Source organism: Equus asinus, chromosome 23 (assembly GCF_041296235.1).
Source record: "Equus asinus isolate D_3611 breed Donkey chromosome 23, EquAss-T2T_v2, whole genome shotgun sequence".
NCBI lineage: Eukaryota > Metazoa > Chordata > Mammalia > Perissodactyla > Equidae > Equus > Equus asinus.
Genome location: NC_091812.1, coordinates 19,087,092 through 19,231,270, shown reverse-complemented (window position 1 = coordinate 19,231,270; position 144,179 = coordinate 19,087,092). Strand labels below are relative to the sequence as shown.

At 43.4% G+C, this 144,179-nt stretch overlaps 1 long non-coding RNA gene and 3 pseudogenes across 1 annotated transcript; 2 read left to right on the top strand and 2 right to left on the bottom strand.

The window, feature by feature from the left end:
- Positions 1 to 30,540: 30,540 nt before the first annotated feature.
- On the bottom strand, positions 30,541 to 77,841 carry LOC106825814 (dual specificity protein phosphatase 5 pseudogene; annotated as a pseudogene).
- Positions 77,842 to 77,911: 70 nt separating this feature from the next.
- On the top strand, positions 77,912 to 79,062 carry LOC106825813 (A-kinase anchor protein 17A pseudogene; annotated as a pseudogene).
- A 35,403-nt stretch (positions 79,063 to 114,465) lies between these two features.
- LOC106825812 (A-kinase anchor protein 17A-like) lies at positions 114,466 to 122,019 on the bottom strand (annotated as a pseudogene).
- A 5,917-nt stretch (positions 122,020 to 127,936) lies between these two features.
- LOC139041686 (uncharacterized) lies at positions 127,937 to 133,718 on the top strand. Its single transcript, XR_011497346.1, has 3 exons — positions 127,937 to 129,254; positions 129,494 to 129,619; positions 131,102 to 133,718. It is a non-coding gene; the product is annotated as an uncharacterized lncRNA (long non-coding RNA).
- Positions 133,719 to 144,179: the final 10,461 nt, after the last annotated feature.

The following is a 144,179-nucleotide window of genomic DNA, read 5'->3' as shown; positions in this document are numbered from 1 at the left end:
TGTGGCCGGTGTCCCAAGTACAAAGTAGAGGAGGATTGGCAACGGATGTTAGCTCTGTGCTCGTCTTCCCAAAAAGACAAAAGAACCCGTGAATCTTGGCTCATGAAGACATATAGATGATTTTTGCTTTGTTTTGTTCTGATAGAAAGATTGGTGTGGTCCAGCTTGAGGGAGAGAGCAAAGAGGACAATTGCCTCATCCAGACCATAGGACTTTCTACTCAGCAGAGCTGAGACCAGGGGGCAGGTTTCCAGTCTCCTTTCCATCACATCACACAGGCTTTTAACTTATGAAATAGAACAGAATATAGTAACCCTAGGATGATATTATACTTAGATGTTGGCTTTATGGGATGTTAAAATGTGTTTTCTTTGGTTTAAAGCAGTCTCTGGTAGTAATGAGCACAGGGGAAATGCCTCCTCTTGTGAGGCTGGTTTTACTTTGAGGAACTGAGTGAGGTGTGCTCTGGGAGGGGTGTGCTGACCCCCAGCTGCTGTTTCCAGATGTGACAAACACCTGGCTCATTTCTCTTTTAATGCTTTTTGGAGGGGGGTCCAATTCTTCCTCCATCTCATCTCAGCTTGCCTCTTTATAAGATACTTTTTATATGGCAACAGATAGATAGATGGTGTCAAGTGAGTCCCTATATCTTTTCAGGAAGTCCTTGAAAAAAGAACAAGTATATGACTTGATTTTAACTTTAGGCCTCTGGCTGGCCCCAAGAATCTGGAAGAAATTATAGTTCCAACTTGTGTTGCATTTTCCGTTTATTGAAACTAATGGGGAAGTGGCAGAATTACCCCATTTTCCTTAAGGTTCTTACGGCTGGCCAAATAATTAAAAAGGCAGGTTAGCAGGAGAAAATCAAACAAAGTTTAATAGCATGGGAGAAACTGAGGAACTCAGCCCTCTGGCCAAGGCTGCTTGTTTAAATATCTTCAGTTACAGACAAGGAGGACGTTGGGGTAGTGGTTTGGGGCTTCAAAGGGGAGGAAGGCAGCTCACATGGAAATGGAAAAGTAAATGTTTGGTAAATAGAACTTTGGTAAGAGTGGACTTAGCAAGGCCCCTCCCAGTCTACCAATACCCAGAGTTGTCTATGGTCATGGTCTGTCCTGGGAACAGGCCTTTATTTTAAATTTCTTTTTGGCAGTTGTGGGGGAAGGGTGGAATGTTTTTCCTGAACATTCTGAGCCTTTATTATCTTCAGCTCTAAATAATCTGCATACCAGAGTGGCGCATCTTGGGGCGGCCTGCCCTGAACCCCATCAAAACACAAGGGTGTGTAAGCTTGAATAAAATCTAACTTCCAGCACACATATGTAGGGTGGTCAGAGCATGTCTCCCACCCCAAAATGTGTCTCTTTGGCTCATTATTTTTGAGGATAAAAGACTCTGAAAGAAACTTTGACCTTCCCCCTTACTGCCTAAAAGAGTTTAAGACAGAAGCCCTGTCCCAGGACAGGCCATCACCATGGCTAACTCTGGGTGTAACAGATGGGAGGGTCCTTGCTAAGCCCATTCTTACCAATGGTCTCTCTCTCTGGATCACCTTGTCTATAAATGACTCAGCAAATATCTGTTTATCAAGCATTTGCTTTTTCATCTCCATGTAAATTGCCTTCCTCCCTTAGAAGTTCCAAACCACAACCCCGAACATCCTCCTTTGTCTCTAGCTGAAGATGGTATTTAAGGTGGTGGCTTCAGCCATTTTGCTGAGTTGCTCAGTTTTCCTGGGTTTCTCCCATACACACCTGTTATTAAACTTTGTTTGATTTTCTCCTGTTATTCTGTCTCATGTCAATTTAATTCTTAGACCAGCCAGAAGGACCTGGAGGGTAGAGGAATAGTTCTCCCTCTCCAACACACACAGAAGGCTTGTTGCGAAACTGCCCTGTTGCATTACAGTTGTTTACATCTTACTTTAGCACAGTTCCTTGCATATGGCAGACACTAACAATTACTGTTGAATTAATGAACCACGGTGTTTTTAAGTTTGCACTAACTGGTACAGGAACGTAATACCTCTGGGTACTTGGTGGAAAGATATGACAGGGAGTGACAATATATACAGTGTGGGAAGAGGACAAAGTGTTGCTAATTGCTGAAGCTGGCTGATGGATACTTATGGACTCATTTTACTAGTCTGACTTTCATGGATGCTGAAAGTTTCCTCAATAAAAAGTTAAAAATAAAACCAAGTATGAGTTGGGAGAAAAATAGGACACAGGTAACTTGAGGGGGCTGGTCCTCAGGGTCCTGAATTACAGGTGTGATGCTGGGCAGGTCCCATCTTTCTAAGCCTCAGTCCACCTATCTCTACCACAGTTTTGATTTGGTGTCCTTATGGTCCCTTCCAGAATCCTGACATTTTCTTGTTCCATGAGGACCTTTAGCTTCCTAACGTTGATTATTCCTGCCACCTGGTGGCAGAATCTGAAACTCACTTGTGGAACACAAGGATGGAGCCTGCCTTGTTAAAGTTAATGAAAGAGGAAGAGATGTGTGTGAGTGTGTGTGTGTGCGTGTGTTGAAGGTGAGGGTGGAGTGGGCATAAGTGGTAACAAGAGCACCCCTGGGTGTATTTTGTAAGATGGAATGAGATTGTTCTACTTCCAATAGAATACATGCTTTGTCTTTTTAGCATTCTCAAGAACAATGTCTCCCATTAGAGGACTCCCAACGGAAATAAAGGGGGTATTGTGGGTGTTGCTTGGTGCCTGAGAAATGACCATTAAGACACCTGTTTATCTGCTTCTTTTCAAATTGGAGTCACAGGGCCAGAATCCGTGGCCTACAATTGATGCTGGCCCTGATATCAGTTCCCCTACATTAAACCCAGTATATATGGAGTTAAAACCAAAGCACTTGTTCCCTGCTCACTACCTGGCTCCCTGGCTCCAGAATCCACTATCTGCCATGGACACAAACAGCCAAGGTCGCCCACCCAGATTCCTTATCATCTCTTCCTCCTCCCTGCAAGCAGCATCCCAAGGCCAAACGCAGGCTGGTGGGAAAGCTCCAACCAGCAAGGCTGCTGACTCCCCCTGCCATCTAAGAGCAGCCACTTTCCTCACAAACCTTTAAAACCCCTCATCTCCCCTCTTTCTGGGAGATGAGATGAAATGAGGCATATTTTAGTGCTCACTGTCATCTCCCGGCTGATGTCAACTGAAATAAAAACACTTTCCTTGCCATAAGCCTGGCATTCCAGTTTTTATTTGGCCCCTCCTGTCTGGCAGGTAAAGAACCTATGTTTGCAAGTGGTAACATAATTACTTCTAAGCCAATTGTTTCTTTCCATCTATTTAGCAATTCCGATTACTCTATACCTTACTGCACTGAACTACAACCGTTACCTTGTTCCAGATGCAAGCCCGTCATGCCACTGAACGGTAACAATGTCATGGGTGTTGTGTACAGGTATTTCTAGGCAGTTTACACCATGCCACTTTTAATACCCCTAGTCAGCATTCGTTGCTGGGCGTACTCAAGCCTGGATTGAGAACCCTCTGAAGGGCACATCATTGAGCCGGGAGTACACTGTGCCTGGGGTTTGCTCTTGCACTTTCCAGGCTGCTAGAGCAAGTGCAGATCCACAGTGGGTGTCACAGGGAGTACAGGTGGGCTGAGGTCTTTTTATGAATTTCTTCCTTTCATTCAGTTTCTAAAACCATATAACTTCTAGAACACAAGAAATTACTGAAATCCCTTCTTCTCTCTTTTTGTGATGTTCCCTTCTATAGTATTTTAGCTGAACCCGTGGCCACCCAGAATAAAAGCTAATTTGCAAGCTTCACTTTCAACTAGAGCCCAGCCCATGAAATGTAAGCGGAAGTGGAGCCCTGAGTGGGGCAGCTCAGGGACGCTCCTTAGGAGACGGCTGGTGGGTGCTCTTTGTCCCTCTCCTCCTTTCCTCCATCCTGCAGGCTGGTGTGTGGAGGGTCCCAGCTGGGCCATGAGCACAAGGGTCCGGTCCTGGTGATGTTAGACGGGTGAGTTGGGGGGACTTGAGTCCTGAAAACCTTGAGCAGTGCTTCCCCTCCAGCTCTCTCCTTCCTACTGCCTGACTTTTATCTGCAGGAAACAGACTCCTTGTTTGCTACTTTTGGATTTTGCTGTTATTTGTACCTAGATTGATATAATATTTAGTAGGTACAAGACACTGTGCTAAACCCTTTAATAATTCTGCAAATGATCCTAAGAGGCCTGTGAGGTGGGCACTGTGATCTCCATTTTACGGATGAAGAAATTAAGGCAAAGATAATTAATCACTTGACTCAGCTGCACAATCGGGAATGGTCGACGTGGGATCTGAACTAAGAACTTCCAACCCCAGACTGCATCGTGCCTGTAGTGTTTGGCCCTTGGGACAAGACCCTCTGGCCCTGGGAGTGTCTAAGCGCATAGTAGTGTACTTATAGGTTAAATTCTCTTTCAATGAAGAAAGCCTAATTTGAATTCTAGATATTAAAAAACAAAAGTAGAAATGACAGAGGTGCTGAGAGATTTCTCAAGCGCTTGTGGCCAGTTTTAAACTCTATTTGGGCTCTGGTGGTCATTTCTGAAGCCAGAATAGTGGCCTTTCCACCCAATAACTGGTTTTAAGTAGAAGCTATCCTTTAAATAACATGAGTGATCAAGCCTGCATTTGTGGACATGTCTTGTCTCCACGATTAGTCTAATGTTTGTTCTTCCAACTGTGTTTGCACCACCTACTCCGTCTTTCCCTCCCTGTGGCCCTGATTGCAGCATGTGGCTTCCATGTCTCAGCTTTTGTGGACAGGCTTTCTCTGCTGCAGACTCAACATCACTGTGCCAGGGGAGCCCTTCTTCCATCTTCTTTGTAGAAACTGCTCTGGCCGGCGTGCTCTGACTGTGGGACTGGGCTTGCTGAGGGGGCACAGCCTGGCTTTGAGGCCTGGGGCCAGAACAGACACCTTCACCCCCAGGAGACTTCCCTCCTGACCTTTGGTGGGATGGAGATCGTGTAGGTTTATGGGAAGACGGGACTTGTCCAGCAGGCAAATGTGATGTTGACAAGGACCCTGAGGAGTCGCTGTGAAGACCTTTAACTAGTTCTAGAGCCTGACACTCACACATCTTCCTAGAAGCAGTCAATGTGGTGCATTCTGAGAAGGGGTGATGCCTGAAATGTCACCACGGATGTCAGAGTCCCAATGGCTGTGACAAAAGTGGGCATGTGATGATGTCAGTTGGACTGGGGACCATATAAATCTATATTGTAGATTTACACCCACTGGACTCTAAGCCGAGAAGCCAGAGACTCTGTCCTCTGTTCTCTGCATAGCACAGTGCCAGGCATGAAGTGCTCAATAACCGTTTCTGAAAGGATGGGAAACGCATTCCTAGGGGCTGTTGAGCTGATTATAGAAGCAGCTAAAACAGTGACTCTGCAGCTGAGTAGAGACCACGTGGTGCAGGACAGCTGTCTCTACTTCTCCAAGACAGTTCCCTTACGTTCTAATCTTCTAAGCCTTCGGTGCCTGAATCAAGGTGTCAGGAATACCTCTCCACTTTCTGTTGTTTTTCTGAGCTTCTTCAATGATCTGTCTGCATCCGTTTCTCTGGGTACAGGAAGGGACTAGACCAGAGCAACTGCCTCAAATGGTAACTTAAAATTCCAAACTGCAACACAAATAGATCATAGGAAGAGCTCATCGTAAACCTGAGGTGACTGCTTTTTGGAATATTGACAAATTATCTGTATTAATTGGTGCTCCACTCTGATGAAAAGCTTGGGTTCCACCATCCTACCTGGGTTCAAATCCAGCCTTAATTTCTTGAGGCCTCATACCCTGCTTCATGGGAATGTAGGATTCTTCACCTTCCTTTGGGGCTGTGGCGCTGTTCCAAGGCCACACATAATGAGAGCTCATTGACCTTTCTGTTAATTGTATGGTTTACTTTACTACTTGCTTGTTTGTCCTGCAGGATTTGCAGTCACTTTGTTCTCTGTTGTTGAAATTTGGCTTGTGAAAGTGAAACTGTTTCATGAATCTGATGTCTTCAATTTGCTTAAGATCATTCCTCTCTCCCTCCTTTTTTCTCTCTCTACCTTTTTTTCGTTTTTTTTACTTTTAAAATCTACAGATGTCAGGGGCCTGGCCCTGTGGCTAAGTGGTTCAAGTTCTGAGTGCTCTGCTTCAGCCATCCGTGTTTGCAGGTTCGGATCCCAGGCGTGGACCTCCTCCACTCATCAGCCATTTGTGGAGGCATCCCGTGTACAAAGTAGAGGAAGACTGGCACAGATGTTAGCTCAGGGCGAATCTTCCTCACAACAGCAACAACAACAAAATCTACAAATGTCAGATATTTTAAGGGCATTTCTCTACAATGTTTTCCTCCAGATTGCATGGGCTTTGCCTTGGAGTGATTGCATTTTCAAAAGCAGCATTCCTGAAGTCTTTGAGCTTCCCGTGGCCCCGATCCTCCTGCTCCTGTAACTTCTGCCTCCAGTCCTGGGTTTAAGGAATCCTGAATGTGAGCTGGGGGGGCTGGCTAGACCGTTCCTCCCTGGGGTGTTCCTGCTTTTCCGGCTGGCCTGGGTGGGCTTATAGACTGAGTGAGGAGCAGCAGTGCTGTGGGAGGGAACCACCTGGTCAGCCAGGGGCTCACTGTCACACTTCCCTGGCACAATTCTCTGTCTCCCTGAGGGCTCTGAAGGGAGCTTTGAATTGGGTGCAGGGAGTCAGGGCTACTGAACACTCATGACCTTCTTCACTTAGGATCCTTGTGAGCCAGGGGCAAAGGGAACCTCTAAGTCCAGGATGTGAGGGAAAGGGGAAAGAGGCCGAGCTCTGTGCCTGGAGGAGAAAAGTGAGAGGAAGTTCGTACGCATCAGATTCACAAAATAAAGTGAGCACGCAAGTCCTCCTAGAATGTGGTTTCTCCGAGCTTGCTTGAAGAAAGCACTCGAGGAGGAACTTCAGCCAAACAAATGACAAATGGAGAAATTAGGGCAAAAGCAGTGACAGTGTGTGTTGAATCTATTTAATAATTTAAATCTAAGACAACTCCAGGGATTCCGATTCCAGAACAAATTGTAAACATAACCCCTGACAATGTAGAAACGATAATCGGAAGACTACTTGAAGGATAAGGAAGAGAAAATGTGGCAGGTAGAGTAAGCAGACCAGTTTCCTCATCTTCCAACTTCTGGGAGCTGAAAGAGATTATAAGTAATAGTGTTGAAGATAGAAAGGTAAACACTCAAAGATACACATTCAGCTAAAATCAGGTGGTGGAAGAAAAGGGAAGAAAATACTGGAAGGTGGAAAATATGCTAATTTTGGGGTTACCACTCATAATCTTGATCTGGTTATAAATGGAACCATTAAAACAAAACAATACAAGTCTTCAGAGGAAACCAAACAAAAATGAAGAACATGCAAACCACACAGGGGAAAGACTTTTAAAAGGCACAACATGAAATTCGATGAGAGGAGCCAGGAACAGACAAGCACATCTGGCAAATCAGCAGTGGATTGGATGGAGTCAGATGGAGTGACAACAGCACAGCCCTTGACTGCAGATCACTCAGACCGGTAAACCTACGGTGGTCACGATCTCAACCAACCTGAATAGAGAACCAGAAAAGCAATGAACACGTCCAAAAAGAGGCGGTGGTCAGGACACAATCTCACACTCCGAGAAGCAGGGCTCCCTATGGACAAACGGCATAGATGAACATAAAGGAAACACGAGAGAAATATCTAGAGACACATTTGGAAAGAGGCTGAGGGAAGCTTTAGGTCTGTGACAGATCAAGTAGGCAAGAGTAAGGATAAGGAAGACCAAGATAAATAACATGAATTTAGTGAACATCTATTGAACTCTATTACCCGAATAGAAAACACACTGTGGCCAAGACTGTTAGCTGCCCCCAGTATCTCTTCTTCCCCATTTCCTTTAGAAACAGAGCCCTGAATTTTAGCAGAACCTAAGATTTCGAAGAATAAAGGCACATTACCAAACCACACTGTGGCTGTGATTAATTTCACCCCTGTGACAGAAGCCGTGTGGAACTTCTGGGAAGGGTCCTAAAACAGGACAACTGGTGGAGCCTATGGACCCTTTCAGAATGTTTTAAAATACATAAAATTAAATACATATGATTAAAGTGAAACACAGTTATTAACAGATTAAAATTAACGTGATAGAATAATGTATATGCAGCTTTATTAACACATTGAAAAACAGGAAAAAACCTCCACAAAGTCCAGTGTGAAGTTCTAATAACTACCTTAATTTCAGTGCCATGGGTGTAAATTACATTTTGAGATATTTGCAACAGCTAAGAATTCTTTTTACTACTTGCATGTGTTAGCTCCATGCAGTGAGGGTCCTTTTGCATCTTTCACGTTCATTTCAAAGAAGCAGCTCCACCTCCTCTTGGTCTGTGGAAGGAAGGTGCCCCTTTTCCCCTCAGGGCCATGTGGAAGGCTCCCATGCTCCTCCCCCACATGAATTGTATCTCTTAGTTATGGAGCAACTATAAATGGATACATCTGGGAGAGTATGGGCCTTTTCTCTTATTTATAATTAAATATCTTGGTTTCACTTCTGGATCCATCCATATTACCATCCAGTAAATCTACTAGTGGAGAAAATCAATAGCCAGGAATATAGGCCTTAGCATGGTGTTCATATAGATTCTTGAAATAAACAGCAGATGAGTGATGTTTAAGCATGCTGCAATTTTAATTGTCTCTGAGGCTGATGTCACATGATTTTTCTTAAAGTGATCATTTTTTCCTCAGAATTCATCAGAGTCCTGGATTATATTTAGAAGATGAAATGCAGATTAGCTTCCGATGTTAATTCTGGTGCCAGAATAGACAGGCTCATGTAGGCTGGACACCAGTGGTTGCTGCATGACATGTCCACTTGGCGGCCCCACTCCATCTAGGTCGTAAGATGCAGCTGCCACGAAGGCCAACGCTTGGCCCCACTTCTCATTCTGGCTCTGTTGGCTCTGAAAGCAGGAACCTAATTAAAAGCATTAATATGCTAACCCACGGTCTCAATTTTATATAAATGTTTACTTCATGTATTTTCTTGTGGTGGTTATATCTAATGAATAAATTCAATTTTTGTCAAAAAGAATTCTAAGGTCACTGGCCAAGATTGGGGCAAATTGAGCACCAAAAAGTCAAAAACATGAATAATGTCTGAAACTTACTTGTATCAAAAAATAAGATGGGTTGATGGGTGGATAGAGAGTAGCACAGATGAATAAATGTGTGAGAAAGCAAGTGCAGTAAAATACTAATTGGAGAATGTAGGTAGTGGATATACAAGTGCTCACTATGAAATTCTTTCAACTTTTCTGTTTGTTTGAAAATTTTCATAATAGAATGTTGGAAGAAACAAGTAATGTTGGTAACTGATTATGAAAGATTGAACAAAAGAGAATATTAGTCCATAATGATACTCAAAAAGAGAGAGAAAGATGAATAATAGAGAAATCTATTATTTTCAGGAGAATGTGAGGTAAGGAATGTTAAAAAAAATGAAAATCATCATTTTGCAGCTCCCAAAGTACTAGTTGATTCAGTACTGGTCCTCAATGGATGCTAAAACTATTGGCTGAAATGTGTTGGGGAATTGGATATTCACATAGCCTGGAAATATCACCGCCCACATTACTTACTAATTAGAAAGAGACAAACCTACTTTGATAATGGAACGGTCTGCTCATCACAACCCCAACCAAGTCAGGACCAATGGCGGAGTTAAATTTCTCCAAACACGCTTAAGTCTTTTTTAGGTGCAGTTTCCAGAGCCCAGGGCTAAAAGTCACGTAAATGTAGAATCATACATTCCAAGACTTCACTGCCCCTCTTCTGCTCGGTTGCCTTTCACTCTTTTAGTAGCTTTTGATATTTGTGTTGATAATTTGAGTTTGATAATGTGTGATTATTTCATCCTGGTTCTAACGTCCTGTTATTGTTTCTTGCCACTCTTTGATTTAGGCTGATTTGTCTGAATAGAAGAAGACACTCCCAGAAGAGCTTCTGCTATATATTTTAGAGAGAGAAAACCGGAAGTCTCAAGACACCCATGGAGAAGCTAATCCTGAGAGCAATACGGCAGCACCTGGACTCCTGACTCTGGGCCGGGCACCATGCCCTGCGCTTCCTCACACACACCTCACTCAACCCCTCCTTCCCTTGATTCTCAAAGATTTGCATTTTTGTCAGTTTTTTATTGCCCTGAAGCCAAGAATTCAAAGATAAGCATCCTTTTTCTTCCCATTAAAAACCAGTCTTCTATCTTACTGGTTGCACTTACTGGTTGCACTGGCCTCAATGTTTGTGTCCCTCCAAATTCACTATGCTGAAATTCTAATGCCCAAACATGATGGTATTAGAAAGTAGTATATTTTGGAGGTGATTAGGTTGTGAGGGTGGAGCCCAATGAATGGGATTAGTGGCCTTATAAAAGAGCCCCCCACAGAGGTCCCTAGCCCCTTCCACCATGTGAGGACACAGTGAGAATGGGCTGGCTATGAACTAGGAAGAGGGCCCTCACTAGAATGAGACCACACTGGCACCTTGATTTTGGACTTCCAGCCTCCAGAACTGTGAGAAATAAATGTCTGTTGTTTACAAGCCACCTGCCTGTGGTGTTTTGTTATAGCAGCCTGGATGGACTAAGACACTGGTTCCATTTCTTGCCTCATATTCACTCTTCAACCCATTCCAATATGGCTTCCACTTTTACTACTCCATGGAAATCACCCTTGCCAAAGTCAGCAATGGTTTCCAGGTGCTTAAATCCAGTTTCATCATACACAGTGGACTGCTTCCTCCTTAAAATATTCTTCTCTCTGATGTCTGTGATATCATATTTTGCTAATCTCCTCTTAACACCTGGACTTTTCCTCCTTTTCCTGTACCATTATCAGCCTTTTCACTAAACCCTGAATGTTATGAATACTTCCTCTGGGCTTCATACCAGACATTCTCATTCATTCCTCTAACAAATATTTATTGTGTACCTACTGTGGGCTAGACACTATGTTGATGGCTGGGCATTGCATATATGGTTCTTGTTCTCAGGGAGTTTAGGAGAAAAGCTATCAATCATAAATTATACAATTGGTTATTTAATTATAGTCATGATTAGGAATATTAAGAAGTTCAAGGCACTACCACTATAGATTAATTGGAATGAACTTGACTGTGTCTGAAATTCCAAAGATGGAATTTGTTTAGTCCTGGGAGAACTGGAACTGCTCTTTACCAGCAAAACATCTTCCAACAGCTGAGAACAAAACTAAGAAAGAAGGATATAATTCCCTGACTCTATCAATCAAAATTAAGATTCTTCTTAGTCTCATTTCTTTCTCTGCTTTCTTTGTAGTAGACAAATCTCCAGTCTGTCTAAAGGGATCAAAGTCCAGACTGCAAGATGAATATAGATTGGTTTTTGTTCATAGAAATGCTTTCAACCTGGGCCCACCAGGCCAGCAATGGGAAGTCTTTTTCCTGTAGAGCTTCCGATCTTCAATCAAAGATCAAGAGATTAAGAAACACAATATGACGTCTAATATTTACAACATACAAAAAGATATGAAGAATATAATAACACCTGTCTGTGAAGCAATTTGTATAGCCAAGTTGCTAAATGATTTATTTCTAAAATTAAGAGCAGGAAACATGGCTTCTGCTCTTAAAGTCTGTTATTGGAGTAAGACAGAATAAGAAGAAGGAAAATGGGAATAGAGAGGGAGAGGCATAGGTGGTGTCAAGAGACATTGGATGTCATTAATGATACCTTCATCTTGTAACTTCGTGTTGTATCACTTGAGTAGCCCCTAAGCTGTTCAAATTTCGTTTTGCTTCTGCCATCATTGGCTTGTAGAGTTAGTATAACCACTTGAGACCTTCTTGCAAGTTCAGTGACACTGACCTCAAGTCTACATTTGGTCCATGCTTTAGTCACACTCCAGCTCTGTTTATATAAATGTGTCTTTTATGCCAAAGCCTGAATCATCTGCAGGATGAAGCCTGAGTTGGTTCGGCTAGCTTACTCTCATGCGTTTTTGGAGCGTTGTGATCACTTTCGTAAGTATTAGCCTTACTATGAACTGGACTATTTTATGCCATAGTGGTTGACAGTAAAGCACTAAAAGAGGCTACATCATTATGTCAGAGGCATTTGCATTTGCTCATGTTCAGAGAAAAGTTGCTTTTTTGGTGATTTCTAAAATCACCTTGGCCATCAAGCATTTCTTTCCAAAGAATGTTGACTAAATCAATGTAAATTAATTAGAAACACATGGAATAAATTTACAGTATATAAAAATTTTTTAAGAAACACATTTGACTAAATAAGAAGTGGATCAGAATGAACCAAAATATTTGAAAATAATCTTATAAAGTTCTTCGAAGTGACACAGATTTTGGGAGCTGAGCTCTCCCAGTCTGGCAGGGACCTACAGGACTTGAGGTTTTACATTTGGCTGACAGAGTAACAATTCAAAACTGTATGATGGCATCTCCCATTGTTTTTCCATCAGTGGATTCCAGTATTTTCTATTAGAAGAGGTGGACTTCACACCCAAATTTCAAATTTTGGTTTGGTCTGCACCAAAATGTCATCCTCCAACTAAAGGGTTTGATTGACAGTTGCTGACACTTGAGCAAGTGCTAGATGCTGAAGCTTCACAGTAATCTCCAAAAGTCCTACGATGCAGGGTATTAGTCTCTAGTTTTGGATGAGGAAACAGGTGCAGAATTAGGTAACCTGCGTGATTTGTGGACCTGGCAGTCTGGCTCTGAAGCCTCAACTCTTCATCCAAAGAACCTATGTTTTGCCCTCCTCATAATGATCCAGTATGTGGCCTCAGCATCTGTGTCTGTTGTCACTCCCCACCCTAATCTGGCTTTTGTCAGAACATCTCTCTTTCCTCCCTCTCCCACTTCTTCCCTAACAAGAAGCCCTTGTCATCTTCAGCCAAGGTCAAGGCCACATAGAGTAGAGTCAGGACTTGGATCATTGCAGACTATCTCTTACTCCCACCTGTGCTTTGTCAATTCTTCCTCCCCTACTTCTTTCTTTCCTCTTCTCTGACCTGAAGACCTCATGCCCTGCAGGAGAACAAGGAAGTAGCCCTATGTGCCAAAAGGAAGCTTACCATTTTCTGGCTGCTAGAAATGTCTTTTGTTGGCTTTGTGTGTGTCTTTGTTTCTCTATCCCCTCCTTGCTGGATTCAACATACCATGTAACTAGACCTTTACCCCCAACTTGCTTTATCTACATGAGTCTGGCCCTTGTTCAGGCAATTTTTTGAAAATTCCCTGGCTGCACAAGTCAGACCAGTGTTCTCTAACCAACTTCCTCCTTGCAAATGTTCCTGAACCAATGGACTCGGGTGGATGAGAAACTCAGGATGCAATAAATTCAATTTAAAAACCAAGAATCTTTGAAAGGCTAGCAAAGTTGTAAAGTGGTATAATTGAAAGAGAGGGACATTGACAAGAAATGTAGGACCCATCAGTGCACAGCTGCACAACTTTATTAGAGTTTTGTGTGCTCCCAAATTTGAGCCATTCAGGAGAATAAGGCAACTGGATAGTCTGGAAGGGGAGCAGATATGTATGTCTGTCTTGGCCCTTTTGGACTATGACTGACACTTTCTCATGGTGCACAGAGCTTGCCTCACATTAATGGGCTGCTTTCTGATCTCGTTTCATGGAGAGGTTTATACCATTACATTAGTTAAAACTCCTTATTATCTGGCTGGCTAGTTTATTCTAGAATGTTCCTGAGCCCACAGAGTATAGAAATTTAGTTTTAAACCTAAACTTATCATTGGTTTTGGATTCTTGGGTCCAGGATTTTGAAATTAGCAAAGAGCCTTGAGGTAAATCAGAACTGGCCTCTACTCCTGCCTGCCTCTCTTTACCACCTTTCTGTCTCCCTGCTCATGCCTCTCCTGCTTCCCATTCAGGGCCTTGACTTCACATAGTGCAACATGGAAAAAAGTAGTTCTTGACATGGGAGCTTGGGAAATTATATCCTTTGTGCCCTACTGAATATATTCCTTCCACCTAGCACAGAATAGGTGCTCAATAGATCTTTGGGAATGAGTGAGTGAAGAAATGAAAGCCTGTAAGTGTTCATTTGGAACATCTGGAAAATATTCCCCAACTCTCAGTCCAGGTGAGATCACCTTCTGTCATGAACAGTAATTTTACAAACTGTGTTGCGCTCGTTTGCCGTTATTAACTAATTTTAACCCAATAGCAGCTCTCCATTTCCTGTTCCTAGCATGATGCCTGGCACAATGTCAGAGCTCAATAAATTTTTGTTGAATCAATAAATGTCCAGTGGATCAGAAGCACAAGCGATAACCTAGACTTTCGATTCTTATTTGAAGTCAGGAAGTGGGGGGCGGGGTGAGGAGTGAGGGGGTGAAGTCTTGTAGGACTGAGCCCTTAACTTGTGGGATTTGATACTATCTGCAGGTAAATAGTGTCAGAATTGAGGTGAAATGTAGGACACCCTGATGGTGTTGGAGAACCACTTAGATTTGTGGGAATAACACATTGGAGTTGGTGACCAGAACCTTTACATACCATCTTTTTTTAAACTTCCTTTCAGAGGAAAAATATAGAATGATGAGGCATGCCAAGGCTATCAGTGGCTTCTGAGTCAAATACTTTAGCCCATGTGTGGAGTGGAATTAGCTGCCTCCAAATAGGGATCCTGTCTTTCAGTGGAAATTGTGCTGCACTATGTCTGCCTGCATGTGAGATCTGAAGACAGAGTTCCAAACTTCTGTGGCACAGTTGAGACTTGGGGGTTCATACACACAATACTCTGTTCTGTATAAAATTCCAAACACTCTCAACTTTGATTTTTTCAATTTGACAAATAACAGTTTTGCTAGCATCCAGGGCCATGTCTCATCAACATCAACAGTGTCTGGATGAGATGGGTCAGCAGGTGCCACCACCCTCATTCTAAATTGAGGGACTGTGGGGTGGAGGTTTTATAATAAGCAGTGGAAAAAAAACCCAGACAAACAAAACTTGTGCCTGGTAACCAGTCTGGGGCCTGTCCTAACTGACATAAGAGTATTTTTCTGAAAAACTCTGCCGCCTACCCTCTGAAGGTTGTGGATGTGGGCGATGTACTTGCAAAACGTACTGCATTGTAAACCAATTGAAACTGGTGTCCCCATGGCTGATTGGGGGCTTCCGAACATTAATGACATGACATCTACCTGGAAATCCTTGTAGGACCAGAGATGGACAACAAACTAGGTCTTATGCCCTGCAATCAACATGTAGAGCCTCAGAAGATGCCTCTTGGAATCAGGAGGGCATCTCTCTCTTGGGACACTCATGGTAAAAAAAACATAGCATTTAATCTCCCTCTTCTCCTTTCCTTTTCCTGTGACCATTCGATGCCTGAATTCGACCCCCAGTTTGGGTAAAAGGCAATGATGATGGGTGAAAGCCTCAAAATTTCAGTCCTTGCTCCACTCACAACTGATCATCCGAGGTATTCCAGCCTAAGGTACTTTCACTCCCCTGAAACCAGAGATGCAGCCAGCACCATTCGTCACTAGATCATACATATACCCGCTTGTGACATGTCTGACTTTGCTGTTTGAATATAAAGTTGTTGGTGACATGAGCAAGAATGGTGGAATAAGGACCTTCAAAACTCCTCCCTCTCATTAAAGTAACAAGAACTCTGGCAAAATTGTCTAAATAACTTCTTTAGAATTCTGGAAATTAAGCAAAGTCTTGCAACAATCCAGAAAGTGTTTTTTTCCCCAAGTAAAACGACTTAATCTCAGAATAGCAAGCTTTGCTGCATCTTAATTCCCTAGTGCTCTTCCCCTCTCCCCAGACTCATGATAGTCTTGAAAAACAACAAGTCTGCAATCACAGTGAAAACTAGCAGCCCAACACCCAATGGAGGGGGCAAGATGGGGTCAGTACTAGATGACTGGCATTATTTGACCTGTCTCTCAGTTCCTTACAAAATCCCACTCACAAAGCTTGTGTTTATTTGATCTGACTCACGTCTCACTCCGGACTATTTGCATGGGGCAAGTGTTTAACATAGGTAGTTGCCTGTACTGGTGACAACTGTGAGAGGAAACAGCAAGTTAGGGAAAAATTTAAAGGAAAAGCTGGGGAATGAGAGGTCCATAAAGGGCTCTGACATTCCTGGGAATCTAGAAGACTAGGCATGTGCCTGGGTTGTGTTCATGATGGGAAAGACCTGAGAAGGACGAAAGCTCTCTCTCTGGCTGATGGTGAGACTTGACAGAAGCAGGAAGTAAAGGGGAACATAGAGCTGTAAACTGCCTGCCTGAGCACTGAAGGCAAGCCCCCAGCGTGCACACAGAGCCCTCAGCAAAGACTCGGAGACTACTGGTTCCAGGCACTTGAAAATTTATGCATAATCCTTAGCTGATCATTTAGCTAACTGAGCAGAGACTTTAGTGGCCACACATAACAAGATATACAGACTACATAGAATTAGTTGTTAAGTCACTAAACAAACAGTGACAGCAATGACAACAACAGCAACGACAACAACCCCTGGGGGAAGGAGAGAGCTATCTGTTTTCCAGAGTTATCACATTATTTAAAATGTTTAGTTTTCAACAATAAATTATGAAACATGCAAAGACATGGGAAAGAATGGTCCATACACAGAAAAAAAGCAGTCAACAGAATCTGCCCATAGGAAAGCCTAGATGTTGGCCTTATTTGACAAAGATTTTGAATCAAATATTTTAAATATGTTCAAAAAACTAAAGTAAACCATACACAAAGAACTAAAGGAAAGTATGAGAATCATGGCTCACTGTATAGAGAATGTCAATAGAGAGATTCAGAGCCTCAGAGACCTGTGGGACATCATCAAGTGTAGGACCAGCATATGCATAGTGGAGTCCCAGAAGGAGAGGAGAGATAAAAGGGCAAAAGAATATTTAAGAAATATTTCCTGTTAATTAATGAAAAACATTAATCTACACATTCAAGAAGCTTAGTGGGCTCCAAGGTGAATAATAAAACTATTGAAAGACAAAAAGTGATAATCTTGAAAGCAGCAAGAGAGAGAATATTCACATACAAGGCATCTTCACAGAGATTAATGCCTGATTTCGCATCAGAAACCATGGAGGCCAGAAGGCAATGAGATGACATACATACTCAAAGTGCTGAAAGAAAAAGACTCTCAATCAAGAATTCCATATTTAGCAAAACTGTTCTTCACAAAATTAGAAGATATTACCAGATAAACAAAGACAAGGTTCACTGCTAGTGGATCTTCCCTTCCAGAAATACTAAAATAGTCCCTCAGGCTGTAAGGAAAGAACAGCAAACAGTAACCCAAATCCACATAAAGGAATCATAACACCAATAAACACAACTACACAGGTAAATATAATGTATTTTTCTTTGTAGTCTCTTTCTTCCATCTGATTTAAAATACAATTGCCTGAGGCAATAATTATAAGACTGTATTGATGGGCTTACAATGTATAACGAGGCAATTTCTATGACAATAGCATAAAGGAGGGGAAAGGAATGAACTATACTAAGTTTTTGTGTATTAGTGAAATTAAATTGGGATTAGTCATAACTAGTTATAAATTGTCATGTTAATTTTAATCTCTAGGACATCCTCCAAGAAAATAACTTAAAAATATATACTAAAAGAAATGACAAAGGAATTAAACTGGTACACTATAAAATATCTATTTAACACAAAAGAAGGAAATAATGGAGAAATTTAGGGAAAAAAGCCATGAGATTTATAAAGAACAATTTTCAAAATAGCAGGTGTAAATGTTATCTTATCAGTAATTACATTAAGTAACCAAAGAGAGCTTGAATGGGACAAAACAGATTTTAAGACAAAAATTGTTACTAGAGACAAAGAGAATTCTATAATGGTAAAAGGGTCAATTCATCAAAAAGATCTAACAATTATAAACATATATTCACCTAATAATAGAGCTCCAAGATACATGAAGCTAAAGCTGACAGAATTCAGGGGAAAAATAGACAATTCAACAATAATAGTTGGAAACTTCAGTACTCCACTTTCAAGAATGGATAGAACAACCAGAGATGATCAGGAAGGCAGCTGAGGAAGTAGACGAGGCTCCACACCAACCACGCCCCACAGATGTACACAGAACACTCCACCAGCAACAGTAGGATACGCATTCTCCTCAAGTGCACATGGCACGTCCTCAAGCTAGACAACATATTGGGGCAAAACAAATATCAATAAATTTTAAAAGACTGAAATCACACAAAGTGCCTTCTTCAACTACAGTGGAATGAAATTAGAAATGAATGACAGAAGAAAATGGGAACTTTAAAAAATACGTGAAAATTAAAAATCTCCTAAATAACCAATAGATGAAAGAAGAAATCATAAGGGTAATTAAGAAATAATTTGATAAGAATGAAGCTAAAAACATAACATACCAACATTTATGGAATGAAGCTAAAGGAGCACTTAGAAATTTATAGCTATACTTGTTTATATTACTAAAGAAGAAAGATCTCAAATCATTAACCTAACCTTCTGCTGTAAAAAAAAAAGACTAGAAAAAGAGCAAATTAAACTGAAGCCAGCAGAAGGAAAGAAATAATAAAAATTAGAGTTGAGAGGCTGGCCCTGGGGTCAAGTGTTAGGGTTCTGCATTCTTTGCTTTGGCGGTCTGGGGTTCCCAGGTTTGGATTCTGGGTGCAGACCTACTCCACTCATCAGCCATGCTGTGGAGGCAGCCCACGTACAAAGGAGAGGAAGACTGGTGCAGATGCTAGCTCAGGGAGAATCTTCCTCACACAAACACACACAAATTAGAGTTGAGATAAATGAAACAGAGACTAGCAAAACAGTGGAGAAAATCAGTGAAACAATAAATTAGTTCTTGAAAAGAACAAAATTGACAAATCTTTAGTTACACTGACAAAGAAAAAAGGAGAAAAGATACAAAAAACTAAAACTAGGTATGAAAATAGGGCCATCATAACCATTTTATTGCAAAAATAAAAAAGACATTAAGAGAATACTATGAATAATTGTATGCTAACAAATTAGATAACCTAGATGAAATGGGAAAATTTCTAAAAACACACAAATTACCTAAACTGATTCAAGAAGAGAGAAACCTCAGACTTATAACAAAGGAGATTGAATTAGCAATAATAACCCCTCCAACAAAGAAAATTCCAGACAAAAGACTAAGGGAAAGAAAAGACAAATTACTAAAATCAGGAATGAAAGAGGGAATATTACTACTAATCTCACAGAAACAAATCTCAGGATCTTACTTGGCTTCTAACCTTGTGACTGGGTGATCAAGTTCTTGAACAACGGGGATCATCGGATTTTGTGTGCTGTGCCCTCCAAAACCAAAAGCGTGAATCTTTTCTGATCCATCCAGTACCACAGTCTTGAGCCAGCTGTGGCTACTAAGTACCTGGAATGTGATCAGTGCAAGTGAGGGCCCAATGTTAGTTTTATTTAATTTCAACAAATTTAAATTTTAAAACGGACAAAGTTTCATTTATTGGAAAACATTTAAGTACGTTTGGAACTTGGGTATGAACTGACTTTTTCAATTATAAACATTAAGAAACCTAAACATAGATCAACTGTTTCTAATAAGTATTTAGCATTAGAATTGGCATGTAGTGTAAGTGTAAGATACACACTGGATTTTAAAGACAGTATGAAACAAAGCATATAAAAAAATCTCAATAATAATTTTTACATAGATTATATGTTTTAATAATATTTTCAATATATTACTTTAAAATTTATATTCATTTTACATTTTCAATGGACTTACAGGAAAATTTTAAATTACATGTGGATGTGCTATATTTCTATTAGACAGTCTTGCCTTAGCCCTCAGCAAATATCTATGTTTATCCAAATTAGTATTGATTTCCTGTTTTCCTATCAATGCCTTAAGCACTGATGAGTAAGTGGTTCCACTTTTTCAAAGGGAACCATTTCAGGAATGCTTGAATGAGGGAAAAAATGAAATCCCTAAATCCTTCCCCTCTGAGATGTCATGGAAGTGACATGGGTTACTGTCATCTGGGCTGTTTCCCCCGGAAATAAATAAGTCTAAGTGTCATCATACAGATTGGAGGAAAGAGTAGAGAATGTATCTTTCTAAACCTCCTTCACAAAAGTAGATTATTGTCATGTGTTTTCTGTGTTTTAATTTACTTATGGGGGAAAAAAGCATCCTGATAGCGCCAGCCGAGATGGTCTTGATCGTGTGAAAACCCACTCAATAATCCGAGTGTGATTCAGGTTGATGTTCCCGACTAGCGTGTTGGAGAAACAATTCTCTTCTTCTTTACTTTGCATAATTACTTCCAACCTCAGACTTTCATCTTCAAAGTATCTGGGTTAGAAGTCTGTGTCAACGTTCCACACCTACATAACCTCCCAAATTTTGACCTACATTCCACGAACTCTCCCAAGCTGACTGGCTCTCCAGGCGGTTCACGCAGTGGGTCAGCCTCCCTCTGTGTGTGCAGAGCAGAGTCAGTGGGTCCCACACGACTGCCGTCAGAGCAAGCACAGGCTCTGTGCCTCTGAGGGCCGCCTGTGGCAACAGCGATGCTGACTTACGGGCAGGAGGGAACTTGAATTGGGATTCTAAGGGACACGCTTTAGTAAAAGTGTTCTTTCAAAATTGCCTGAATTTTCTCTCTTAGAAATTCCGAGCTTTATCAGACCTCTTTTGTGGTCAACTTTCATCTCTCCCTCTTCTCTGAATCCTTCCCCCTCCTCCTTTGAGTTTGGAAAAAATCTTTCAATTGCCTTATTCTGAAAAGACTTACCCCAAATCTGGACACATGACAAATGTGGTATCTGTCGAGTGGGCAAAAGATGATTTTTAGAAAAATTGATGCTGAAATAATTGGATGTCCATGTAGAAATACAAGAGTCTTGACATATACCTTATACTATATGTGAAAATCAATTTCAGGGGGACTAGAGGCCTCACTGTAGAGGGAAAGAACAAGTTTTAGAAAATAAGAGAGAGTATCTTTATGATCTTGCAGGGTACGAAAAGATTTCTTAAACAAGATATATAAAACAAAAATACCTGATAAATGGGGCCAAAATATAATTACCTTTGGGGCCAGCCTGGTGGCATAGTGGTTAAGTTCTCATGTCCCTCTTAGGCGGCCCAGGGTTTGCCACTTCAGATCCCAGGTGCAGACCTATGCACCTCTTGTCAAGCCGTGCTGTGGTAGGCATCCTGCATATAAAGTAGAGGAAGAGGGGCATGGATGTTAGCTCAGGGCCAGTCTTCCTCAGCAAAAAGAGGAGAATTGGTGGTAGATGTTAGCTCAGGGCTAATCTTCCTCAAGAAAAAATAAGGGAAAAAAATAATGACCTTCCGTTTGTCAAAATGTTAAAGAGTGAAAGACAGCTTCAGAGTGGTAGAAGACATTGTAAACCATACAACTGAAAAAGGGCTTGTATCCCAAACACTTAAAGAATTCTTTCAAATCAATTGGAAAAAGACAAAATCCAGCAGGGAAATGGGCAAGAGACTTGAACAAATATTTCATAAAGTGGGTGTGCAGTGGTCAATAACATAAGAAAATTAAAATCAAACCTCAGTGATACACTACTACACACCTACAAGAATGACTGAGATTAAAAAGGCAGATAAATATTGGTGAGGCTATGGAGTAACAGGAACTCACACTGCTGATGGGAGTGTAAATTGGTAAAACCACTTAGTCATTACTACTAAAGTTGAAAATATATGCGCATTCCCAGTGACCTAGCAATTCCATTCCTAAGTATGACTGCAGGCTGAATTTGTTACATATGCACCAGAAGACATGTAAAGAGTTTCTGTTCACAGCTGTGTTGTTGGTAGACGCTCCCCCAAAGCTGCAAACTTGACCAACCAAATGTCCACTAACGGTGAAACGGATAAGTTGTGTAATATTTAAGGAAAATACTGTGTATCAATGAAAGGGGATGAACTGCAGTGACATGCAATGCCATGGCTGGGTCTTAGAAACACAAAGCTGGGAAAAGGACCAGATACAGAAAGATTCATCTGGCCTAATTCCATATGAATGTTTTACGATAAGCAAAGAACTTTTCTTGTAAGTTTCTACTTATATAAAGTTCAAAACAGGCAATGGCGGTGCTTGAGGATTCACAGCTGGAAGCGAAAGTGTGAAGCAAGCAGGGAATTACCACAAAGTGGGGCGGGTGCTGCCCTGGGGGAGGCAGGCAGTGGGGACAGACTGTGCAGGGTTGGGGCGTCCGAGCTACGGGATGACAGTGTCCTGTTTCTTGACCTGGGTGGCACTTTATAATAAGTTGTATTTTTGGTTTTATGAGGTTTTCTGTATGTTATGTTTCACAAGAAAAACTTTTTTAAAAAAAAAATAAAACAGCCCCCTGCCTACATTCCCAATCTTGCCTGCCGGAGCCCGTCTCTCTTCCCCCTTCTCCTCTCTGCCAGAGGAGCATCCTTTCTGCCCTCATTTTCCCCAGTCTCTTAACTCTTGCTCATAACACGAACTCCCCCCTCCCACACCCCAGGGTCACCAGTCACCTCCTAGTTGTCAAATCAGATGAACTTGCCTCATTCTGTGGGCTCCTTGGTTCCATGGAGGAGGCTTTGCTGTTGACCTGTAGTTAGTTCTCCGGACCCTTCCCTCTCCCGGTTCTGCTCCTCTTTCTCTCCCTGTGGCCTCTCTGCTTCATCCTCTGACTTTTCTCACCTTCCTGCTCCTTAAACACTGGTGCTTCCTGGGTTTCCCTCCCTGAGGTCTCATGCACACCCTCGGCCCATCTCTGGTAGCCAGGGTTGCTGCAGCCCTGCGGTGCGAGTGCTGTCGTGTTCTCCAGCTCCACCGACTCTGTGCTGCTCATGGATTTGCCTGGGCGCTGAAATCTTTGCAGATGTCTGGTCTGGACGTGCCCTGCACCTGTGAAAATGAACACAGCCTCTGCTGGTGTCAGAATGCCACCTGGTGCTGGGGAAGCTGGGCGCTGCTTCAGTTTGGAACTTCGTCAATAATCCCCTGGTCAGGGTTGGGTAGGAGTGGGGGGACAGGGTGGAGCCTTCCAGTTCAGGTCCACCCACCTCCTTGATCTTTCTCATTATCCCCAACTGCCTGCCCATGTTTACTTCAGGGAGAAATTCTTGTACTGCACAAAACAGAAAAGGACGCTTTCTCTACAGTCAGGAGTGAAACAGTCCATTTCCTGCGGGTGGTGTTGGAGCCTAGGCGTGGTGAGGGTGGCAGGGAAGGTCAGGGCCGGCTGCCACCAATAACCACCTTCTGTGCAATGTACGTGCTCCGTGCGTTAGATATGGTGGTCGTGGTTTATCTTCAGAATGAGGAAAACTGAGGTCTGGGAGCGTCAACAATTTGCTCAGCCCCATTTGGCTAATAAAGGGACAATGAGAAGTCAAATTAGGTCTGGTAGATTCCAAAGCCTTTTTACTACATCCCTGTCTGCAGACTGGATCACTTTTAACAATTGAACTTCTAGAATTGCAAAATGTGGCAGAGAAGTGAGGGGGTGACCAAGTGCTCACTTAATAGAGGGCTTTTTTGCTTTATGAAATTAGTAGCTGTAGGATTCTTCAAGATAGGAGTTTCCCCAGTACATTTCAAATGAACTGTTATATATCTATTAATTATTATATTTGGGTGACCTGTGTGGAGTTGTGAAAAATACTTATGATGGTGAAAAACCATAATAGATTGAATACTCTATATAGTGGACAAAAGAATGGAAGAAAACATCAGATTTTACTGGTGGTTATTTCTGGGTTGTGGTTTTATGGGTGGTTGCTATTTTTGGTTTAAACTTTGCTGAGTTTCCTATAAAGGGCACGATACTATGACTCTCCTGGTACAGCCATGTACACATACGTACATGGTTAAGAGCTTGCTGGAACCACACTGCCTGGATTCAAGGCCTGGCTCCACCACTTGCTGCAGCAAACTACCCCTCGAGAGCTGAACCCAGCCTGCTGACTTTTTATACGGCCCAACCTAAGAATGGTATTTAGCTTTTTAAATGGTTGAAAAAAGTCAAAAGGATGGATATTTTATGACACATGCAGACTATGTGAAATTCAAGTTTCAGTGTGCATAAACAAAATTTCGTTGGTACATGAACAGACCCATTCATGATGCATCGTCTAGGCTGCCATCGCTCCACAAGGGCAGGGCTGGGTAGTTGAGACAGAGACTGTACGACTCTAGAGGCTAAAATACTCACCACCTGGGCCTTTATGGACAACGTGTGCTGATCCCTGACTTACTAGCTGTGTGAATTTGGACAGTTAATGTATTCTCTGGGCCTCAGATTCTTCATCCACAAGATGGGGATAGTAGTGCCCATTTTACACAATGACTGAGATGACAAAATATGTTAATATACTTAAAAATACATGGAATAGTGCCTGGCATGCAGTAAATTTGTTGTTATAAGATAATACTTACCTTGAAATGTTTAAAAAAGTGCCAAGATCTCTCATCAGTGGTTTTTATGTGTTTTAGGAACATGCTTTCTACCTGAAGCCAGGTGTGCCTGTGGGTGAGCAAGTGAAGCATTGCATGTGCACAGGAGAGCATCGCAACCCTCTCTCCCTGCTGGACTGGGGGTCAGGTCAGTCTCTCCACAAGTCCCCCTGTAGTGACACTGTGGGAAAGATGATCTCTGACTTCTCGCTTTGTGCTCCTGGAGCCCTGTTCCAATCCTCGCCCTTTATCAACACCAGCGGAGCTTTCTTTATGCTGTAGCTCTTTATTGATTCTCACTGATGAATGGAGATGGGAATTTTTATATTTCTGCCCATAATTTTGATGTGCCATAATAAGTAGTCACCATGTTACCAAATGTAAAAAATCCAGCTGGAAGTGATGAAGGAGATACAGATAATTAGAAAGCAGATAATGTGGGAAACCTTCATTGTAACATTGTTGGATAAACCAGTTGTTGCAACCAGATAGTATAACCTTCATGAACTCAAGAGTCAATCTAGGTTAAAGTTATGGAGGATTCTTACTCTTCATGCTCTGGAGGAAAAGAAAAATTTTCATTCTGTCGTTTGTGGTTGTAATTGCAGAAACTTGACTCAAATGCCTGACATTCTTGAAGATGCTGTTACATGCACCTTTTAAAATGCAACAACTTGGTGTGTTTTCTGCCTCTTGGCAGTGGACAGTGAGTGTGAAGAGAATGCAAGCGTGTCTGAGAGCACGTCATAGTAAGCAAGAGCGCTGTCCGGTGTTGATGAAAGGACAGTGACTGGCCCCTCCCGTTCTTGAGGGACACCAGCTCATAGGACCCCTTGAGACCTAAGTAGAGTCAATTGCACATACAACCATGAGACTAAAATGTGAAAATGATGGTCATACACAGAGACGTTTTAACCTAAAATGCTATATGTCTGAAGCCTATGGTTAAGAGCTTTCAGAACTAAGGAAAATTCCGACTCTTTCTTTGCAGCCAAGAATTGACTTGGTCTACGGGGCTGTCATTTACAATGAGGTACCGTGGTAGAAGCTATGGCTCATTTTGTCCACTTTGGAAATAGAAACGGTGATCAGAAGATGAGATGAAAGACTCTTTCAACTTTACAAGACTACATTTTAAATCATTTTCCTGGATGCAGAATCATTGTAAGGAAGAGCTCGTGCTAAGGCCTAAGGACGGTCTCCTAATTCCTCTTAGTCTGAGCTGTTTTCGTTGCAGTGTCCATCAAACTCAGTTTTATACTTTGAAACCGCGGAGTAGCAAAGAAATCCCTGGGCTTTCGCCCCCTGGTTTTATTTTATTTTTATTTATTTTTTTTGATTATTTTATTGAGGTCAAATTGGTTTATAACCTTGTGTAAATTTCAGGTGACCTATTTCAGCTTCTGTATACACTGCATCATGTTCACCACCAAAAGTTCAGTTTCCATCCATCACCGTCCATCCGTGCCCCTTTACCCATTTCCTCCTCCCTCCACCCCTTTGCCCTCTGCTAACCACCAATCTATTCTCCGTATCTATGTTTGTTTGTTTATCTTCCACAAGCACTGGGCTTTTTAATCAAACAGTGGCTTATAAAGACTGAGAGCCCATGGGCTGGATTATACAAGCTCACGTCAGAAAAACAAAACAAAATAAACCCCCAAATCCCTCCAAATTTATTAAAAATATGAAAGTAAAAGCACTGTAAATAGTTGGCAGTAGATCTTGCCTTATGCATGCAGTTCTAGAGTAAGCTCACTCTGTTTCTTTTAGTGGTAGTGTTTCCAAAAGGAGTAAAATGAATTTTTAAAAACTGTGCATAACACTTGTCCCATGTTGAGAATGATGAATTATACGTCACAACATGATTTTTATCTGCTCCCTGCTGTCTTCCCCTGAAGAACATTTCATGTATTACAGATTAACATTTGTTTATACATCTTGAAATAGTTTAATAAACCAAAAATGTAATCCTGGGAGGTTTACAAAGCTTAATCTAATTAACCAACTCCAATTATTCAGATCATCCAAGGGAGAAAAGAAATCAATAGTGTGTATTTGAAATAGGAAATACTTAAGAATGCTTTCCTAACAAAATCACCTTTGTGGTTAGAGTTTGCTTTTCAACACTCCCACTGTACAGCAGGTGCTAAGAAAGGCCAGTCAGAGCACTCACACTGTCAAAGACTGGCCAAAGAGTCTGCCACCTGGATAACACCTAGCTGTAATTTAAGATTGTTTGGCAGTCTGCATCACTTTAGTCAGACCCCTGGGAAGGGTGACTTTGGCACAAGGGTCGACCAAAGAAGGGCAGACAACAAGCATTTGTTGAGCGCTGCCATGTGCCTGCTAGGTGCTTATAGTGTTTCCCGTCATCTTCACTACAACTCTGCAGATGAGAAATAAATATGCCCATTTCACAGATGAAACACCTGAGGCTCAGGGAGACAGAGCGACTTTTCCAAGAACACAACTAGTAAGTGGTGCTGTCAAGAGCTAAGTTCTGGAAAGAAATAAAGCCCCGGGGAAGTACAGCTGAGTTAGTACCCAAAGTGCTCATTCTGTTAGTGGGGAAAGTAAACCACAGGCAAAGTAAATGCAAAAAGGTCCCCTTTGAATAAAATGAATAAACAACGTGGTTGTCAGGACAGCAGAATTTGACCCCTCTGTGTACTGTGAAATCCTCAAAAAATGTGCCACTGCTTAGGTGAGGTGATTCTCAAGAAGGCCCAAGTATTGGCCTGCCATATTGATTCCATTGGAAACGAATGCTTGGACCTGCAGGCTGCAGGAGGGCAGGGACAGTCCCCATCCTAGTCTCTGCTCTCTCCCGTTCCTAGGAGAGTGCTTGGAACAGAGTAGGCTCAAGGATGAATAGTTTGTCCATTGACTAAAGGAAGCAAACAGAAATCTCTACATTCCCATGTATCCCAGGAACTTGTGTGAGTCTCACTGAGTTGTTAGGGAGGCCAGTTCACACTGGCCAGGCCTCCGCATAACCAGGGCTGGGAGGATGGTGAATTAAGCAAAGAGCCTAGGGTGCAAATTTTAAGGGGGCACCCACTCTCAGTGTCGTGCAAATGCAAGGTTAGCACCTCAGAGTGAGGGCCTCCTTAAATTTTGCTCCCTAGGCACCTTGCCTAGCTCAGCCTCCTCCTGGCCCTGCCAAGAAGATCCTGGGTTTGTCTTGGATGAGTATAACGTAGCAGTTAAGAGTGCAGGCTCTGGACTCAGTCCAGCTTCCAATCCAGGCTTTGCCTCTCACTAACACTAACTAGCTAGAACCTTAGGCAAGTTACTTACCAGTTATCCCTCTAAGCATCTGTTGTTTACTGCAAAATGAGGTTAATAGTTGCACCTGTCTGACAAGGATCCTGTGAGGGTTAAATGAGGTGCTGCCTGGAAAGAGCCCAGCATGTGTGGGCAGAATGCGTACACTCAAGATTCCAGGGGAAACCACCAGCAGCTCCCCAAAAAGGGAACCCAGAGCTAACTTCTAGGGCTCCGTAAGTGTCTGGAAGTACGTTATTGCTGTATCTAGTCAGATAAGGTTGGTGAAGGGAGTGAAGAAAAAACGTTTACTTTGGCCTGGGTGTGGTAATGGCAACATACTATTTGTGGACGAACAAAGACTTTCCAGGAAGCCCGTTCTAGAGTCTGGGAAAATGAGATTTACAGAGATAAAAATCTTCCCTCTTAATTTGTTATGATCTGTTTGCAGTGTTCAGAGAAAAAGACTGCCATGTGAGAGGTCTACAAAGAACAGCTTCATATCGGGTTGAGTTTGTATATAAATTTTCCCCAGTTCTTACCCATAACAGGGGTTAGCGTTAGTGCCAGCTGCATTCGTCTGGTGTGATGAGGTGAGTTAATCTGGTGTGAGTTAATCTGGTGTGAGTTAAAGGTCCACGGACCCAGCCCAAGGTTTTACCACGTAGACATTGCTTCCTAAGCACCACAGTGCTGGTCATTCTGTTGTGGGAAACACTCTCTGTCTCTTTCCGTGGATGAGAAAACAGGACATGATTCATGAGGGGATGGTGGGTTGTTTTGGATGATCAGCTAAATAAGGCAGCCACTGGAAAAAAATATTGCAATCTCTGGCAAAGAGAACACTCAAATATGTTTCCTTCACTATTCTGTGACCATCATGGCAAGAATCATGAATGGATGCTAAAACTAGCAGCTAGAAAAATTTGGTGAGGAGAAGGACGCTTACATAGCCTCTCAGTGTCTCCCCCCAAATTGCGTATTAATCAAAGAAAAAGAATAACAGAAACTTTATAATGGGGAAACCTGGAAGACATCATCTTAACCAAATAGTCACCAAGAATGGGACAAAGTGACAGCATGTGCCTCCTGATGTGATGCACTGAGGAGGACACAAGATCTCTTCATGGTATTCCTGCCTGAAATGCATAACCTGAATCTAATCATAAAGACATTAGAACAAACTGAGGGATATTTTACAAAATACCTGGAATGTATTCTTCAAAACCATTAAGGTCGTGAAAGACAGAGAAAGCAGAGAGACTATTCCAGATTGCAGGATACCAAAGATTGCATGATGAATAAATGCAACATGTCATCCTGGGGTGAGTCCTGGACCAAGGGAAACATTTGTCATAAAGGACAATTCACCAGAGTTGCATTTTGGTGACAGTAATGTACTCATGTTAAATTTCCTCATTTGATAATCATACTGTGGTCATGTAAGAGAATGTCCTCAAGTAATAGACATTGGAGTATTTAGGAATAAAAGGTACAATGTCTGAAATTTACTCCCAAATGGTTCAGAGAAAAAGAAACTTGTAAATGTATGAGTCTGATAGATAATAAAGCAAGTGAAGCAATATCTTAATGGTGAATCTGATTAAGTTATGGGAGTTTTTTACATTATCCTTCAACTTTTCTACAGTTTATACTCTATACCATATTTTGCACTATAAAAATCAATAACAACAGCCAATAACATACTAGTTTTCTGCACATTCATATGAATTTTAGGAAGTTATTGTCTTTTACCCTGGAGAAATAACCTACAAATAAAAAAGAAGTAGCCCCACATTGTGAAATCTGCAAATCCCAGAGGTCAATAGCTTAAAGACGGCTCGCAGGGACAGTAAAGAAAACAGGTGTCACAAGAGACAGACAAGCACATACAAGGACAGCAAGGTGGGAAATGACTGTTTTCAGTGCCGCTGACCCAGAATACAGAATAGGTACCCTTTTTCTCCTGGTATCCACTGCCATCACCTCGAAGGGCTGATTTTTGCTCTGTGTCCTGAAGAACTCTTTTCTAAATGATGCAAGACTTACTTTGAGGAGACATGCAATGAGAAAGGTTTATGAATAAGAATCAGGCCAAAGTCCGAGGTCAGGGAAGAATGCATGGTGAAAAGGAAACTGAGTCAATGTCTTACTGCTTCAACCAAGCGAGAATCTCAAAAACATTTGAGGGTTCAAATCAGCATATAGATTGTGTCCCTACAAACCCTGTAGGGTTACTTTCCTGATTAGATGGTGGTTAGCTTATGCCCTGAAGCAACAGAGACAGAAACCAAGGCTGCCAAGGTTAAGATGGAAATTGTGCTTGCTTCAAAACAAATTGGCTTCCTAGCTGCCTTTCCTCCTGGCCTAGCACCTGTTGTTGCAGGTATTTATCGCCTTACACTTGAAATGAAAAGGTGAACTTTGAAGTGCAAGGACTGGCTATTCCTGAGAGAGCAGGGAGTCTGGAAGTGAAGTAGTCACACACATTGTGCTCTCCTAATGGCTTTGCCTTCCTTTGGTGCTGTGAACCTATCCCCCGGTCAGTCTGAAATTCATCTGCAAGCCTAGTGGCCACTCTCTATCCCACTGGGGCTGCCAGAAAGAGTGAGGTTTTCAGTATTGCGCAGGTAGGAAATGTCTAGATTCTTTAAAAATTCCCCGTTGCTGGTGGGGCTGCGCTGGTTCCCCAATCCCAGTTTTAGGATGAGGCCACAGTCTTGGGGCTCCTGCTGAGCTCTGAGACTCTAGAGTGTGTGGGCACTGGTGCCAGCAGGGAGGCAGGGCATGTATGGTAGAATCTGCACACCAGGCCCAGTGGCTGCAAGTGGGCTGTAAATGAAGAGCCGGCTGCCTCCCTTGGCAGAAGGAGCCTCAGGACTGATGTGGAGCACGTCAGATTCATACTGCAGAAGTTGGTCCATGAAGCCAAAGTTGGGGGAGATCACACTCTTCTGCTGGATGCAGTCCAAGGCCTCCTTCAGGCCAACCGCTTGGTCTTCATGAGATAATCCTTGCAGATAGAGTATAAATGGGGGATCCCAGTCTCACAGAGGACCAGGATCTTCCTCCCTTTCCCCTGACATAGTCGATGAAGTGTATTGCTTCTTGAAAGTGGGAGCTAATGTCAATCACTTGGCTGTCTTCCACGGGGGTCTATTTGTAGTGCAGGTGGGCCACACAGACATTGGAGGTCTGCTGAGAGACATTCAGCAGGACCATGATGTTCAGGTTGGTGAGGATTTTGCACTTGGATGTACGGTGGGCACTTCTAAAGTTGAGGTATAGAAGGATTGCAACTGGGCCACCCTGCTCATAAGCCAGCTTGTAGCTGGTGTCAAGTGCTGGTTTCCCACACTGGTTAATGAGGGCTTTTTCATTTTAACCTCCCCTTGTGAAATGGGTTTGAAGTCCACACAACACTCAGAAGCTTCTGAGTAAAAGGTCTCATATCCCCCTTTCAGCAAGTAGACCCACAGGGCTGCTGCTGGCTGACCCAGCCACTCACCACCTCAGAAGCCCTAGTTTACATTTTTAAGTCTCTGAAACTATATATTCTCAAACATATTTCTCCCCATGTAGTTAAACACAGATTCCATGCAAATTTTATTATTTTAGTTCAGAGTTTGGAAGGATTTCTATAACAACAACAACACAAAAGTGCTGCTATTGATGGGGGTTAAGATTTTTGGTTTAGGGGTTTCCTCTTACATAACATGCCCATAAAATGGTAAGATCTGTCAATATTAGGTCACCTATTTGGCTCAGAATTATAGAGTTGCCAAGTAATTCTCAGTGACATTAAATTTAAGGAATTTAGGGATGAACCCCAAATATCAGGTCATCCTTAAAATTTCCTGTTTAAATCTAAAAGTAAATGTATAAATCACATCTTGAGCTCACTTACATTTTCAGCCCCACCCATCTGTACCCAGTTGTTTCACATGTTGGTGGAAGCTTGACATAGTGTCAGGGCTCTTAAACCAGGTGCTGGAACATCTGGAAGGTGTACTCTTATTTAACGGGGATATTTAATTTTATTCAATCTCTTATGCTAGAAATAATTTACAAGCAGAAAAGGCCTAAAAGATGGAAATTCTATGTTTTGTCAAAATAATTTCCTATGTCCTAAAAGGCGGAAATCTCTCTATTAAAAGAACTAAGGGTTTTTTTTTTTTAACTGCTTGCCTTTAACATCTGTTGTCACTGTGGTTAAATGGATAACTAAGCATTATTTCACAGCAACCAGTGTCTCACAGCAACACAAGATCAGGAAACACTTGACCTTGTTTGACCAAGTGTTTTAAAACCTTTTGGTATTTTCAATATGCTTCCCCAAATTCCAATCCTAAATGATGCCTTTCTTTTGACATGAAAGTGGTGTTGAAAATTTTCAGAGGGCCCCTGGGACTTCTCAAAGAATTTATTCTCTTCCCATAAAAATGGGGATACTAAACTAATTAGGTTTATTTAACATCTTAAATTTCCTGGGAAGCATTGTCAAGTAAATGATGATAAACCTTCCTAGGTTATATTGCATAGGCAAATATTATTCATTATCTTAAACTTGCTACCTTGCTTCCAGCACTACAGGAGGAAAATGACCACAACTGCATTTTCTTATCTGATTTTCTTTACAGATGGGTCTTACCTAAAAGATAAGCAGTGACATAACCAGACTAGATACCCCGCCCACCTCAAGAATGTCCACTGCTCTCTGTTAACCCTGCTAACCCAGAGGAAGATTTCCTTCTACAGTCCCAAGAAATTGACACAGAAGAAGAAAAACAAATATGGCAAAAAAAAAAAAAAAGGTAATTTTTGACACCACAGTGCAGATGTGGTTCGGGTCTGATAAGAAACCACAGTGCCTATTGGAGCACAATTGTCACTGCTCCAGTATATACATTAAATACCTGTTGGTCACCTGAAAAATTGATTTTATGGGGAAAACCATATTTTTGGAAATTTTCTCCTACAGTGGCTCATAAAGCAAATGCTCATTGTACTATATGTCCTACATATAATCCTGGGAAAACACTTCAGGGGTTGCAAGGTCACCTTCCCTTTCCTAAGGAACCATTTCTTCAAGTGCCACCATCTCAAAGATATATCTTATTAATGACCTGTATGTTCTCATGTTGGGTTGAGGCCTTTCCTTGCAGAGAGTGATGACTTTAGCAGTAGGTAAATTATTATTGGAAAAGATAATTCCTTTTTGAGGAAGTTTTACCAAGTCTTATCATCCCCAATCCTCAAGATTGGTGGAAAGAACTCATACTGCAATCAAAACTCAATTGGCAAAACTTTCAGAAGCATATGCTCTCTCATGGCCAAAAGCTCTTCTTCTAGTAGTTCTTGATCTTAGATCTATACCTTTTGGTAAACATCGGCTGTCTCCTTTTGAAATCATAACAAGGTGGCCTATGCAATTATATAAGGAAATGTATGAACCAACTTTTGCTTAAGGGAGATATATTGCATTGTTTTCAAGGTCTCAGTGAGGTGCTTAAAAGAAATGAAAGGTTTGGAGCTGATTCCTTTCTCAGAGAGCTCCTGGGAGATGAAGACCTTAAGAATCATGGACTGCAACCTGGAGATTTTATGTATTAGAAGAGGCATCAAATAGTCTCTGGAGCACTGTTTGAAAGAACCATAATTGATACTTTTAAAAAATCCATGTGCTATAAAATTAAAGGGCATAGACTCATGGATTCACATTTCTCATTAAAAGAAATCTCCTCTGCCTGAGTGGATTTCAACTCTTGTTTCTGACACCTAACTTTGACTGACCAATACAAATACCTCCCAACCAGGGTGTTATAGATAGCTGTCCCAAGACACTGGACCAGGCCTGTGTTCCCAAGCTCCTATCTCCTCATTTAAACCCTTGTAGTGCTTAAAGCATATACTCATTTTATAATTGTTCCACTTAAGCTTTTCGGAATAGTATCATACTTAAAGAAAGTGACTTGATTGGAACAGATTGGTTTTGGAGATCAGGCATTTATTGTGTGGCTCCTAATGGAACTCACTTGTTATAAAGAACAAACTTATGAACTTGGATACCACCTGGATGGCTAGGGAACTGCACCCTGGGTTCCCCTTCGATGCAGGGAAATATTTGCCCTGAACTAACAACTGTTGCCTGTCTTCCTCTCCTTAAGGCCAGATTGGCTCGTTCAGTGTTCCACTGGTATGAGCACCTCATGGCTATATATGTTCTTTCCTTGGAGCTAGAAGATGTCATATCACGTATAGAAGCCCTGAATAAATTTACTCAACAAGCCCTTAATGATAGCCAAGCAGGAATAGCCTTATTCAATACTTAAATGTCTTTAATGAGATAGGCTGTCCTCCAAGATAGAATGGCCTTAGATATTTTAACTGTACTCCAAGGTGATATGTATAGTCATTCAAACTAACTGCTGTGTTTTTACACCTGATGAATCTTCCAGTGTGTCATCTCTGTGAAAGCATATGAAAAAGCATGTGAATGCCTTAAGTGATCCTACACCCAGTCTTGTTTTGTTTGGTTGGCTCCCTCCAGGTATTGGTTCCCTTTTGTGATCTGGATTGCAATTCCTATTTCTATTACTCCTTGGAATTCTTATATTCATCATGATATTCAAACTAATCACTGTTTTCTTTACTCAGTGTTGTAATACTGGCATGCAGGCTAAATTAATGATTGCAAAGTGACTTGAGCTGGTTTCTCGATCTTACAACTGTAGGTGAATTTCGTTTTCTGATAAAGGCTATGCCTAAGAAGTCACTTTTTAACTAATCATTTCAAGTGTTATCTGTTCTATAATTGTTGTAAACAATGTAACCATAGGAAGTCATGTAAAAGCACAGGCATGACATATGTGCAATAATCTAAAAATAACTGACAAATTACATAACCTAGGAAATACTTCCCTTGTTAAAATATACCTCTATGCTTGTCCACTGTACCTGAATATTTCCCCCCAACAGGGATAACTGGGAAAATAAATAAAAGACTAGCACTGAGGGACATGATGGACCCAGGGCAGGCAGCAACTACCCAGGCACCTTGGGACAATATCTTGATCATCAAGGCTTTCTATCAAAAGATTACTGATCAAAAGGGAGAAATGACAGGAGATTTTCACTTATTGAGGTACATGGGGTAACTATTTGGGTTCAAAACTGATCCAGCTTGAACTAAAAAGCCTGACTTATGGCCTATCAAACGTACATGGTACATCTGCTTTAACCATTAAAGTAAATAACACACTCCCTTAAGATAAGAATGCATACTTCCCCTCCTACATCAGTATCCATAAGGCCCTATCAGTAATGCACATTTTAGTCCCTTTCCAGACATCAGGGTCATGTTCACCTGCTAATTTGCAACTGAATACACCTTTGAAACTTTTATGAATATATATCCTGGCATGTTTAATGTATGCTCTTTGTTCTAAAAAGGTATAAGATATACTGAATACCACGCTTCTCTGGAAGCTTTCTTCCTTTCTGGAAAATGCTTTCTTGGGTTATAATCCTCAGTTTGGCTCAAGTAAAACTCACCTTTTCTCTCTTATCTATCGAAAGGATATCAGTCATTTTGGATTGACACTGGTCTAAGAGTTAAATTGACATGAGACAGAACAACAGAAGAAAAATCAGACAAAGTTTAATAACACATATACATGAGTGAAACTCAGGAAAACTGAGTAACTTGCCAAAATGGCCAAAGCCACCACCTTAAATACCATCTTCATCTAAAGACAAAGGAGAATATTGGGAGTAGTGGTTTGGGACTTCAAAGGAGAGGAAGGCAATTCACATGGAAATGGAAAAGCAAATGTTTGCCATGTCTGGCAGAGACAATGGGACATGGTGAGGACTTTGATCAAAGGGCCTAGTTCATATTATGCTAGAGTCGTCTATGGTGATAGCTCCTTGAAACAGGCTTTCTATCTTAAATACTTTTAGGTAGTTATGGGGAAGGTCAAAGTTTCTTCCTGAGTCTTTTGTGCTCAAAAATAATCAAGCCAGGGGCCAGCCCAGTGGTGTAGTGGTTAAGTTCGTGCACTCTGCTTCAGTGGCCCAGGGTTCACACGTTTGGATCTTGGGTGTGGACTCAGCACCACTGATCAAGCCACACTGTGGCAGCATCCCACATGAAATAGAGGAAGATTGCCACAGATGTTAGCTCAGAGATGATCTTCCTCAAGCAAAAAGAGGAAGACTAGCAACAGATTTTAGATGAGGGCCAAACGTCCTCACAAAATAAATAAATTAATTAATAAATAAATAAGCCGAAGGGACACATTCTGTGGTGACAAATGCTGCTCCCCTACACTTTATCCCTTTTGAGAATGCCTTATGAGTCCTACTGGCTGGGCTTTGATAAGCCCATTTTAAAGAATCTATATATTTCCATCCTCCACTCTGCTCCATAGACCTCAAAAGGACAGACAACATGAACTTCTGAATTCTTAGCTGTTGAAAAAAAATTAATCCCTAGTAACTACTAAAGGAAATCTGTGGTCCAGAAATTTGCTGAAGAGGCACATCCTAGCTATTCCAATCCTATTATGCTGCTTTGTTAAATTATAAGGATCAAGTTGCCTTTTCTGAGGGGGATCTGGCTTATTAGTATTTTTTGTGTTACTGAAGCTTACTGACTAGAGGATTTCACATTCTCTAGTTAGTGGAGTGCACCAGCTCAGTCCTAGAGTTCAGGTGATTTGAGGAGGAGACTGGGAGAGGACTGACTGTGGAACCCAGGGCTGTTTCTGTGTTGCTGATAGTGAGACGCCTACTGGACACTCATGCAGAGGAGGAGGCAACCGGATTTATGAGGATGGAGCTGGAGTGAAGTCAGAGTTGAAGATAGAAATTTAGGAATTATGTTCATTTCAATCAAGAGAAATTAACTTGTTTATGCTTTTAAGTCTGACATCAGAGTTTAGACCCTCAATGTCTAAACAGACACCAAGTCTCTCCTAATCCTTCTCTCTCCCCCGCCCCAACTGAATCCAAGGTACCACATGTTACCTGCCCAGTTGTAGTAGTCTGTTTTCACTCAAGTATTGTCCAATCTTATGGATTTCTCCAGTGATTTCCCCCTGGTAGTGCTGGAAAGTCCTAGGAATAATTCCTGCACATTTTCCCTACCCAACTATTTCCATCACTGATTAAAACTATGCTTGTGGCAGGCTCTCATTACACATTCTATTGATAGTCTAATCTAGGAAGTGCAGACTTGGTGAATTAATTTTTTTTCTTTGACCACATCCTAGCAACTTATCATTAGTCTGTTTTTTTTTTTAAGATTTTATTTTTTTCCTTTTTCTCCCCAAAGCCCCCCGGTACATAGTTGTATATTCTTCGTTGTGGGTTCTTCTAGTTGTGGCATGTGGGATGCCACCTCAGCATGGTTTGATGAGCAGTGCCATGTCCACGCCCAGGATTCGAACCAATGAAACACTGGGCCGCCTGCAGCGGAGCGTGCAAACTTAACCACTTGGCCACGGGGCCAGCCCCTGCCGGATGCCGTGGCTACATCATTTGATCGGCTGTTTGACAGGGTCCAACCGATTAACGCCGAGGGGTGCAGGGTCGCCCCTTGGTGAGGAATAACCGGCCGCCCCCTCACATAGTTCTGAAAGCTGTGCTGCTTCTAATTGCCCTTCATTCCTTTTCCTTTCTTAACCTCCTGCTTTCACTCCTTTGGGTGGCTGCTTGGGAGGCACTACCTCCTGGGAGAATTAAATATAGTAAGAGAATGTGACCACCTGCAGGTAACTTTCAAGATATTTTTCTGAGAGCTAATTTCATTTGATGCAGTTAATTAATGGAGCAGCACACAGTCCCTTTGGAGACAAGCAGAAAGGAATCCTGCCCAGATAAGATGTCGAATTAGGTTTATGGCCTCCATCTGATTAATGTTTCCTTCTTCCTCCAGTTCTTTGTCTAAATATATATGCATCGTCCTTCCAAATTTGCTGGTTAATCGGATGATCAAGAAGTATCTATATATTATTCTTGACCTTCTGCTTTCTGTTAAAATGTTATAGAGGTTGTCGACGAAAATAATCCATATCCAATCTATAAATGAAAATTTGGGTGAGTTTATTCTGAGCTTAAATCTGAGGATTATAACCCGGGAGAGTCTTTCCACAAAGGAACAGAGCACTCCAAAGAAGTCGGGGTATAACGGTGGTTATATACCCTCAAAGAGGATGTTTCACATAGGATTGAAATGTCCCTTTTACAATAGTCGCGAGACTGCTCTGTCGGCACAGCGATTGATGGAAATAGCAGGTAGGTCTGCCGTCTAGGTGAACACAGCAGGGTGGCAGTCTGTTGTCTCCAGCTGGGTGGTCACAGGTGAGCTGGGAGGTGAGTGCAGCAATCAATTCCTAGCCTAAGGAAAAATGCTTATCCCTAAGGAAATGCTAATGTGGGGGAAAGTTGCACCTTTATCTCAAGGGCCTTTGTTCTGGCCATAGGAAATGTCTAAGTAGATATGCAATGCATGCTCAATAGCCACAGTCAGGCCCTTTTGAAAAAAAGAATCAGGCCGAATTAGTTTTATACCAAATGGCTTCCTCATATACTCCAATATATCCTAATGCTTGCCATTTTTATTTGTCAAGGTTTTCTCCTAAAAGCAATAAATAATAAATAATTGATGAGTAGAAGGGCCGAGGGGTGCAGGGATGCCCCTTGGTGAAGAATGGCCGGCCGACACCCCTGATATTTTCTGAATTATATGCATGCTTTCTATCAAGGTTATGTCTATACTTATTTCTGTTTTTTATTCTTGAAGATATATAGTTTAGCTTAGCTTTTCAGCCCTTTACTTTACTAACAAAATGATATTTTCTCTGGCAGTGTGCTTAAGGGACTGTTGGCTCTACAACCTAACAGACAAAGGAATGCTCTCACCCACTAAAGGGCTCGGGAATGTAAAGATGTTTAACTGTCTGCTGAGAATGCAAATAGCCCTGGGGATAAGATACCCTGGAGTCGCCTTTTGTTCCCATTAACCATCTACACTAATGGCGTAAATGATTGAGGGAGGCAGGGGTGGCTCCCCCAGGAGGTAAACAGACGGACTGCTGTCCTGTCCAGAGGCCTGGACCTTCTCTCTTTGATTTAACTTTACCATGAATTACAACAGATGTCAAGGTACCTATCTCTTTTAGCTTAGAGACAACAAACACTAGTTTATTGAGGAGAAGACAATCATTAACCTTATGCTCCATAGAATGGAATGCCAATAAATATTCTTGTGCTCGTTTTTTACTTACTTATCTCTGAGAGAATATTTGTAGAGCTATTTCTGTACTAATCCTGAAAAATATAAAAACGACACATGCACAGTAAAGTTGGACTTGCTAACACCAACCCAAGTCTCACGTCCTCTTCATTTCCCTCATTGCGCCAACGCTGTCCATCCCTCAGGAACCTGGACTCAGCCGGGGCGGGACTCTGGCAAGCCCCACTAGTCTGTTTTTTGATCTTACTTCTTAAGCTCTGAGAAAGACAGGAATCCCAGAGTCAGTCACAAACAGTGTAAGTCACTCACGTATGGAAAAAAAATTCTCAATAGTGGGGAGATATGTTGCCTAAAAGTAACCGAACTTTAGAGAACACTAAAGATGCCACAAAAATCTGATTTTTAGAAGGATTCTGTGGATGTCTACAGTTGCCTCACTTAGAAATGAGGACATCATTTTACTTCATTAACAAATCAGAACTCAGAGTGCAGAAAACACACGTCTCTGGGGAAATAAGTAACTGAACCTTTGCCCCGTGGTATGAAGGAGCCTTGTGTGTCCCCGTGCCCCGATTGTTACATATCCAGGAATTTTATAAGTGGATCGTTTAAACCTTTGGCAGCTTGAAATCAGCGATGGTGGGAATATTTAGACCACAAACTCTACAGATCCAGTTTTTGTTTTGTTTTCTTTTCCAAAGAGCCATTTTACCAGCACACCACTGCTTTGGCGTCTACCAGACGATTTTAAAATCCACCTTAATTACTGAAACATCTCTCTAGTGGATGTAGGTTTCAGAGTTAGGCCCATCTGAGTTCAAATCCTGGCTCTGGCTCTGTTCTTTGCTAGCTGTGTGACCTTGAACAAGTTACTTGTCCTCTCTGAGCCGCAGTTTACTCATCTATAAAATGAGAAGGTGAAAATACCTCACACAAAGTCATGTTGAGAATTGCATGAGAGAACACATATAAAGCTCCCAGCACGTAATATGACACAATCAATGCTTATCTGTTCCCTAACCCTTTACCTGGTCCACTTTCAGAACAGGAAACACTGGGTCACTTTCAAAACAGCCTCCCTAGCTCATGAGAGAAGGCAGTGTGGGGCCTAGAGAGTAATACACGTCTGGGAGAGACAATCCCAGGAGGAAGGCAGCTGGGCCAGTTAATGGTCAGTTGGGATGCCCAGCAGTCAGGCAGAGTGCTGACTCACCAAGAACACGTACTCGTGAAGATGCTGACAGCTCTATTTATGATAACACACAAAAAGGGAGGGGAGAAATCTAAAAGTGTAACAAAAGAAAAACTAAGTGAGTTATGGTCCATGCAAATAAATACACAAGCCATTCAAAATAATCTTTATGAAGAATATTAATGGCAAGAGAAAATTCCTATAAGATTTATAATATCAAATGCAAAATGTAGGGTTGGTATAACATATGTAGAAGATGCAAATGATTACACACATAAATACACATATGTAATTATACTCATATTTGATATAAAGATGGGAAATCTATGTAAAAAATATACACAGCAGGTTATTTCTGGGTGGTAAAATTATCTGTAAAAGTTTATCTTCTTCTTTATCCTTTGTGCATTAAAAAAAAACCCACTTTTTTAAAAAATAAAAAAAGAACCTGTGCCTACTGCAAGCCTATCTTTGGTGAAGAACCCCCTGCAGGAGCCACGAAGGTGGAAGTTTCAAATCACAAGAGGTGACAGGGCCAGAGGGAGGAGAAGGCGACCACAGCCAATCAGGAGTCTCTGGGATCGGAATCCAACCCAAGAAGCTGGGCAGCGACGAGCACGTGGGGATGCAGATGTCGTGAGAGAGAGAGAGAGGGAGAGAGGAGGGGACCACGGCGTAAAATATCAGTGGGTACCTGAGGGGAAGGACTGGGAGGAAATTCAGCCGTAGAGACTTCCAGAACATTTAAAGACGTTCCTGAGGTTCTAAGTTGTTTTCCTGGGAGAGGCTATCAGGAAAAGCCTGTGTCCTCGCGTCTGTAAGAGCAGGCTGAGAAAGCACCTTTTGTCTTCCCAGTCAGGGCAGCATTATCTGAAATAGCAAAGACTGGAAACAACTAAATGGCCACCAACAGGAGAGGAGCAAAATGAAGCAAGATAGATCCATAGATCGGGTACTGTGGAGCCATCTGAAGGAACGAGGAGGTTCTTTATGGACTGACGGAGAAAGGTCTCCAAAACATACTGTTACAAAAAAAGGGGGCAATGTGGTAAACAGTGTGAACAGATACAGTTTGTATAAAAAGGGTGGAGAAGGAATTGGGAGGGAGCTTCATGGTAAATGACTTTTCTACATTTTGAACCATGTGAATATTGTTTATTTACTAAAAAATTTAAAAGAAAGAGAACCTCTGTTTTACATGGTTGAGCTATAGTCAAGTTTTGAAGGGCTGAGATTATATTTTCTTGGTCAAGGTGATTTCTTTTTGTGGTCCTGTCCAGTATGGAATTTCTGGAAGAGAAAAAAGATGAAACTATGATCAAGGTCTGACTTTCCTTGTTGAGATTAAGCCACTAATCTTTTATGATAAAGCTCTGACTGAGGATGACCTTGTCCACCAGCCACCCCGAATTGCTGTTAAATGTGTACAGGGCACCCTCTAGTGGAGGCATGAGGACATTACAGAATTTATACAAAAGGTATTGCCGTAAAATAAATTGCCAGAATGTGAGATACACGTAACTACAAATATATATGTATGTGAAGATAAACACTTTATATTTTTCACAAATATTAGAGAATTGATGAAAACTCATATTTTGTAAATACAGCATTTTAGTATAAAAATGATAAAAATCAAAAGAAACCCATGGCCTATGCATACTAAAGATTTTCAAGGTGCTCAAAGTCTGATGAATATTATTTCGTTATTATTCTTTGAATAACTGCTCTCAGCATTTAAGTAAGCATCTTTTTTCCAGCTTTATTGAGATATAATTGACGTAAAACAGGGTCATGTTATTTGTCATATATGTCACAAGGGCATATAATATGTTATAATGTGTATAACATGATGATTTGATATAAATATGTACTGCAAAATGATTACACAATGAAGTTAGTTCACGTCCATCACCTCCATAGTTAACCTTTTGTGTGTGTGGTGAGAACTTTTAAGATCTACTCTCTCAGCAACTTTAAGTATATAAGATGGTATTGTCAACTGTAGTCACCATGCTGTACATCACACCCCCAGAACTTATTCATCTCACACCTGGAAGTTTGTACCCTTTAACCACCTTCACTCATAACCTACCGCCCACCCCTAATCCTGGCAACCATCAACATGCTCTAATTCTATGAGTTTGGTTTTTTTAGATTCCCCAGGTAGGTGAGATCATACTGTATATGTCTTTCTCTGTCTGACTTATTTCACCCAGCACAATGCCCTCAAGGCTCATCCATGCTGTCACAAATGGCAGGATTTCCTTCTTTTTTATAACTGAATAATATTACATTGTATTATATATACACATTTTCTTTGTCCATTCGTCCATCGATGGACACTTAGGTTATTTCCATGTCTTGGCTATTGTACATAATGCTTCAATGAATATAGGGGCTTGGATATCCACAGTGATTTCATTTCCTTCGGTTATATACATAGAAATGGAATCATTGGATCATATGGTAGTTCTAGTTTTAAGTTTTTGAGCAGCCTCCATACTGTTTTCCATAGTGGCTGCACCAGTTTACATTCCCATCATCAGTGCACAAGGATTCCCTTTTCCCCACATCCTTTCCAGCACTTGCTATGTTTCGCCTTTTTGATAATAGCCATTCTGCCAAGTGTGAGGTGCTATTTCATTATGGTTTTGACTTGCATTTTCCTGATGATTAGTGAGGACTCATGTTGGTAACAGACTTGTTGCTTCTGTCTCTGCTGCCTTCTCTCTTGGGTTAAGCAGTGTTCTCAGGTTAAAAAGGTCTTCGTCAAAAGTCTCTGTCATGTCAAGAGTCATGCAGACCACTCATGTGACAGCCCCCTGACTAGCATTGCTCTGCCAAGGCTGACTGAACTCTCATCTGATCCCCACAGGGAGACTATGTCAGTCAGTCAGTCTACTGGAAAACCAGGGCAGATTTTTCCCTCTAAACTAGGAAAAAAATGCCACTCAGCATGGCAGAATGGACAATCACTTCCACCTATCTCTATCTCTTTTTATCTCCATCATCAATATCTATATCTACCTACCTTTGAAGCTGCTTTTCTCTGCAGCAAGATTCAGCAGCTTATTAACCATGAGCACAATCATAGAAACCAAGCAATGCTTCCTGGTGTCACACCAGGTATGGAAGAGAGCAAAGAAAGAGGAAAATAAAGCAAAATCCTCAGAAATGGAATGAAATGTTAACACTTGAGGTAATCAGAAGAGAGGAGAAAAGAAGCAGAAGGAATTACCATTTACTGAGCCGCTGTGTGTGCACTTTACACACATTATCTCATTTAGTCCTCACACCAGTCCTATAAAGGACAAATCATTTTCTCTCATTGTAGAGACAGGGAAAGTAGGACTCTGAGAGTTACTGCATCTGTGGTTACCTTACCTGTAAGTGGCACAACTGGGGTCTGAAGGCAGGTGTGACTAGAGAACCAACTCTACCAGCTCGACTCTCAGGGAGAGAAGGGAGGAATGAAAGGCAAGAGAAGAAAGAAGGGAGGAGGAGGTAATAGAAGGGAATGGTAAGATGCCAACCAGGACTGCTGACTGAGTGTCAGGGTCTCTTGTATCCCACATTGTGAGCTAGAAAATGTTTGCTAATTTCCCCGTGTGAGCCATGCTGATTACCGAAAAATTAATAAAATTTACTCAAGATCTCGATGTGTATTGATTAAGTGATGTTACTGAGGCTGTTCTGTGTGTCTTTGGAAGCTTCCCATGGAGTTGCTGACTTCCTGGAGAAACCTGCCCATCGAATGCTCTTGAAGAGAAGGAGAGAGGGGAAACAGCTCTAATGTTTCCCAGGTTGATGGTTACTAACCTGGCGTAGCCTGCTTATCACCTGACTAACCAGAAAGTTTGAGGGTAGCTCCATTATGTTGATGTTTAAGGATGATTTGGGACAAATTAAGATGAGATAAATTTTGATTATATTCCACAGTACCTACTCTGAAGAATACAGAAACCTAAACATTGACCAATTATGAAATATAGTTCCGAAGAACAAAAAAAACCCAAATACACTTCTCCATGAAAGGCACAAGGAAATCTCAATCATCATCTTGGAGAGAAGAGGAAGTGGTCATCTGAGAATCTTGGGAAATTAGTGATCACGTTTGATGCAAAAACTCCTCCATACACACATATACACAAGCACCCAAACACTCACTCCCACATTTTTAAAACATGAAAGAAGAAACAATTGTTAGTTCAAATACCCTCTTTGTATTTAAAGCTATCCTGTCACTAGAAGTTTGCTAAGAAAGTGTTCATAATTAATTGTCAATGAAGTAGTAAGAGAAAAAATAAGTGAATGAAGTCCACATGGTAGGCAATGGGTGAGTGCCAACATTTAGCTAATGTATAATTGAAGAGATTCTATTTTGGGCAGGAAGAGAGACCAGATTACCCATGAGATCTTTTCCAGCACTGTAATACTAAGAGCCTGTTCAGAGGAGACTGACTTCTTGTGTCTTTCCCTACACTGACATTTTGAGAAAACACCAGCCTTGTCATTCTTCTTGTAAAACCAGCAATGAACCTGCGACTCTGTGCACTTCATGTTTGAAAAGTTAGTGGGGTGTGTGAGAGGAAATGGGAGTAGCCAAGCCAATGCATTGTGTCATGTATATGAGCATTTTCACATAAGGGGTTTGGCCTAGTCCCATCACATGTTCCTATCACAGTGGCCACACTCTGGAGAAACATAGGGACCCAAACACTCACTTATAATAAAAACTGGCTTTCAAGGGACCAAAACTAAAAGAAAAGAAATGCTTCTTGTCTAAAAGCATGATGAAGTTAGCAATTGACTTGGCCACAGAATTTGTTAGGGTCTTTGGGCACCTGGTATTTCTAGAGGTTCCATTGTTCTTTTGAAGTGCATTAGCTGAAACAAGAGAACTTAAGGTAGAGAATCTAGGTGTGGATAAATAGTTTACTTGTTATTTCCTTCTTTATTTCTGGTTGAATTTAAGGGAGGAAAAAAACCCAACAGCAACATCTTAACAAGTCAACAAATTAATTGCTTCATCATATATAAAAACAAGACTTCAAAAATAACTTCCTTGAGTTAGAGGCATATTTTATTAACATGCTACATTAAGATTAAGAGTTAAGAATGTTATACTGGCATGTACAACAAGAAGTAAAGATTGTTACCTATGAATCCTGTGGTAACCACAAACCAAAAACCTATAATAGACACAGAGAAAAATAATTAGAAAGGAATCCAAATATAACACTAAAAATAGTCGTCAAATCACAATGGAAAAGAGCAAGAGAAAAAGAAAGGAACAGAGATGAACTACAAAAACATCAGTAAACAATTAACAAAATGGCAATAAGAACATATTACTTAAATAATTTATGAAAATGTAAATGGACTAAATGCTCCATTGAAAAGACACAGGGTGGGGCCAGCCAAGGGGCATAGTGGTTAAGTTCACATATTCCTCTTTGGCAGCCCAGGTTTTGCTGGTTTGGATCCTGGATGTGGACCTATGCACCACTCATCAAGCCATGCTTAGGAGGTGTCCAAAATACAAAATACAGGAAAATTGGCACATATGTTACCTCAGGGATAGTTTTCCATGCCAAAAATAAATAAATAAGTAAACAAATAAGTAAATAAATGACACATGGTGGCTGAATGGATTAAAAAACAAGACCTATGTATATGCTACCTACAAGAGACACACTTCAGATCTAAATATATTCATATACTGAAAGTGAAGGGATGGAAAAAATATTCCAAGCAAAAGTAAAGAAAAAGAAAGCTAAGGTAGCAATACTTACATCAGACAAAATAGACTTTAAACAAAAACTTACCAAGAGGCAGAGAAGGACATTACATAATGATAAAGAAATCAATCCAACAAGAGGACATAAAACTTGTGAATATCTATGCACCCAACATAGGAGCACTTAAGTACATAAAGCGAATATTCACAGACATAAAGAGAGAAATTGACAGTAACACAAAAATAGTAGGGGGCTTTAACACCCCACTTAGACCAAAGGATAGATCATCAGCATAGAAAACCAATAAGGAAAGATTGGCCTTAAATGATGTATTAGAACAGATAGTCTTAATAGATATATACAGAACATTCCACCCAAAAACTGAAGAATACACATTCTTTACAAATGCACATGGAACACTCTCCAGAACAGATCACATGTTAGGCCACAAAACAAGTCTCAATAGATTTAAGAAGACTAAAATCATATCAAGCATCTTTTTCAACCACAATGGTATGAAATTAGAAATCAATTATAATAAGAAAACAGGAAAAAACACAAAATATGGGGAGGCAAAACAACATGCTATTAAACAACCAATGAGTAAATGAGGAAATAAAAAATATCCTGAGACAAATGAAAATGGCAACACAATGGTCCAAAATCTATGGGATGCAGTAAAAGAAGTTCTAAGAGGGAAGTGTATAGTGATGCAGGTTTATCTCAAGAAAAAAGAAAAAACTCAAATAAACTATCTAACTTTCTACCTAAAGGAAGTAGAAAATGAACAAACAAAGCCCAAGGTTAGTAGAAGGAAGAAAATAGTAAGGATCAAAGTGGAAATAAGTGAAACAGAGACTTTAAAAAAAATGGAAGAGATCAGTGAAACTAAGAGTTGGTTCTTTGAAAAGATAAACAAAATTCATAAACTATTAGCCATACTCATCCAGAAAGAAAGAAGGCTCAATTAATATCTGAAATGAAAGAGAAGAATTCACAAACAACACCACAGAAAGACAAAGGACCATAAGAGATTACTGTAAACAACTATACACCAACAAGTTGGATGACCTAGAAGAAATGGATAAATTCCTAGAAACTTACCATCTTCCAAAACTGAATCATTAAGAATTAGAAAATCCAAACAAACCTATTACTAGTAAGGAAATCGAATCAGTAATCAAAAAACTCCAAACAAACAAAAGTCCAGGACCAGATGTCTTCACTGGTGAATTCTACCAAACATTTAAAGAAGAGTTAATATCTGTATTTCTCAAACTATTCCAAAAAATTGAAGATAAAGGATCATTACCAAACTCATTCTAGGAGTCCATCATTACCCTGATACCAGAACCAGACAAAAACATTCCAAAGAAAGAAAATTACAGGCCAATATCCCTGAGGAACACAGAGGCAAAAGTCCTCAATAAAATGTTAGCAAACCAAATTCAACAACACAGTAAAAAGGATCGTACACTATGATCAAGTGGGATCTCTTACAGGGATGCAAGGATAGTTCAGTATCCAAAAAAATAATCTACACAATATACCACATTAAGAAAGCAAAGGATGAAAATCATATGATAATCTCAATAGATGCAGAGAAAGCATTCAACAAAGTTCAACATCAATTTATGATAAAAATTCTCAAAAAAGTGGGCATAGAGGGAACATACTTCAACATAATAAAGGTCACATGCAACAACCGATAGCTGACAATATACTCAATGGTGAGAAGCTAAAAACATTTCCTCTAAGAACAGGAACAAGATAAGGATGCCCACTCTTGCCACTCTTATTTGACATAGTCTTGAAAGTCCTAGCTACAGTCATCAGACAGGAACAAGAAATAAAAGGCATCCAAATTGGAAAGAAAAAGTAAATCTGTCACTATTTGCAAATGACATGATACTATATATAGAAAACCCTAAAGATTTCACCAAAAAAACTATTAGTAGTAATAAATGAATTCAGAAAAGTTGGAGGATACAAAATAAATATACAGAAATCAGTTGCATTTCTATACGCTAACAGTGAACTACCAGAAAGAGAAATTAAGAAATCAATCTCATTTGTAATTCCATGCAAAAGAATAAAATAGTTAAGAATAAATTTAACAGAAGAGGTGAAAGATCTGTCTGCTGGAAACTATAAGACATTGATGAAATAAATTGAAGATGACAAAAATAAATGGAAAGATATACCGCACTAATGGATTGGAAGAATTAATATCATTAAATTGTCTGTATTACTAAAAGCAATCTAGAGATGCAATGCAATCCCTATTAATATATCAATGGCATTTTTCACAGAAATAGAACAAATAGTCCTACTGTTTGCGTAGAACCACAAAAGACTCCAAATAGCCAAAGCAATCTTAGAAATAAGAACAAAGCTGGAAGTATCACGCTCCCTGACTTCAAACTATACCCTAAAGCTACAGTAATGAAAACAGCATGGTACTGGCACAAAACAGACACATAGATGAATGGAACAGAATAGAGAGCCCTGAAATCTATATGGTCAATTAATCTAGGACAAAAGAAGCAAAATACACAATGAGGAAGAGACAGTCTCTTCAATAACTGGTGTTGGGAAAACTAAGATATATGCAAAAGAATGAAACTGGACAACTTTCTTATACTATATACAAAAATAAACTAAACATGAATTAAAGACTTAAATATAAGATCTGAAAGCATAAAACTCCTAAAAGAAAACATAGATAGTAAACTCTTTGACATCTGTCTTAGCAATATGTTTTTGGATATGTCTCCTCAGGCAAGGACAAAAAAAGCAAAAATAAATAAATTGGAGTACATCAAAATAAAAAGTTTTTGCAAAGTGAAGAAAACAATCAACAAAGCAAAAAGGTAACCTACTGAATGGGAGAAAATATTTGCAAATTATATATCCAATAAAGGGTTAATATCCAAAATAGATAAAGAACTCAATATCAGAAAAACAAACAATTCAATTAAAAAATGGGTACAGGACCTGAATAGACATTTTCTAAAGAAGACATGAAGATGGCCAACAGACACATGAAAAACTGCTCAAAGTCAAGGCTGGCCCAGGGGTGCAGTGGTTAAATTTGCACATTCTGCTTTGGCGGCCCAGGGTCACCAGTTTGGATCCCAGGCATGGACCTACGCACTGCTTGTCAAGCCATGCTGTGGCAGGCATCCCACATATAAAGTGGAGGAAGATGGACACGGATGTTAGCTCAGGGCCAGTCTTCCTCAGCAAAATAGGAGGGTGGACAACAGATGTTGGCTCAGGGCTAATCTTCCTCAAAACAAAAAGCAAAAAACAAAAAGAATTCTCAATGTCACAAATCATCAGAGAATTGTAAATCAAGACCACCATGTGATATCATCTCACACCTGTCAGAATGGCTATTATCAAAAAGACAAGAAAGAGCACATATTGACAAGGATGTAGAGAAAAGGGAATCCTCATGTAATGTTGGTGGAAATGTTAACTGGTGCAACCACTTTGGAAAACAGTATGGAGGTTCCTCAAAAAATTAAAAATAGAACTACGGGAGGAGTGACTTCAGCATCATGGCAGAGTGAGCGCTCCCCTTAAACTATCTCCTATAAGATACAACAAAAAGGACATTAGTAGACCAACAGAGGAAATTCACACAACACAAAAGATGTCTGAGAGACCCATGGAGCCATATCTATGAAGGTGTTGGTGCTGGGCCCATCAGAGGAAATGGAAGGTGGTAAGGGGGGATTTTTATTTTTTGAACAGCAAGGACCATGGGACTGGCCATGGCTCTGAGAGGAAAGGGAGCGAGGGGTGGTCCTCCATAGGAACACCATTGCTCTCCAAGTTCCCTTACAACCCGTGGGAAAGCCCCAAACATAGAGGTGAGTAAGCTATTTCAGGGATGTCTTCATCAAGCTAGCACCACAGGAGAGCAGATAGTGAGGGCCCAGGGAGAATGCCCCTGGGATCACGCAGGTGAAAGACAGCGCCCCTCCTCCTGCCCAGTGCTCCAGCTCTATGATTGGCCAGATCACCACATAGACAGAAAAGGAGTCAGCAGTTGGAGCTAGGGAGCCATGGATTGTGGCAGGCTCGAAATACACATCTCCTGATTCGCCACTCAGTGGCAGCAGGTGGAAGCTGCAACCAGATACTATCACTATGCGGAGGCAAAAATCCACACCATCAAGCAGTATGAAAAAATATCATAAATCTCCAGACCAGAAGGAAAACAACAAATACCCAGATATCAACCCTGAAGGCACAGAAACTCATAACCTAAATGACACAGAATTCAAAATAGCGATCATAAAAATCTCAAAGAGTTATAGGAAAATACAGAAAGACATTTCAATGATCAGGGACATCTTCACAAAACAGATCGAAACTATAAAAAACCCATCAGAACTGCTGGACATGAAGAATGGATGAGATAAAGAAAAATCTGGATTCCCTAAAAAGTAGAGCTGATATGATGGAGGACTGAGTTAGCAATTTAGAGGACAGAAATATAGAAATGCTTCAGTTGGAGGAGGAGGGAGAACTAAGACTAAATAAGAAATGAAGAAATTCTCTGAGAAATATCTGACTCAATTAGGAAATGCAACATAAGGATCATAGGTATTCAAGAGGAAGAAGAGAGGGAGAATGGAGCAGAAAGCTTGTTCAAATAAATACTGGCAGAGAACTCCCCAAATTTAGGTAAGAAGCTGGAAATACAAGTGAAAGAAGCCAATAGATCTCCTAACTACATCAATGTAAAAAGGCGTTCTTCAAGGCATATATAGTAGTAAAGCTGGCAAAAGTCAATGACAAAGAAAAAATATTAAGGGCAGCAAAGCATAAGAAAATAACCTACAAAGGAAGCTCCATCAGGCTTTCAGCGGATTTCTCAGCAGAAACCTTACAGGCTGGGAGAGAGTGGAATGATATATTCAAAATTCTGAAAGACAAAAACTTTCAGCCAAGAATACTCTATCCAGTGAAAATATCCTTCAGATACAATGGGGAAAGAAAAACTTTCCCAGATAAACAAAAGGTAAGGGAGTTAATTGCCACAAGATCCCCCACCCACAAGAAATCCTCAAGAAGGAATTCATATCAGAAAATAAAATAGGAAAGGGGCTACAAAGCCCTGAGTAAGGAGATAAATAGGTAGACAATAATCAGAAAATTGTAGCTCTCTATGAGAACAGGTTAGCAAACATTTAACTATATCATTAAAGATAAAGGGAAGGAAAATAGTATAATAAATAAAATGTCATCAGTTTAACCACAAACTCACAACACAAGATGGAATAAGATATGACACTAATAACTTAGAAGGGTAAGAGGAAAGGGATGGAATCAGCTTAGCCTAAGGAAATAAGAGGCTGCCAGAAAATGGACTATCTCATCTATGAGACTTTTTATCCAACCTAATGGTAATCACTAAACAAATAATTAGACCAGAGACACAAATGATAAACAATGAGAAAACTACCTAAATTAGAATTATAGAAAACTACCTAACTGAATTGGTAGTCTGAAATACACAGGATGAAACAGGAGAAACAAAGGAAATGCAGAAGAACTGGAAAACAAGTGCTAAGGAGGGAGCATTCAGCCCTCATATATCAATAACCACTTTAAATGTAAATGGACTGAATTCTCCAGTCAAAAGACACAGAGTGGCAAGATGGATTAAAAAACAAGACCCAGCAACACACTGCCTCCAGCAAACACATCTCAATTTCAAAGACAAACACAGGCTCAGAGTGAAGGGATGGAAGACAATACTCCAAGATAATGGCAAACAAAAGAAAACAGGTGTTGCAAAACTGATAACAGAGAAAGAAGACTTCAAGATAAAACAGGTAATGAGAGACAAAGAGGGATAGTTTTTAATGATAAAAGGGACTCTCCAGCAAGAAGACATAACACTTATAAATATTTAAGTACCCAACACAGGAGCACCAAAGTGCATAAAGCAACTATTAACAAACCGAAAAAGAGATATTAACAAGAACATAATAACAGTAGGGGACCTCAACACCCCACTTCCATCAATGGATATAACATCCAGACAAAATGTCAACAAGTAGGGTGTGGCCCAGCGGTGCAGCAGTTAAGTTCACAAATTCTGCTTCAGTGGCCCAGGGTTCGATGGTTTGGACCCCTGGGGTGGACCTACACAGTGCCTGGCAAACCATGCTGTGGTAGGTCCCACATATGAAGTAGAGGAAGAGGGGCATGGATGTTAGCTCAGGGCCAATCTTTCTCAGCAAAAAGGAGGAAGATTGGCAGCAGATGTAGTTCAGGGCCAATCTTCCTCAAAACAAAATGTCAACAATGAAATAGTCGGAATTAAATGAAACACTAGACCAGATGGACTTAATAGTTATATATAGAACAGTCCATCCCAAAACAGCAGAACATGCATTCTTCTCAAGCGTGCATGGAACAGTCTCAAGGATAGACCGTATACTGGGAAACAAAGCAAGCCTCAACAAAATTAAGAAGTCTGAAATCATATCTAGCATCATTTCTGACCAAAATGCTATGAAACTAGAAATCAACTACAAGAAAAAATCTGGGAGAAAGACAAAGAATGTGGAGACTAAACAACATGCTACTGAGCCACCAATGGATGATTGAAGAAATTAAAGGAGAAATAAAAAAATATCTGGAGAAAATGAAAATGAAAACACACCATACAAACTCACATGGGATGCAGCAAAAGCAGTCCCAAAAGAGAAATTAATAGCAATACAGGCCCACATCCTAAAACAAGAAAAATCTCACATAAGCAATCTTAAACGACACCTAACAGAATTAGAAAAAGAAGAACAAACAAAGCCCAAACTTAGCAGAAAGAGGGAAATACTAAAAATTAGAGCAGAAATAAATGAAATTGAAGCAAAAAAGACAGTAGAAAGGATCAATGAAACTAAGAGCTGGTCCTTTGAGAACATACACAAAACTTACAAACCCTTAACCAGACTCACTAAGAAAAAAAGAGAGAAGCCTCAAATAAACAAAATTAGAAATGAAAGAGGAGGTATTAAGATGGATACCACAGAAATACAAAGGATTATAAGAGAGTACTATAAAAAACCTATACGCCAACAAATTGGACACCCTAAAGAAATGGATAAATTATTGTACTCATACAACCTCCCAGAACTGAATCAAGAAGAAATAGAGATTCTGAATAGACCAATAACAAGTAAAGAGATTGAAATAGTAATCAAAAGCCTCCCAAAAAACAAAGGTTGAGGACCAGATGACTTCTCTGGAGAATTCTACCTAACATTCAAAGAAGATTAAACACCTATCTTTCTCAAACTCTTCTGAAAAATTGAAGAAGATGGAATGCTTCCTAACTCATTCTATGAGGCCAACATTACCTGATACCAAACCCAGAAAAGAACAACACAAAGAAGGATATTTACAGGCCAATATTGCTAATGAACATAGATGAGAAAATCCTCAACAAAGTATCGGCAAATTGAATGCAATAATACAGTAGAAGGATCATACAGCATGATCAAGTGGGATTTATACCAGGGACACAGGAATGGTTCATCATCCACAAATCAATAAATGTGATACACCACATTAACAAAATGCAGAATAAAAATAGCATGATCATCTCAACAGATGCAGAGAAACATTTGACAAGATCCAACATACATTTATGATAAAAACTCTCAATAAAATGGGTATTAAAGGAAAGTATCTCAACAAAATAAAGGCCATATGTGACAAACCTACAGACAACATCATACTTAATGGTGAAAAACTGAAATCCATCCCTCTGACAACAGGAATAAGACAAAGGTGCCCACTCTCACCACTCCTATTCAACATAGTAGTGGAGGTTTAGGCCAGAGCAATTAGGCAAGAAAAAGAAATAAAAGTGATCCAAATTGCAAAGGAAAAGTAAAACTGTTGCTGTTTGTGGATGACATGATTCTATGTATAGAAAACCCTAAAGAATCCATCAGAAAAGTTTTAGAAATAATCAACAGCTACAGCAAACTTGCAGGGCACAAAATCAACTTTAAAAAATCCGTTGCATTTCTATATCCTAATAACAAACAACCAGAAAGAGAAGTCAGGAATACAATCCCATTTACAATAACAACAAAAAGAGTAGAATATCTAGGAACAAATTTAACCAAGGAGGTGAAAGTCCTGTACATTGAAACTATAAGACATTATTGTAAGAAATCTAAGAAGACATAAAGAAATGGAAAGATATCCTATGCTCATGGATTGGAAAAATAAACATAGTCAAAATGTCCATATTACCTAGAGCAATGTACGTATTCAATGCAGTTACTGTCAGAATCCCAACAACATTCTCACAAAAATAGAACAAAGAATTTTAAACTTTATATGGAACAACAAAAGATCCTGAATAGCCAAAGCAATCCTGAGAAAGAAGAACAAAGCTGGAGGCATCACAATCCCTGATTTCAAAATATACTACAAAGCTATAGTAATCAAAACTGCATGGTACTGGCACAAAAACAGGCACACAGATCAATGGAACAGAACTGAAAGCCCAGAAATAAAACCACACATCTAAGGATAGCTAATTTTTGACAAAAGAGCCAAGAACATACAATGGGGAAAGGAAAGTCTCCTCAACAAATGGTGTTGGCAAAACTGGACAGCCACATGCAAAAGAATCAAAAGTAGACAATTATCTTATGCCATACACTGTAATTAACTCAAAATGCATTAAAGACTTGAATGTAATACCTGAAATCGTAAAACTCAAAGAAGAAAATATAGGCAGTAAAGTCTTTGACACTGGTCTTAGCAGCATCTTTTTGAATACCATGTCTAGTCAGGCAAGAGAAACAAAAGATAAAATAAACAAATGGGACTACATCAGACTAAAGAGCTTCTGCAAGGCAAAGGAACTGAGGAACGGAACAAAAAGACAACCCACCAACTGAGAGAAAATATTTGCAAATCATATATTCAAGAAGGGGTTAATCTCCAAAATATATAAAGAACTCATACAACTCAGCAACAAAAAAACAAACAACCTGATCAAAAAATGGGTAGAGAATATGAACAAACATTTTTCCAAAGAAGATATACAGATGGCCAATAGGCACATGAAAACGTGTTCCACATCACTCATGATTATGGGAATGCAAATCAAAACTACAATAAGATATCACCTTACACCTGTTAGAATGGCTATAATTACCAAGACAAAAAATAACAAGTGCTGGAGAGGATGTGGAGAAAAGGGAACCCTCACTGACTGCTGATGGGAATGCAAACTGGTGCAGCCACTGTGGAAAACAGGATGGGGATTTCTCAAAAAGTTAAAAATAGAAATACCGTATGACCTGGCTTTCCTACTACTGGGTATTTATGCAAAAACCTTGAAATCAACAATTCAAAGAGACTTATGCACCTCTATGTTCAGTGCAGCATTATTTACAATAGTCAAGATGTGGAAGCAACTCAAGTGCCCAAGAAATGATGAATGTATAAAGAAGATGTGGTATATATAGACAATGGAATACTACTCGGCCATAAAAAAGACAAAATCATCCCATTTGCCACAACATGGATGAACTTTGAGGGTATCATGTTAAGCAAAATAAGCCAGACAGTGAAAGACAAACACCATGTTATTTCACTCATATGTGGAAGATAAACAAACACATAGACAAAGAGAAGAGATTAGTGGTTACCAGAGGGGAATGGGGTTGGGGAGTGGGTTAAAGCAGTTAAGGGGCACATACATATGGTGACTGACAAATAATAATGTACAACTGTAATTTCACGTTATAAACTAATATGACCTCAATAGAAAAAAGAGAATAATACCTGGTTATATACGGAGTCCTCAAGGCTTCCTCAGTCCTGTGATTTATCATTCCTTTATTCTTCCTATTAATGCTCCCACCTGGAGGATTTACCTAAAGGGAAGAGGGAGGAGCAAATGTAAATGTACATCAGGAAACTTCCAGTGATAAGCGACAGAAATGCCAAATAGAATGACTGAGAAAAGATGGGGGTTTATTATCTCACATAAGAAGAAGTTTGGAAATCCAGCGTTGATTACTTCAGTGGCCAACATCTCATTGAAAACCCACAGTCTTTCCATTTTGCTCTTGTCCCTTCCTTCGCCTGTCTTCCTCTGAGCTGTGTTATCTGCTCCATATCCAAACATCACCACCCCAAGCTGCAACAACCAGAGACAGAAAAGGGCCCATTTCCCCAATTCACCTCTTTTTAAGAGGAAAGAAAACTCCCTCAGACTTCCTTTCACATCTCATCAGACAGAATGCATCATTACACCTTCCTAAACTGATCTCCGGCAAGGAGAATGGAAATACAAGGATTGGGACAGGCTGAACAAGATTCACCCCTGAACACCCAAACAAAGTCAGAACACTGATGGCCAGGAAGAGTGGTGAGAGGGGTAGAAATGAGTTTCGGGAAGCAACCAACAACATCTGTTTTCAGGAACTAGAAATTTAATTTGCCCGATGATTAAAGGAACTTGATGGGGCCAGCTTGGTGGTGCAGCAGCTAAGTTTGCATGTTCCATTTTCGCAGCCAAGCCTTCACCAGTTCGGATCCCGGGTGAGGGCCAGTCTTCCTCAGCAAAAAAAGGAGGATCGGCTGCAGATGTTAGCTCAGGGCTAATTTTCCTCAATAAATAAATAAATAAATACATAAATAAACTTGAAGATAAAAATGACACCTGTTTCCTATGACCCATTTGTATCCGTAACTGAAATGGATCCTGGAAGGTACAAACATGAGTCGCGGTCTTTACCCTCAAGGACTTTCCAATCTAGTATAGAAGCCAAGCATACTCAATTCTACAGATGCATATTTAGCACCTGCTGGGTGCAAGAATGAATGTTAGAAGCTAAGTTAAGATCAACTGAAGGAAGTCTGCGCTTGCAAAAGACTTACATTACAATCCAGTAGGAAGGCTTACATCAATCAATATCATACCTCTCAGAGACTTAACAAACAAAGGGCCAAGAGATTCCATGGGAAAAGAAAACATTTAAAAACAGCTACTTGGGTGCTTGCGATATCTGGGCACTGTGCTAAGGGCTTCAAATGTACGATCCCATTAATCCCCAGAAGGATCCCCTTATCCAGATACTATGATTTGCCCCATATTACGGATGGGTAAAGGGTTAGCTCACTCAGTATCACACAGCTAATCCATGGTATGGTCGGAATGTCAACTCAAATCTCTCTAGCACTGAAGTCCATGTGCTTAACCACTGACCAATGCCACCTTCATATCCAACTGGGGTTCCTTTTTTTTTACAACAGCTTTATTGAGATATAATTCACAAAACACACAGTTCACCCATATAAAGTGTATAATCCAATGATTTTTACTATATTCACAGTTGTGCAACCATCACCACAATTGAATTTTGAATATTTCCATCACCCCAAAAGAAAACTCTGTACCCTTTTAGCAGTTACTCCCAATTTCTCCCCGCCATGAGCAACCACTAATTTACTTTCTGTCTCTATAGATTTGCTTGGTCTTGATCATTTCATATAAAGAAAATGAGACAAAATGTGATGTTTCGTGACTGGCTTTTTTTATTCAGCATAATATTTTCAAAGTTCCTGCCAAGCTGGGTATTTCAGAAGATGCTTACTGGTGAAAGGGTCAGGGTCAGAGAACCCAGAGGCGGAAGGGAGTATGAGGCAAGACAGAGCCAGGAGAGTCCCAGCCCTCTGCCACCAACAACCAGGCTCCAGCCTCAGCAGAGCTAGCACAGACATCATTACATAACAAAGAAGAAGGTCAGAAATCTACTTACCAAAGTCAACCACTGCTTTCTCATTGACCTTTGCCATGGTGGGACTGAACTGGTTGTCATCATTATCACTTTACTCATTTAATCCTTACCACCCTTTCCCAACTGTCTCTTGGATTCTCTGAATGTTCCAGTAATTGACAACCCACTACAGTGAGCAAAAAAGAGATGCATTTTTGCTTTCATCCAAAGAAATATTTGTCTTCTGAAATAAAAAGAACAGTGAAAGAAAGCATTAACAGAAGAGTTTTGTAAATGCAGGGAGAAAACAGGAGGAAAAATTGCTGGGCAGATCTGTGTGGAGAAGGCTTCTTTTAGCGAAATGGCTCTCTGAAAAAAACACCTTCTCATGTTGCCTTCCAGCTGCCTCCCAACAAGTTCCTGAGATTCACGTATTTTTGAGTTAGCAGTAGTCTTCAATACTTTTTTTTTTCTATTTTGCTTGAATCTATTTCTTTCATTTCAGCTTCTTGTCCAACATCCGCTGACTCCCTGATGAGAAGAATCTGAAAAAGCTTTCTTCTTGCTGCATCTTTTCAAATTCGTACTAGAATTGTTCATCTTCAGTGTCCAGAAACTATTCTGTAGCAACCTTGGCCAGGCTTGGCATAGAAAATTCCCCAGAGGTCAACTGATATCATGTGGCCCAGAAACCCCCAACTTCTCAACACAGGGTTGGTCCTTCTGGCTTCACCAGTCTCATCCTAAAACTGCAGGGCGAGGCCGGCCCCACCGAGTCATTTTGTTAGCAGGAACTATCAGGTGTGGTAGGAGGGCCCATGATAGATAACACATACCTTCCTACCTCTTGGGAAGTTCCAAGAGTTTAGAAGTTGACTAGGGGGAAAGGCGAGACCTCTCTTTATTCGAGGCCAAATTCCTAACTACAAACTTAGAAACAATGACTCCACCAAACTCTCATTCAGGTAGAAGATGTGATACGTTTGAGAATGCACTAAATTTCCTTAATTTCAAATTTCTCAAATTCAATCAAACTCTAGATGAGCAAGTAATATGTTTCTATCCACTGTCTTGTCTAATTCATTTTCAAGAGACTGACTTGGTAGGACAAAGTAGCAGTGTCTTTGTTCTTTGAGTGTTCTCCATCGTGGTCCAAAATATAAGGATGCTAATGTGTGAGGAAGCCTGGTCTTAGCTTTCATCTGGTTACTATTTAGTTCCTCCCTCTTCTACCTAAATTTTTGTTTTGATGAAAATTAGCGCTGAGATAACATCTGCCACTAATCCTCCACTTTTTTGCTGAGGAAGACTGGCCCTGGGCTAACATCCATGCCCATCCCCTTCTACTTTATATGTGGGACACCTCCACAGCATGGCTTCACAAGCAGTGCATAAATCCACACCCAGGATCCAAACTGGTGAGCCCCAGGCAGCCAAAGCAGAATGTGTGAACCTAACCACTGTGCAACGGGTCCGGCCCCTACCTAAACTTCTTCTTCTTCTTCAATTTTGCTTTCTTAAAACCACATTAGAAATGCGACTTTTATTCATTCCTGTTCTATTTCTTCCTGACCCATTCAATACGTTTTTGTTTACTGAATAAATACAAGAAATTAATGACTGAATGAATGATTAAATGGATGCGAATGAGTTAATGAATCAAAACATCAGGTAAAGATGCTGTAGAGGAGGAGTCCCTTACTGGCTTTAGGTTTCACAGAGGACTCTAGGAGATCGAGTTATTCGCTGCAATCCTTCACCCTCCCTGCACACCTTCCCTCTGCCTGTAACTTTGCAGCACCTCCCAGGAGAGGCGGAATAGCCTTCCCTGACCCTTGGCTGTGGGCTGGGCTGTTTGATTTGCTGTAGCCAATGGGATGTTAGCAGGAAAGAAGCAGATTAAAATGTGTTGGCCTGGTTGAACTTGCCCTCTTGTGCTTCTGTCACAGCTAAGAGAAGAACATGCCCCAGTAGTCCCCTGTGCCGAGGGGATATAGGGACGTGAAGATCAGACCCAGTGTGCAGCTTGCAGTCAGGCCTCCTTCCCCAGAGCACATGCCTGAGTTCTTCCTGTACAAGGACACGTGCCTCTCCGAGTGCAGGCTCAGCCTAGCTCTGCCAACCACAGACACACGAGGGACAATGAGTTTGGGGTGCTCTGTTACACAGCACTATTATGGCAACAGCTGATTAATAGAAGGATAAATGTAGAAAACAATTGGACTAGCTACCTATGACATCGGAAGTCCATTTTCTCTAAACTGGTTTATGACTGTCCTGCTTCTGCAACCTCTTCCCTTCAGTTTTTCCCTCCGAAGCAGCATCATTTATATTTTCCTCATCTCCCAATTACATTTGAGAGGGCTGGGGTTGTTCATATTTACTATGTTCACACAGCAGTGAGTGTTATCTATGGTGTGACAGGCTAACCACTTGGGTGCAACACACATACAGTCACCAGATTCCACCTGGAAGAAAGTCAATCACACAAACACAAACTCCACTGACAGGTGTTCCAGCTGTGGCTGATGCTGTGTGCAAATGTTACACGTGTGTTTGAAAGAAGCCATCAGAAGCTGGCTCAGAGCACCTAGAAGCAAAAGCACTTCCCATTTTATAGGACAATAAACCATTGAAGTTTTTAACAATAATTTTTCTAATTCATTAAATGAAAACAATTTTTCATTAAAAAAGTATTAAATTGAATAAAAAGCATTTTCTACTTTAAGCAAAAAAAAAAAAAAGAAAAAGAAAAATCAAGAAACAGAACAGGGAAATCAGAAGGTGACTAAACTAGATAGAAATGAAATTAACATGAGTTATTTCCAAACAAACTGAATTCCCCAGGATGACCTGTGTCCCTTTCCTGTCATTTCTGCAGACGTGATCTCTGACCACACTTCCTCAGGAGATCTGCTGGTTCGTCTGGGTCGACAGCAGCAGTGGTTAGTGTTCACAGCCCTGACTCCTTTGCCTCCAGGTGGGAACCATCTCCCCGGCTGGAGGCTTCCCCAGTTGCTCTCTCCTCCCAACGGGGGCTTCTATGCAGAAGACGGCACCTGTGAACGCTGCAGCTCTCCTTGCAGAACATGTGGAGGAAATGCCACCCACAGCCACTCTTGTGAAGGGGGCCTCATCCTGGACCAGGGAGGGTGACAGGAAACCTGCTCTGAGAGGTATGTGGCCATGGGTGGGTGTGCAAGCATTGCTCAGAGATGTGCCAGGACTGCACCCATGAGAAATCATGCAGAGGTACCTGGGAGCATCCCAGAGGAGAGCGTGGCTCTGCGGAGCCTCCCCAGCTGGGGGCCGATTCTCTGAGGATGGGGTGTCTGAGCAGAACTGGGGGAACCAGTCTCCCTACCGTCACAGAAATGTGTCCACCACCGTGCACATCACTGAGTAAACCGAGGAGGAGAGAAAGCCTTTCCATTGTGGACTCTGCAGGTTAAGATAGACAAGAGCCCCTTTTTGCACTATTTCTTCCACACACTTGTACCGAGCACTTAGGGGTGCCAAGCACCATCCCAAGTGCTGGGGGCAACTGAGACTCTGAGAATATTGCTCTAGCTAGGAACTTTCTCTCTGGGATTATCTCCCAAGAAAGGCTGTCTAATTATCTCCCAAGAATAAGACTAACTCATAACTGGTGCTGTCCTATCCAAGGGATTCTCTTGGTGTAACCAAAGTGTCTTCTGGAGTTCTCCCCCAAACAAGAGAATGAACACAAAATACACCTACAATGCATTTTTTATACTAATAAACCATGTATATTTCACTTGTCTACCCTACCAGTGAATGAAAAATTAACTAATCCAAGAATTCCTAAACAGCTCTCCATACTAAATAGAGCCTAAGGGGCTCCATACAACTTTAAAAATCTGTTAACTGCTTTCTGGGATTTCAGAACAATCCCTCCAGCATCTCAGCCATCACTCATCTGCCACAGCACCACAGTATTTTGCACTCCCAAGGGGAAGATCATTTCAGGATGTAAACCCAGCACCATCCAATCGGGCCACCACATGTGGTCTCCTCTCCCAAGGCAGGGCCTGTGCCACATGCAGGATGAGCCCTGGCAGGGTGGGGATGGGGCAGACCCACGTACACTCAGGTCTGATGAGCCATAGTGGTGGGGACAGGCCAGCCCTCTGCAGAGGGAATGGATTACTTTCTCCTGCCCCCTGGGGGTCGCTTGCTGCTCTCCCCTTCCCCAGAGTGCGTGCCTGGGTCCTTCCTGAGCAGGGATATGTGCCATCAGTCCTGTCCCCACCACTCCTATGAAGATGCATGCCAGTGTGTCCCCTGCCATGAAGACTGGAGGGCAGTGCTGCTCAGAAGAAGACTGCGACCTCCGTGCTGAGGCGTCCTCGGTTCTCCATGGTGCGGGGTGTTCAGATGAGTGTGCAGCGGGAACTTACTATGAAAAAGTGACTAAGGACTGCAAAGGGACGACTTCTGAGCGCACAGCTGAGCGCTGCATCCCTGGGAGCCTGACAGGGTTATGGGATTCTGCTGAGACAAAGCAGATTCCAGGGTTCCCACAGCTCCCAACCCTGAACTGTGGTCCCAGCCTTTCCGTCCGGCTCAAGGAAGCATATTGTGACTCTGCTCTAATTCATTATTTATTTTTAAAAGGCATCATTCTTTAGCTTTGATCATGTAACTGTTATTACAATGGCTAATGCTGACCCTCCTCACAAAAGTGGCTGATCCAAAAGGATCCTCGTGTGAAGATTTACAACAGACATGAAGAGCCTTCAAAAGCCTCCCAAAATGGAAGATTTTTCCCCAAATTTTAAGCCATTATAGGTTCCAGCAGCCTAAGGAAAGCTGCGCCACAGAGGATTTTCTCGGGGCAACTTGTCCCCCTTCACTGTCGAATCCCTAAAGCGCCCTCTGTCCTCCTCACCTTCAGCTCTGCTGCCCTGGGTCCCTGTTCCATCCCACTTGGCACGTCAGTCCCTACACGGTCAAGAGGGGTCTGCTCTTCTGATGCCTCCTCATGTTTGAACTGGGCGTGAGTTCTTGCCTCTTACTAGGTATCAGGGAACAGAAAAATTAAACAAATTGCCCATTACCAGAGGAATCCTCAAGCAAGTGAGAGAAGCATCCTGGGGAAGGGAATTTTCTCCACCCCCCACCCCCACCCCGTTTTAATGATGTATAACATTGTAAGTTCAAGGTGTACAACACGATGATCTGATCACATGGATATTGTGAAATGATGACGACAGTTAGGCCAGTGAACACACCCATCTCCTCACGTGGTTACCCTTTGTTTTGGTGAGATCATTGAAGATCTACTCTCTTAGCACCGTGCACGTGTACAATCCTGTCCTGTTAACTACAGTCACAGCATCCACTCCAGCTCGGCACTCAGTGGGAATCTAACCCAATGTGGCCTCCAAGCAGACACGAGATAGACACCCAGAGGCAGGCCCCTAACCTGAGTGAGAGCTTGAGGGTGACTCCCGGGGCAGGAGAGACCTTGGGCCACCCACGTGCTAGGAGGTCTCAGGGACCTCTGTTGGTAGGACAGGAGGACGTAGGTTTCCTGGAAGCTTTCTGCTCTAGCCTGTGGGCGGGATCTACCTTTCTCTGTGTTTCATGTGAAGCTTCTTTAGTGTCACTGTCCCAGCTGACTGGCTGTGAAGAACATGGACTTGGAGACGGGCGGCTGTGCTGTGCCGCAGAAGGGTGGAGGGATTCCGGGTGGCAGGCTGTGGAGCTGGGCTCCATTTCCCCGGAAAGTTCAGAGACTCGCCAAGGCCTGCAGGGCCGTCTTGCCTAAACCAGCCCAGTAAGTGAGGGCTGACTTTGGGCCCATCTCTGGGGCTCAGTCACAGATGTAACTTGTCATAGAGACAGCTTTACAGGTCTCAGAGGACGTTTCCCTAATTTACTTGATTTGATTTTCCGATTGAGAAAGGCCCTGGGTCTCACCCCTGGCTGCCCATTAGAGTCACCTGCAGAGCTTTAAAACCACAGATGCTGGGGCTCCCCTCAGACCCACCCAACGCTGGAAAGTGACTTGAGTGTGTCCCTGCAATGCTGTTGCTCCTGCCACCAGTCCAAGGGGAGGCCGAAAGAAGAAACGCGGTGACCTCTGACTTTCCAGAGAGAAGAAACAAAGGACCTGACCTGAAAATGAAGGTTTGGGGGGGTGTGGAGAAGCACCTGGAACCAAGACATCTCCAAGCAAGACCCCCCTCTAAGAAACACGAGAACTGGGAATCCATTCTCATCACCCCAAATTATCCCCTACGAGACAGCAGAGACACCTCTAAGCATCCCACAGCTGTCCCAGGGCACCCGGGCGGAAATAGCGAGAGCTGTTCTTAAGGTCCTGGGTTCAACCCGTGACTCTGCCATTTTCCGTGGCAGTGACCCAGCACCTCCTCCAATTTCCTGATTCAGATTAAATGAGATGATAACAATCACAATAGTAGTACCAGGCATCTGTTCAACCAGTGAGTGCTTCCTGGGAGGCCTCCTATTTGCCATGTGCTCCTGCAGGCCTGGGAACAGCTGAGGAGAATACACACAGAACCCTTCCCTCATGGAGCTTGCATTCTACTGGGCAAGGCAGACTCTACAGAAGATAAGTTAGATGGAAAAATATGTCAGGGAAGCAGGACAGGAAGTTGGGCAGGATACAGCTGAAATTCGAGAAGGAGGCTGGAAGATGTCACTGAGAAGGGAGGGAACAAACCAGGCTATACCTGGGAGAAGAGAATTCTAGGCAGAGGGAGCAGTGACTACTAAAACCCTGAGGGGGCGTGAATGGTTCTCACTCATTTGTCTGACAAACACTCACAGAGTGCCTGTCAAATGCCAGGCCCTCTCATAGGTGCTGTCCATTCACAAATGAATACAAAAGAGGGCTTTTTGTCAACAGGTAATTATATCTTAACAACTATTAGGTTAGTGATAGGTGCAAGGCATTCTGGGAGTTCAGTGGAGGAGTGCAGAACAGGAGTCGCGGTGTAAAAAGGCCACCAACCAGTGTGTGGCCATGCTGCCGCAGGGCCGCTTAGTGTGCTCTTGCTGCAGCTCAGGTAGTTACAACGAGTCTTCCTAATATTTCTGAGGGGCTGTTGCAGGAAGGGCCTCTAGATACTACAGAGAATACGAAACACACATTTTTTCTCTTGTTGTCACAAGAATGCTCCACCCACAGCCCAAGGGCTGTCGTCAATTCATGGCCCCACACCCTTGGCACAGAGCCCTGGAAATCTCTGGAAGAAACGAGGAAGGCACGTGACACACTTTCCAGGGAACTGATTCCTTAGAGGGACACGGTGGCTTCTCCCTCTCTGTCGCCTGACCCATCCCACCCAAGGATTGCCACAAGTCCTGCCGGACCTGCCTGTGTCTGGGACCTGCACGACCTGCTAGGACGGCTTGAGGCTAAACCACCACGGGGACTGCGTGCCCACCAGGAACGCAGCCCCTCTGAGTGTTGGGGTGAGGGGCTCTGGGATGCAAGCCCTGTCCTGCCAAGTGCTGCACTGCATGGGGCCCTCAGAGGACCAGTGTTACACCCTTCTGAGGGGCAGCCTTCTTCCCAGTGAGTCACTTTTCCTCGGAGGAGGGTTTTTTCCTTCCCTCCATCTGAGAAATGACCTTGCACGATGCTTGTTCCCAGAAGATATGGGTGTCTTTCCTTTTAATTGTTTATTTTGTGTTTGGAAAACTTTCAAACCCACAGTAAAGACGGAAGAGTGAGAACAGCGCAAAGAACAGGCACACGTGCCCTTTACCCCGTCCCCACTCTTCACCTCTGACCCCCTCTGCTTTCTCGAGTGCATGCTCTGGGTCTCCTGCTGTCAATGTATATGCAGAGATAATCCACAATATAGGTTTTTTCAGAACCGTTTGTGGATATGTTATATATGTCATTGCCCCTTTCCCACAAAGGCTTTTGCAAGTATTTCCTCAGAACAGGATGCTTTCTCACATAAGCACAGCCCAGTTATCAACTCCAGTGAATTGAACATTGCTATGGAACTTCGATATCTCATCCGTATTATAATTTTGTCAATTCCCCTTTAGGAGAGGGTCCAGTCTATAGGTAGATATTGCATTTAGTTGCCATGTCTCTTTAGACTCTTTAAACTGAAAATTTTCCACTGAATTTTCTTTACCTTTTACAATATTGACATTGTAGAAGACAGTCCCTCTCCCTCCATGGGGCTTTGTGTGAAGTTTCCCCACGAGTAGATGGAGGTCATGCATTCTCAGCCAGAATTCCTCACGGGTGATGTTGTGTCCTTCTGGAGACACCACATGTTCACCTGCCTCTCGTCACTGATGTTAATTTTGCTCATCTGTTGAGGGCACTGTCCCGTTTCTCCACTGCACAGTTACATTTTCCCTTGTGATTAATAAGCAGTCTGTGGAGAGACACTTTATGGAAATGCAGGTGGTCAGCTCCTCATCAAAGTTTCCCCTTGATTTAGCATCCATTGGTTAATAAATCTTCTTGAACAGAGTATGGCCCAGTCTGAGGTTGGCCACCTCCAGCAGATCCCACATGGAGGTTTCGCTAATGTGGGGCAGTGCCCTCAGGTCTCCAGGGATGCCATGATTAGTCTCAGCACACGAAGGGGAGAAAGAAAACGAAACAAAACTCAACTGAAAGAAGGAGCAGTGGAGGATATAGGAGAGAGAGAAGGAAGGACGAACATGCTGAAGACCTGGAAAGTGCCAGCACGGATCTCCCCAGCCCAGCAGAGTGGACTTGAGAAGCAAGATCCTCACGGTAGAAATGTGTGGCCATTTTTCCTTTTCTCGTTGAGTGGTAATCAGCTAGGACACCATTTCCCTGCAAGAGACACAAGGTTAGCTATCCTCCACACCATTCCTGTTCCCCTCCCAGTAGAAAACACTCAAAGATCCCGGTCCTCTCTGTCCCTGCATCTCAGCTCCTCTTACACAAATCTCAGTGACCTTCCTTCCCAGCAGCTGCTGTTTTGTGAACATTCCCGATCTCCCATATCATCCCAAACTCAGACCATCTTTTCTAATTGCCCCAATCTAGAGTGCCACCACTGATCCCCTCAGGTGCCTTCAGACAGATAGGAAGACGTCATCACTACAAGGTGGTCTTCCCTTAAACTAGGGATGAGAGTTAGACTAGAAGGAGACTTCAGTGCTGGTGCATAACACAGAGCTGTAGTCCCCCAAGGGCTGGGCACAGGATGTCTCAGGTCTGATCTTCTCACATTCTCCCACCCTGCCCCTCACCACCACCCCACCAGGGTCAGCTAGTTATAAACTGAGTAATTCCTCTGGAGGTTGTGGTAGATTGAACAATGCGGCCCCTACAAATGTCCACATCCTAATCCCCAGACCCTGTGAATGTCACCTTACATGGCCAAACGGGTTTTGCAGATGTGATTAAATTAATGGTCTTGATGTGGGAAGATTATCCTGGATTTTCAGAAGGGTCCTCACAAGAGTGAGGCAGGGGGATCAGAGTTAGTAGTTGATGCCTACGTGATGACAGAGCAGAGGAACAAAAAGAGAAGATGTTGTGCTTTGGCTTTGAAGATGCAGGAAGCAGCCACAAGCCAAGGAATGCAGGTGATCTCCAGATGCTGGAAAAGGCAAAGAAATAGATTCTCTCCCAGAACCTCCAAAAGGCACACAGCCCTGTAGAGCCGTTTTAGACTTCTGAGCCTCATAACTGTAAGATAAGAAATCTGTATTGTTTTAAGCCACTAAGTTTGTAGTCATGTGCTACAAGAACAATAGGAAACTAATCCAGAGCTCTTTCATCTTGAGGGGATTAGGGCTCCGCCCTAGTTAACCAGATCCATCAGCTGGACAAGGAACTGTGGCCAACATTGTCTTTAATACAAGAGCCACCGAACAAGCATTCACTGGAGCCCCGGCCTGTGCTGGGTGCTGGGAGCTCAGAGTGCAGGACATGGCCCTGCCCTCAGGAGCTCAGAGAGCCTCCCAGCAGAGTTTGAGTCCACAGCACTTTCTGCAGCAGCTCTAATATCACTTAGCTTTTCCATCAGCGCCTGTGCTTAATGCTCACTAGAGTCATGGACACAGCCTGGCTGCTGGTCTAGAGTTGACCAGTGGCTCACACTAGAAATGCAGGAGAGCCTGGCTTCCAGTCCACGAGGTTGAGCAGAAGCTGGGGAAGAAGTTGCCTCTAAGGACTGAGTGCTACCTGCGGAGCCAGTGAATCTCAGTTTCTTACTTTTGAATTAACCTGCCCTTACCTTCCACCCCTAAATGTTGTTATTAAGGAAGAAGGAAGAATCAGCGACTCCACTGGGGTGGGCGGTGGCAGGACTGGGGTGGTGTGGGGCTGAACAACTAGACTCCAACTCATCTTGCTTTGTAGACCAGAGAATTTAAGATTTTAACTGAGTTTTTAAACACCTGGGCAAAACAGACTCATTGTCCATAGCACTTTCTGTTATGATGGAAACATTCTATATCTGTGCTCATGCAGCTGAGGAACTGAAGGTTTAATTTTAATTCGTTTTAATTTCAAGAGCCACACAGTGTGGGCAGCACAGCAGAACTAAGGTTAAAATCTTATCTTGGAGGCAAGACATTCAAGGCTCAAAATAGAAAGTTGAAGTTGTGGGGACAGGTCATCACGTTGGCCCTGCTCTTTCTTTTCTTCAGTGGAGCCTTGACACCTGCTGCCCCAGCACTGCCTTAAGTGGACTCCCGCTCCTGGGATGCCCCGTACATCCTCGGGCTCATATTGACAGACTGTGGTTTCTGTCCAGCCCACCATGGCCAGTCCACTCTTGATGAGGATCAAGGCTTCCCCAAGGAGAGAAGCCCAAGGTGTCCTGCCCTTCATACTGATCTTTGTCATCCTCTGGGAAGCATAGAATGTCCTGACTTAATCCAATGTGATTCTTAGCTAAAGTTATAGGACCACCCAATAATCAGACCCCACCTGCACTGATACCATTTTAACGATTTTTTTCATGATCTTTCCTTTGTCTTGTAAAGGAATAACTCACATACCGATGCCTTATAAATTTAGCTCTAACCTCAACACATGGCAGCTCTTCACCGCCCCTGTGTCCTGTCCCCATGACTGCAGCTCTTTACTGCCCATGGGTCCTGTCCCCATGCTATACTCTGAATAAAAGAGCACTACTAACAGACCTTGAGAGTCCAAGAAATCTTTCTTTCGACTCCTCGACTCACCGAGCCCACATCACTCTGACCTCTGTTTTCTCTCAACTCCTAAAGGCTTTGTGATCGATTCTATTTCTTGGACATTCATCTCAGCTCCCAAGGATATCCATCAGCCCACAGGGACATTGTCTCATTCCTGCATCCTCTCTCCCCCTGGTACACAGTGGGGAGCATATAGATGAAATTTGGGAAAAGTGTCATACTTCATACCAAGACAGATTCTTTTTCTCCCTTGGCAGATGTGACCGGCATGCAGGACTGCCCCAAGGGCTACTATGCCATGAGGAAAGTTACCGGTGCCCCTGCCACAGCTCTTGTAGGACACGTGAAAGAGACACAGCAGGCAGTGCCTCTCCTGCCCACTGGGCTGGTACCAGCTGGGAAAGGAGCACTTGCCTCAGTACAGGGAAGAGTAGGGTGCTCAACAACTTTTTCCCTCATTTAATCCCATAATCACTCTGTATATCACTATTAGCAAACCCATTTTCCAGATGAGGAAGCTAAGGCTCAGAATGCTTATATAACCAGGATGAAATCTCATAGCAAGTAAGGAACAAAGATGAGCGTCCAACCCTGGTCTAATGGTCTCTAAAGGATTTCAGCCAGTTCACAGTAATGACTGGAGGAAAGGAGAAGCAGAGCGACTTGGTGAGATAACACAAAGGGCAGATTGTCAAGTCAGACTAACGTGCCAAACCTCGCTAACAATTCAAGGACTACAAGCAATCACCAGGCAGAGGTTAAGCTTTCTTCCCTCAGAGAAGTCCAAGATTGTGGATGTAGGTTCTTTCTCTTTCTGCATTAGGATTTGTTCTGATCAGATTTAATATGTGAGGTCTAAGCAATGTATGTGGAGCATTGATTTTACAAAGAGAACAATTTCAGTTAAATATCTCCATTTATGTCCCACTAGTTCTCAACCTACCATGCCCCCTAAAATCTACAAATGCCAGGTTTAGTTTCCATGAGAAACTTAGACACACAGATGCATCCTACTAACTGCATTTCACAGATAAGAACTCGCTATTATTTTTCTGCTGGGAAAACTGTTAGTGTGTTTATCAGAAGGTCTGGTTACCAGCATATTTGGAAGAGGATTTGCCTGGGTCATCCCTTCTCCCGCGAGGCATCCCCAGTAAAGAGAAAGATTGACTACAGGCCTGTTGCTGACTCCTCCTTCCCAGTCAGTAGCCTAAGGCGCTGAGAGTTTCCAGACCAAGATAGAAAGGCCATAGCCTTGGACTTTCCCCCAGTGTTTTTGCCAAGATCAGCACATGTCTTCTCTTCTCTTCAGATCTGTATCATTACTGCTTGTATCACTCATTGCAGTGCTACACACTGCCTTGTGTTCTGATTTACCTCATTCAATCATTCACTCAACACATGTTTGATGGAGAGCACCTTGTATGTATAAGATGAGTAATACAAAGACCTGGACCTTCAAGAGCTTATTCTTCTTATATATCTCTTCCCAAGAAAACTATAAGCTCCTAGAAGAAAAACACCTCATTTTTCACGTGTTACTACAACACTCAGCACTGAGCCACACTCATTAGCAACCCTCATAAAACACCAGCCATAGAGGTCAATGAAGAAAGGGCCCTGCCAGACAAGAGAAGGGATGGACTACCTGGCATAGCCCTTCATCTTCATCCAAACAAGGGCCTGAAAAGATCTGGATCCCAGATAAAGAGTCTCCATCTTCCTAAAGTCACTAAATGCTCTTATGCACAAAAGAGGGTATAATCCTGTGATCTAAATAGATTGCAGACTATGGAGTTAAGAAGACAATTGTTTCATGGTGTGCGAAGTCACACTTTGGGAGGAGAGGTACAAGTTGCCATGAATCTCTAATGGAGAATAAATGGGGTATTAATGAGGTATAAGTGGAGATATTTAACTGAACTAGTTCCTTTTGTAGAATCAATGTTCCACACACATTGCATAAACTTGGTATATTAAGTCTCTTTGTCTTGGAAAGGCAGGTATATAATCCTCTGCACCCTGCCCCAGTGCACATGGTTATTTTGGTGTTTAACCTCAGAGCAGGTTCTTTAAGCTCCCAGGTACTATTTGTACTGATGCACGAGGTCCGCTTCAATGCCATGAGGCTCAAGAGATTTCATAGTCGCCTCATGCGCAGGAGTCATCAAAGTCGGCAGTGGCGTTGGACTCCTCTTCTTTTAATCTGATCCACTGAACTCTCCATTGTCTTTCTTTTAGCATTATTCTTTGATAGTTTTTAAACCTGTTCGATATTGATAAGTTTCCATCCCCACAATTCCTATTGATGTTTTTCACCTTGATAACAATCTATAAAAGCATCAGTAAAGAAAGTTTTTGCTGCTTTAGAGTTGACAAAGTATTTCCACTCACAAGGTATCTTTATACTAAGATTTGATTCTATAACAATCTTATGAGATTCACATTATTCCTTCCATTTTACAGATAAGGAAACTGAGACTCAAAGAGGTTAAGTGATTTTCCCAAAGCTACCATGTACAGCTAATAATACGTGGTGGAGCCAAGACTAAAAGTCAGATCTTCTGACGTCAATCCTGTGTATTCCCTCTGTGGACAAGTGTGGTTTTCTCTTTTCCCTGTTGCTTTCTCTTTTGAGTCTTATGTGGTCTTTATCAACAATCAGATCACGGCGGGTGCTTCCTCTTGTTCTCCTTTCATCTCTCTATCTCTCAAGTACCTCCGAGTCTTCCTGACTGACTAGAGCGGTCACTGCTCCTCACCTGACTACAGAAGGTGAGACAAGGCTTCACTTGCCAAAATCTGGGCCCCTGGGGGATACATGTCCTCACTCAGACCACTGACAGGTAGCCAGGCAGAGGCAGGCACAGCATCATCTAGCCCTGGCTTTAGTCTTCAACAACTTAGTGGAACTGAAATACATTTTTTAAAACACCTTATGGGGCCAATAGTTTTGTACCAGAGAAGCCAAGGCTGAGCCTTCGGGTTTCTGGGATAGTTTCAGTGCACTGACGTCTAGACACGCCGAGAAGGGTCAGACGACCTCTAGAAGTTTATCTTTGACAACGATTCCTCTTCTCTTTCCTATCTTACTTAAAAACTTTTCTTTACCTTCAGATCAGGCACTGCTTTGTTATAGTGGTATTTAACAGATAAGGTCAAATCACATCACCCCACTTCACTAGTTGTTTGAACTAGCAAGTTGTCTAAATTCTCTAAGCCTCAGTTTTTAAATATGTAAAACAGTGACAATATATAAATCATAAGGCTTGTTATGAGGATTAATCATACAATTCATAATTATCACTTACACTCGTTAATTATTTATGAAGTGCCAGGCACGGTTCTAACAACTTTTTCGGTAATAACTTGTTTAATTTTAGCCATGAGCATGAGCCCCATATTGCAGACCTGAGACACGGAGATGTGGTGTGATTGCCCAAAGTCACACAGCTCATCAGTGGTATGACTGGGCTGTGACCCCGTGCAGTCTTGTTTCAGAGGGCCAACTCCTAACCGCCATGCTCCGGTGTCTCATTTTTAGGTTCAATAGGTGAAATAATGTTTATGAAGTCCCTAGTGGACTACCACGTATATAGTAGAAACCTAATGAGTGGTGATTATTGTTATATTCAGCCTCCTAAAATCTTTTCCAAAGAGGTTACATCTACTATTGCATAATCATCAACATCACTCTTGTCACTTCTTATTTCAAGATTTCTTAAATTGAGAAATTAGAGGAACCACTCGGAGGTATGTTTAAAATGTCTTCTATTTCCTGATCCCATTCAATACAGCTTAAAGGCTGTGTAACAGTGAGAAGCACAAGGGTGTACAGAAGGCAAAGGTGGTGACAATTATTGTGGTGCTACTACATGAGGTAAGAACTAGATCCTTTCATGTGTGTTGTCTAACTTAATCCTCACAGATAGCAGGGGAGGGATTGTCATGCCCAACTCACAAATAAGAAAAGTGAGAATCATTGGATTTGTTAGTATAAATAGTAATGAGTCTAATGAGTAAAGTTAATGAGTAAAGAGTCTAAAGTCACCAGCCCTGTAAAGGAACCCCATCTGACTTCGTTTTTTCCACCTCACTCAACTTAGGAGTAAAGCTTAGGATTCAGTCTTTGCTCACATACTGGGCTTCAGATACTATGCAGAAGACTCCACTGGATGGTGTGAGAGGCACAGCAAGAGCCAAAAGGCCTGCCAGGCCCATGGCCCACAGGCTGCCTGTCTTGCGATCCATTTTTCTTTCTGCTCCACTCCCAGGGAGAGCGTCATCACCCCTGCCCAGAGCGTTACTACGAGCGTTACTTTGCTGCAGAGCAAAGCACGCAGACCTGTGAGAGATGCTGTCCCATGCGATCAAGGCAAAGGTCAGGGCATGTCTATCATTTTGTGTGTGTGAACGGAAAAATGAAAAGTTTCCTTCCTGTTTACCCCTCTCTCCTTTTCACCACCTCTGGATTTTCCTCTCGCTTGCCAACCTCATAGCCAGTCCTCTCCAGCATCCTCTGTTCTCCCTCTGCTCCTGCATCTCCCCTCTAACCTGGGCTTCTCCTGCCTCTTTAGATCCTCCCATCTTTCAAGGCCCAGATACAGCGTCCTCCTCCAGGAAGTGTCTTCTGCCTACTCTGTCTTCCTTCTCTGTCTGTTGAACTTGGAATCTGCCTAGAGGATTTTATTTTCACTACTTCAACAACTACTTAAGACGTCTGCCTCAGACTCTCCCAAATCCCATTCTCATTTTCCCAGTACCTACTTGTCTGTCCCAGAGACCCTTCAGATCAGCACACCCTACAGTAAACACAATCTGAGTTTTCTCTGACAGTCACTATTTCTGTTCGTGGACCCACCGTCCAATCAGTCACTCAGGTTTGGTACCTTGAAGTTATTCTTGACTCTTCTCTTTGCCTTGCCTCTTGCCCAACCCACCTACCTCCAATGAAGGTAAACTCAAGGTCTGTTGATTCTCTCTTCTAAACATTTCTCTACTCAGATCTCTTTCTCCATCCTCACTCTCCTCATTGGGCACTCTCAGCATCTCTTAGCAGACTCTCTGGAGTAGCCAGCACAACACTGCAGGTCATCCTGCACAATGATGCCAGAGAGATCTTTCTAAAATTCAGACCTGCTCATTTTCCTCTGTAGCTTGGCATAGAAAGTTGATTGCAGTGATCCCAACTCAACACTTAAGAAAGAAATACCTGCTACGATGCTTTAATTGTTACAACTTATTAGATTAATATTGATAGCTGGCAGGGTGAATTCCTGTTGTTCTTTTCAAAATGATCTTGGTTATTCCTAGCTCTTCTTCTACATGAATTTTATAATCAGTCACATTTCATTAAAAAATAATCCTTTGGCTATTGATTGGCATTGCATTGAATTTACTTTGGGGGAAAAATCCGTCTTTATGATCCTGCGTCATCACATTTATGAACATGGTATGTCTCTCCAATCTATGCATTTACTTACTCTTCTTCAATAAACTTTCAGTTCATGTTTTCTGTTTTAAAAAAGTGATTAGATTCTTTCTCCAGGCAGTCCTTTTAGCTTCCGTCTCTACTCTCCTTCCCTGTACTCTAGAACCTAGACCCACCCAGAACCACTCAGCAGCCACCAAATATGTGGTGCTCTTTCACGCCTCCATGACTTTTTCCAATGCTCTTTCTTTTCCTGGAGAGCAATACTCTAGGGAACTCACAACTTAAAGACCCAGCTTGAATGTCATCTCCTCTGTGAAGCTTTTCTTAGTATTCTCAGAAGTGCTCTTCTTTCTTCTTCTTTTTAAGATTCTTTTTAAGAGCTAACAGCTGTTGTCAATTTTCTTTTGTTTTTATTGCTTTTTCTCCCAAATCCCCCCAGTACATAGTTGTATATTCTAGCTTTGGGTCCTTTTAGTTGTGGCATGTGGGACGCCACCTTAACATGGCCTGATGAGCGGTGCCATGTCTGCGCCCATGATCTGAACTGGCAAAACCCTGGTACGCTGAAGCAGAGCACGTGAACTTAACCACTTGGCCATGGGGCCGGCAATAAAATGCTCTTCCTTCTTCTTGATTCTGTAATACACTGTTTTATCGTAGCTCTTTTTACATTTCATTTTAATTAAACATGTCCATCATGCCTACTAATTGTGAGACCCTCATGGCAAGGATTGTACCACATTCATCTGTATCCCCGTTCCTAGTCTGGAGTGTAACACATAGTGAGGGCTCATTGTTGGCTGAATGAATGAATGAACAGAAAACAAATACATCCTAATGTCTTTTTGCAATTTGGAAAATTTTCAGCTATTAGATCTTCAAATGTTGCTTCTCCACCCTTCCCTCCAATCTCCTTTTCTGTAATTCCTTATTGAATGCTGTTCAGAGTTTCTTTATCTATGATTTTGATCTCTACATCTCCTACTGCTCTTTTATATTTTTCTCTCTTTGATTTGCTATGGTTTACACTAGGTTAATTCTTCAGTACTCTACTCATTTCCCTAATTTGTTCTCTGACTGTGTTAACTAAAGTTCAGTTCACCTATTATTTTAGTTATTTAATGACTTATTTTTAAGATTTCTAATTGTTTCTTTTACATTTCCATCTATTTTTGTTTCATATCTTCCTTTTTGTGTTTCATAATTTATTATTTTTATGGATATTATGTCTTATTTCTTGAGCATTTTAAATGTGCTAATTTTAAAAAAAATTGTCAAAGTTTTCTATAAAAATTAATGTTATCTGAAGTAAATTCATGTTTTAGTTCTGAATTGTGTTTGAAATCTTTCTTAGCATTCATTTTGTCCATACACTTTGGAATTCTGCTCTTAAGCTCATTTTGAATGGGACACTTTGTGTTCCAGTGTTGCTGGAGGTAAAACTGATGACAATACAGGCCCTGTCAGCAATCCAATCCACAGCTCCGGGTGATCCTCATCCAGAAGTGATGTTAATATGGGCAGAGAGTCCCACCCTGCCTCCTGCTTTAAACTCTAAGCCTGGATTTTGGCCCAGGTCTCAAATGAAACACTTTCAGTTCCTATTATGGTAGAAAAGTTGAACTCACAGCCGCTATAGCCCTCATGTAGGCCAAGAGCAAAGCAGGTGGGTGTCTTGAATCTCACCACTGTTCCTTTCTGGTCCAAAGAGATTTCATCTTGTTTTTGAGCCCACCTGTCTGTTTCTTTGGTTCTCTCTGTTTATATTTATTCTACCATTTCAGTAAGTTTGCAGTGAAAGGGTTGTGCCAGAACCTGAACTTACATATAATCTTTTGGTGTATATGTGTTACTAATGGATAATCAGAGTCTTAGAAAAACATTATGTCCTAAATTATTGCCCAGCCTCATTCTGCTAATCCAAATGCCTGGGGGGGGGGGTTTATTCAGAGTGGGATTATTTTAGGGGGTTCTTTTTGGTACTTAAGACTTTTAGATGAAAGAAGCAAAGTCCATCCTGTTAGAGCCTGCTTCTAATCTTGCTTCCTTTCCCTTCCATAATGATTCATCTTGGAGTAGTAAGTTGACTACAATGTAATGTCAGTGAGTGGGGACGACAAAATGAAAAATTAGCTCCTCCCCACAGTGGGGGATACCATCAGCCACTTGCTATATAGCCACTAGGCTCACATTCCTGAGTGCTATCTTGATATTTTAAAATACCTTCTTCCCAAGTGCTCCCCAGGTACATATGAATATAGCCATCTCCAGATGGGAAGTGGCTTCCATTATCACCTATGTCTTGATGCCTTCAAATCTACTTCTCTTTCCCAAATGGTTTTCCTGAGTTCTAGTTCTGGACGTCCAATTGCTTGTTAATATCTCTAATTGGATGCTCAGGAGATGCTTCAAACTTGAAATGTAAATGCATTATTTGCAGCCTACCTCACCCCATCCCTAGACCACTTTTTCCTGTCCTCCCTATTTTGATGAGTGGCTCCACCAGCTACCCAATGTGCCTGAGACAGTAACCTGGCCATTACCCTCTGCTCCTCCTCTTGCAACCCCCACAGTCAATTTGTCCTCAAGTTCTGTCAAATCTACCCCCTAGATACCTAGTAATTGCATTTCCTTCTTGGCTTTTGGGTATCATTATCTTAGCTCACACTCTTATCTTCCCTTGCCTGAATTATTCATCAATTCTCTAACTGGTCTTCTTGCCTCAAGTGTTAGTCACTTTGTAACCAACCAGACCTCCGTATACTCTCAGATTCATCCTTCTACGTCACAAACATCATAATGATGTTTCTCTGTTTAAAGATGACTCTCCATTGATTTTAGGATAGAGTCCTAACTTAGTAGCTTTGCATATGATGCTCTCCATCATGTGACTCTCTTCATATTCAGCCTCATCTCTCATCACTTCCTTTGCCAGCCTCTAATCCAGGTATAATTAGTTACTGAAACCTGAGCCAACCTTGCTCTTTCTCCTTCTGGAATACTTTCTGCAGCCTGCTTTACCTGGCTATTTCTTTCTGATCTGTTGGAGTCAGCATTTCCTCTAGAAAGCTTTCCCTAACCCACCATTTTGTGTTCCCTTAGTGCTCTGCATTCATTGATCTATGTATTTATTCATCAAATATTTGTCCAGCATATGGCGCAGACAATGTTGATACAACCGTGAACAAGGCAGTCAAAGTCCCCTTAGCCCAGAGGGCATATTTGTAACTGGTTACTTATTCTTTCTCTCTCTCCCTCTAAACTGAGGTTCTCAAAGGCAGAAATTAATGTACTCACCTCTGTATCTCCAACGCTTAGCACTGTCACGGGGCAGGCGGAAGTGGTATAGGTCCCTTCAGTGGAGCCTCCAGCTGACAATGGTGACACCAGTTGGTGAGGCCCAGCCTGCTGCGTCATCAGGGGTGGCTGAAAGCTCTGCCAGAGGGGCAGCAACCTGGCAGCCCCATTCTGGCCCAATGCCCAGTTTATGGCAGCGGGTACCACAGTCCATGATGCATCTAAAGCAGTGGAGTTCTGCCTTCTGTACAGCCTTTACCTCAAGCCCATCACATAGATGACTCTCAGCCTGGCCCTCCCACAGTTGACGTCGCCCAGAAGGTCCATCTCCAACAGGCAGGTGATGGGAAGGCTGAAGGGCACCGTGAACAGTCACCACTTCTCCATCCTCTGGATTTCCAAGAGTGCCATGGACTTCATCAACTTCGAAGGCAAGGTGGAGAACAAGAGTCTGGTCAAGTCTTTCCTGGACTGCCTAGGCGGGAAGAACATCCATCTCAGAAGCTTCTCTGATATCCTCAAAATGCCCATCACCAAGTTCAAAATCTATTTCCCCACTCACCATGACTGGGACTCCTTCTTCCCCATCACTCAGGATATGAACGAAATGCTGCAGAGAAAGAGGCTGGACACGATTCACCTGGAGGGTCTGCCTTGAAAATGGTTCTCTTGAAGGAGTTGGGCTCAGTGATGCCCAGTGAGGAGGTTCTAGTCAAGGTGTTTGAGAAGTTTATGGAGATATGGAACGTGGATATCCCCATGCTGGACCCCTACTGAGAGCAGAGGACCAGCCAAAACTTCCACACCTTCAGCTTTGGGGGACACTTGAACTTCAAGGCATATGTCCAGTACTGTGGGTATGTGGGCTTCATCCAAACTGTGGGCACCTTGGGTGGGATAAAGCTCATGTTACAAGTGAGGACAGCAAGGCCTGGCCTGCAACACCAAGGTTTCTTTTGACTCAACCACACACCTGAGTAATGCCTCAGTGAAGAAACGGCAGCAAAGAAAAGAACAAAAGTGCCAAGAGAAAGAGGCAGAGAACAGAGTAAAGGAAACAGAAAGGGCTAGAGGAATTGGAGAGAGAAAGAAAAACAGAAGTTTCACAAGGAGGAACAAAAACAAAGGGACATAAATTCCGTCAGAATCAGAAAAACCTCAAGAAGCTATAAGCAGAGAAGAGAAAAAGCTCCGAGAAAAAAAATATAACTGGAAGAGGGGACGCTGCTGCTGCCTGAGAGGAAGTTGGGGTCCATCAGCCTAATTTCGGAGCTGCTGGTCAGAGCCAAGTCACCCAATGGGCATGGCAGAGCTGGTCTTGATCTTCAGCACTGGACCTGACTCTTCCTTCTCTGGGCTGTGATCTGTGCATTTCTCTGAAAATCAGGGCCAGTGTCTTGCTCTCCCCCTTTTCCTTGGCTGGTTGCAACCACAAACAGAATAAATAAATCTTAATACCCAGAAAAAAAATACACTAAAAAAAAGAGTTGGGATGCACAATAACAAGTTTTTATTGCTTTGGAGTGACTTTCAGTAACATAAACATGAAATTACTCTTAGCTAGAAAGTGCTTAGACTATGAACACTCTAAACTAAGCTGCAAGTGGTCATATACTATTCACACCAGACTTAACATTTCTTTCTTTTTATTTATTTTTTCTTTTTGAGGAAGCTTAGCCCTGAGCTAACATCTGCTGCCAATCCTCCTCTTTTTGTTGAGGAAGACTGGCCCTGAGCTAACATCCATGCCTATCATCCTCTATTTTATATGTGGGACGCCTGCCACAGCATGGCTTGCCAAGTGGTGCCATGTCCCCATCCGAGATCCAAACCAGCGAACCCTGGGCCGCCAAAGCAGAATGTGCAAACTTAACTGATTAGCCACCAGGCCGGCCCCTAGAATTTCTTTTACATATCTCACGGCATGGTCTATCATCGCTATCCAATAGAAATATAATGTAAGCCTTACATCTATTTTTAATTTTTTTATTAGTCACTTTCAAAAAAATTAAACAGGTCAAATTAATTTTAAAAATATATTTACTTAACTAAAAGATCCAAAATATTATCATTTGAACATATAATCAATATAAAATTATTGAGATATTAAGCATTCTTTTTGTTTTGTACTAAGTCTTTCAAGTCTGATATATTTTACATTCACAGCACAACTCAAGTTGGAGCAGCCCCATTTCAAGTGCTCAACAGCCACAGGGGGCTAGTGACTTCTGTACTGGGCTGGACATTTCTAGTGCAGAGCGATGGTTTCAGGTGGTATTTTAGTCGGAGGCCATTTTCTTCGGATGCAATCTTAGCCTGAATCCTGTTATGTAAATTGATTGGGGCAGAACTGCTCAGATTGGAACGGAGCAGAGGTCTTAGAGCCCCACTGATGCCCCCCCTTTGCCCTCCCACCACTTCTAGGCAGTCCTTGCAAATTCCAGCATGCAGTGATTCCTGCTCTTCCTCTATGTGCTGTTGACTGTCATCTTTGAAAGAATTGGCCTTCCAAACAAACTGCATTTAAGTAATCATTAATGGTCTCTTCTTTTTCTTCTGGAGGCACATATAGTTGCTGTCCAAAACTTCTAATCAGGATAATATAACAAATAAGAGAATACATTGAATAGTAGGTGGGGTGGGAGAGTGGCAGAAAGTTTGCCTTGTCATTGGCCATATAATGGCAAATGTTGACTTTCTGTTAAGTTTTTTGAAAAACTGAAGATACCTCTGATACCACCATTATTAGATGTGTGGCCCCTTTATTCCAACTAGGATTGCCAGATAAAACACTGTATTTTAACTTGCTAAATAGGAAAACCCTAGTCCCAACCCCCTGGTGCAGTGCAGTGGGCTGGGGGGGGGGGAGTGGGGGGCACTTGGTCTCTAATCAAGATCAGGTGACCATCATCAGGTAAGTTCAGGTCTCTTAACATCAGTCAATGAAAACAGGACACCACCACCTTTTAAGAATTTTTGTGCAGATTGGAGAAATTATTAGTGATGTAAGCACAGTTTGAAAAACTATAAATTTATTTAATTGGGTTTGAGATTTTGTGGGTGAATTAAGGATCATGGTTTTGAGCATTCCCAGTCTCAAAAGTTCATCAATACATCCAGACAGTGGAATACTATTCAGTGCTACAGAGATAGGAGCTATCGAGCCATGAAAAGACATGGAGGAAACTTGAATGCATATTACTAAGTGAAAGAAGACAATCTGAAAAAGCTACTCTAGGACATTCTAGAAAAGGCAAAACTATGGAGACAATAAAAAGGTCAGTGGTTGCCAGGAGTGTGGGACGGGGACAGATGAATAGGCAAAGTGCAAAGGATTTTAGGGCAGGGAAAATATTGCGTATGATACTATAACAATGGATATACGTCATCACACATTTGTCCCAACCCACAGAATGTACACCACCAAGAGTGAGCCCTAAGGTAAACTGTGGACTTTGGTGATTGTGATGTGTCAGTGTAGGTCCATCCCTGGTAAGAAATGTACCATTCTGGGGAGTGATGTTGATAATGGGGAGCTGTGCATGTGTGGGGGAAGGGGGCATGTGGCAAATCTCTGTACCTCCCAATATTGTTGTAAACCTAAAAAAATAAAGTCTTTTAAAAAAAAAGCATTCATCAACATTCTCCCTGAGACTGTATTCCAGGGATAACTGAGCATATTCGGGTGCATCTAGAAGCCATCCTGAGCATCTGTGCCTCCCCGTCCTGTGTTTGAAGCTTTCTGCCCCCGACACACATTTCTTCTGCCCTCCTTTCTTCACCCACCACACAATCCTTTGCTGCTCGGTGAATGCTTGTGCTGTCTTCTGGATTTGCAGATACAGATTACAAATATTGCGGGCAGGTTTTCTCTTGGGCTATAAACTGGGTGAAAAAAATCTATGAATTCCTTCCTTCTTAAAATATTGGCTGTCATATGAAGAAAAAATGAGGATACTTGAAAGATACAAGGAATATTTAGCAATATAAATGGGGAATTTACCAACTAGAATGTATTTCATTCCCATTTGACTCCCCAGTAATATCAGGGTATCCAAAAAAATACTCAAAACCCTGAGGGGTCTGGGAGGACAGCATACTAGGGTTGAATATGTCTCTTTGTTGCACTGGTTCCTCCAGGATTAGCTCATTCATTGCCTTACACATTTAACTTTCTATTTATCCTCCTCACAAAACTGTTTTAAATGAAATGAGGGCTCTGACCTCAGGGACCTGGAGGAAAGGGTTGGCAGCACACCCAGGTGCAGAGAGGCCTGCAGGGCCAGCGCCCAGGGAGTGACTCTGGGGATGGGGCCTCTCAGTCCTGAACTGTCCCCGCATGGTGGCCCATCTGGTGTCAACACCTACATGGGCAGTGGGAAGTCCCGGGAACTAGAAAGTCCCGCTGGGACTGCTGTTGAGGCCTTGGCCTTTGACCTTTGGTGCCATCTCCTCAGGTGCTGGGTTGCATGTGCCCCTGGTGCCCCTTCTCTGTGATGTGTCCCAAGGGGATGTTACAGGCACCAGGCCGAACAGGGCAGTGCGTCCTTGGCCTCCAGAGCAGTTGGAAGTTAAGGAGTTGCTCTCCAGTTTCAAACCACTCTCCGATTGTTTGGCCAACAACCAGCACTCTATGAGCAATTTTCTTTCTAAATTTTGTCTCCTTCCCCTCTGCTGTCTCCCACCTGGTCCTCACTTGCTGCTTTTCCCTGCCCATGATGCTACCCGGCCTGGCCAGGCATACCCTGCTGCTCCTGCACCTGCCCTCTGTCCTGGTCACAGGCTGTTCCACCAGGATCCTGTGCCTTTCCCAGCTGGCTTTTACATCGCACCTAAGAGGTTGTGTCCAATCCAGCAGGCCACGTGCTCCCCTCTGGGGATCTTCCCCTTGGTGAGCTGGAGGGAACCTCATGCTGTCTTCATGGACTTCTGTGATGGTGGGTCACTCCAGAGCCATAAAGATCCCTCCTCCAGGACCCAATTTTACTCTTCTGCGTTCACCACTGGAGCAGGCAGTCAAGGTTATGAAGCTGCTACCATCCAGTCACCTACCACTTCCTTGCCCAAAGGAATTTGAGGTGAAGCTCCAAGTGGAGCCCAGAAAAGAGATGGCAAAAGAGGAGGATACCTTAGAAACCAGAGGACAAGATGATGGGAACAGGGTCCCCCACAGCAGTGGGGATGTACCATTGACACCTAGGCCCCTGGAGACAAACGGAGTCCTCACTTCCCTTGAGTGTAGTCCTGGACCTCTGGACCTCCATCCCAAGCACCTAGAAGACAGCTTGAGTGACAACACCCATATGTCTCCATTGGGCTCTCCTCAGAAAGCCATGTTGTCACCATCTCACACAGCCCTGCTGGAGATGTCCTGCCTCCTTGAAAGCCTGATCCAGATGCAACAGTGCTCTCTGACCCAGCTCTATGCTGCTCCTTGCTGCCCGAGAGGTCAACAAAGGAAGTGCTGGGTGAAGATGGTTGGCCCAGCTCTCCAGGCTGATGTCTGGGAAGAAGATGCAGGATGAAAAGCCTGCAGACATGCCATCACAGAGCTCTTCTCCCCCAGGATGTCCAAGCAGTAAGCCCTGCAAACAGAGAATCGCCATGCCATTTGTGCTGTCCCTGCCACTGCCACTGCCACTGGGACTGCTGTGGGGCCGAGGTGAGCTGCCCCCACATCCTCAGCTTCCTTGCACAGCTATTGCCAAAAACCCAGGCACCTTGGAACAGAACACTGAGTGTCAGCAGAACAAGATCTTGGAGGAGAAAATAGTGGTCATGGCAGACCACAGGGCCACTCAGCCTGCCCCTTCCTTCTCCCCACGTGCCTTGGTGACTGCAGACTCCCTGCCCCTGGCCACTCACTCTTCACAGATCCCTGCTTCTCCCACTGACTCGGTCGACCTGTCTGCCAGACCCCTGATCCTGTCTGTCCCTCCACCTTCACTAACACCAAATACTGATCAAGGAAGAAGATACACAGTCCCAAACTCTCCTCCTCCTGCTGTTCCTGCTAATTCCCTTCCTCCTTTTAATGCCAGTCCTGTTTTGGGAATTCCACTTAGTAAGAATGAAGTCCCTTTTCATTCAATCATAGCTACAGCATCTTCTATTTCCGGCCTTCCCACACCTCCTACCACCTCAACCTTCTCCTTCCAACCACCCTCCTGCCAAAAAGAATCCCTGACACCCATGTTTGTAGATTCTCCTCCTTCTTTTCTCTTACCCACCCCTCGTCCAGTCCCTTCCACCAATACCCCTGTGTTCAACAGCCAGCCCATCCCTTCTGTGGCAGTCCCTTCCACCATCACAGCCATGGCCCCGGTGGGTTTGACCTCCCAGCCTACTTTAGATCCTGGCGTCATTGACATGGACACTACTCTCCGTTCCCAGGGTGAGTCTCCCACAGGCTCTGCAAACCTCAAGGCTGCCTCTGAAACTGATGCTCTGAATCCCACTCCTCCTTCCCAGACTGTCATCTTCCAGTGTCCCCCTGTCTCCAGGGAGAACGACTGCCCGTTTTACATGACGCTTCCTGGTTCTGAGAACCCACCAACCAGTGATGGCACTGCCTCCGCCCATGTCTCCACCCGTTTACCTGCACTGTCAGTCAGCAGATGGACCCCAATTTCCAACCTTCTCTTTAACCCAGGAATTACCTTTCAGCCCACAATGGGGGCCTGTGATGGGCAACAACCTGACAACTCTTTCCTGTTGGGAAAACTGGCAGCTCCAACACAAGCTAGGGGCCTAATCTCTTCTGCCGCCCAGGTAGTTAGACGCAGCATAAAGCCATCATGTTTTGTAGGTTTGATGTTGCGAGCTTCCACGTCTGACACCACTGTCAACACTTTGAATCTAAGAATCTTGGGCCCACCTTTCCAAACCACAGGTGGTGCAGTTAGAGGGAACAACATCTCACCTGGGATGGGAGGCCCCTGTGTCACCACCTGCCATCAGAACACTTGGAGCCCATCTACCCAGAGCACAGGTGGGATGATGGGCACACTGCCATTCCTGCTGTGACTGCATACAATTACGGGACCCTATTCATGCAGAATAGCTGTGGCCCCTCTGGGCAAAGTGCAGGTGGAGTGATGGGACACCATTTCTGCTGTGACTAGATGCGTGTATGGGCTCCCTTTCCTAAAGAACAGCCGTGGTGCCCCTTGTCAAAATGCAGGTGGGGTGATGAGTGACAGCATCAAACATTTATGGAGAGAAATCGCTATTTTCAGTCAAAACACATGCCTTCACACCCCCAACCCAAGGTCTGGGCCAGTTTTCTCCCATCTGGGAACGGCCAGGATGCCCACTGCTATTTTTAGGGCCCTCCTCTCCCCATACCCATTTGCCTCAATGGTCTCTTACCTTTCCCAGATTATGTGTATATATATGTATATAAAACTTGTTCTTGTTGATCTGCCTCTGCTCATGTGTCTTTACTCTTTGACTCACCTGAAGAGGAAGGACTGACAAATACGGGCGGTGACGTGTTGAGCCAGACTTAACTATGCAAAATGTTCTGTGTCCCGGTGATTGGGATGCAGAAGCAGACAGACTTCATGACTGCACGTGCTGACCCTGGAATCTGGGTTTGAGTGTGAGGTGACCCTCCAGGAGGAAGGAAGGTCCAGAGGAGGGAGAGATGGGGACTCACCCTGCCTCTTCCCTCCACGCTGCTCTCTTCTCTCCCAACTCTGACTCACTGGAGGCAAGATAATCTATGGTGTGTGACAGGAAACCACACTTCATGGTTTTAGTTTTTAAAAAGTTTAAATGCCTTTTTTGTGCATCTTTTAATTTACTTTACACTTAGGCCAGTCATCCTCTCACATTCCCACTTCACCCAGAGAGGATGGATTTGGCATCAGGGTTCTTGCAGCTGGGGAAACAATGGAAGCAAGAGCTCATGCCTGCCCTGTAACTACTGAAAATTTAAGTTTACTTAGAATTTATCATGCTGCTTAAAATTATCAAAAAAGATCCTCTTTAGTAACTAGCCTGGCTCTAATCTAAACTGCTAAAACATCAGATCACACGAGTTACAGTTGCACCCAGCTCTGGTTGACCCTACAGTTCTGCTGGGTCTCCACAAGACTTAATAAAGGAGAAACTCCTGACCTTGTGGAGCCCACACTCTGGTTGGAGGGGAGAAAAGAAACAAGCGACCTATGTACGTGATCTGGTAGGTGAGCCAGTGGCAGATGCTCTGGAGAATAAAGCAGCACATGGAGGACTGAGACTGTGGGCAGAGAGGCAGGGCTTTCGAGTTAAACAGTGGACAGGATGAGCTTCACTGAGAAGGCGGGACTTGAACAGTCTAGAGGGAGCAGACTGAATCAGATAAATGAGGGAAATGCATCCCAGATCATGGGAATAATCACGGCAAAGGCCCAGAGGAAGGATGCCCGGTGTCCTCAGGGAGAGTCAGTAAACTCAGGTGGCTGGAAGAGTCAGCAAGTGGGAGGGAGGACAGAGAAGGTGTGGGTTGAACTCTCTGCACCACCATTTGTTGGTTGCGTGATCACAAACAGCTGACTCAACCTTCAAGCGTCTCAGTGAACTCGGCGCTTAATCTGTAGCCTGTTTACCTTGCAAGATTTTTGGAAGGATAAAATAAAGTAATGCAGGGAAGTGACTTACAAGCCATGTTCCTATAGTTCTATACATCAAGATAGATGGATAGGCAGACAGATAACAGATGGATAGATGGAGTGAGTGAATTATGGACTTAATTTCTATGTGCTCCCCAGATGCATATGTTGAAGCCCTAACTCTCTAATGTCCAAGAGTATTTGGAGGTAGAGTCTTTGGGAGGCGATTAGGTTCATGAGAGGTCATGAGGCAGAGCTTCCACGATGAGATTAGAGCTGTTATAAGAAGAGAAAACAGAGCTTTCTCTCTCCGCCATGTGAGGACACAGCAAGGGGGAGGCCGTCTGCAAGCCAGAAAAAGGGACCTCACCAGGAAGTGAAGCTCCCTTGATCTTGGACTTCCAGCCTCCAGACTGGAAATAAATGTCTATTGTTTAAGCCCGTCAGTCTATGAAATTTTGTTAGAGTAGGCTGAGCAGACTAATGGAGATAGGAAGGTAGGGAGATGAAGGACAAAGATAAAGCAGATACAGATATGTTTATCTATAAGCTTACTGAGTTCTTGAAGCAATGGTGCTTTGATCCCCATTTAAAGGGAGCATAAAAGTGCTGACTTTTATGAAGTAAACACATGGAAAAGTATGACAACTGAGCCTAAGAATGCACAGCACTGAGCCCAGGGCCACGGTGATGGGAGCAGCCCTGTAAAGCAAGGAGTGACCCCAGAGAGGCAACCAGACACCTCCAGCCCCTGCCGCCCATCACTCACTCTAAGCTGTCAATCACCATCCAGAGAGCCATGACCCTGCTCCCTGGCTCAAAGCATTGCCTCCCTTTGCAGTGGAGCCACCTTTCAGAAGCAGGGCTGAAACCCAGTTTGCTTCTACAGTCCCGCGCCCTCTCTCTGCCAGGACTGCAATGTCATTGGGAGAAATCTTGAAAATTCACACTTCTTGACATTTTTGTTTTAAAAAGGACCTCAAGCTAAAAATAATGATCCTCATGAGGCAAATATTTAACGAATGTGTGAGCGATGTAAAGATGATTTTGAATTTCATGTTTTAATGCACTTATATACAGTTGAAGCTATTTCTAAATAAATAGAAATATTATTTTTTATGAGAATACAGGAACACGATAGCAACTCAAATAATACCGAAATTCAACCCTTCTCACCCCATTCCCCTCTCCAGAGACAGTTTTTTTGCTGTTTCGATGTTACACCCATAATCCTAAACATGGTGCTGATCCTGCTGCCTCACGACAGATTCGTTTAGGCATTTTCACCACCTAACATGATGGGGCAGGATAAACTCCCTGTCCCACTGCTTTTCCTCCCCCTTCCTTCCAAGTCCATCATATTCATCTCATCAGTTTGCTGCTTCTCTCTTGTGACATCATGTAAGTTTGCTCCCTTTAGTCACGAGGGAAATGGAAGCACAGGGGCTGAAAGCACTGCTTCTGAGATGGACCCATGGCTTGGAATCCTTGTTCTTCAGTTTCTTAGCTCTGCATCCCTGAGTAATTTACATAACCTTCCTGTGCTTCTGTTTCCCTATCTGTAAACCAAGGAAAAAGCTAGCCCCAGTGGTCTAGTGGTTAAGATTCAGGTCTCTCACTGCCACAGCCCCTGCTTTGTTTTCTGGTTAGGGAACCACACCACCAGTCCATCAGTTCTCAACTGTGGCAACTGCGTGTTGTGATGCTGTGATGCTGAAAGCTATACCTCCTGGATTTCAAATCCCAGCAGGGTCACCCATGGTGAACAGGTTTCAGCAGTCTTCTGAGGACCTGGCCTCCCACTTCTGGAAAAACCAGCCATGAGAACACTACGGCTAGCAGAGCACTGTCTGATACAGCGCAAGGAGTCAGAATTACTCCGCGGCACCAGCAACAACAAGGCTTTACCAAGGAAGAGATACCAAAAAAGTACTGCTTTTTTCCTCTTTTTCTCCTTTTTAGCTTTCTACCTTCAATGACTAAGCAAGTCATATCAATTATGAATTTTCTCTTCTATATATCAACCCAATTGTCTTTCAGCCCCATTATCACTGACTCAATCGGGCCCTCAGTCTCTCTCATCTGCACCTTTCCTACTTCCTCCTGAATTCTTTCTGAACTTCAGTCTCTTTTTCTCTCAATTCATCCTCTACCCTGCTATCAAAGCTCATTTCTAAGGTCTGTCAGACCCTCACATCCCTGGCTCTCCAACACCTACGTTGATTATGATATTCAAAATTTCGCACCTGTGGCCACTGCCTCTGTCTCCCATCTTATCGCCCATGAGTTCCTGGCCCCTCTTCATTTCCCAGCTTCCCCATTTATATTCCAATAAGACTGAGTTGCTACTAAGTTCTCTAGGATAGTGTCCTCTTATCTCAAGTCCTTGGGTGCACATTGTTTACTGTCTTTGCAATATTCTTCCCCCACATTCACCAACTGGAAAATTTCTGACCATCCTTTAAAATCATGTTCCTTTTTAACCTCTCCTGGGAAGTCTTCCGTGACCTTCTTGGAGAAGGTTTATCACTTTCTCTGCTCTCTGCTTCCTAGATGCTCTGGGAATATAGTTTTTCACACTACATAGTGATGGAATTGTTTGATTATGTATCTATAGCCACTGAAAGACTGAGTACTGCTTGAGGCAGCTACTATTTCCTTTCCGGAACCTAGCACATTGCCCAGCACTTGGTAAACAATCAAGAAATATTGATAGAATTGAATTTTAGGAAGACAGGAGTCACATATATGAAACAATTAAACAATGATAGAGCCCACATGTTGTATTATACAGTCCAGTCCTATTTGGTCCTGAGTGTAAATGGTAAGTGGGAGGAGGAGAGCAGAGGTGGTGTCAGTTAAGTATGAGAAGTATGGGATAACTGCAAATGAGAGCATGTAGGGGTGGTTTCATGGGAAAAGGATTTGTGCTTGTGTTACCAAGCAACAGGCTCACTCTGCTCACCTCAATCTGAGCCAATTAATCACACTAAGTTAGGGATTGAGAAAGGAAGCTTTAATTTTATTAGCCAGCATAATCGGAAGATGGGTGACTGACGTCTCAAAAAAACCGTCTTCAAGAATTACAGAACCATGAGGTAGTCATATAGGGGAAATGGGCAGTAAGGAGGAGGTTTAGAAGTGGCAGCCTTCAGGTGTGATGGACTCCAGGGTCTTCCATTGTTCTTTTCTTCTGTCACTGATGATGAATATCTTGTAGGTGTGTTTCCACCTGTGGTCAGCTTGTTCCTGGAGAGAAACTCATAGAACAAAGTTTTAATTTATCAAGCCACAGGGGAGTATATACATAAGTGGAGGATGGAAATCAGGAGAGCACGTGAATTATTTTCGAGTACATGCAGAGCAGCGAGTAGTCACAAAGAGGAGGGGCTGGGGCCGTTTAGCATAACAAGATGGCCTCACTTATGTTCACTCACACTTGGAATTTATTTGAAAAAGAAAAGAGGATGTAGAGAATATTGCTTGAGGAAGTCACTGGAGCTGATATGTTGTTGACCTGACTTTTTTGACAATAATAGTAATAATATTAGTTCCCCAAGTATGTATTAAGAACTTACCATGTGCCAGGCACTGTTCTAGATGCCAGGGAAGCAAAAGCAAGTGGAACCAATCAGATCTTGGGCCTTAAGGCACTTGCAATCTAGTTGGGGAGGAAAAAATAAGAACAACACAACTACTGTATTCGATGACTAATATGTGCCAGGAACAGTCTCAGGCACTTTTCTCATATAATCTCATTTAATCCATACAACACAAACGCTATAGAATAGAGAATATGATCTTTCTTTACAAATGAGGAAACGGAGGCTCAGTGTGCTGTCAGTTAGTGTGTGTGAGTGGTCCAACTGGGATTTGAGTCTGGGACACTCTAGTCCATGTTCTTTCTGCCCTACCACTCTGCTTCTAAGCAAAGATGGAAGCTAGGCTCGATCAGTAATCCCTCGACCTCATTTTGGGGTGTTTGAGCCATATGGACTTTGCCGCAACAATGAATCACCAGGTGATGCCAATGAAGCACCTAGGGCATCTTGCAGTTCAGGTGCATAATCTCACCTAGAGGCACAGTGATGAGACTCAATGACGAAAGAAATAATTTTAAGTATTTATGAACATTGACTATATATAACTAAAAGTCAACCCATTAAAAAGTATTCATGAAAGATTCTATCTTATAAAAGAAAGAAAGCTCAAGAATTAAGAATTTTCAAATTTGAATTCACAAGTGGCATCAAATGAGGATAAAATACTGGTATTTAGAAAAACTGAAGATAAAGACATTAGGTGTTTAATAGAGAAATTGACATTGGAATAGGCGTTTCAAGATCTGTTCAGAGTTAAGGGTTTACTTTAGAGTCCTGTTATCCACCACAAGCACAGGTTCATTCACCCAATGATCAACAAAAGCCAGTCACGGAAACACCAGGCTTGCAGCAAGGAAAGAGGTCGATCATCAAAAGGCAGCCAGACACAGAGATGAGAATTAAAACTCAAATCTACATCCTCCAAGGGAGAAGGTAGGGGTTTTCATTTGGGGTTTTAGGTAGGGAAGAGAGAGCATGTGCTGGGGATTTTGGTAGGGGAGGACGAGCCCATGGCCTTGCTGGTTGGCGCCTTCCCACAAGCCTGCATTTGGCCTTGTAAGGTTGAATCTCTTTTTTCCTTGACTTTCTTGACTTTTCTGGATAGTTTCATCCTCAGCCTGTGTTTGGCTTTGTGAGCCTGAATCTCCTTTCTTCTTCACCATCCAGACTTTGACTTCCTGGGAGAAACAACTCAGACAGAAAGATCTAGTTAGTTTTAGCTGAGGATGCACAGCTGCCGTTAGCAGAATTTTTCTCAATTTTTTTCTCTATTTTAACTCATTCATTCTCAGTTTTAGTTCATGAAAAGAGAAACTGCTCAGTGTACTACCCAGCTCAAGAACAAATTTAGATGCCATCAACTGAAATAAACAGTAGTCTGCATTTCACACTGAAATGTAAGAATTGTCAATAAGAATTTGAATGAGAATTCAAAAAGAAACATGTGAATTCTATCAACGCATGCTTGCACAGACTTTGGGTCTAACTGATCACACATCAACAACATCTGATAACGCATAACTGAGATCAAAATCAAAAGGATGTATTTGGAGTTTCACTTTTAAAGCCACCTGTGTCTACCTTGCGTTGTTCTCAAGCATAGGCCAAAAAGTCACAAAGGGGTCAACTGGAAAAGTAAATAGGCCAGTTGTTTACCCTCAAAATGGGTTTATTTGGGAACAACCAAAAGGATTTCAATTTGGAATATGCAGCCTATGGTGGACCATATGCAAATCCAGAGAAACAAAGGAAGGGGCTTGCTTTTGTAGAGGAAAGGGGGTGGGAGGGGCTTAATAAAAAAATCCACTGGAGGAAGCTGGGAGTCCAGAGGGTGGAGGCTTCCCATCAGTTGGGTCGCTACAGTCTCTCATTCGCTGGGCTGTTGCCGAGTGGAGAGGAAAATCCTCCTTCCTCCTTCTGGGTAGTAAGGAATAAAACACCTTCCTGCAGAGATGCGGGCACAGGTCTCTTCCTGTTTGGAGTCACTGATGATGTGTGGATAGGGCAGGGGAGCTCCCCCTCCAGGCCTTCCCAACTGCAATTTAGTTGAGGTTTCCTTTACTAATTTCACATTGATGAAGAGACATAAGAAGGATGAAATCTATTTTGTTCACTTCTGTCGTCCTAGTGGCTAACACACTACATGGCACAAAGGCAAATATCTGTTGAGCAATTGCAGGAATGAAGGTCATTGTGTATGTGGGTCCTCTGAGCTCACAGCAGAAGCCAGAATCAGGTCCCGTGGCCACGCTTAGCTGTAAGGAAGGCTTGAAAGCAAATATCTGGTAAAGGATGATGATATTATGGTGAGGGGTTTAGAAGAATCAGACTTATCTTCTGGGGCTTTGCCACCCAGAATCAAAGTTTGCCATTATCAAGGAAGAGGAGGGGAGGGGAGGGTAGCTGTTAGATAGTCTGATAAGAATGCCTCTCACTCTGACAAAAGTGTTCATTGATAAGAACTGGTCCCAGCTTGCAAGGGAAATGATATAAGGCTTATCGAGGTGTTAAATGAATCAAATATTTATTTGTGAAATAGAGAATTATACCCAACACAAGAGCACAACAAGGTTGGGGTCAGGAGGATCACCATTCCTCTGACTAAGTGACTGTTATCAGTGAGGCCTCTTTGGTGGCTCAGAGTGTGAGTCTAGACCTGTTACAAATTCTACTGTATCCTTCAGGCTGCTTTTAGTTATAAATGGTAGAAAAGTCAACCCAAACTGAATTAAATGCAAAAGAAATTTATTGGCTCACTTAATCCAAAAGCCTGGGGCTGGGGTTGGATCAGTTGCTGCTGGAAATGGGGCTCCCACCATGGCATCAGGTACTGGTTTATCTCAGTCTCTTGGTGTGTTGCCTCCATCCTCACTGGAGGTCTCCCCTCACACTGGCAGGATGGCTGCCAGTGGTGACACATTTTCACATTCTCTTGGGTTCATGTCCAATTGGAAAAAGACCCGACCTCTGATCCAAGTTTTAGAAAAACTTGTGGTATCTCATTAGCTCAGAAAAGACATTTGCCAATTTCCTGGTGTAAATACTCCCATCGTGGCCAATTTCAAGCTTCAAAAGTAATGTCACTTAGGAGTTGGGAAGAAATGTAAAGAAGTGAACCATTATACAGTATTTCTGCCATACAGACACATTAGGCATAAATAACCTCAAGAGCACAGCTAATATAAAATATAAAATAATTATGAAGTGATGCCTTTTGGATATTTGTTACCTATGTTTTTAATATAATTTCTTTAATTGAAAGTTTTATAACTTAATTTTTAGGAATACCTGTGTCTAACAACTGACTCTTAAGATTCCCCCAAAGTTAACTATTGGCTTTCATAAGCTGGCACAAGCCAGCTTCAATGCACCACTCTTTTTTAGCTAAAATCCTTTCCCCTGTGATTGTTTTCTTTTTCTCAATATTGTAACCGTCACAGACCAATTCGCACTGGCCCTATTGTATCTTATTGCATCAATAACGAAATGTCATTCAAAGTTCTTTTTTATTGTGAGGAAGATTGCCCCTGAGCTAACATCTGTGCCAGTCTTCTTCTATTTTGTATATGGGACACTGCCACAGCATGGCTTGATGTGCAGTGAGTAGGTCCTAACCTGTGAACCTGGGGCCGCCAAAGCAGAGCATGCAAATTTAACCACTACCCTTCCGGTGGGCCCCAATCAAAGGATCTTGTGCAGTGCAATGAGCAAAACTTGCAAGTCATGCAGCTGGAGCATGCTCAGAAGTTTGAAACCTTGTCTTTAGATGACCTCAAGCCACCCAGGAACCAAAAGTTCCCCAACTAAAAAACTCAAGGTAAAGAGAAAGCAGAATGGGAAATCTAATAAGAAGCACAGTGTCCCTTGATTTGTAGCACACCAGATTTACAAAACTGTTACATTCCCACGCTCCAGAGTCTGCCAAGTTAACATTACTGTAACTACTCCCACTCTCCACTCCTTGAATGTCTGTCCCTGCTTCAGCTGGAAAGACAGATTTGAGCCTTGCCTCCTGTCTCCTTGTTGCTTGGCCATACAATAAAGCTTCTTCTTCTCTTAAAAGCCTGTGCTGTAGTATTGGCTTCTACATGCATCGGGCAGCAAGTCTTTTCTTGGTAATAATATCAAATCTCTTATCCAGAATCTCCTATCTTTTTTTGTCATTAGTTCTCCCATTCCAATGCTATCAGAAAGCAACAATTTTTTTTTTTGCCCATTTCCACCAGCAAAGGAAAACAAAGTTAATTGACAATAATGTCTTAGGAAAGACTGTTTTAATTATACCACACAATTCTGGAGTTCTGTCCACTGCTACCTAGTGACATGGACAGTTTCATGTAAGACTTGGTATAGAGTAAGCCAATGCACTCATTTTCTCTCACTGCATAACAAACTACCACAGTTAACAGTTTAAAGTAATATCAACTATTATCTCACAGTTTTACATGTCAGGAGTCCAGGTTGGCTTAACTAAGTTCTCTGCTTAGGGTTTCACAGGGCCAAAAATCAAGGTGTTGGCCAGGCTGGCTCTTACCTGCAGGCTCTGGAGAAGAGCTGTTTCCCCAGGTATTCAGTTGCTGGCAGAATTCAGTTCCTTGTGGCTCCAGGATCGAGGTCCTCACTTTCTTTTCTGGCTGTTGGCCAGGGGTAACTCAGCTCCTAGAGGCCACGCTCTGGTCTTGTGGATGCCCCCTCTTCAAAGCCAACATCCATGCATTGAATCCTTCTCATGCTCTGAATCTTTCTGATGTTCCCTCGTGCTACCAGCTGAGGAAAACTCTGCTTTTCAAGTCTCCTGTGATTAGATTAGGCTCACGTGGAGAATCTCCCTTTGGCCATAAGGTAACACAATCAGGCATGAAATCTCATCACATTCACAGTCCTGGGGATTAGAATGGGAAATCTGGAGGGGACTGTTTTAGGATTCTGCCTGCATAGCCAATAAAACTCTTTTGGAATTCAAGTTAGCAAAACGTGTTGAGTCTTTTCAATATTTGGTCTATTTGAATTAACCAATTCCTTGCTGTGAAAGTTTATAAACAGAACCAAAGTGTTCACTAAAAAAAAGTTCATTTTTGTTTATAATTTAAAACGATTTTACAAGACTTTAAAAGTAAGTTTAGAAACACTATAAAAAATGTACTGTGAGTTACAATATAATAATAAGCGAGACGTAAAAGTTTTGTACCCTACCATCTCAAGTGTAATTCTGAAATTAAAAACCCATGTGGATTATGTAAGCTGAACTGTAGAGAGCAAAGATAAATAACATGATCTGCCCCCAAAGAGCTTAGTGTTGATGTAGAAAGCAAGATGTGTGTACAAATCACCATAAAATGAGGGAGATTGCAAACAGTGCAATAATTCAGGGGAAAAAAAACAATAAAATCATTGGAACACAGAGAATGTTAGAAAAAGCAAATTGATGCATCTATGCACTTTTCGGGAGAAAAGTTGAAGGACGTATTTAAGAGAACAAAAGGATCTGCAGAGCTCAGTAAGAGTGGACAGCAAGTCTCTATCTCAACTTTCCTATGGTCTGTAAAATGACAAGCACTTTTCATATGAACTTGAAGTCACAGGTCTATTTCGACTAAATATGATAAAGACATTAGTCCTCGGGCCAGCCTGGGCCCCTTGAAGCTCATACAGGCAAGGCAAGCGTAGCAGCAGACAGTGTCCTTGGTGGGCCCTACCTTCTCTGCCTACATCACTTCCCCTTCTGGTGCTCTTGTTTCTCAAGGCACCAATGGGCCTAAGAAATGGGCACGTTCCACACATGTCAAAAGGCATGGGCTGAGTGCCAGCTTGAGAACTAGGCCCTCATTTCAGTTTCAGTAGTCAGATCTCATTCCCTCCATTCATACACTATTCCTAAATATGAAGCCCCTTTTTAAAAAATCTCAGTGGGGGATGCCCTGATTAGATTCACCATTCCTGTATTCATTTTTATAAAGATGATTTGATATAACTATCATGAATTGGGGATTAAAGATTCCCGGGATGGAATTCCAGTTCTGACCCTTTCTTTTGTGGAATCTTGGGCAAGATGCTGAACTTCTCTGGTTCTCTGCTACCTATAGGAAACTTGAACTCCAGACCGCCCAAGGTTGCCCTGAGGAACAAACGAGATTATACACGCAGTGGGCCTGGTATACTGAAGGGGTTCTATAAGTGCTAACTCCCCCAACCCCTGCTCACTCCTGTATCATTTTAGTAGCAGCAAAATTTCCTCACTAGTCTCTCTCATTAACCTACTGTTTTGGAAAGATTTGTGAAAGAAGATCACACGAGGGAGAGAAAAGCAGACGTGACTGCTGTCTACACGTAATGTGGAAGCAGACACACCCACTCAGCGCTTGTTAACAGGCCTTCTTCTCAGCCAAGCAAATGCACCCAAATGAGGGGATTTCAGTAACCAGAACACTCACTGGATGTTCTTACTTGATTTCTCAGCAGATAGAGAAACAGGAGATTGTTATTTCAGAAACCTGAAGAGTGATTTGTTCAAAACCAGGAGAAAATAAACTTCATTCTTTGTTGAAGTGATAAAAGTTTTGGTTGAAGGGCCGTAAATTCAATAAACACACTGGCTAAGTGCCTGACCCCTGAGGAAATCGCCTTGTCTCCCGACCGCCTTTCACTCTCTAAAGAGCAGCCATACTTCCTCCCCAGCAGAACAGCTTCTGCATAGAAATCCTATGTATAGCTGATTCCCCGAGAGAATCCAGGCTCTACAGTAAACCCCTCCTTCCTCCCCAAGCCTGGGAAGACTCTAACGTTAGGGTTTGGCTACAAAGCCTCAGGACAGGTCAGGAGTGTGCTGAGCACAGTGGAGAAGGAAGGGGGACAACAATCCAGTCTTTTCCTAGGTCACTTTTACTTTGAATCCGTGTAGAAAAACCTTTAGGACACAGGATTTGAAAGAGCCCTGAGAACAGAGTCAGGGAAATGGGCCCTGAAGGGTGGAGGTGAAGCCTCAGGAAGGCAGCCTCCTGTGCCTCCTTCGGCCCCCAACTGGCTGTGGTTGAGGACAAGGTTGCAGCTCATGGTGCCCTCCACTCAAATCCAGACAGCCAACACGGGGCAGCAAGCACAGCGGCCTGGACTTCAGACGTCAGACTAGAATTGTAGCCGTGCAAATAGAGCCAGCAGAGAAGCAGATCAGAAAGTCAGACAACTGAGTGGAAGCAAGTAAAATCCACAGCCTGGGGGCTGCAGGACTGTCAAAGGTCTGGGTTCCAGATTCCAGGTCTCAGGCCAGCAAGCCTATAGGGGTGACTTGAGCAGGATAGATCTGCTCCTGGAACAAAGGGACACAGAAATGAAATCAACTTATCAACCAAGAAGAAGTGAATGGGCAGATAAAATCTTTAACAAAGGAGTTTTCAGTTGGACTTTGTGATTTGTATCCCTGGGCTGTGATGGATCATGAAGGATCTTTGTGGCTGACTTCCAGGATGCTCCAAGAACAATCTCTCTCTCTCGCTCTTCCTCTCCCCATCTCTGTCAGCCTGGGATTGGGATTTTTATTCCCCATAATCCCTTTGGCCAAACTCCATGTTGAGTCCTTTATTGCCCTTATACCTTCTTTTGCAGTGCAGCTGTATAACATCTGGATAATTTCTTTGTCCTGCTTTTCTGTTGCTTTTCACTTTTCTAGAGCTGTTTGCTGTTTGCCTGTTGAATCAGTTTTGTTCCCTGTAGGTGGGTTTCTGATGGCCTTAAATAGGCTCGCCTCCTGACATTTGCTTGTGAGGATTAAAGGAGATGATGCATGTGGAAGTCTGTTGTAAGCTGTATGGTGCTACCCCAATGTTATAATTTCCCTGTTCACCTGTTGCCCATCCTACCCAGGCAACTACTATCCTGTGGAAACTGAGAGAAATCAAACAAGATTCTCAGGCCGACCATCTGGATGTAGTTTCTCAGAAAACAAATTGGGTCAACCAGAGGCAGCTACATAATTCATGGGGCCCAGTGTAAAACCTATTAAGAATCTCAAGGTGGTGGCAGAGAGCTTTGAACCTAAGCATGGAGCCCTTCCCATCATCAGGCCCCATGTGACTACCCAGGTGGTGGGTGCATGAAGCTGAGCCTGACTTCAGTGTATTCAGAGCAATGTGAGGCTTGCAAAAGGCCTGGGCCAATGCTCTCCCTCCACCCCCATGTGCATCAAAGAATCTACACACCCACCAAAGGTGGTAACTTGGGGAAAAAGGACAGAGAGCTCTTAAAGATCTAAAAACACATAGATATAGGGAAGACACTGAGGGAGATGGCTTGCTATGGAAGAGGAAGGATTTCTTTTCAGAATAAAAAGCTCAATTGAAAGAGAGCTTGCCTTCGAGTCCAGGATCTCTTCATTTCCATCTTAGCTCTGTGTGACACTGGCCAAGTCATTTGAGATAATACATTGTAAACTTGTAAACTGTACAACAGTTGAAGTGTAAAGTTTTATTGTTGACATTTTTAAACTGGCCCTTTGAAAAAGGACGCGCAGGCACACATTCTGATGCTGGGCCTCCCCTACATGCAGCTCTGCACTCCTTCCAAGGCAACAGGTGTGGAGGGCTTTACATTGTCCCAAATCAGTCTTTTCTTTTTCTGGTTTCTACTTGCTCTGGGGTAAAAACAAAAACAGAAAACAAGCTACCCTGTCAGTTTGCTAATGTCATATGTAACCTACTTAGAAATCTCTGCTGTCCTTTGAAGGACCAGGGGGCGGGAGGAAGGCGACACTCACCCATCCTGACCTTCCTGGGGTTGTGACATCAGAGCTCTGTTTATGTAGCTGAAGGATGGGGATGCTGGAATGGAGGGAGGGGACCACATGGATGCTTCAAGAGGCTGCATGGCATCCCCTGCTCTGTTTTCCTGCTGGCTTGTCAGCTGCTCTAAGCAGTGAAGAGAGAAGAAATCTGTAAGGTTCTTCTCTGTCATTTGGTGACATCTGTTTCCTTTCTCCTTCCTTTCCCCAAAACTTTTCTCAATTAACACTACAAAACAGACACCAGAGGACATCTATAGAGCAGATTCACCTCTCCTCAAATGTAGACTTTAGGAGACCTGCGGCATCTGCAGAAAAGTCTCCTGTGCCGCTGTTCTCTCCTCCACATCTTGAAGGTACCAGAAGAAGTGAGGGAGCAAGATGCTCCCTTATTTACTGCATCTGAGTGAAGTTAGGAGAGCCCATGATCCCTTCCACAGAAATGCATTCAACACGTACTTCCTGGAGGCCTAAATATACCGGGCACCACCTGGGAGTGATGGAGATAAAGACAAATAAATTGGGGTTTCTCTGTTTGGGACTGTGTACTCCTCAAAGTCAGGGACATTATCTTATTCCACCTCGTACCCCTGGTACAGAACAGACTGTAACACACAATAGCTGCTCCATAAATATTTGTGGAGCGGCCTGTTTGCTCACAGAAATCATTGTCTACAGCTGACAAAACTGGGCTCTCTGCGTATTAGTCTAGGAAAGCATATGCTGAGTCTTAAAGTTACGAGGTTATCTCTGGCCAGGGGAAGAAATAACCCCCATTCCCACAATGATTAGCGTTTATCAAGTACATACTGTTCTTCAGGTACCGTTAGAAGTACTTCTCATTAATCACTTTATTTAATCCCTTTAATTGTCATAAAGACCCTAGGAGGTGGGCACCATTGTTATCTGTGCTTTACAGAGAAAACACCAAGCCACAGAGGGGTAAAAATAACTGGTCCCAGTTTGCATAGAAACCGGCTCCAGAGGCCTGTTCCTAGTCTCCCAGGTTGTGCGGTCTGATCCCTCCAGGACCAACCAGGTGCGAGGAGAGTAAATGCAAACAGGGATGGTCAAACGTTTTTGGACTGTGATCCACAACAAAAAAGAAAAATTTACACCAACACCTATTTATAAACATGAAGCAAAAGCCTCAGGAAATAATACCTATCTACATTACTTGATATTGTCCATCATATTCTAATTTATTATTCTTTTTAAAGCTGATCGCAATCCACTAATTTCCAAGCTCATAGCCGGAAAAATCCAGGGTTAGGGGACGAGCCGGGCCCTTCTAGGCTGATCCTGAGCTCTCTGTGCTTAAAGCAGGTTCTGTCTGATTTTTCTCATCTGAGACAATTCAATTGCATTGTCTGTGGTGCACCCAAAGCCCCCTTCAGGCCCTGAAAGACTTCTCCTTCCTCCCCTCTTCAACTCCACTCCTCTATAGGCAGGAGTAGGGCGATGGGCAGAACAGGCTTCACATCCTCTTAGCGTGACCTGGATTTTATAGGACCTAGTATTGCAATATGGGGGATTTAGCATCACCCATCACAAAGATTTTACCCTTGCCGGCTCTTCCAAAAGTATGAAAAGAAGAAGAGTTCCATATTCACATCATTTTACAGATGGATGGGCTATGGATAAGTGGAAGGAATGGGAAGAGAATGAGGCAATGTTTGGAGTCTGGAATGAGCAGTGGGACTTTAGGTATTCCTGGTGAACATGAGCTTGCTGTCAAGAGTCTGTGTATGACGGCACTCTATGGGGAACCAAAGGTGGATGTCAGTGGAATAACCACAGGGACCCCAGCCTGCCAGGGGCTCTCCTTGTCCTTAGTTGAACATCCTGGTCCAGTCTGTGACCTGGATCCTTGCTCATCCCTGTTCCTCCTGACTAAGAGACCGTGTTCCTGCCCACAATGTGTCAATTTGATTAAGGCTTATGTGTTTGCGAACTTTCTGCCTTTTTGCTGCCTCAACTAAGAGTTTGATCTCAGTGTTACTAACTCTGTCCTTGTGCTTGAAACACTCTAGCAGTAGAGGCAAGAGCCAAGCAAAGGGTGAGCTGCCATGTCCTGCAAGAGCTGATAACTGGTGGGCCTGGGAATCATCCTCACCCACCACTCCACCATCCGTAGCTCCCAGGGTTCCATGTGCACAACTCCTCCAGGGCCAGGCAGCTACACCAGAGTCTACTAAGCCTGTTTCCCTCCTGCGACAGGTTGAAGCAGACCTGGGTTCCACGCTCAGCTCTGACATTTTCTACCTACACAGTTTGAGTTGGTCTGAGTTTATCTTTGACTTTCGGTGTCTTCCCCTGAAGTGAGGTAACAATAACCTCTAGCTAGATGTCTCAGACTTCCCGTGAGGAACAATGAGGTGATGTCAACAAAAGCACAATGAAGCTCCTGTGGCTACAACCGCCCAGCTTTACCACCAGTCAGTGTGTGGAAAGAGAGCATGTCCTCTCTCTCTCCCTAAACCTCTCCAGTGACACAGGGGACCTGTCTCTGCCTCTGAATGTTCAGTGTGCACCTCGTTATCTGTGTTTGACTTTTAAAACTGTGTTCTTACAAAGAACGTGATATCCGCAATGTAGATAAACGGAGGCAGCAATAGATATTTCATATTATCCGTCCCCATGCAAGCCTGTCTACAAAGGAAGGAAGAAAATAAACCTTTGAAAAAGGGCAGAGAATCCAGGATAACACTCCCTTCCATCTTTTAAAACTTCAAAAAAGTACTCAAACCAAATCTACAGGAAACAGTGGAGAACCAGACAGTCTAGCCGGTCAGGCCATGGGCTGGGGGAAGTCATGGTTTTGAAATATGGTGGAAATCTCAGAATATTAGTACTAGGTTTTGTGGCATTCAGGAAATATATTTGAAAACAAAACAAAAAGCTTCATTTGACCGAAATACTGTAGTGGATGGAGAACGTTTAATAAATGTGAAATACCAGCAGATCCGTAAGCAAAACAACTCCCTGGGCAGGTGTAGAAAATACTGTGAAGGCTCAGGGGGGCCTGAAGGGGCCTGGATGGACCTGGACCTGCCAGAAGGGACTCAGTCCCCAGCAGGTCACAGGCGTAGCTCTCGTGGTGAGGCCTGGTCTGGTTCAGGGAGGTTGGTGATTGCATTGCCTTGACATAGCAAAAGGAAAAAGAAAATTTGGAACAACAGTTAAAGCATCCAAACCCAGCCTTGAGTTCTTTGGGGAAACTAGTTGGTGAGACAATGATTCGACCCCATTAAGGAAATGACTGATTTAAAATGAAATTTCACAAGGTTTCATGCCTATAATAATATATTAATTCCCCAAATACCAAAAATACAAAGTCTGGATTTTCCCCTGAGGTTTATCACAAACTATCACACCTCTCTTTCATCCACTGACTTTGATCACCTTCTCTGTTGAGCAGCACACTCTATACGAGTAGAGACATGCTGGTATTTTACCATGAGAATTATCATTCTCATCTCAGACTAGTGACTTTACTAACACTTATAAACATTTCATTTCCATCATAGGACTCTTAAGATCTGTCTAGTGGTGTATTTTAATCAACATATTACATAAAAAAGAATCAAGTTTTAAAATGAAGCTTTTTCTTACTGTAGCATGATGGGTTTAATTGAACAGTGGAGCATATGGTAACTACACTGCACTGTTCAAACCAATTCACAGTTGTAGGAAAATGTTTGATTTTTTTTTTTTGAGGAAGATTAGCTCTGAGCTAACATCCATGCCCATCTTCCTATACTTTATAAGACTGGCCCTGAGCTAACATCCATGCCCATCTTCCTCTACTTTATACATGGGATGCCTGCCACAGCATGGCTTCTGCCAAGTGTTGCCATGTCAGCACTCGGAATCGGAACTGGTGAACCCCGGCCCCCGAGAAGCAGAATGTGCGCACTTAACCACTGCACCACTGGGCCGGCCCTTGTTTGATTTTTAAAATATAACCAAGATGAGACTGTGCAGTTATGAGCCGTAAAATATTAGAAAACAGTGAATGAATAAGTAAGATGATTTTCATCAGTGGCCATGCATTATTTTGCTTTTAGGAACCTGCAAGAAATTGTCTTCTTTGAGTTTCGAAGATTCAGGGAAATATAGTCCTTTCTCAGCTTCCTCAATATCACCTTGAATGGCAGAAATAAGTGACTGCAGAGAGAACACACCAGGTGAAGACGATCAGAAACTGCAGCAGACTTCCCACCACTCCCATGCGCAGCCTCCTGCAGGCTCCGATGCAGCAGCATCTCTAGCACAGGGTAGCTGCCCTGTAAACGCTTGTCCCACCCCTTCTTCCAGACTCAAGTAGAAGCCAGTGGTATGCAAATGATGGCCGTAATCTTCCTGCAATACGAACGGCATCAGCAGAAATGTACATTGCAAACACCAGATTGGAGAGACAAATATTCACTATCAATTCTCTTCAGTATTTACCCCTGTAAAAGAAACTCTACAATAGAATTAAAACCATCACACTACACTAAGATACTTGATACTGTTCATTTCAAATTTTCTGATTTACTGTTTCTTATGCTTCAAGCACTGCAAAGCATCCCTTTTCATCACAGTATTAATTCTTACTTGTTCCTTAAAATATGAGAAGGAAATAAAGATGCCATTAACTTCATACTGTTGGAGAGAGGCAGCCAGCCTGCTAAGTTTGAATCTAGGCCCCATCATTTACTCTGTGACCCTGGGCAAACTACTTAACTTCTCTCTGCCAACTTCTTCATCTCCGAAATGGGCAAAATACTTCCTCATATGGCTGTTATGAGGATGAAATGAGTGAATTCACGTAAGGCACTTGAAACAGCACCTGGCAGATATTGAATGCTCAAATATTATCTGCCCTGCCATGCTTATGACCAGTAGAAGAATACAAGTAGCTACAGACAGTCAACGATTGGGCAGTCAGTGATGGCTACACTGAGGACTTCCCCATCAAGGTCCTCTTTGGAGGTGTGCATGATTTGAGCTTCCTACAGTCAAGACATAGTAAAAAGATTACCATCAGATTACAGAGTACCTGAAATTTGAAATATATCTTCATCTTCCTGGTGGGTTAAATTAAATAAAACAATCAACCTTCATTAAATTTTTAAAGACAAGTTAAAATCTAAGTGCAGCTTTCCCTGAATTCTTCCATCGCTCCACTTCCTGCCCCTGACTTTACATGTAAACGTTATAACTGAGTAAGGCAGATGTTAGACCACAAATCTGTTTACAGAATAAGCTAACATGCACCAGAGTAGTCATCGCCTTTTCAAGGTGAAAACATTGAGCAAAGACAGCAAAGAGGGAATGTGCAAAGTATTAAGAGATGTTGCTACTAAAAGAACTAGGTTAATTAGGATCCCTGTGACTGACACACACCACGTCACAGAACCTTGGAGGGTCGGGCAGAGCTGAACGCTGATGTGGGGGCGGAAGAGTCAACGCAGGTTCCTGACCAAGGAATGACGTGACAGACGGGCGCAGGATGTGTGGAAGCAGAACGGTGAAGGAGGGAGAAGATGCTCTGGAACCTGAATTTTAGTAGGCTCCTAAAAATAACAAATCTGAGTCCAAAAGGCAGAAAATCCAATGAAGAGAGCAAACAAATACAGAAGATGGTTGAGGCTGGACTAGGATGTGGCTCTGGAAATGCAGAGATTTAGACAATTTAGAAACATGTACCTTGAGACTAGAGGTGTATTTTGAAGTGTACGACTTAAGAAAATCTAACCTAGGAAGTGATTCTTAAAACTGAAGCATCTATTACAAATCAGCTAAGAGTACAGCTAAGAGTACAGCTATTACTATCCTTCAGAGTAATAAAATCAATAAAGAGATAGTAAGAGCAATTTATACTTAATAAGAATTGCCTATTTAAAAGAAATCAAACATAGGAATCTGAACTCAGTAATTAAGTGTTTATTCTTCTTTTACCTAACATGGCAAGTTCACCATGGACACTTAAAATGATTCAGACCAAAAAAAGAAGGAAATATTACACGAGAGTTTCATATTAAGATGAATTTTATTTTCTCTCTTAAAGAAATAAAATAACCTATCTTTTATAACCTTCTTATTTTGTTAGGGGAAGGGACATAATCCTTTGAGGTGATTAAAACGGGATCTCTCCAGGTCTCCCTATGTAAAACTTTGCATACAACTTAATGGGACATACGCATTTTATAAAGTCCATTAAAAGAAAACCCTGATTTAAACAATTTAAAAGAAGAAAATATGGGTTGTAGAAATGGGACTTTTCTTTATAACATAGCTCCTTTTAGAGCTTCAGTTTTGTTAGATTACTAAATCTAAAATTGCTCATAGAAGAGTGGAAATTACATATAATGCTAAATTCAAAGTTTTTAAGAGAAGCAGGGCAGGTCTGTAGTAAGAGCACTGAGCTAAGAATCAAGCCTGGGTCCACACTTGGTGAACGGCACACCTGGCCTCTCTGGGGATCAGTTTTCTCATTTATAATTGAGGGGTTTGAGTCAGAAGACATAAGGTGCCCACGGCTTTGCACTGCAAACCAACAATTTGACTTGCATTGTTTCTTTTCAGTAAAATTCTGAATAGAAAGGAAATTAAGATATGTAAGAGCTCGACACTGACCTTTACAATACAATATTGAGAGAAATGATAAAGATGTCTACTCTCCCTAAATTGATCTACAGATTCAAGGCTATCCCAACCAAAATCCTTGCAAGTTTTTTTTTAATGATAGAAACTGACAAGTGATTCTAAAATTTCTATGGAAATGCGAAAGGCCAAAGTCATCCAAAAATATTTTGGAAACAAAACTAGAAGATTTATACAATCAGATATCAAGTGCTATCATAAAGGTATGGAAATTAAGACAATGTGGAAATGGCCCAAGGATAGACCAGGAGATCAAGTATGTACAAGTGCACTTTAGACTCTCATGCATACAAAGTCACTTGAGTTATGACTAAGTTGACGCTGCAGTGCTGTCAGGAATAAAAAGGATGGGTCAGTATCCATGTGTAAAAAAAATGTATTTTGAGCCCTACCTCACACCACACATGAAAATCAATTTGATATGAAAAGAAAAGCAGTTTAGCTTTTAGAATAAATTCTCAATGAATAGCTTCATGACTTTGAAGTAGGCAAAAATTTCTTAAATAGGCTATAAAAAGCACTAACCATAAGAGAAAAATGATAAGGTGGATTATATTAAAATTAAGAACCTCTGGTCTTCAAAACACCATTCCATTAAGTGAAGTTTTTAAAAAAAGCAACACAGTGGGAGAAGATATTTGCGATACAGAGTTCCAACAAAGAAATTGGATCTAGGATATATTAAGAACTTCTTTAAGTCAATCAGACAGCCATTCCCTTGTTTAAAAAAGAGGAAAAGAGCTGAACAAGCACATCATAGATGTCTGTTATTGGCAAAGAAAAGGAAAAAGGAAAACTATGAAAAGTATGACCCTCCTACAATGGAAAGCTGAGCTTCTGCTGACTGTGGAAGGCCTTCCAAGGCGTTCCCTGATTGGCCCTGTAGTAACAGTTCTGTCATCTGAGTAGCTCAGAAGGAGAAACTCCTCATAGGACATCCTCCCCTCCCCTCCATGTCCTCCCTCGTTCCACAGAAAATAATTTGTGTTCTTCCATCAGTTCTTTCCTTACCTGCTCCAGTAAATAATTTTCACGTCCTCAATACTCAAAAATAAGAGAAACATTGAGCACAAAGTTAAGCAGTTCCAGGCCTCTCCTATTGCTTATATCACCAGCACTTGGCCCTGTGGTTTTCCAGCTGAGACACACTTCTCTTCTATGAACCCTTCAAAGAAGATGAAATTTAGATCAACTGTAACTCTGTTTTTGCTGACACTTGAGCTAGTCTAAAGATTCAGCTAAATATAGCAGATTAAGAACTTAAGCTGTGTGCGTCCTGTGAAAAGAGCAGAAGAACATAACCTCAAAGTGATTTAAAAGAGAAAAAAGAAAATGACCTTGCAATTTTATCAGAAAGCACCATGTCCCAACAAGGTGACCAAGTAATTAAAGGGTTAATGAACTGCATTAACTGTGGCAAACTCAATTTTATGAAACAGTATCTTAAATGCTTCACTTTTATCTCCAGTAGAAGTAAATACATGGGCAGTTATAAAAATTAATATTGTAATTTTGATTTATAACTCCATTTTTTATTTTCTACATAATTTAAAGGATAAGTGCATGAAAATTATTAATCTATGTTACTGGGCACACGAGGCATAAAAAAGTAATTTGTAAATGTTTGCATAATTAAGTTGGTGTCAATTCACATTAGACTTTTACAACTTTAGGATGTTAAACGCAACCCAGTAACCACAAAAAATATCTATACAAAACATACAAAAAGAGAATGTTTCTCCGGCCAGAAGGAAACCAGGCAGTTGCTAACCAACTGCTCTGGGGCCACAGCTGAGGGGCGGTGTTAGAACTGGGGGACAATGCTACAGCTGGGGGCGGGGCTACGGTGGGGCGTGGCCACATCGGGGGGGGGGCCAGGGCGCGGCGGGGCGGGGCTACAGCGGGGGCGGGGGCACAGTGGGGGGCGGGGCACCAGAACCCGAGAGGACCCGAAGCCCTTTGCCCAGGCCGAGCGCGCGGGCTGGGGGCACCCGGGAGCTGTCGCCTGTCCCAAGCATGCCCGCTGTCGCCGCTCTCCCGCCCACGCCTGCACTTACTTCCGCTGTCGCCGCTGCTCCCAAGACAGAGACTCAGCCAATGATCTCCGGCAGGCTCGGGCGGCGGCGGCGTGAGGCCTCGCCGCGGCGTTTCGTCCGCGCCTCTGGCCCTCTGAGCGCCTGGCTGCCGAGCTCCGCGCGTGGCCCCCTGGTGGGTCCGGGCACCGCCCGACGTCCGTCTCCGCGCCCCAGCGGACGGCGCCTGAGGCCCGTGCGGGGCCCTGCGGCCGAGCGGTGCTGGGCTCCCCACAGCGAGCACGGGGCGCGGAGCCCCCACCGGCCGGGTCGCATCGTGGGGCGGGGGCCTGAGCCCGGGCGGGCCGGTCGGGGCTGCGCAGAGGGGACCCCTCGCTCCCGCCCGGCTCGCTCTGCGCGGCGGGGACCTGCGGTCGGGCTGCGGGAGCTCGTCCGCCCGGGGCCGACCCTGCGCGGGCTTGGGGGCTTGGGGCGGGGGGCCGGGGGCGGGAGCTGAGATGCTTGGTGGAGGCTGCTGTGAATCCGCCTGCGCCGGTGCTCTCTGTTCTGGAAGGTTGCGAGTGATTCGGTTTCTTTAATGGTTATAGGTTATTCAGATATTCTGTTTCTTTCTATGAGTTTTGACAGATTGTGTCGTTCAAGGTATTGGTCTCTTTCATCTAGGTTATCAAATTTGTCTACATAGAGTTGATAGCATTGATAGTGTTACTTTATTATCCTTTTAAATTTCATGGGATCTGTCTGTACTGCTGTCCTCTCATTTCTTAGCTTGGCTGTGGGCTCATCGATTTTATTGATCTTTTCAAAGACTCAATTTTTGGTTTTGTTGATTTTCTGTATTGATTTCCTGTTTTAATTACATCGATTTCTGCTCTGATTTTTATAATTTCTTCTGCTTACTTTGCATTTAATTTGCTTATTCTTGTCTTGTTTCCTAAGGTGGAAGCTTAGCTTATTGATTTTAGATCTTCTTTTCTGGTATGTGCATTCAATGCTATAAATTTCCTCTAAACATTGCTGTCGCTGCATCCCACAAATTTTGATGTTATATTTTCATTTCCTGCAGTTCCAAATATTTTAAAATTTATCTTGGGATGTCTTTTTTGACAACATGTGTTATTTGGAAGTGTGTTGTTAAATCTCCGGGTATTTTGGGGTTTTCCAACTATCTTTTTGTTACTGATTTCTAGTTTAATTCTGTTGTGGTCTAATAGTAGACATTGTATGATTTCCATTCTTTCAAATTTGTTAAGGTGCATTTTAGGGCCATGAATGTGGTCTATCTTGGTGAATGTTCCTTGTGAGCTTGAGAAGATGTGTGGCTGCTGCTGTTGGGTGAAGTCTACGTTGGTGTCCATTAGGTACAATTGATTGATGGGGTTGCTGAGTTCAGCTGTGTTCTAACTGACTTTCCGCCTGCTGGATCTGTCCATGTCTGATAGAGGGGTGTTTAGTCTCCAGCTGTAATCGTGGATTCATGTGTTTCTTTTTACAGTTCTCAGTTTTTGCCTCACGTATTTTGATGCTCTGTTCTTAGGTGCATACACATAATGGGTGGTTATGTCTTCTTGGAGAATTGCCCCCTTTATCATTGTGTAATGCTTCTCTTTATCCCTGACAGCTTTCCTTGGTCTGAAGTCTGCTCTGTTTGGAATTAATGCAATTTTTCCTGCTTTCTTTTGGTCAGTGTCAGCATGGTTTATCTTTCTCCATTCACTTACTTTTAAGCTATATATTTTAAGACTATATATTTAGTTTTTTTATTTAAAGTGAGTTTCTTGTGGTTGTTTTTTTAAATCTACTCTGACAATCTCTGGGTTTTAATTGGTGCATTTAGATCATTGACATTGAAAGCCATTATTGATATAGTTTGATTACTATCTGTTATATTTGTTATCATTTTCTATTTGGTGCCCTTGTTTTTTGTTCTGTTTTTTGTGTTTCAATATTTTCATGCCTTTTTAGGTTTTGATTGAGCATTTTCTATGATTCCATTTTTTCATGCTTTGTAGCATATCAGTTATACTACTTTTTTTCCCTTTTTTATTGATTTTCCTAGGGTTTGCAATATACATTTACAGTGAATCCAAGTCCATTTTCAAGAAACACTATACTGCTTTACGGGTGGTGCAAGTGCTTTATAATAACAAAAGACTCCTAATTCCTCCCTACCATCTCTTATGTCATTGCTGCCATTCGTTTCACTTATACATAAACACGTATATATAGTTTATTGGTTTTCAACCCTTAGAGCCAACCTGTGGATAACACACGGGACAGTGCTTCAATTGCATGACAAAGTGTAAGTGTTAGCAGCACAGACAAACAAAAGCAACACATTGTTGACAGAAGGTGAGTCATGCAGGGGGAAAGGAAAGGCAGAGGAACTGTGGGGACACAAACAATTATCAGGCATAGAGGAAATCTTGAGATTAGGGTGAAAGTTGATAAAACGAGAAATAAATAATTGTAGCTAATATATCTTGGGAGCTTCTGTGTGTGGGACACTAAAGGCTGCAAACAAATTCTTATCTGCATCGTCACAGGCAACCCGATGAGAGAGGTATGATCCATCTCCTCCGTTTACAGGTGAGGAAACAGGCACACGAAGGTTGTGTGAACTACCCAGGTATGCAGAGCTAAGAAACTGAAGAACAAGGATTCCAAGCCAAGGGTCCATCTCAGAGGCAGTGCTTTCAGCCCCTGTGCTGCCACTTCCCGTGTCACTAAAGGGAGCAAATTTACATGACATCACAAGAGAGAAACAACAAGTTGAGGAAATGAATATGAGGAACTGGGAAGGAAGAGGGAGGAAAAGCAGTGGGAGGGGGAGTTTATCCTCCCCCGCGCGTTAGGTGGTGAAAATGTCTAAAATGGATCTGTCGTGAGGCAGCAGGATCAGCACCATGTTTAGGATTATGGGGGGTAGCATCGAAGTGGTGAGACACTGTTTCTGGAGAGGGGAGTGGACTGAGAAGGTTGGAATTTCAGTATTATTCGAGTTGCTATCATTTTCATGTATTTTCATAAAAAATAGAATATTTCTGTTTATTTAGAAATTGCTTCAGCTGTGTAAGTGCATCAAAACATGAAACTCAAAATCATCGTACATCTCTTGCACATCTGTTAAACATTTGTCTTATCAGGATTATTCTTTTTAGCTTGAAAGTGTTTAATAAAAAATGTCAAGAAGTATGAATTTTCAAAATTTCTCCGAATGACATTGCAGGCATGGCAGAGAGAGGGCACAGGACTGTATGCGCAAACTGGGTTTCAGCCCTGCTTCTGAGAGGCGGCTCCACTGCAAAGTGTGGGCCATGCTCTGAGCCAGGGAGCGGGGGCGTGGCTCTCTGGACAGTGATTGACAGTTTAGAGTGAGTGAGGGGTGGCAGAGGCCTGGAGGGATCCAGTGACCTCTCTGGGGGCACTCTTTGCTTTGCAGGGCTGCTCCCATCAGTCTGGTGCTGGGCTCAGTGATGTGCCTTCTTAGGCTCATTTGTCATACTTTTCTATGTGTTTACTTCATAAAAGTCAGCGCTTCTATGCTCCCTTTAAAATGGGGATCAAAGCACTGTTTCCTCAGGGACTCATGTATATGAATATGCTCTACCTCCGTCCATCATGACTGTATCTGTCTATTTATCTATCATCTCCTTACCTACCTGTGCTACTCTGCTCAGGCTGCTCTAACAAAATCTAATAGACTGAGAGGCTTAAATGACAGACGTTGGTTTCTCACAGTTCTGGAGGCTGGAAGTCCAAGATCAAGGCAGATTCAGTTCCTGGTGAGGTCCCTTTTTCTGGCTTGCAGATGGCCATCCCCTTACTGTGCCCTCACATGTGGAGAGAGAAAGCTCTGCCATCTCTTCCTCTTTTAACAGCACTAATCCCATCGTGGCAGCTCTGCATCATGCCTCTTCTCAGCCTAATCACCTCCCAAAGGCCCCACCTCCAAATACCATCACAGAGGGGGTTAGGGCTTCAACAAATGAATTTGGGGAGCACACGAATTCAATCAATAACTCACTCCATCTATCTGTATATAATTTATCTGTCTGCCCCCCATCGTTACGTATAGAACAATAAGAACACGGCTTATAAGTCAATTCCCTGCATTACTTTATTTGATCCTTCCAAGACTCTTGCAAGGTAAACAGGCCTCAGATTAAGCACCATTTTCACTGAGATACTAGAAAGTTGAATGTAATGTTTGTGATCACACAACAAACAAATGGTGGTGCAGAGAGCTCACCCCACACCTTCTCTCTCCTCCTTCCCACTTGCTGACTCTTCCAGCCACCTGAGTTTACTGGCTCTCCCTGAGGACACTGGGCATCCTTCCTCTGGGCCTTTGCCGTGATTATTCCCATGATCTGGGATGCTTTTCCATTAGACATCTGACTCAGTCGCCTCCCTCGAGAGTGTTCAAGTCCCGCCTTCCCAGTGAGGCTCCTCCTGTCCACTGTTTAACTCTCTGCCCACAGTCTCAGTCCTTCATGTGCCGCTTTATTCTCCAGAGCATCTCTTCCTGGCTCACCCACCAGATCATGTACATATGCTTGTTGTTTCTTTTCTCCCCTCCAACCAGCATGTGGGCTCCACAAGGTCAGGAATTTGCGTTTATTAAGTCTAAGGGAGACCCAGCAGAACTGTAGGGTCAGCCAGAGCTGGGTGCATCTATAACTCGTGTGATTTGGTATTTTAGTGGTTTAGATTAGAGCCAGGCTCATTACTAAAGATCTATTCTGATAATTTTAAGCAGCATGATAAATTATTAAGTAAATTTAAATTTTCAGTAGGTAAAGGGCAGGCATGAGCTCTTGCTTCCTCCAGATGCGAGAACCCGGATGCAAATCCATCCTCTCTGGGTGAAATGGGAATGTGTGAGGACAACTGGCCTAAGTGTAAAATAAATAAAAAGATGCACAAAAAAGACATTGAAACATGTTAAAAACTAAAACCATAAAGTGTGGTTTCCTGTCACACACCAGGGATTATGTGGCCTCCAGTGAGTCAGAGTTGGGAGAGAAGAGAGCAGCGTGGAGGGAAGAGGCCAGGCTGAGTCCCATCTCTCCCTCCTCTGGCCCTTCCTTCCTCCTGGAGTGTCACCTCACGCTCAAACCGAGATTCCAGGGTCAGCACGTGCAGTCACGAAGTGTGGCTGCTTCTGCAACCCAGTCACCGGGACACAGAACATTTTGCGTAGTAAGTGTGGCTCAGCACGCCACCACTCATCTATGTCCATTCTTCCTCTACAGCTGAGTAAAGAACACGAGCAGAGGGAGATTAACAAGAACAAGGTTATGTATATATATGTATATGTACATAATAAGGACCCACAGAGGCAAATGGGGAGGGGGAGAGGAAGCCCCTGTCAGCAGCGGTGGGCATCCTGCCAGTGCCCAGACTGGAGAGAACCGGCCCAGAGCCTGGGTCGGCCACAGTAACAGTCCAGCCGGGGACGGCACGGTTGGTGCTACATGCAGCTGCTTCTGTTCTCCACACTGGAGCTTCCCAAGTCTGGGGCAGTTCTGAAGTGGGCTCCGTGGCCCTCACCCTCCAACACACACACAACACACACATACACAACACATACACCCTACACATACAGACACACACACACACCCCCCATACTGCACGTGTACACACACAACAACACACGCGCCCCCTGAGTTGTGGTCCTCTGGCTGCTGTAGGAAGAGCGCAGGTTAAGTTTCCCTCTAAGTATCTGAGCCCCTTTCCTGTGCAGCAAAGCCCATTCCTGGTTACACACAGTCTGCAAAGGGATATCTCCTCCATATTTGTTGAGGTTTGTGATAGAAGAGAGGAATTGTGGGTGGCTCCTATGAGCATCATCCTGGCAGGTGATGAGGGTGCCCCAGAGGCAATGGTACCACTGGCCGTGCCTTGAGCACAGGCACAGTTGCTCTGTCCAGGAGCCTCCAGACACAGGGCTGGCTCCTCCACAGTCAGAGGGGCCCTCTGGTGATTGCCCATGCTCCACAGGGGCTGCAGGTCCCAGGAACACAAGTGGGCCTGAAGTCATATCGGCAAACAGTAAGCTACTGTCCCGTGTGCTGGGCATCCTGGTGGCAACTCCAAAGCCAGTAGTAGTAGATGTGCCACTGGAGAGAACACCTGGGATGTCACCCAAAGTCAGCTAGGTGCTCACAGCGGTGCCATATGCAGAACCTGGTGGTGTCAAACCTGAAAAACCTGGTTGCATTACGCTGCCTCTGGGTGGCAGGGCTGCAGGAGAGGTGGGGCCTACAGCCTGTGCCAGGGTTGCCAGTTTTCCCAACAGGAAAGAGTCATCAGGCTGCTGCCCACCACAGGCCCCAAATGTGGGCTGAGGGGTGATTCCTGGGACAAAGAGAAGGTTGGAAGTTGCGGTCCGTCTGCTGACTGACTGTGCAGGTAAATGAGTGGAGACGTGGGCCAAGGCAGTGTCGTCACTGGGTGGTGTGTTCTCAGAACCAGGAAGCACCATGTAAAATGGGCAGTGGTTCTCCCTGGAGACAGGGGGACACTGGAAGGTGACAGCCTGGGAAGGAGGAGTGGGATCCAGAGCGTTGGTATCAGAGGCAGGCTTGAGGTTTGCAAAGGTGCTGCCTCCTGGAGCGTGGGGGACGCAGGAGCACAAGGGGTGGGCCGGTGAAAACAGGGGCTCTGGGGAGAGGAGCTCTCTGCTGCTGCCCATCAGGGCCCCACATGTGGGCTGAGGGTGGTTTGGGGGCCAAAGGGATAGATAAAAATTGGGGTGGGGAGGGGGACCATCAATAAAGGCAGGCTGGTGGACACTGGTCCCTTTGCAGGTGCCTCTGCTCCACACTGCAATGAACTTGGGGAAATGGGAGCGATCTCACACTGGAGCCTGCGGGAGACATGAGAATGCCAGCCTGGGAAGGGGGAGCCATGTCCGTGTCAGTGACACCAGGCTCTAAACTAGGCTGGGAGGTCAGACTTGATGGTGCTGTGGCTGTGAGGGTGAAAGGGATGGCCACAGAAGGGATTCGTGGCCAGTGAACACAGGAGTCTTAGTGGAAGGGAGAGGAAGGGGGGTGGGTGAGAGAAAAGGAGAGGGGAAGCTAACACGTGGCTGTTGGGGATTCTTTTTGGCAGGAGGGCAGCTTGAAGGAGAAGGTCGCCATGCTTGGAGGTGTGAGGAAGCCAGAGATAGTAGCTGCTGTAGCTCTGACTGACTGAAAAGGGCCTCCATTCTCACTAAATGGAATTCCCAAGTTGGGACTTGGTCTAAAGGGGGAAGAGAATCAGCAGGACCAGCAGGAGGAGGAGAATTGGGGACTGTGCGTCTTGTTTCCGGATCAGTATTTGGGGTCAGGGAAGGTGGAGGGACAGACAGGATCGGGGTGGAGGAACAGACAGGGGCAGATAGGTCGACTGAGTCAGTGGGAGGAGCAGGGACCTGTGAAGAGTGAGTGTCCAGGGCCACAGTGTCTACAGTCTCCCAGGCGGGTGGGGAGAAGGAAGGGGCAGGCCAAGTGGCCCTGTGGTCTGCCTTGCTCCTTGTTTTATCCTCCAAGATCTTGTTCTGCTGACACTCAGTGTTCTCTTCCAGGGTGCCCGGGTTTTTGGCAATAGCTATACAAGGAAGCTGAGGAGGTGGGGGCAGCTCACCTCGGCCCCACAGCAGTGGCAGTGGCAGCAAACTGGCATGGCGATTCTCTGTTTGCAGGGCCTGCTGCTGGGAGATCCAGGGGGAGGAGAGCTCCTTGATGGGATGTCTGCAGGCTTTCATCCCACATTTCCTTCCCCGACATCAGTGAGCCTGGGGAGCTGGGCAGAGGGTCTTCACCTGGCACTTCCTTTGTTGTCCTTTCGGGCAGCAGGGAGCAGCATGGGGTTGGGTCAGAGAGCACCATTGCATATAGATCAGGCATCCAAGGAGGGAGGACATCTCCAGCAGGGCTGTGTGAGATGGTGACAACATGGCTTTCCCAGGAGGAGCTTATTCGAGACATCTGGGTGTTCTCACTCACGCTGTCTTCTGGGTGCTTGGGATGGAGGTCCGGAGGCCCAGGACTGCACTCGAGGGTCGTGAGGACTCCGTTGGTCTCCAGGGGACTAGGTGTCAGTGGTACATCCCTACTGCTGTGTGGGCCCCTGTGCCCACCGTCTTGTCCTTTGTTCTCTATGTGATCATCCTCCTCTGCCATGCCTTCTCTGGGCTCTTCTTGGGCCTTCACCTCAGTCTCCTTTGGGCAAGGAAGTGAGAGGTGACTGGATGGTGCTGGCTTCATAGCCCTGATGACCTGCCCAGGTGGTGAACAGAGGAGAGTAAGTTTGCACCCTGGAGGAGGGATCCTTATGGTTCTCGAGCGTCCAGACATCATGGCATTGTGAGCTCTAGCTCACCAAGGGGAGGATCCCCTGAGGGGAGTGTGTGGCCTGCTGGACTGGATACCACCTCTCCTGTGCCATGTAAAAGCCAGCTGATAAAGGCACTGGGTCCTGAATGGGACCCTCCAGCCGGAGGGTTGTCGCGAGAACAGCGGGGTAGTCCCAGCCAAGTGGGGCAGCAGAGCAACACCTGGGTCTCTCCTGGTGTGAGAAGGCTTCAGGTCCACAGCCTGGATTTTTATTTACAACAATTTTGTGACTAGGATAAATAAAATGTTAGATGTGTGAAGGCCCAGGAAACATTGCAACAAAGAGACATATTCAGCCTCAGCATGCTGGCCTCCCCCAAACCCTTTCTCTGACACCCTGATATTACTGGCGAGTCAAATGTAAATGAACTACATTCTAGTTGGTAAATTCCGTATTTAAATAGCTAAATCTTCCCTGTATCTTTCATGTGTCCTCATTTCTTCTTCATATGACAGCCAATATTTTTAAAAAGAAGGAATTCATCCTTTTTTTTCATCCAGTTTATAACCCAAGAGATGCCATATGCACACAGCGAACTAAAAGAAAACCCCTCCCTGGATTTTGTAATCTGTAAATGCAAATCCAGAAGACAGCACAAGCATTCACTGAGCAGCAAAGGACGGTGTGGCAGGTGAAGAAACCAGGGCAGAAGAAATGAGTGTCAGGGATAGAAAGCTTCTAGCAGGGTTCCAGTCAAACACAGGAGGGGGAGGCACAAACGCTCAGGATGGCTTCTAGATTCACCCGAATATGCCCAGCGATCCCTGGAATACAGTCTCAGGAAGAACATTGATGAACGCTTTTCTTTAAAGACTTTATTTTTTTAGAGCAGTTTTAGGTTAACAGCACAATTGAGAGGGAGGTACAGAGATTTGCCATATGTCCCCTGCCCCCACACATGCACAGTACCCCCATTATCAACATCACTCCCCAGAATGGTACATTTCTTACCAGGGATGGACCTACACTGACACATCACAATCACCAAAGTCCACAGTTTACCTTAGGGCTCACTCTTGGTGGTGTACATTCTGTGGGTTGGGACAAATGTGTAATGACATATATCCATCGTTATAGTACAGTACAGAATATTTTCACTGCCCTGAAAATCCTTTGCACTCTGCCTATTCATCTGTGCCCACCCCTCGCTGGCAACCACTGACCTTTTTATTGTCTCCATAGTTTTGCCTTTCTAGAATGTCCTAGAGTTGGAATCATACAGTGTGTAGCCTTTTCAGACTGGCCTCTTTCACTTAGTTGTATGCATTCAAGTTTCCTCCATGTCCTTTCATGGCTCGATAGCTCCTATCTCTGTAGCAGTGAATAGCATTCCACTGTCTGGATGTATTGATGAACTTTTGAGACTGGGAATGCTCAAAACCATGATCCTTAATTCACCCAGGAAATCTCAAACCCAATTAAAGAAATTTATAATTTTTCAAAATGTCCTTTCAACATCACTTGTAATTTCTCCAATCCCCACAACAATCTTAAAAAGTTAGTGTTGTCCTCTTTTCATTGACTGGCGTTAAGAGACATGAACTTACCTGATGATGGCTACCTGGTCTTGGTTAGAGACCAAGTACCCCCGACCCAACGCCCCAGCCCACTGCACTGCACCAGGGGTTTGGGACCAGGGTTTTCCTATTTAGCAACTTAAAATACAGTATTTTATCTGGCAATCCAAGTTGGCATAAAGGGCACGAACATCTAATAATAGTGCTATCAGAGATACCTTCAGTTTTTCAAAAAGCCTAATAGAAAGTTGATATGTACATTGGCATGGCCAATGACAATGCCAACTTTCCACCACTCTCCCGCCCCACCCACTAGTCAGTGTATTCTCTCCTTTGTTATCTTCTCCTGATTAGAAATTTTGAGCAGCAACTATGTTTGCCTCTGGAATGAAAAAAGAGACAGTTAATGATCGCTTAAATGCAGGTTCTTTGAAAGGCTAATTCTTTCAGAGATGCGAGTCAGTAGCAGATGGGTGAAGAGTGGGAACCAGTGTATGCTGGAATTGCAAGGACTGCCTGGAAGTGGTGGGAGGGACAAAGGGGGGCATCAGTGGGGTTCTAAGAGCCCTGGTCTGCTCCAATCTGAGCAGCCCTTCCATGATTCATTTGTATAACAAGATTCAGCCTAAGATGGCATCTGAGGAAAATGGCCTCCTGCTAAAATACCACCTGAAGCCATCGTTCTACTTTAGAATGTACTGTCCAGTACAGTAGCCACTAGCCCCCTGTGGCTATAGAGCACTTGAATTGGGGCTGGTCCAAGTTGAGTTGTGCTATGAATGTAAGATACATCGGATTTCAAAGGCTTACTACCAAAAAATAATGTATAATATCTGTATAATTTCTATGTTGATTACATATTCAAATGATGTTTTGATTATAGTCATTAGGTAAATATTAAAATTAATTTGACCTGCTTATTCTTTTTTTGAATGCAACTGCTAAAAAAATTAAAATTTTTGTTGTTGAGCTGTATGAGTTCTTTGTATATTTTGGATATTAACCCCTTATCTGATATGTGGTTTGCAAATATCTTCTCCCAATTGTTAGGTTGTCTTTTCGTTGTGTTGATGGTTTCCTTTGCTGTGCAGAAACTTTTTAGTTTGATGTAGTCCCATTTCTTCATTTTTTTCTTTTGTTTCCCTTGCCCCGTCAGACATGGGACTTGAAAATATGCTGCTCAGACCAATATCATAGAGCGTACTGCCTATGTTTTCTTCTAGAAGTCTCATGGTTTCGGGTCTTACATTCAAGTCTTTAATCCATTTTGAGTTGATTTTTGTGCATGGTGTAAGGGAATGGTCTACTTTCATTCTTTTTCATGTGGCTGTCCAGTTTTCCCAACACCATTTATTGAAGAGACTCTCCTTTCTCCATCGTATGCTCTTGGCTCCCTTGTCGAATATTAGCTGTCCATAAACGTGTGGGTTTACTTCTGGGCTCTCAATTTTGTTCCATTGATCTGTGTGTCTGTTTTTATGCCAGTACCATGCTGTTTTGATTACTATGGCTTTTTAGTATAATTTGAAATCGGGGAGTGTGATACCTCCAGCTTTGTTCTTTTTTCTCAGGAATCCTTTGGCTATTCAGGGTCTTTGTTGTTCCACATAAGTTTTAGGATTCTTTGTTCTATTTCTGTAAGAAAATGTTGTTGGAACTTTGATAGGGATTGCGTTAAATCTATAGATTGCTTTAGGAAGTATGGACGTTTTAACAATGTTAATTCTTCCAATCCAAGAGCACGGAATATCTTTCCATTTCTTTGTGTCTTCTTCGATTTCTTTCAACAATGTTTTATAGTTTTCGATGTACAGATCTTTCACCTCTTTGGTTAAGTTTATTCCTAGGTATTTTATTCTTTTTGTTACAATTGTGAATGGGATTGTATTCTTAATTTCTCTTTCTGCTACTTCGTTGTTAGTGTATAGAAACGCAGCCGATTTGTACATTGATTTTCTATCCCGCAACTTGACTGTATTCCTTTATTATTTCTAAAAGTTTTTTAGCGGACTCTTTAGGGTTTTCTAGATATAAAATCATGTCATCTGCGAAGACTGACAGTTTCACTTCTTCTTTTCCAATGTGGATCCCTTTTATTTCTTTTTCTTGCCCGATTGCTCTGGCTAGGACTTCCAATACTATGTTAAATAATAGTGGTGACAACAAAAAACCAACAATCCAATTAGAAAATGGGCAAAAGATCTGAACAGAGATTTCTCCAAAGAAGATATACAGATTGCCAACAGGCATATGAAAAGATGCTCAACATCATTAGCTATCAGGGAAATGCAAATCAAAACTACAATGAGGTATCACCTCACTCCGGTCAGAATGGCTATAATTAACAAGACAGGAAACAACAAATGTTGGAGAGGGTGTGGAGAGAAGGGAACCCTTGTTCACTGCTAGTGGCAATGCAAACTGGTGCAGCCACTATGGAAAGCAGTTTGGAGTATCCTCAGAAAATTAAGGATAGATCTGCCATATGATCCAGCTATTCCACTGCTGGCTATTTATCCAAAGAACTTGAAAACACAAAGGCGTAAAGATACTTGCACCCCTATGTTCATTGCGGCATTATACACAATAGCCAAGACTTGGAAGGAACCTAGGTGCCCATCAAGGGACGAATGGATAAAGAAGATGTGGTATTTATACACAATGGACTACTACTCAGCCATAAGAAATGACAAAATCCGGCCATTTGCGACAACATGGATGGACCTTGAGGGTATTATGCTGAGTGAAGTAAGTCAGAGGGAGAAAGTCAAATACCATATGATCTCACTCATAAGTAGAAGATAAAAATGACAACAACAAAAAAAACCACATAGCATTGGAGATTGGACTGGTGGTTACCATTGGGGAAGGGGGGAGAGGGGAGGGCAAAGGGGTAATCAGGGTCACATGTGAGGGAATGCACTATAATTAGTGTTCGGGGGGTGAACATGATGTAATGTATACAGAATTCGAAGCATGTACATCCGAAAAAATAAAAATTAAAAAAAAATTAAAATCATATGTATGGCTTGCATGATATTTCTGTTGGGTAATGCTGATACCCCATGCTGGGACATAGATCAAAGAAACTCTAGGACTGGTATGACTAGCACGTTCCCACTCGCAGCTTAGTTTAGATTGTCCACTAGTCTAAGCACGTTCTAGCTAAGAGTAATATCGTGTTTGTGTTACTGAGAGTCACTCTAAAACAATAAAAAACTGTTACTGTGCACTCTCCAGGTTTTTCTTTTCCTGGTATTAAGACTGACTTCTTTCGGTTACCGTGGCAACCAGCTGAGGAAGGTGGGCCCTGCCACTGGCTCTGTGTTCCAGAGACATGCACAGATGGCAGCCCAGAGCAGGAAGAGGCGGCTCCCTGCTGAAGGTCACCACCAACCCTGCCTGGCCTGTCCTTGGCTCTGCCAGCAGCTCCGCAGTCAGCCTGATGGACCGCAGGTTCCTCTGAGCCAGCAGCAGCTTCCGCTCTTCCAGTTTTGCTTTTTTTCTTGTAGCTTTCTTTGCTCCTCTGCTTGTAGCTTCTCAAGCTTTACCTGATTCCGACAGAATTCATGGTCCCACTGCTGTTGTTCCCTCTTGCATAGCTTCTCCTCTCTTTTCCTTTCTCCAATTCTCGGCTCTCTGCCTCTTCTCAACTATTTTGTTCTCCTCTTTGCTGCCATTTATTAATTGAGGCATCACTCAGGTACTTGGTCGAATCGAAAGAAACCTTGGGGGCCGACCCATGGCCAAGTGGTTAAGTTTGTGCACTCTGCTTTGGTGGCCTAGGGTTTCGACAGTTTGGATCCTGGGCACGGACATGGCACGGCTCATCAGACCATGTCTAGGCGGTGTCCCACATGCCACAACCAGAAGGACCCACAACTAAACTATTCAATTATGTACTGAGGGGATTTGGGGAGAAAAAGCAAAAAAAAAAAAAGATTGGCAACAGTTGTTAGCTCAGGTGCCAATCTTTAAAAAAAAACAAAAAAAAGAAACCTTGGTGTTGCAGATCACAGCCTCGCCTTCCTTGCCTGTAGTATGAGCTTTATCCACCCAAGGCGCTCACAGCTTGGATGAAGCCCACATACCCACGGTACTGGACATATGCCTTGAAATTCAAGTGTCCCCTGAAACTGAAGGTGTGGAAGTTCAGGCAGGTCATCTCCTCCCCACAGGGGTCCAGCATGGGGATGTCCACTTTCCCTATCTCCCTAAACTTCTCAAACGCCTTGACTAGAACCTCCTTGCTGGGCTTCTCTGAGCCCAGCTTCAGGGGAAGCATTTGAGGGCAGCCTCTCCAGGTGAATTGTGTCGGGCCTCTCTCCCAGCAGCATTCATTCACATCCTTCACCTGTGGAAGAAGGCGTCCCAGTTGTGGTGTGTGGGGAAGTCGATTTGAACTCAGTGGCCCGTACCTGGAGTGTGTCAGAGAAGCCCCTGGATGGTCTTGGCCGCCAAGGCAGGCCAGGAAAGACTTGACCAGACCTTGTTCTCCCCCTCGCCCTTGAAGTCCGGGGTGCTCTTAGAAATCCGGAGGATGGAGAACTAGTGATTGTGTACCATGCCCTTCAGCCTTTCCGGCACCTCCCAGTTGGAGATGGACTCCCGGGCTGCTGCAGCTGTGTGAGGGCCAGGCTGATGGTCATCTTCACCATGGTCTTGACATAGAGGCTGTACAGAAAACAGAACTCCACTGTTAGACGTGTGGTGTACTGTGGTACCTGCTTCCATAGCTGGGGCATTGGGCCGGCACAGGGCTCCACCTGTGTCCCAAGCCACCGCCCCCGTGGCCCGAGCTCGCTGCCCTCTCCTAAGGACCTCCACAGGCACACCCTCCCCGCCAGGTGTCACCAATGTCAGCCAGAGGCCTGCCTGAAGGGCCCACAACTCTGTCACCCTCCTCCGTGACGGTGCTAAGTGCTGGAGATAGGAAGGTAAGACATTAATTTCTGCCTTTGAGAACCTCAATCTAGAGAGAGACAAAGAATAAGTAAGCAGTTACAAATATGCCCTCTGGGCTAAAGGGACCTTGACTGTCTTGTTCACAGCCATATGCTGGATAAATATTTGATGAATAAATAGATGAATGAATGCAGAGTACTACAGGAACACAGAATGCAGAGTTAGGGAAGGGTTTCAAGAGGAAATACTGACTCCAATGGTCAGAAAGAAGTAGCCAGGCAAAGCAGGCTGGAGAAAGTATTCCAGAAGGAGAAAGGGCAAGGTTGGCTGAGGTGTACATAACAATTATGCCTGGATTAGAGGCTGGCAGAGGAGGTGATGAGAGATGAGGCTGAACATGAAGAGAGTCCCATGATGAAGAGCCTCATATGCAAAGCTAATAAGTTAGGACTCTATCCTAAAATCAGTGGAGAGTCATCTTTAAACAGAGAAGCGTCATTATGACGTTTGTGATGTAGAAGGATGAATCTGAGAGTATACAGAGGTCTGGTTGGTTATAAAGTGACTAACACTTGAGGCAAGAAGACCAGTTAGAGAGCTGGCAAATAATTCAGGAAAGGGAAGATAAGAGTGTGAACTACGGCAGTGATACTAGAAAGCCAAGATAGAAATGGAATTAGGAGATATCTAAAGGGTAGATTTGACAGGACTTGGGGACAAACTGACTGTGGGAAAAGAGAGAGGAGGTGCAGAGGGTACTGGCCAGGTTACTGTCTCAGGCAGATGGGTTGGTGGAGGAGGCGCTCCTTTCCCAGCTGGAACCAGCCCAGCAGGCAGGAGAGGGAGTACATGCTGTGTCTCCTTCACGTGTCCTACAAGAGCTGTGGCAGGGGCACCCCTAGCTGTCCTCACAGCATAGTAGCCCTCAGGGCAGTCCTGCATGCATCTGCCATGGGAGGAAAAGTGTCTGTCTTGGTATCAAGTATGACAGGTTTCCCAACCCTCCTCTATATGCTCCCCACTGTGTACCAGGGGGAGGCAGGATGCAAAAGGAGTGAGACAATGTCCCTGTGGGCTGATGGATATCCTTGGGAGCTGAGATGAATGTCCAGGAAATAGAATCGACCACAAAGCCTTTAGGAGTTGAGAGGAAACAGAGGTCAGAGTGGACTGGCCTTGGTGGGCAGGACAGAAACCACAGTCCGTCAATATGAGCCCGAGGATGTACGGGGCATCCCAGGAGTGGGAGTCCACATAAGGCAGTGCTGGGGCAGCAAGTGTCAAGGCTCCACTGAAAAAAACAAAGTTCAGGGCCAACGTGATGACCTGTCCCCACAACTTCAACTTTCTATTTCGAGCCTTGAATGTGTTCCCTCCAAGATAAGATTTTGACCTCAGTTCTGCTGTGCTGCCCATGCTGTGTGGCTGTTGAAATTAATATGAAATAAAATTAAAACTTCAGTTCTTCACTAGCACAAGCACAGATATAGAACATTTCCGTCGTGAAGAAAGTGGTATGGACAGTGAGTCTCTGTTTCACCCAGGTACTTAAAAAGTAGATCAAAAGCTTAAATTCTCTGCTCTGCAAAGCACGGTGAGTTGGACTCGAGTTGTTCAGCCACACACCACCCCAGTCCTTTCTCCACCCACCCCAGCGGAGTCTCTGATTCTGGCTTCTTCCTTAGGAACATTTAGGGGTGGAAAGTGAGGACGGGTTGATTATAAAGTAACAAACAGATTTCCTGGCTCTGCAGGCAGCACATAGTCCTTAGAGGCAACTTCTTCCCCAGCTTCTGCTCATCCTCGTGGACTGGCAGCCAGGCTCTCCTGCATTTCTAGTGTGAGCCGCTGGTCAACTCTAGACCAGCAGCCAGGCTGTGTCCATGACTCTAGTGAGCATTAAGCACAGGCGCTGATGGAAAAGCTAAGTGATATTTGAGCTGCTGCAGAAAGTGCTGTGGACTCAAACTCTGCTGGGAGACTCTCTGAGCTCCTGAGGGCAGGGCCATGTCGTGCACTCTGACTTCCCAGCACCCAGCACAGGCCAGGGCTCCAGTGAATGCTTGTTTGGTGGTTCTTGTGTTAAAGACGTATATTAGCAACGGTTCATTGTCCAGCTGATGTAACTGGTTAACCAGGGGGAAGCCCTAATCCCCTCAAGATGAAACACCTCTGGATTAGTTTCCTATTGCTCTTGTAGCAAATTACCACAAACTTAGTGGCTTTAAAACCATACAGATTTGCACTGGCCCCAGTGGACTAGTGGTTAAGTGCCGTGTGCTCTACGTGATGGGTTCAGTCCCAGGGTGCACACTTACACCATTTGTCTGTTAGTGGCCATGCTGTGGTGGTGGCTCACGTACATAAAGGGGAAGATTGGCAGCGGAGATTAGCTCAGGGTAAATCCTCCCCAGCAAAAAAAGAATACAAATTACTTATCTTACAGTTGCGGAGGTCAGAAGTCTCAAACGGCTCTATAGGCCTGTGTTCCTTTTGGAGGCTGTGGGAGAGAATCTATTTCTTTGCCTTTTCCAGTGTCTGGAGATCACCCGCATTCCTTGGCTCGTGGTTGCCTCCTGCATCTTTAAAGCCAGAGCACAGTGTCTTCTCTCTTTGTTCCTCTGCTCTGTCATCACGTAGGCACCAACTACTAATCTGATCCTCCTGCCACCCTCTTGTGAGGACCCTTCTGATAATCCAGGATAATCCCTCCATATCAAGACCATTAATTTAATCACACCTGCAAAGCACTTTTTGCCCTGTAAGGTGACATTCACAGGGTCTGAGGATTAGGATGTGGACATTTGTAGGTGTGCATTGTTCAGTCTACCACAAGCTCCAGAGGAATTACCCAGTTTATAACTAGCCGACCCTGGTGGGGTGGTGGTGAGGGGCAGGGTGGGGGAACGTGAGAAGATCAGACCAGAGACATCCTGTGCCCAGCCCTTGGGGGACTACGGCTCTGTGTTATGCACCAGCACTGAAGTCTCCTTCTAGTCTAACTCACATCCCTAGTTTAAGGGAAGACCACCTTGTAGTGATGACGTCTTCCTGTCTGTCTGAAGTCTCCTGAGGTTATCACTGCTGGCACTCTAGATTAGGGTAATTAGGAAAGAAGGTCTGGGTTTGGGATGATACGGGAGATTGGAAATGCTCTCAAAGCAGCAGCTGCTGGAAAGGAATGTCACTGAGATTTGTGTAAGAGGAGCTGAGATGGATGGGCAGAGAAGACCAGGATCTTTGAGTGTTTTCTACCGGGAGGGGACCAGGAATGGTGTGGAGGATAGCTATCCCTGTGTCTTCGCAGGGAAATGGTGTCCTAGCTGATGACCCCTCAACAAGAAGAGGAAAAGTGGCCACGCATTTCTACCCTGAGGGTCTTGCTTCTCAGGTCTACTCTGTTGGGCTGGGGGGATCAGTGCTGGCACTTTCAAGGTCTTCAGCATGTTCGTCCTTCCTTCTCTCTCTCCTGTATCCTCCACTGCTTCTTCTTTCAGTTGAGTTGAGTTTTGTTTCATTTTCTTTCTCCCCTTCGTGTGCTGAGACTAATCATGGCATCCCTGGAGACCTGAGGGCACTGCCTCACATTAGCGGGAACCTCCACATGGGATCTCCTGGAGGCGGCCAACCTCAGACTGGGCCAAACTTTATTCAAGAAGATTTATTAATAAATGGATGCTAAATCAAGGGGAAACTTTGATGAGGAGCTGACCATTTGCATTTACATAAAGTGTCTCTCCACAGACTGCTTATTAATCACAAGGGAAAATGTAACTATGCATTGGAGAAACGGGACAGCACCCTCAACAGATGTGCAAAATTAACATCACTGACGAGAGGCAGGTGGACACGTGGTGTCTCCAGAAGGACACATCACCCGTGAGGAATTCTGGCTGAGAATGCATGATCTCCATCTACTCGTGGGGAAACTTCACACAAACCCCCATGGAAAGGTAGGCACTATCTTCCTCTATAGTGTCAATATTGTAAAAGACCAAGACAGTCTGTGGAAGTGTTTCAGCTTAAAGGAGGCTAAAGCCACATGACACCTAAATGCCATACCTGCTTCATGGCTGGACCCTGTCCTAAAGGGGAATTGATAAAATTATAATACGGATGGGGTATTGAAGTATTATAGCAATGGTAAATTCACTGGAGTTTACAACCGTGCTGTGGTTATGTGAGAAAGCATCCCTTTTCTTAGGAAATACATTCTAAAGTATTAGTGGGATGATGTTTGTAACATATCTGAAAGTTGTTCTGAAAAGAAATATATTGTGGATTATGTCTGCATATACATTGAGAGTGAGAGACCGAGAGCAAGCACAGGATAAAGCAGAGGGGTCAGAGGTGAACAGTGGGGATAGGGGTAAAGGGCACGTGTACTTGTTCTTTGATTGTTCTCACTTTTTTGGGGGGTGGGGGGTTGTGAGGAATTGTCCCTGAGCTAACATCTGTGCCCATCTCCCTCTATTTTGTATGTGGAACACGGCCACAGTGTGGCATCATGTATGGTGTGTAGGTCCACGCCAGGGCTCCGAACCCACGAACACTGGGCCACTGAAAGAGAGCACACAAACTTAATCACTACGCCACCAGCCATCCCCTGTACTATTCTACTCTTGTGTCTTTTCTGTAGATTTGAAAGTTTTCCAAACAGAAAGAAAAGAAAGACACCAATACCTGCTGGGCACCACGCATCATGCAAGATCGTTTCTCAGAGGGAGGGAAAGGCAAACCCATCTTCTAAGGAAAAGCGACTCACTGGGAAGAAGACTGCCCCTCAGGTGTGTGTGACACTGGTCCTCCGAGGGCCCCGTGCAGGGGAGCACTTCCCAAGACAGGGCTTGCATCCCAGAGCCCCTCGCCCCAGCACTGGGAGGAGGTGCGTTCCTGGTGGGAACCAAGTCTCCATGGTGGTTCAGCCTCAAGCCATCCTGGCAGGTTGTGCAGGTCCCAGACACGTGCAGGTCCGGCAGGTTTTGTGGCAATCTGTGGGTGGGATGGGGCAGCTGACAGAGTGGGAGAGCCCATGCGCCCCTCTAGGGAATCGGTTCCCTAGAAAGTGTGTCACGTGCCTTCCTCGTTTCTTCCAGAGATTTCCAGGGCTCTGTGCCAAGGGTATGGGGCCATGAGTTGAGGACAGCCCTTGGGCTGTGGGTGGAGCATTCTTGTGACAAAAAGAGAAAAAATGTGTGTTTCATATTCTCTGTAATATCTAGAGGCCCTTCCTGCAACAGCCCCTCAGGAATATTAGGAAGACTCATTGTAACTACCTGAGCAGCAGCAAGAGCACACTAAGCGGCCCTGCGGCAGCATGGCCACACACTGGTTGGTGGCCTTTTCACACTATGACTCCTGTTCTGCCGTCCTCCACTGACCTCCCAGAATGCCTTGCACTTATCACTCATGTAACCATTGTTGAAATGTTATAATTACCTGTTGACAAAAAGCCTCTTTTGTACTCATTTGTGAATGCACTGCACCTATGGGAGGGCCTGGCATGTGACAGGCACTCTGTGAGTGTTTGTCAGACAAATGAGTGAGAACTGTTCACTCCCCCCTCAGGGTTGCAGCAGTTGCTGCTCCCTGTGCCTAGAATTCTCTTCTCCCAGGTATACCCTGGTTTGTTCCCTCCCTTCTCAGTGACAACTTCCAGACCTCCTTCTCAAATTTTGGCTCCATCCTGCCCAACATCCTTTCCCCCTTCCCTGCCTTATTTTTCCTTCTGATTTATCTTCTGTAGAGTCTGCCTTCCACGGTAGAATGCAAGCTCCACGAGGACAGGGTTCTGTGTGTATTGTCCCCTGCTGTTCCTGTGCCTGGAGGAGCACGTGGCACATAGGAGGCCCAGGAAGCGCTCACTGGATGAATAGATGCCTGGTGTTATTATTGTGATTGTCATCATCTCATTTTATGTGGATCAGGAAATTTAAGCCAGAGGTGCTAGGTCACTTGCCCAGAATAGGGCAGGGTCACAGGTTGAACCCAGGACCTTAAGAAGAGCTCTTGCTATTTCTGCCCCGGTGCCCCGGGAGAGCTGTGGGACACTTAGAGGTGTCTCTGCTGTCTCATTGGGGATAATTTGGGGTGATGAGAATGGATTCCCAGTCCTTGTGTTTCTTAGAGGGGATCCTGCTTGGAGAGTGCATGGTTCCAAGTGCTTCTCCACACCCCTCAAACCTTAATTTTCAGGTCAGGTCCTTCGTTTCCTCTTTGTGGAAAGTCAAGTGGTCACCACGTTTCTTCCCTCGGCCCCTCCGTGGACGGGTAGCAGAGACAACATCATGGCAGGGACAGACTCAAGTCGCTTTCCAGTGTTGGGTGGGTCTGAGGGGAGCCCCAGCATCTGTGGTTTTAAAGCTCCGCAGGTGACTCTAATGGGCAACCAGGTGTGAGACCCAGGGCCTTTCTCAATGGGAAAATCAAATCAAGTAAATTAGGGAAACGTCCTCTGAGACCTGTAAAGCTCTCTCGATGGCAAGTTATGTCTGTGACTGAGCACCAGAAAAGGGCCTGAAATTGGTCCGAGTTCCCAGCCTGGTGCAGGCCAGATGGCCCTGCAGGCCTTGCCGAGTCTCTGAACTTCCCAGGGAAATGAAGCCCAGCTCCACAGCCTGCTGCCCGGGTTGCCTCCGCCCTTCTGCTGCACTGCACAGCCGCCCGTCTCCAAGCCCATGTTCTTCACAGCTAGTCAGCTGGGACAGTGACACTAAAGGAGCTTCACATGAAACACAGAAAAAGGTAGATCCTGCCCACAGGCTAGAGCAGAAAGCTTCCAGGGAACCTGCGTCCTCCTGTCCTGCCAACACATGTCCCTGAGACCTCCTAGCACGTGGGTGGCCCAAGGTCACTTCTGCCCCAGGAGTCACCCTCAAGCTCTCGCTCAGGTTAGGAGCCTGCCTCTGGGTGTCTATCTCGTGTCTGCTTGGAGGCCACATGGGGTGAGATTCCCACTGAGTGCCGAGCTGCAGTGGATGCTGTGACTGTAGTTAACAGGACAGGATTGTACACGTGCACGGTGCCAAGAGAGTAGATCTTCAATGATCTCACCAAAACAGAGGGTAAGCACGTGAGGAGATGGGTGTGTTCACTGGCCTTACTGTCGTCATCATTTCACAATATCCATGTGTATCAGATCATCGTGTTGTACACCTTGAACTTACAATGTTATACATCATTAAAACTGGGGTGGGGGTGGGCGGTGGAGAAAACTCCCTTCCCCAGGATGCTTCTCTCACTTGCTGGAGAATTCCTCTGGTAATGGGCAATTTGTTTAATTTTTCTGTTCCCTGATACCTAGTGAGAGGCAAGAACTCACGCCCAGTTCAAACATGAGGAGGCATCAGAAGAGCAGACCCCTCTTGACCGTGTAGGGACTGACGTGCCAAGTGGGATGGAACAGGGACCCAGGGCAGCAGAGCTGAAGGTGAGGAGGACGGAGGGACCTTTAGGGAGGCGATGGTGAAGGTTGACAAGGGACGCCGAGAAAATCCTCTGTGGCTCAGCTTTCCTTAGTCTGCTGTAATCTATAAAGGCTTAAAATTTTGGGAAAAATCTTCCATTTTGGGGGGCTTTTGAAGGCTCCTCATCTCTGTTGTAAATCTTCACACGAGGATCCTTTTGGATCAGCCACTTTTGTGAGGAGGGTCAGCATTAGCCATTGTAATAACAGTTACATGATCAAAGCTAAAGAATGATCCCTTTCAAAAATAAATAATGAGTTAGGGGAAAGTCACAATATGCTTCCGTGAGCAGGAGGGAAATGCTGGGACGACAGCTCGGGGGCAGGAGCAGTGTGAACCCCCGAACCTGATTTCTCTCAGTTGAATCCCCTAATCCCCTTAGGCTCCCAGGGATGCAGCACTCAGCTGTGGACAGACACCCAGAAGTCTTTCCTTAGCAGTCCTTAGTCTCTTTTGCATAGTGAGATCCTGGGGCACACTAGTCCAAACACCCGCATCATAGAGAACCAAGGACGCCTCAGCACAGACCTCACAGTCATCTGCTGAGGGGCCACTGCCCTCCAGTCTTCCTGGAAGGGTAAACACTGGTGTGCATCTTCATAGGAGTGGTGGGGACAGGACTGATGGCACATATCCCTGCACAGGAAGCACCCAGGCACGCACTCTGGGGAAGGGGAGAGCAGCAAGCGACCCCCAGGGGGCAGGAGAAAGTAATCCATTCCCTCTGCAGAGGGCTGGCCTGTCCTCCCCACTTTGGCTCATCGGACCCAAGTGTACAGGGCTTCTGCCCCATCCGCTCCCTGCTGGGGCTCCTCCTCCATGTCGCACACGCCTTGCCTTGGGAGAGGAGACCACATATTGTGGCTTGATTGGATGGTGCTGGGTTTACATCCTGAAATGATCTTCCCCTTGGAGATGCAAAACTTGTGGTGCTGTGGCAGATGAGTGATGGCTAAGATGCTGGAGGGATTGTTCTGAAATCCCACAAAGCAGTTAACAGATTTTTAAAGTTGTATTGAGACCTTTAGGCTCTATTTAATATGGAAAGCCATTTAGGAATTCTTGGATTAGTTAATTTTTCATTCACTGATGTGGTAGACCAATGAAATATACATAGTTAATTAGCATGATAAATGCATTGTAGGTGTATTTTCTTTGTATTCTTTCTCTTATTTTGGGGAGAATTCCAGAAAAGACTTTGGTTAGACCAAGAGAATCCCTTGGATAGGACAGCACTAGTTATGAGTCAGTCTTATACTTGGGAGGAAATTAGCCATCCTTTCTTGGGCGATAATTCCAGAGAGAAAGTTCCTAGCTAGAGTACTGTTCTCAGAGTCTTAGTTGCCCCCAGCACTTGGGATACTGCTTCGCATCCCCTAAGTGCTCGGTACAAGTGTGTGGAAGAAATCATGCAAAAAGAGGCTCTTGTCTGTCTTAACCTGCAGAGTCCACAATGGAAAGGCTTTCTCTCCTCCTCAGCTTCCTCAATGATGTACACAGTGATGGACACATTTCTGTGACGGGAGAGCGAATGGTTCCCCCAGATCTGCTCAGACACCACACCCTGAGAGTTGGCCCCCAGCTGGGGAGGCTCTGCAGAGCCATCCTCTCCCATGGGATGCTCCCAGCGACCTCTGCATGTTATCTCATGGGTGCAGTCCTGACACATCTCTGAGCAATGATTACACACCCACTCCATGGCCACACACTTCTTGGAGCAGGTTTCCTGTCGCCCTCCCTGGTCCAGGATGAGGCCCCTTTCACAAGAGTGGCCGTTGGTGGCATTTCCTCCACATGTTCTGCAAGGAGAGCTGCAGTGTTCATAGGTGCTGTCTTTGGCATAGAAGCACCCGTGGGGAGGAGAGAGCAACTGGGGAAGCCTCCGGCCGGGGAGAAGATTTCCACCTGGGGGCAAAGGAGTCAGGGCTGTGAACACGAACTGCTGCTGCTGTCGACCCAGATGAACCACAGGGTCTCCTGAGGAAGTGTGGTCAGAGATCACGTCTGCAGAAATGGCATGAAAGGGACAGGTGTCGTCCTGGGGAATGCCGTTCGTTTCGAAACAACTTGTATTAATTCCTATCTACTTTAGTCACCTTCTGATTTCCCTATTTATCTCCTGATTTTCATTTTTAATTTTTCTTATTTTGTTTAAAGTAGAAAGTACTTTTTATTCCATTTAATACATTTTTAATGAAAAAACTATTTTTAATTTAAGAAATTAGAAAAAATATTGTTAAAAGCCTCAAAGGTTTAATGCCCTGTGAAATGGAACTGCTTTTGCTTCTGGATGCTCTGAGCCAGCCTCCAATGGCTTCTTTCAAACACACATGTAATGTTTGCACACAGCATCAACCAAATCTGGAGCGCCTGTCAATGGAGTTTGTGTTTATGTGATTGACTTTCTTCCAGGTGGAATCTGGTGACTGTATGTGTGTTGTACCTGAGTGGTTAGCCTGTCATACTATAGATAACACTCACTGGTGTGTGAACACAGTAAATATGAAAAACCTCAGCCTTCACAAATGTAATTGGGAGATGAGGGAAGTATAGACAATGTTTCTTTGGAGGGAAAAACTGAAGAGAAGAGCTTGCAGAAGCAGGACAGTCATAAACCAGTTTAGAGAAAATGGATTTCCGATGTCATAGGTAGCTAGTCCAAATGTTTTCTACATTTATCCTTCTATTAATCAGCTATTGCCATAATAGTGCTGTGTAAGAAAACACCCCAACCTCATTGTCACACATGTATCTGTGGTTGGCAGAGCTAGTCTGAGCCTGCATTCAGAGAGGCACGTGTCCTTGTACAGGAAGAACTCAGGCATGCGCTCTGGGGAAGGAGGCCTGACTGCAAGCTGCACACTGGGTCTGATCTTCATGTCGCTATATCCTCTCAGCACAGGGGACTAGTGGGACATGCTTTTCTCTTAGCCGTGACAGAATCACAAGAGGGCAAGTTCAAACCGGCCAACACATTTTAATCTGCTTCTCTCCTGCTAACATGCCATTGGCTAAAGCAAATCAAACAGCCCAGCCCACAGCCAAGAGTCAGTGAAGGCCATTTCGCCTCTCCTGGGAGGTGCTGCAAAGCTACAGGCAGAGGGCAGGGGTGCAGGGAGGGTGAAGGATTGCAGCACATAACTCCATCTCCTAGAGTCCTCTGTGAATCCTAAAGCCAGTACGGGACTCCTCCTCTACAGCATCTGTACTTGATGTTTTGATTCATTAACTCATTCACATCCATTTAACCATTCTCTCAGTCATTAATTTCTTGTATTTATTCAGTAAACAAATTGTATTGAATGGGTCAGGAAGAAATAGGAAAAGGTTGAATGAAAGTCACATTTCTAATGTGGTTTTAAGACGGAAAAATTGAGAAGGGAGCAGTTTAGGTCGCAGAGCAGGAACTAAATAGTAACCAGATGAAGCTAAGACCAGGGTTCCTCACACAGTGGCATCCTTAGCTTTGGGACCATGATGGAGAACACTCGAGGAACAAAAACACTACTGCTTTGTCCAAGCAAGTCAATCTCTTAAAAATGAATTTGATGAGACAGTGGATAGAAACTTATTACTTCCTCACCGACAGTTTGATTGAATTGGAGAAATTTGAAATTAAGGAAATTTAGTGCATTCTCAAAAACATCACATCTTCTACCTGAATGAGAATTTGGTGGACTCATTGTTTCTAAGTTTGTAGTGAGAAATTTGGCTTCAAATGAAGAGAGGTCTGGCTTTTCCCCCTGTTAACTTCTAAACTCTTGGAACTCCCCAAATGGTAGGAAGGTCTATGTTATCCATCATAGGCCCTCCTACCACATCGGACAGTTCCTGCTAACAAAATGACTCAGGGTGGGGCTGGCCACACCCTGCAGCTTTAGGATGGGACTGGTAACATCAGGAGGACTGACTCTGTGTTTAGAGGTTGGGGGTGCTGGGCCATGTGGTGTCAGTTGACCTCTGGGGAATTTTCTATGCCAGGTCTGGCCTAGGTCGCTACAGAATAGTTTCTGGACACTGAAGATGGGCAATTCTATAACAGAATTTAAAAAGATACAGCACAAAGAAAACTTTTTCAGATTCTTCTCGTCAGGGAGTCAGTGGATGTCAGATGAGATGCTGAAATGAAAGGAATGGATTCAAGCAAAATAGAAAGAAAAAGTATTGAAAAATACTGCTAACTCAGAAATACGTGAATCTCAGAAACTTGTCGGAGGCAGCTGGGAGGCAACGTGAGAAGGTGTTTCCTCCCAGAGAGCCACTTCGCTAAAGCAGCCTTCTCCACACAGATCTGCCCAGCCATTTGTCCTCCTGCCTTCTCCCTGCACTTACAAAACTCTTCTGTTAATGCTTTATTTCACTGTTATTTTTATTTCAGAAGACAAATATTTCTTTTGAGAAGAAATGGCCACCCTCATTAAATAGTTAAATTGAAAGTACTTTATGTTGAAGTCTTTCTGCCCAGATCAATATATGTGATGAAAAGCTGTGTGGGTCTGGAGCTCCACCTGTATCTTCAGACACCAAGACAGTGGCAGCCAGTACTTAAAGGAAGACTGGCTTTTCTTCTACGGGAGCCTCAAATCCATTAATATTTGGTGCATTTGAGCACACTTTGAGTGTGAATTGCATTCTTTCCCTTTGAAGTCCCTGACTCTCCCCACCCCTAACACTACTTGTCTCTTTAGGTGAGGATTTTATTTAAGGAGAAGGCTTCAGAGATTTTAGCCAGTTATGTGGTTTGCTGGGTTTCTCCCATGTATATGTGTTATTAAACTTTTGTTTATTTTTCTCCTGTTAATTAGTCTTATGTCAACTTAATACTTCGGCCAGCTAGAAGAACCTCGAAGGGTAGAGGAAAACTTCTTCCTCCCCTAAAGAATTTACATAAATTTAGATAGTGAAGCCTACTAGGTAACTGACTGTATCATGTTATACGTCAATCATATCTCAGTAAAACAAGAAGAAAAGAAATCTAACCTCATAATAATAAAAATACCCGTGTTTCATCCTAGAATATCAGATTCAATATTTTCCTCACAATACAACAGTCACTTTTTGGTCATGTGTTTCCTTTCTGTCCCCTTTCTGATAATCTTTCTTTGGAATAACAAATAGCTGGAGCCAGGAACTAGATGAGGTCAGAGTCAATCTGGAATTTGAGTTCTTCCTTGTGGGCTGTGAAAGATCTTAATCTTCGTCTATATTAAATTTCTGAAGAAGACTTAGAAAACTCACTATTTCCAACAACGACTTATTACATTGTGTAGAGATCCCGATCCATGCATCTCTGCTCTGCATTTGGGCAACTTTCAAATTCAATTCAGCAAACATTCTTAGATTTATTGTGCCTTTATTATGTCCTCAGCATGCTGCTAGTTCCTGTGGGAGCAGAGTGTAAAAGTCATAGAGCTTGTTCTCAAGTAGTTTAGTGTCCAGGCAGAAAGATGAGTAGGTGCCAAATATTACACAAATCAGCTGTAAAAAGTATTATTATTGGCCTACAAACAAGGGGAAAGAAGAAAAGAGAATTAATTCTACTGGAGAGATCAACAAAGGCTTCGGAAATAAGGTGATAATTGAGTTCAGCCAAGACAGTCCAAAACTACTGAAAGCCCACCATACAGAGAGTTTGTAAATTAAGAGAAATTTTAGAATTCAAAATTAGAAATGAGCAGCATTTGGAATGTTCTAGTCACCTCTCCTATGATCCAGCTGAACTTTGTACCTCTCTCTACCTCGGTCTCATCTTTAGCCGGGTCAGCTAAGGGAAGGGTGGGCCTAATGCAGATCCTGGTGAGCATGGTTATCACTGTTCCCACCTCCACGCCAGGATCCTCACTGATCCTGAATGAGTCCACACACATTCATACAGCCCATTAAACCTGAGAGCCAAAATTTCAGGTTTAAGATATTACAGACACACACGCATATTTCTATGATGCACAAAGATGGACACACAATTCCCAATAGCAAAGGTGCAAAAGGAGACCAGAAAAATTAGCTGAGTTGAGAAACCTAATGGGCAAATATGATCTAAATGTCCAAAAAGGGAAATCAAGAGAGTGAAAACATTGATCCTTGCTCCCTGCAAGACCAACCACCCTCTATCACTTAAAAAGAGACTGGAATTGCTTATCTTTTAAATTTTAGTTTTTTTATTACTTCTGTTTAGGTCTATTTTTGCTTCCCAGAAAATTAGCATTTTATCCTTAAGTCTCTGACACTAAATGTTGCTCTCTTAAGTACAACTTCATTATTTTATTTTCCAGTAATATCTGCCCCAATTCATAGTGGAAGGTACAAGGTAGTGGTATTCAATTCCTAAAAACTCTATTTTGTCGTTACAGATATTGTAGAAAATACTTCTTTTCTGTTTAAGGCAGAGAGACACAGTGACAACCCTCAGATAAATTATAATTCATGTATCATATTTAAGAATTAAGGAAATCCATGAGGTAAGGTCAATGAAAAGTATGCTTAATCCTGGCACGATCTAACCCCTTGCAACTTCGTGAGTGCTTCATGAAGCATTGGCTTCACAGCAGCTGGTTAGAAATGAAAATTCTGGGGCCCTTCCCTGGACTCCTGAATCAGAATCTGCATTTTAACAAGTCCCCCACGTGATTTGTGTGCACTTTAAAGTTTTAGAAGCATGAGTTAACCAATCACAGGGCTTCAAGGAAACTCAATGAAGAGAAATCATTGCATCCATCTTTAATTTAGGTTAGCTTTCCTCCCAAAAATCCATAGAGCCAAATGCTAATTATTTTAATGTCTTACCTAAATTTACATTAAGATACATTCTTAGAACTTGGTGGCCTCTCTATTGTTTATTTTACATCCAATCCAATGGTGCTGTGTGGTACAGACTATCCCCACCACCCCCGCCACAGCCACAGGAGAGCCACATGTGCAAGGTGGGGAGAAAGGAGGAGCCAATGATTTGAGTTAGAGAATCACATGGAAGACTGACAAGAGCTTTTCCTTCTACAATGGGATTTCAAACTCTACTGTCACCACATTGCTTTATTCTCAAAGGATTGTCTTAGGCACAAAGCAATAGCGTCACTTTGAAAAGAAGATCCCCAAGCTCCGGACAAGCTTTCGTGTTTCACATATGGCGTGAGTTACAATCATTACGCGTTTCTTTCCTTGAATTCTTTCTATCCCACCATTGATCATCTTCAAATTTGTCACCTCAAAAACGAGAGGCTGAGTCCCAGGCACCCTGAAACATGGTTGCTGTAGGTTTCTGCTGCCAACTAGCTAACAGCCAGAGGAGAAGATGCCACTGTCCCTTCCTAAACTTGAGTTTCACAAAAACAAGTGACCTATCCATTGCCTCAAACGGGAGCGTCTCTCACTGTGACCCTGTTTGCATGGGAGTGAGCCCACTTAATGGATGTTGATGGTGACACGGATGGTGACAGCAATAACAAGAATCCCTGCTGAAGCCATGACAGCATGAGGACATGTGGAAAAGGACAAGCTATTTCTGTTCTAAGTGATAGAGGATGATGGCATACCCAAGCTGCATCCCAGACATCCTTCTTCACTAGGCACCTGATCTTCAGAGTCTGGGTCTTGTACTCTGCCTACACAGTGAGAGGAGTGAAAAACACAATCCACTTTAACTAAGTTGAGACACATTAACTGCTATGAAAATATGTGGGTGTGTCACTTATTTTCAAGCAAATCACAGAGCAATTATGAAATCCAAATCATGCTTGAAGACATATGTGTCACGCACATTTTTACCTCCTTCTATTAATTTAATAGATTGGGTCAGCTTGATTGGGTACAAATAGAACAAAGTGAACTATAAGCCATGCAACTAGTTTTGAAAACAACCTAGTGGATTTTATTCATTAAATAAATCAGTTCTGCTTCTGGGAATATAGACTTGAGTACAAATGATGAGGCTCTGTCTCTTTTCACCAGTATTCCTAAACACTTTTTGTTTTTAAAGTTTTAGATCCTATGCTACATTCGTAAACATTAAGAAGAAAAAGGAATGACTGTCTTAATTATTCTAGAAACCTCTTGGAGCTCTCTTCAGCGTCAGACCAGGCATAATTCTTACACGGAGCAGAAAAGGTCTGCTGCATTGTTACAAGGAACAGAACAAAATCTGTAGGTCTTTCAATCTCCTTCTTCCCATATTAGATAAAGAATTGGAGAATAACAATAACATATACGATTCACAGAACATTTTAATATTTCCAAGTAGTTTAGATAGGCTGTTTCTCATTGACTTCTCACAACAACCGTCTTGGTGCTATGCTCTTCCTTTCAAAAATGAAGAAACCAAGGCATGGAGAAATTAGGTTAATTTTTCCCAGAGTCTCATAACTAGTAATTGGGAAGGAGTAAATTGTTGACCAGGACTTTTGGATTCTAATCTAAAATTTCCTCCCACTATACCCTACCCACAAACCCTGCACTCAAGATCACTTCCTATGTGATTAGCTGCATTCCTGTGTCCCTGGATTGTGTCTGGGGAAATGCAGAGAAAAGTTGTGTAGGGGAAGGGAGTTGTATGTATTACTGTCCCCACTTGACATATAGAGTCACACAAAGTCATCCCAGATGCTGACATTAAAGCAACGAAGGCAATGCCTATCTCCGGGGCATCAGGGGTACAGCTCCTTGTGACAGTTCCTAGTACAAGGCAGTGGCCCCAGAGCAGCCTTACTTTGTCCACACTCTAACTTCTGGCAGGTGCGGTTCATGGGCACTATGAAGTGGCCACCTATGCATTGCCTGCAGATATGTGACAAGGCTCACAGTTGTCTGGGCAGGGCAGGCATGAGTGCCCCTCGTAGGGTGCTGGCCCACTGGACAGCTCTCCCAACTCTTGCCCTGGTACAGGTAGTGCTCCCAGCCATACTTTTCAGAACAGATGGGGGCCAACCAAAAGATGGAAAATGTACCCAATTAACCATGAAGCTAGTATAACCCAGCTTATTTAATTTAAAAAACATGCAATTAAGTGCTTTGTGTCCTAGGGGACCAGGAATATAAGAATGGATTTAATGAAAAGTACAATATCTATATACTTGTAGTTGAATAGGGAATCATTTTCCAATATTTAATATATTGGAGTGAACAGTGACTACGCTCTGGGCTGTCACCACAAAAGCATGAACCACACCCTGAGAATAACTTAAGTCAGAATGTGGGTGACTTTCCCAAGGGCTCCTTTCCATGTCTGTGGAAGGTCTCAGACTTGGGGGCTGCAGAGATCCCATTTGCATAAACAAATGCTCACTGATAGACATGTTTTGATGAGAGAGAGATCTTTTAGACTGATTCTGATTTCTGTTGTCAAAATCGCCCGCTTGTGTTAACTGTCTAAGGCCTGAATTTTGGCACAGCTGCCAATTCTGATGATGACAGCCTACTGAAGCACCAGACCAAGCACACCCCTCTGACTCCTTGACATGCATTCTGGAAAGTTCTTGAGTTTCTGTCAACATTGGACTCTACAAGGAAGGAATCAGCAGTACTCCCAGAGTGAGACTATGGGAATTTGCTCCTGGAGGGAATGGAAAATTCTAATCAATTACAAACTACCACAATTAGTGGAAAACGATTATAATCAGTTACATATATAGATCAATAAGATAAACATAGACACACCTAGAGGTCTCCTACCCCCGCCCCCTCCTACGGTGTTTTTTTAGTGCTGAGTGTGTTTTGGGTACACGTTTTCTCTGAATCTGGTCTCTCATGTGCCCCTGCCTCTGAAGAGCAGCCAATCTGTGTTACACCAAATAACTAGGGTCCAGTGTTCACTCATCACATGATCTACCACATGAACATCCATAGACACTGAATTTCAAGATGCAAGGCTGCTGAGTCTGTGGGTAATGATAGCACTAACCCCGTGTTGCAAGTGCAGAAACTGAAGTCAGTACACTATTAAACTGAACCGCAGAAATTGCCAACAGTCGACTGTCTCTTCCCCACAAACTCAGCACTCTCCAATGGTCTAACCTAATGTTTCCTATTGAATTAAAGCCCTAGTTCAGATGTGAGTTGAAGAGCACACCCTTGGATTAGGGCTCTGGAGCTCCCTCTTTTCTGTTGGTGATTTCACGCCAGAAGTCTGCTGGTTCCCGTGGGACAGAGAAAATAAAGAGGGCTTCCATAGAGGTGGGGGAACAGTGTCTGCCTTCTCCAAGTTTGACTTAGAACGTCATCGTCTAAGGGAAGGAGAGTGTTTGGGAGGATGTAATCACCACATTGTCTGGTGACTCTGCAGCTAAAGGTCAGTGCTGTGGAGCACAAACTCCCGATCTGGTGGAACCTGGAATCTAGGAGACCACAGAGGATCGACCTTCCAATTTGTACTCTCCTCAGGCACTTTATAAAACCCTAGACAGCCCCATTTTCACCAAGACTAATCAGAAAAGATCCTTCCTTCAGAGGGTAAACTTCTCAGACATCAGTAGGAAGATCTGAGGGACAGCAGGGGGAGTCCTCCCCTCTCCTCCATCCAGCAGTTGCTGTGCCTCCCCCACCCCCTCACATGACCTCAACTCAGGCTCCAGAGGCCGGGGGCAGCCTGGCCTAGAGCGAGCTCTGAATACACATCTGATGAATGATTGAATGAATGAGTGAGTGAGTGAATTACTATTTGGCAATATTCGTATTTTTCCACCATATGCAACTGGATCAACAATCTTAAAATAGAAATTAATGATGATGGGTTCAGATATCAGAGGAAATGTTCTGCAATCACGGTTTTATTGTGCAGCTGTGGCTTTATTATTTGACTCCTTCAGGCATTGTAATTTGAATTTGAAGGACTGAGATTGGAAGGGTCTTGGTATCTAAAATACAAGGACCCTGCCAAAGGAGGTCCCTTAGATGCCTTGACAATGCCAGCTCTTCCCATGGGTTTGGTCCAGGATTACACCAAGACTTGCTCATTTTTCCAACAGCCTGAGTAGTACGGCAGCTCACTTAGTTTTGGCTGATAATTTGGGTACTCCATCAGTTTAAATACCATGGATAAGTTTCTGGCTATTTGCCCAGAATCTCAGAATTTAAATGATTGTAACGATCTGCAGGAGAAGCTGGTTCTAGTTGTAGAAGGGCTGATATTTTTGTTAGGTGCCAACCCTTCCATGTGATAATATGAGATGAGAGTTAAAATGTAAGGAACTCCCAAAGAGGTTCAGATTGGCTTCATTTATCCTGAAGAGTAATCAACTGTTTCCAGAGCATTTCTTGGCAGCTGGTTTTGTTAGCAGAGAAGGTGGACTGATATGAAGGCATTGGATGTCTGCAGGAGGAAAGGAGGGATGAAAGTGGAAGGCAGGAGGGGAAAAGGATTGCTGGAAGGGATGAAAGAAAGAAAGGCCGAGGAACTCTGAACAGAAACTTGAAGAATTTACTTCACCATTCTGCTTACTGTAGCTGGTGTGCAATTGGTAGAATTTAGTTTTGGGTTCAGGTTGGTAGAGAATAAATCAGGAAGAGAATTTAGGGTGAATCTTCACCAGCATAGCTGGAGATCAGCATTTCTAAAAGGACTCAGACCTGAATCTTAACAAAATGACAATTAAGCAGGAGGGGAAATTCCTACTGATGGGAGAGGCGTATGTGTGTAGATGGGACTCCCTCGCCAGAGGATCCAGCCTTCGATTAAAGCCTGTTGATGTGGAACTGCATCAGTCAGTCATCTTCTTTAGCGCTGTCTGCTGTATGATAGCTGTGCTAACACCTGACCTACGGACATCGTGCTCTTAGGAGGAGAGAACCCTGCTAATCGGAGCTTCTCAGCGACACCCTCTCCAGGAAGCCTCCTCTGCTCACTACAGCTGAAAGCCATGTTTCCTCTCTGACCTGCGGTAGGATTCCCACCATCCATTCGGTCTTTAATATTTTCTCGTTTTATAACATGAGGACACACCCCTCTGTGAGACTGTAAACTCCTTGAAGCAAGTTTCATGTTTTCATTTATTGCATTTTGCATGGCAACTGTTTATAAAACTTGTACATGGGAGCAGCACAATAAATTTTTTGAAGAGAGTGGATTAGACACATACTTGCAAACAGAAAGTATAGAAGAAGTGTCAAAGCATTTATGTGTGGATTGTCCAAGTAGCTGTAGGAGGTCTAGAACATTTTAGACATTTGTTTACCATTCACCCCACCCCTTAATTTTGTCCCATGCATGAAGATTGAGTGTGTTTTGAGTGAGAAAGGGATTTCACATGCTGTCTTGTCTATGCTCCCCTTTCTAAGACAAGGAGAGACGTAATGAGGCAAAGTGACTGGTTTGACATAGATATACTTTGCTTACATGAGAAACACAAAAAAATTATTTTAATTTATACTAAGAAATGTGTTATCTCCCACTTTTCTGCAAATACCTGATACTCTCAATTTCTTCTTGGTTTTTCTGGGTTTTATTACCAGAAAAATAAAGACAAATAGTTCTCTTCCACCAGAAAAACCATGATGACGGTAGTACCTGAGAGCCTCAAGATCAGGGCTTGGGGTGGTGGGGACTGTGGAGAAATGGAGAGCAGCTGCCTCTTGTCTCCAGTCAAACATTTGAAGAATGTAGGCCCCGTGTTGCCAGATATTCCAAGTTTTCAACAGAAACAAAAAACCCAGGTTTTTACATGAAATTTCCCAATTTGTAAATTTGGTTTAAATTTTAGAATTATTGTGTAGTTCAAATAAGATATGAATCTGTCCCACATAAAGTCAAAGCGGGGGACACGCGTATGAAGGGACGCTGGAGAGTAGTCAAGGGTCAAACCACAGAGAACATTTGACATCATGGAATATAATCCAATGACAGCAGAAACATTTAGAGTTGTTAAAACTGGGACAGAAAAAGTCATATGTGTGTTTTGAGATGATTCCTTTGTTCCCACAGGGCTCTGATAATTTCTAAATGGCGTAGCTCAGGGCGGAGGAGACACTGACACAGCCTCTATTACGATATTACTCTTAAAGACTGAATGTGTCTGCCTCAATTCCCTAGCTTTTCACTTTCACCTCAACCAGTCTTAGCTTTACTGTCCACCTCATGTCTGCATCACGTTTGCCTGCCCTTTCTTTCTCCTTCTCTGGAAAGACAGCTCTTAGCTCCTCTCTCATCTCCTCAGGGGCCGCGAGTCTGTGTCCACAATAATGTGAACTTGTTTCCTGACAACAGGAAGAAACGTCAAGGTTGTACACACTCTCTAATGAACAGCTGTCTAATCTCAACCCCTTGTCCCCAGAGGTGAAGCTCTGAGGCAAACCAAATAAGCTTCAGCGGGAGAACAGGTTTGAACAAGGAAGGACGAGAAGCACCAGACTCCCTCACCTGCTCCATGGGAGGTGCGGTTGGAAGGCTCGTTTCCTTGGCATCCTTGGCAGGTGTAATGGCGTGGATGGCATGGGCTCTTAAATTCAAATTTTCCTGAGGGACGGTTCAAAATGCACTGGGCATCATCAAAACTGCTAGGGGACTTTTTGAGTTTATAAGGGTGACTTTCTGGAATGGCCTTAAGTATAAACACGTGGTGCTCATGTTTTGCTGCGCAGACTTGGTTTCATTATTCCAGGATCAAGGTGAGTGCCTGGGACTGACCATCCTAGAACACGTGGAATATTTGTCACCTACCCATCCTTGGCCCAAGGCTTGGACCCACCAGCAGGCCTGCCAGAAGCGGCTGGGGATGCAGTCCTGACTCTGGTTCCAGACGAGCAAACTGGTGCCTGTGGGGACTGAGCCCATACTGTAGGCCGCAGCCACACCCAGCTACAGGCAGATGGAGGCCTTGACCTTCCAAGACACTGAGTGGGCTTTTGAATCCAGGGGCTTTGTAGAAAATATTCTCCCTTTAGTTATCAGCAAGCCTGCACTTTGGAAGGGCAATGTCAACTCCAAGTGCTCTCAAAGGATAGAATGCAGCAGTATCCTACAGCTTAGGCACTACTTATAAACCTGGCCTGTGCATTGCCAAGTAATCAATGAACTTGGGTTTTGAGGGTCATTTTTGCAAGTATTTCCTGATGTGTGGGATACCACGGTCTCTATTTTATGGCCATGTTTGCAATCACCTACAAGGGCACCACAGATGCGTCAGCATGTGGGCTCCTAAAACCTTTGGTTTTATACACATACAATACATATCCTAAGGTCATTGTCAATATTGTCATACTTTGGCTTCTCTTTTTCCCTTTCAAAGTAATCCCAAGAGCAATGTGATTAAATAAATTGTATCCAAGATTTTTGCTCAGAAAAATACCAACTGTTTACCAAGTGCAAGAGTCAGATAGGCAGTGTGAATAGATGGATGAGCTGGGGGGCTGCACCCCCAGAATTCCTAATTCAGTAGGTCCTTGGGGTGAGAAAGCTGGGAATTTGTAGTTTTGACAAGTTCCTGGGTGATGCTCATGCTGCTGGTCCAGGGAACTCACGTTGAGAACCGCTGCTCCATCTTCTGTGCACTGAGAGTCTGGATTACTGTGGAATTGCCGAAATGATTCCTGAGTGATGCAGCT